Source organism: Coregonus clupeaformis, chromosome 8 (assembly GCF_020615455.1).
Source record: "Coregonus clupeaformis isolate EN_2021a chromosome 8, ASM2061545v1, whole genome shotgun sequence".
Taxonomy (NCBI): Eukaryota; Metazoa; Chordata; class Actinopteri; order Salmoniformes; family Salmonidae; genus Coregonus; species Coregonus clupeaformis.
In genome coordinates, this window is record NC_059199.1 from 27,694,012 (window position 1) to 27,838,190 (window position 144,179).

General features: G+C 44.9%; 4 protein-coding genes and 1 pseudogene across 8 annotated transcripts; 4 read left to right on the plus strand and 1 right to left on the minus strand.

Annotated features, from left to right (window-relative positions):
- Window positions 1–926: 926 nt before the first annotated feature.
- LOC121571406 (protein S100-A5) lies at window positions 927–18,560 on the plus strand. The gene is made up of 3 exons (XM_041882834.2): window positions 927–1,000; window positions 16,071–16,237; window positions 17,190–18,560. The coding sequence occupies exons 2-3, from the start codon at window positions 16,094–16,096 to the stop codon at window positions 17,307–17,309; spliced, it is 264 nt and encodes an 87-aa protein (XP_041738768.1). The 5' UTR covers window positions 927–1,000; window positions 16,071–16,093; the 3' UTR covers window positions 17,310–18,560.
- Window positions 937–40,806, plus strand: LOC121571405 (annotated as a pseudogene).
- Window positions 40,807–41,029: 223 nt separating this feature from the next.
- On the plus strand, window positions 41,030–62,229 carry LOC121571403 (tripartite motif-containing protein 46). 5 transcript variants are annotated; one of them, XM_041882829.2, is made up of 12 exons: window positions 41,030–41,148; window positions 48,509–48,773; window positions 48,964–49,117; window positions 50,264–50,462; window positions 51,898–52,044; window positions 52,433–52,528; window positions 53,030–53,283; window positions 56,090–56,211; window positions 56,474–56,812; window positions 57,941–58,170; window positions 59,477–59,544; window positions 59,940–62,228. In XM_041882829.2, the coding sequence occupies exons 1-12, from the start codon at window positions 41,146–41,148 to the stop codon at window positions 60,403–60,405; spliced, it is 2,343 nt and encodes a 780-aa protein (XP_041738763.1). In that variant the 5' UTR covers window positions 41,030–41,145; the 3' UTR covers window positions 60,406–62,228. The 5 variants fall into 5 exon arrangements, with proteins under 5 accessions (XP_041738763.1, XP_041738760.1, XP_041738762.1 ...); XM_041882826.2 differs by lacking the exon at window positions 41,030–41,148 and adding an exon at window positions 41,366–41,488 and having other exon boundaries at window positions 59,940–62,229; XM_041882828.2 differs by lacking the exon at window positions 41,030–41,148 and adding an exon at window positions 41,366–41,476.
- Window positions 62,230–83,070: 20,841 nt separating this feature from the next.
- Window positions 83,071–88,944, plus strand: dpm3 (dolichyl-phosphate mannosyltransferase subunit 3, regulatory). The gene is made up of 2 exons (XM_041882825.2): window positions 83,071–83,120; window positions 87,886–88,944. The coding sequence occupies exon 2, from the start codon at window positions 87,939–87,941 to the stop codon at window positions 88,215–88,217; it is 279 nt and encodes a 92-aa protein (XP_041738759.1). The 5' UTR covers window positions 83,071–83,120; window positions 87,886–87,938; the 3' UTR covers window positions 88,218–88,944.
- Window positions 88,945–104,104: 15,160 nt separating this feature from the next.
- On the minus strand, window positions 104,105–127,910 carry efna1a (ephrin-A1a). Its single transcript, XM_041882824.1, has 5 exons — window positions 127,617–127,910; window positions 108,386–108,681; window positions 107,628–107,693; window positions 107,354–107,440; window positions 104,105–105,533 (listed from the first exon to the last, which is right to left on the minus strand). The coding sequence occupies exons 1-5, from the start codon at window positions 127,712–127,714 to the stop codon at window positions 105,409–105,411; spliced, it is 672 nt and encodes a 223-aa protein (XP_041738758.1). The 5' UTR covers window positions 127,715–127,910; the 3' UTR covers window positions 104,105–105,408.
- Between the last annotated feature and the right edge of the window lie 16,269 nt (window positions 127,911–144,179).

Consider the following 144,179-nt stretch of genomic DNA (forward strand, 5'->3'; position numbering starts at 1 on the left):
AGTAGTGGGGATGTTGATGTTGAAGTGTCAATGAGTAAGCCAGAGACAAAAAGACTGATATATTCAGTGATGGTGCAGAGATGGCAGGAGCAGTGGAATATAAATAATAAGGGAAGGCATTTATTTCAGATACAGAGGAAAGTCGGGGAGGGGAGGACGGCAGGAAGGGACAGAAGACAGGAGGCTATTTTTACAACATTAAGGGTGGGACACAGCCAGTTGAATAAGACATTAAACGTGATAGGAAATCATCCATCAGGAAAGTGTGATTATTGTCAGGAAATAGAGACTGTGGAGCATGTATTGCTACAGTGTGGGCAGAGGGAAAAAGAGAGGATGAGATTTAGTATGAGGGAGACGGGGATACAGGAAATTAGTTTAAAGAGTATATTAAGCAGAACGTCATTAGAAATAGTCTCAAATATTTTGTTATATTTTTTAAAGAGAAATGGGGTTAGCAGGTAGGATTTAGTTTCTCCCTGTCTCTAGCCCACGTTCCAGTACGGTTGGTGGCGGTAATGCACCAAAATGTTGGATGCCAACCGCTGATTAACCCCACAGAAGAAGAAGAAGAAGAATCAATCAGCAGAATTTCTGAGGCTGATGCTATTCGGTAAAGGAAGGGTGGGAGACATCTGGGCGCTCGGGGAGTCGCATTAGCGCATAATTTGGCAGCATTTGGAACAGTGTGTATTGTCATGGTCGTTTACATTTCATTTCGTTACAAATTCAATTCATTTTTCTATCGTGAACGGCTATAGCCCTGCGTGTGTGCGTCCAGTTTCAGTAATCTTATTGCTCAAAACCGATGCCATATTAGGGCTAGGCCTACTCCATCTAAATACGCTGATCATCCAGCAGTTATGAATTTCTATTTTGCGGTATTTGCCTTCATGGCACCTTGCATTTTTGTTAGAGTAACGGAAGGGGTATCATGTATAATTAATCGAAGGAGGCAGAGTCCGATTTGAAAACGCTCACTTCAATGATGGACGCTCTGGTTCGTATTAGTGAGTATACTGCGTATGTGGTCATTTCAGTGTGTGTTTTGTCTGTTAACATGTTTTGTTGTTTCCCCGTTGTAGTCTATTATAGCCTATTACATTTTTCAGGTGTCTGATTTGCCCGCATTTCCCACCTGTCGGCCACTGTTATTACGCTCTATATCCTCACAACAACATTCAAGCACTCAAGTCAATACCTCATGTCATTCCAACATTTAACACAGCGCAATGTAACACATTGATATATTTTTTATATGATAGCCCTATAGGCCTATCTATAGGTTATTTTCAAGAAAAGCTAGCCTCCTCCTCATTCTCCCCATCATCACCCCATTCCTCTACCTTGAATGTGGTCATTAATTTGTTATGTTAACCTAAATAGTATTCAACCTAGACCTAAAGGAAACATATATGTTTTAAGTACACTGAGTGTACACCTTCCTAATATTAAGTTGCACCCACTTTTGCCCTCAGTAGAGCCTAAATTCGTCGGGGCATGGTCTCTACAAGGTGTCGAAAGTATTCCACAGGGATGTTGCCCCATGTTGACTCCAATGCTTCCCACAGTTGTCAAGTTGGCTGGATGTCCTTTGGGTGGTGATCTATTCTTGATACACATGGGAAACTGTTGAGCATGAAAAACCCTGCTGCGTTGCAGTTCTTGACACACTCAAACCGGTGCACCTGGCACCTACTATCATACCCCGTTCAAAGGCACTTCAATCTTTTGTCTTTCCCATTCACTCTCTGAATGGCACACATACACAATCCATGTCTCAATTCTCTAAAGGCTTAAAAATCCTTCTTTAAACTGTTTCCTACCCTTCATCTACACTGATTGAAGTGGATTTAACAAGTGATATCAATAAGTGATTATAGCTTTCACCTGGATTCACCTGGTCAGTCTATGTCATGGAAAGAGCAGGTGTTCCTAATGTTTTGTACACTCAGTGTATGACTGTATTCTATACAACATTGGAATCAGGCTGCTTGCTGTCTTGTGATGTTTGAGGACAGAAGGTCGCACACCCATGTCGTCTTGTGGATGTTTACAGTTTCCCATTAGGCTACCAGTTAAATGTCCATTCAATTAACCTGTACTGCTTTATACCAAGCGGCGTCCAAATATGTGGAATCCTTCCAAATGTATTGAACCACTTAGGTTGGCCTATTATATGCTTAACGAATGGCTGCGGGTACAGATTCTCTGGAACCCTCTTCCCGAAGCTTCTGCGCATGTGCGAGATTTTCTGCTTTACACTAAAGGAAAGATTCATCCATTTTTTAAATGTAATATCGTTTATGGGCATCTCTGAGCGATGTTCTATCGATTCCCGGGTCATTTCATGTTTTCATGTGTATCTGTGCTCTTGCGGTTCACGTTGGGCAAAACGCATCATACCGGCTCTATTTCTGTATTTTGAAAGTCATATCTTGAAAACTTGATTGCTGACATGCAAAACAATTGTGACTGTATCAACAGTGGACTAATGAAACAAATACCAAAAGTTAGTTTTTGAATGGAATTTTCCTTTAAGCCTAGTGCACACCAACTGCTTTTACGGCAATCCATTAATTTCAATGGGAGGCAATCTGCACTGCTGCGACTCATCTGCCGGACTAGGTTGCAGTGCGTGAAGTGTGTCGCATGCGTGTAATTTTTCCAACTTGCTTTGCCATACGGTATCAGAAACAGAAGTAGATAAACCACAGAAGAATGTGCTAATGTGTAGTGTGATTCTTTTTGTTGTGATGCGGTGCATGGATTGCGACAATTATGTAAAATGTACCGTATGGCAATGTAATGATGCCGCCTGTGATATAGTGGTAAAAAAATTAGTGGGTAAACTCTGATCGCGGTGAAAAAAGTAACGCGCCCTATATTTTCAATGCATTTTTCCACAAAAGGTGGGTTAACTGTAAAAAATTTAAATAAAAAAAGTAGGTAAACTAGACGGGGGTAGCTGCAGCCCAATATGGCAACTAGAGTATGGGCGAGTGGGTGTGTCGAAAGGAAGGTAGTGGGCGTGTGGAAAGGAGTGGGTGTGCCAAAAGCACTGCTATAGGTTAGACGATTTTGATTGAACTGTGCTTATTTTCTTCTGTTGCTTACCACGCAACTACTGTACTTTGAGAGTTTGGACTTCTGTTTTGACGCTATAAAACTGACAATTGTAATTTTTTTATTAAAAGTACTGATGATGGGTTTACTGTTGCTTGTACGCGTTGAATGTGTGCGCTTACCATGACTTTTACCCTGATATTAGCTACTAGGTAGCTACTTCTCACGCCGTTGCGGGACAGTAGTGTTTGGCAAGCGGGAGCGAAGGGCACTGTGTCCCGGTGTTGTTGATGTTAATGCCCTCCCCATTGAGTAGACTACAGTGCCTTGCAAAAGTATTCATCCCCATTGGTGTTTTTCCTATTTTGTTGTATTACAACCTGTAATTTAAATTGATTTTTATTTGGACTTCATGTAATGGACATACACAAAATAGTCCAAATTGGTGAAGTGAAATGAAAAAAATAACTTGTTTCAAACAATTCTAAAAAATAAATAACGGAAAAGTGGTGCATGCATATGTATTCACCCCCTTTGCTATGAAACCCCTAAATAAGATCTGGTGCAACCAATTACCTTCAGAAGTCACATAATTATTTAAATAAAGTCCACCTATGTGCAATCTAAGTGTCACATGATCTGTCACATGATCTCAGTATATATACACCTGTTCTGAAAGGCCCCAGAGTCTGCAACACCACTAAGCAAGGGGCACCACCAAGCAAGCAGCACCATGAAGACCAAGGAGCTCTCCAAATAGTTCAGGGACAAAGTTGTGGAGAAGTATAGATCAGGGTTGTGGTCCTCTGTAGCTCAATTGGTAGAGCATGGCGCTTGTAACGCCAGGGTAGTGGGTTTGATCCCCGGGACCACCCATACGTAAAAATGTATCCACACATGACTGTAAGTTGCTTTGGATAAAAGCATCTGCTAAATGGCATATTATATTATATTATTATATAGGGTTGGGTTATAAAAAAATATCAGAAACTTTGAACATCCCACGGAGCACCATTAAATCCATTATAAAAAATTGAAAGAATATGGCACCGCAACAAACCTGCCAAGAGAGGGCCGCCCATCAAAACTCACGGACCAGGCAAGGAGGGCATTAATCAGAGAGGCAACAAAGAGACCAAAGATAACCCTGAAGGAGCTGCAAAGCTCCACAGCGGAGATTGGAGTGTCTGTCCATAGGACCACTTTAAGCCGTACACTCCACAGAGCTGGGCTTTCAAGCCTCTGCCTCTAACCCTAGGAAGCTCTTTGCCACCTTCTCCTCCCTGCTGAATCCCCCTCCTCCTCCCCCTCCCTCATCCCTCTCTGTGGATGACTTCGTCAACCATTTTGAAAAGAAGGTTGACGACATCCGATCCTCATTTATTAAGTCAAATGACACCACTGGTCCTGCTCATACTGCCCTACCCTATGCTTTTACTTCTTTCTCCCCTCTCTCTCCAGATGAAATCTTGCGACTTGTGACGGCGGCTGCCCAACAACCTGCCTGCTTGACCCTATCCCCTCCTCTCTTCTCCAGACCATTTCCGGAGACCTTCTCCCTTACCTCACCTCGCTCATCAACTCATCCTTGACCGCTGGCCATGTCCCTTCCGTCTTCAAGAGAGCGAGAGTTGCACCCCTCCTCAAAAAACCTACAGACCAGTATCCCTTCTTTCTTTTCTCTCCAAAACTCTTGAGTGTGCCGTCTCTAGCCAACTCTCCTGCTATCTCTCTCAGAATTACCTTCTTGATCCAAACCAGTCAGGTTTCAAGACTGGTCATTCAACTGAGACTGCTCTTCTCTGTGTCACATAGGCTCTCCGCACTGCTAAAGCTAACTCTCTCCTCTGCTCTTATCCTTCTAGACCTATCCGCTGCCTTTGATACTGTGAATCATCAGATCCTCCTCTCCACCCTCTCCGAGTTGGGCATCTCCGGCGCTGCTCACTCTTGGATTGCGTCCTACCTGACAGGTCGCTCCTACCAGGTGGCGTGGCGAGAATCTGTCTCCGCACCACGTGCTCTCCCCACTGGTGTCCCCCAGGGCTCAGTTCTAGGCCCTCTCCTATTCTCGCTATACACCAAGTCACTTGGCTCTGTCATATCCTCACATGGTCTCTCCTATCATTGCTAAGCAGACGACACACAATTAATTGTGGATGTCGGATCACCACCTCAAGCTGAACCTCGGCAAGACGGAGATGCTCTTCCTCCCGGGGAAGGACTGCCCGCTCCATGATCTCACCATCACGGTTGACAACTCCATTGTGTCCTCCTCCCAGAGTGCAAAGAACCTTGGCGTGACCCTGGACAATACGCTGTCGTTCTCCGCTAACATTCGCAGAGTACGACCCTACCTTACACAGAAATCGGCACAGGTCCTAATCCAGGCACTTGTCATCTCCCGTCTGGATTACTGCAACTCGCTGTTGGCTGGGCTCCTTGCTTGTGCCATTAAACCCCTTCAACTTATCCAGAACGCTGCAGCCCGTCTGGTGTTCAACCTTCCCAAGTTCTCTCATGTCACCCCGCTCCTCCGCACACTCCACTGGCTTCCAGTTGAGGCTCGCATCTACTACAAGACCATGGTGCTTGCCTACGGAGCTGTGAGGGGAACGGCACCTCCTTACCTTCAGGCTCTGATCAGACCCTACACCCAAACGAGGGCACTACGTTCATCCACCTCTTGCCTGCTAGCTCCCCTACCTCTACGGAAGCAGAGTTCCCGCTCAGCCCAGTCAAAGCTATTCGCTGCTCTGGCACCCCAATTGTGGAACAAGCTCCCCCACGACGCCAGGACAGCGGAGTCACTGACCACCTTCTGGAGACACTTGAAACCCTACCTCTTTAAGGAATACCTGGAATAGTATAAAGTAATCCTTCTTCCCCCAACCCCATAAAAAAAAAAAGGTGGTTGTCCCACTGGCTATCATAAGTTGAATGCACCAATTTGTAAGTCGCACTGGATAAGAGCGTCTGCTAAATGATGTAAATGTAAATATAGTAAATACATGTTATAAACACCTGAGCTGAGCTGCACATCTTCTTGGGTAAGTCTCTAAGAGCTTTACACACCTGGATTGCGCAATATTAGCCCATTATTCTTTTCATAATTCTTCAACCTCTGTCAAGATGTTGGGGATCATCACTAGACAGCAATTTTCAAGTCTTGCCATAGATTTTCAAGCAGATTTAGGTCAAAACTATAACTTGGCCACTCAGGAACATTCACTGTGGTAAGCAACTCCAGTGTAGATTTGGCCTTGTGTAGTAGGTTATTGTCCTGCTGAAAAGTGGATTTCTCTCTGTCTCGTGTAAACAGGTTTTCCTCTAGGATTTTGCCTATGCTTAGCTATATCCCGTTTCTTTTTATACAGAAAAACTCCCCAGTATCAGCCGATGTCAAGCATACCCATAATGCAGCCACCACCATGCTTGAAAATAAGGAGGCATTTACTCTGTGATGTGTTGTGTTGGATTTGTCCCAAACATAAGGCTTTGAATTTAGGCCCAAAAGTGTATTCCTTTGCCATGTTTTTTGCAGTATTACTTTAGTGCCTTGTTGCATACAAGATGCATATTTTGGAGTATTTTTATTCTGTATATTTGTATTCTTTTTTTGACTCTGTCATTTAAGTCATTATTGTGGAGTCACTACAATGTTGTTGCTCCATCCTCAGTTTTATCCCATCACAGCCATTGAATGCTATAACTGTTTTAAAATCACCAATGGCCTCATGGTAACATCCCTGAGCAGTTTCATTCCTGTCCTGCTGCTCATTCCAGAAGGACGACTGTATCTTTGATGTGTCTGGCTGGTTTAATACATAATCCACAGCATAATTATTAACTAGACCATGCTTAAAGAGATATTCAACGTCTGATTTGTTATTGTTACCCATCTACCAATCACTACCCTTCTTTATGAGGCTTTCGAAAAGCTCCCTGGTCTTTGTAGTTCAATCTGTGTTTGAAATTCAGTACTTGACTGAGGGACCTTACGATGTTGCATGTATGGGGGACTGAGGAAGGGTTGAGTCCATGTAACTTGTTAGTTAGATTTGTTAACTACGCCAAATTTTACTCCTGAACTAATTTAGGCTGAATACTTATGCAACGACTATATTTTAGTTATCTACTTTGACATTGCAGAGTATTTTGAGTAGATTGTTGACAAAAAAATGGTATATGTTCTGAGAAAATAAGTGAAAATGTTGCCTGTCCTGGGAACGTTTAATTTTAGCTCACAGGGAGGTTCTGAGAATGTTTTACTCTGGTTCCTTTAAAGTTTTCCTGGGAGGTTTTATTAACGCTCTGACGACAGAAATTATAGGTTATTTGGAGGTTTTTTAATAACTTCCTTAAAACCTTCATTGAATGTTTCAATAACACTGCTAGCTTATTTTGGGTTAACTTTTTTGAACTTCAAGCACAGATAGAAATACATTTTCTTAGGCATTAACCATGCAAACACCTTTTTGTGAGGAAAAACTCATTCTGATTGGCTTGGCCTGGCTCCCCAGTGCCATGTGAAATCCATAGATTAGGGCCTAAGGAAATTATTTCAATTGACACATTTCCTTATATGAACTGTAACTCAGTAAAATCATTGACATTGTTGCATGTTGCGTTTTATATTTTTGGTCAGTATATTTGAGAACATTACCAATGTCTAACCAGTTAGAGAACATTCCTAGAACATGACCAAAATGTAAATAAAATGTAACCATGTTTGAATGTTTACGAAACGTTCTGTAAAAGTAATGAAATTCCAAGAAAATAACGTTTTTTTGTCAAGTTCCTTAAATGTGCTGAGAATGTTATTATATTATATGTTCCAAAGCCAAGCAACTATCCTGCACCTTTCCTAGAGAGTTGTGGGAAGGTTGTATGTAAATATAACCATAGGACAGTGTTTCCCAAACTCGGTCCTTCGGGACCCCAAGGGGTGCACATTTAGTTTTTTGCCCTAGTGCTACACAGCTGATTCAAATAATTAAAGCTTGACGTAGTTGAGTCAGCTGTGTAGTGCTAGGGCAAAAAACAAAACATGCACCCCTTGGCTCCCAAGGACAGAGTTGGGAAACACTGCCATAGGACAACCACGCTAAACATCAATTCTCCAGTGACATCAGAATCTGCAGAAATTCTGCCAATCTGTTGCTAAAATTAGACCATAGTAAGCTGTACAACCATTGTTACTGTACAACCACGGCATATGACCATTGAGCTAAATGTGTTTTAATATGTCTAAGTGTAGTGGTAAACAAATTGTGGTTATCAAAATGTCAGGCCAGGGTAAGCCTATACGAAACACAGCCATTATTTTAAGTGTTTCTAAAATCTGCTATGGGAAAAACAATTGGAACCATTTCCGTGTTTGACCGCTAGGTTTTATGGGTATTATGACACCTGCACTGTGGGGCTCTATAAAGTAACGTTCCCGCTATACTTTCTATGTATTTTTCCGCAAAGGGTGGGTAAACCGTTGTGCAAAATAAAAAAGGTGTGTAGCCTGGTACCAGTTTAAAAAATGAATGGAATTATATACTCTGGCCAGTTTATTAGATACACCACCCCGTTCACGAAAATGGTTTGCTCCTACAGACAGTCAGTCACGTGGCCATGGCTTGCTATATAAAGCAGGCAGACCGGCATCAAGACATTCAGTTACTGTTCGATTGAACGTTAGAATATGCAAAACGAGTGACCTAAGCGACTTTGGTATGATCATCGGTGCCAGGCGCGCCGGTTCCAGTACCTCAGAAACGTCCGGCCTCCTGGGCTTTTCATGCACTATAGATAGTGTCTAAGGTTTACCGAGAATGGTGTGACAAACAAACATCCAGTCAGCGGCAGTCCTGTGGGCGAAAACAGCTTGTTGATGAGAGTTCGAAGGAGAAGGCAAGAATCGTGCAAGCTAACAGGCGGACAATTTGAACAACTCGTCGGTCCTTGTCACGGTTTGGCTATTGCAGCAGATGACCACACTGGGTTCCACTCCTGACAGCTAAAAACAAGACTAAGCGGCTCCAGTGGACACGAAATCGCCAATACTGGACAATTGAGGAGTGGAAAAACATCACCTGGTCGAATCCGGGTTTGGTATAAGCAGCATGAGTCCATGACCCCGGCTTAGACTCTTAAGGATTATAACCTATAAGAAGATCTAAATGCATATCCCCATGAAACTGATTGAGATCAAATGGTTGGTATGCAGATGCTGAGTGGATGTTTCACTGGTAAAGTTTGAAGAATTATCATTCACAATTGACAGTGAGAAATGTGAAGGGAGATTCCCGTTAAGTCGGTCACTCTGTATAACATACTATGGGGAGTCAACGACCAATCATATTCACCAATGGATGCTGAGCCTGTCCTCGGAAGCCCCGCCTTCCTGGCTATAATATTGGGGCTCGCGTCCATTTCAATTCTTCGCTCTTCACCTCACCTGAAGGAAGAACGTGTCACGCAATTTACAAACTTTTCAAGCACACGTAGACTACGAGATTTGGCTCCGACAGGTGTCTGTTAGTGGGGAGAGAGCACTCGTCCCCCTAGATGTTGCGAGTTTTGGGTCTTGGTATCGGTTTTTGTGTTTGCTAAAAGCTAACTACTTTCTGCTCTGCTTGTGTAGCCAGTGCTTCCTTGCAGATGGCCAGTGGTAAAAGTAAGTTCAAAAAGGGTAACCCTTTCCTACAGTAAATGACCAAAAGCACCCTCTTTGGCCTCATGGGTGGAATGTTATTAATATTTTTCATAATTAATAAAGATTATTTTTAAAAACAAAATCTGGTGTTTCTATGTCAAACAGTTTTGTTATATTTCAGTCTTCTGTAATGTGTATAAAGTGTAATATTGGGATGCAACTCTATATCTGACAGGGTACAGGTGTAAAGCCGATACCATGTGTGTGAGGTGTATACTTTTGTTTCAAAGTAGATTTGTTTGAGACTACCAAGTATCACTGTGTGACCCTGATTTAGCCCACTGCAGTAAAAGGCTAACCAGCCAAGTTTGAACCTCCAACCGTGCCCTTGGGCATGTGGTTTCACAATGAAAATTAAAGATACTCACGAATGCTGTTCTGTTTTCCTAGAGTGGAAACATGCTCAGGAGGCGTTTGACTCTGACCAGTTCGTGTGACCATTGTCTCTGGCTGCGATCAACTTTAATTGGGCGTTGGGCTGACTTTGTGAGAAAGATTGGGCCTGCTGGCGAAGGGTCTTCCGGTGAAGCGACCTCTGGAATGGGGTTGTCTGAGGCCGGGAGAGAGCAGCAGTGGTGGTCGGAGTTGATTGCGGTGTCATCCCAGTGAGGCTCATTACGGTTTCTCTGGCAGTTTTCAGAGTCCGGATTCCGCCGATTATGTACTATCCCTGGTTGGCTCTAGAAGGTTTTCAGAGTATGAATCGGATGACATCAGTCTGGGGCAGCCTAAAGTCCTGGCTTTGGATTCGCCAGGGAGAGTGAGCCATTGGTTGTTAATGCGCCTTTGATGGAGATGTGTTGTAGGGCGGCAGATCACCTGGGGGGTGGATTGGCTGTCTTCTCCCCCTCATTGGAGTTCCTCCAGGTTGGAGGAAGGTATTTACCTCTTGTTCCTGCAGTGGTGAAGCGTTGCTTACCCCTGTTTAAAGATTTTGCCGATGAGCTAGAGTTGACCTGCTATTTCCCTCATTCAGCCAGGCTGGTGCTACCAGGTTATGGTGAGTTTATGAATGTAGAGGGTATGGAGGAAGCAGGGCTCATTTGCATACCACGATGGATGGAAAGCTGGCGAGATACTTAACTCCAGAGGCTAACAAGGGGACTAATCCTGGCACGGTGCTTCCGAATAAACAGTGCAGGTTCTCGGCGGATCAGCTGGACAAAGTGTACCAGGCTGAGGGTGTAGTTCCTGAGAGGGACAGCTGGTTGTATTTGGATGAGCCAGTTTTGCCAACAATGTTGTTTGGCTCAGCTATGGAGTACTTACAGGCCCATTTCGAGGAGAAACAAAAACAGGACGCAGCTCTACGGGTTCTTTTCCCATAAATCCTTTGCGGGGGCGGTTCGGCAGTTCCCGAGGCGTGAAGGAAAGGGTCCAGGCCAGAGGCGGGTTGCCCTGGGCCAGGGGGCGGCTTCGAGGTCGTTTTTTTTAACCATCTTGGTGTTTCTGGGCAGTGGCGAACGTCTTAGCACAGACGGCGTGCTGTGTCAAAGGAGAGTGGGGTGAAAGCTGATTCTTCCGCGGAACCTTCGCTGGGGGAGGGGGCGTGTTCTCAGGGCCTTCCTCCCCAAGCATTTACTGTGGCAACAGTGCTTCCAAGTGGCTCGGTCAACGGGGGCAAGTTACTCGTTGCTGAAATCCCTGAACCCGATGTGGGCCTGGTATCAGAACGGCGGTACCACGAAAGCACGTTGGTTCTACCCTAGGTTCCTCTGTGGTCTGGGGTATCGAGAGTATGGTATCGTCCAGATGTGGGCATAATAAAAACGGGTTCCTTCCCCATAGTCAGACACACAGTTTTCAAGAGTGGTGGATATGAAAACAAGAATGACAAAGAAATAAAAATATCCCAGTACTCATGGTGGCGCTCTGCCCGTTCAGGACATAATGTATGGGAGACTGACAGGGTGCTCTGTCCAGTGGCGGGCATGTGCAGTTTCACCATGGGTGATGAGGACGGTGACGAGGGGGCACGGTCTGCAGTTCGCTGTGCGTCCTCCTCCTTTTCGTGTTTCTGGGTCTCGTTCTGAATCATGCATTATTGTCCCAACAGAGGAGGGTCGCATTCCAGCTCTGTCTGAAACAGTTCCACTAATAGCTGTGGTGCCTCTGGGACATCTGTTGATGTGTCTGTTTCAGCGCTGGGTGATTATTACGCTACTGGATGCATCTCACCGCTGCCATTGGTTGCTCAAAGTATCCCCGTCGTGCCTAAGGGTGTAGACTCCTTGGAGGAATCAGCGACTGCTGTTGCAGGGGGTTCTCATGGGCCGGGTAGTGTCCAGCATCGTGATCACGACAGACTCATCCTTACTGGGATGGGGAGCGCTGTGTGTGGGCTACTTGGAAAGAGGGATTTGGTCAACAGCGTAAAGGGGATGTGTTGGTAAGGTCCGACAACAGGACGGCGGTGGCGTACACTAACAGGCAGGGGGGGACGTGGTCTCTTTCTCTCCTAAACCTTGCCCGTTCGATCTGCTCGTATGAGGGATCTGGGAACTCCGTTGGGAATGGATGCTTTGGCATATCAGTGACCTTGGACCCTGCTCTATGCGTTTCCTCCGGTGGACCTGATTCAGGCCACCGTGGAGAGGGTCCGTCAGGAGGGTCTGTTGTTGAATCTGGTGGCTACCTGTTGGGCCAGACAACCCTGGTTCTTGGGAATCATCTGCCTGTTGGGCGGGGACCCGTGGAGGGTTCCGTGTCGTGAGGATCTATTGTCCCAGGCACACGGGAGAGTTTGGCACCCATGACCACAGATATGGGATCTGTGGGTTTGCCCCTTGAGAGGTTGAATTTGATGGCTTAAGGGTTTACCCTCAAAAATGATTAGGACTATACAGTTAGCGAGTGCGCCCTCTACGAGAGGGTTGTATACATATGTGGCGCGCGTTTGAGGGTTGGTGTCAGTTAATTTGTTTCTCCTTTTTGAGAGCTCTTTGGTGGCCATTTTGATGTTCTTGCAAGAGCTTTTTGATCAGGGCTTTTCTTTTTCCGTATTGAAGATTTATATGGCTGCCATCTCGTCCTGTCATGTAGGGATTGATGTCTCTACCCTGGTGTGTCATCACCTGGTGGTGCAGTTCCTGAAAGGCATGTGTTGGCTCAGACCAAAGGCAATGGCACCAACCTGGGAACTGGCTTTGGTCCTGGACGCTCTGTGTGAACCTCCGTTTGAACCATTTGAGTCTGTGGACCTGAAAGTCCTTTCCTACAAGACTGCCCTGCTCATGGTCTTGGTGTCGGCAAAGCGCGTTGGGGGTCTCCATGCGCTATCAGTACACCCTTCATGTTTGGAGTTGGCGCCTGGCCACTCCAAAGTGAATTTATGTCCTAATGCAGCTTTTGCTCCCAAGGTTATGCCTATGTCTTACAGGTCCCTGGCTTTCGAGCTGTTCCCTTTCTCACCTCCTCCATTTGCTTCCAACGAACAACAGAGGTTGCGTGGCCTGTGTCCGGTGCACGCTTTGCCCACGTATATGGATAGGTCCAAAGATATCCGCATTTGTGACCAACTTTTTGTCTGTTTTACGCTAATCCAGCTTGGGGTAAGACGCTTTCTAAGCAGTGTCTTTCTCATTGGATTGTGGAGGCTATCTCCCTGGTGTATGACAGCAAAGGACAAGGGTTGCCTAGCGGTGTGTGTGCTCACTTCACTAGGGTTGTGGCGGCTGCTTGGGCATTGTTCAGGGGCATGATGATTGGTGATATATGTGCTGCAGTGAGTTGGGGTTACCAACAAACCTTTTTGAGGTTTCATCCCTTGAATGTAATTGCTTCCAGTGTGGCTCACACTCTTATGGCTGGGTCCGGGAGTTGGTGTTAGGCAGCGCGCAGGTTGCGCATTTATCCGTGTTACCACATTTCCCTCTGGTTTTGAGGCTTGGGCTGCGGCAGCGCGTAAAGTGTGCATTATCAGGGTTACCACAGTTACCTGTGGGTTTGAGCCTTGGGCTGCCGTGGCAGCACGCGAGTACACCGTTTCCAGGTTACTGCAGGTTTCCTGTGGTTTTGAGCCTCGGGCTGCTGTGGTTAATCAACTCTAGTCGATGCTATGCAGCGTGTGCGCTTTACCAAGTCATTGTTTTGGAGTTCTGTCATGTCATGCTCACAAGGTAAGAATTGTTCTTGGAACCGTGGGGGTCTATGGACTTGGGCTGCAATGGCAGCGTGTCAGTGTGCATAGCCAAGTTGCAGCAGGTTCTGGTTCCCTATATGGGGCTCTGACAGTTCAGGCTTCTCGGGTATGTATTGGGGGAAATGGTGGCATCTGTAACCCCTTTTTGGAGCCGGTGGAACCAGGATGTGCTTGGGCTGCCTTGGGCCTCCTAGTTTGGTACCCTCTGAGCCAGCTTGGGGCGTGATTGTATGTCCCCATAGTATATTATACCGAGTGACCGACTGAAAGGGAACGTACAGTTAACGTTGGGCGTAATTTCAGTTTTCTTCAGGTGAATATGGTTGGTTGTTGACTCCCAATAGTATGGTATACCTCGTTCCTTCATTCAGGGAACAGTAGTTATATTCATAACTGTACGTTCTCTACGAGTAGAGCAGAGAATGCGCGCAAAGTAGAGGATCCCCGGGACCCCCAGCCACCAGGAAGCGGGGTCCAGAAAAGTCGGATCCGCAGCCGCTGCCTAAAATGAATGTGTGCGTAAAATAACGCTGTGCGGAATGTGATTAGGATCTTTAGCTTTGGGGAAGAGGGTTTCAAGAGGGCAGAATGGGTCGGTTACCTTTAGATCCGCAGCCTTGGCCCAAAAAGATAGGGTAGTAACCTAGTTTTTTTTTTTTTAAGGAATTGAAAGGGAGTCTTTGTTCGAGTGGTGCCTTCCAAAGTGTGGGATAAAAATTGTCTGATTTGTGACTGCATGAACTTTACAAAAACCATGTGATCAAAGGTCATGAAGTTTTGGCTGCAGATTTCTGCAGTTGCTTTTCACCAACTTCATCCTGCAGCCCTCACCTGCATTGTGGGAGGCTCTATTTTCAACCAATCATCAAGGTGTTTTTGTTTGACGAGACGTGACTGAAACAGGAACCAACTTTGCCGCGATTCATGTATACAGTGGATATGTACAATTGAATGTGGTTTTTGAGACTCTCTCTCACCAAATGATAGTACAATGTACACACATATATTTACAGTTTGTGAGTGTGTGATATGGGGGTTAGAGACATGTTTATTTCGACATTACAAAGAAAAACTTTTATAAACAATGGCAACACTACCATGTTGCAGTGAGCCCTGCTGTTGGAAAACCACATCAGTGTCTGACTTTCGGCTGTCGCAGATGCACAGGTGAGGTTCGACTTTCGTCTACAGTCTGTTGCTTTCACCTTACCACTCAATGTGCCATTTTCAAATAATTTGCATCTCACAAATCCTGAGCAGGGAGTTGAGGACCAATCCAATTAGATTCCCTTCCTCCATCATCCCATCATTCTCTGTTCATAACTGCTCAGTTCTTTAGTACACTTTTATGACCTGTATACTGTGTCAGAATATTTTTGGGAAATGCATTTAAAACAAGATTTGCAATGTCAGTTACCTGTGTGATATCATCTGTCTGAGTTACAAAGAAAAAGCTATATCTCAGTCTGGCCAATAAAAAAAAAGATTAAGATTGGCAAAAGAACACAGACACTGGACCTTTTCTTTACAATGTATTTAATGGAATAGCCTTCATTTCTCAGAACAAGAATAGACTGACGAGTTTCAGAAGAAAGTTCTTTGTTTCTGGCCATTTTGAGCCTGTAATCGAACCCGCAATTGCTGATGCTCCAGATTCTCAACTAGTCTCAAGAAGGCCAGTTTTATTGCTTCTTTAATCAGCACAACAGTTTTCAGCTGTGCTAACATAATTGCAAAAGGGTTTTCTAATGATCAATTAGCCTTTTTAAAATGATAAACTTGGATTAGCAAACACAACGTGCCATTGGAACACAGGACTGATGGTTGCTGATAATGGGCCTCTGTACGCCTATGTACTGTAGCTATTCCATGAAAAATCAGCCGTTTCCAGCTACAATAGCTATTTACAACATTAACAATGTCTACACTGTATTTCTGATCAATTTTAGGTTATTTTAATGGACAAAAAAATTGCTTTTCTTTCGAAAACAGGGACATTTCTAAGTGACCCCAAACTTTTGAACGGTAGTGTACGTATCTACATTTTACATTTACATGTACTTACTTACTTAGTCCTCTTCATTCCTATGCAGAACATAAGGCATTCCACATGTAAGTTGCTCGCTTAGTACTTATAATAGTTTCTGCCCCCAGGTTCACCATCACCCTCAGACACCATGGCACAGCCCACACCACCAGAAGCCTCCCTGGGAGCTCTCATCATGACATTCTACAAGCAAGCTGGCAGTGGAGATGCCAAGACCCTCACCAGGAAAGAGCTAACCAACCTCATCAAGGCAGAGCTGCCCAACATCCCTGGGGTGAGTCATTGCAACACCTAGGGCCAGTTTCCCGGACACAGATTAAGCCTATAGTCCTGGACTAAAGCTCTTTCAATAATGAACATCCATTGAGCATGCTTTTTTAAAAAGTCTTCCCCCTTATGAGATAGCAAATGTTATTCTAATGCTATCTTTTATTGTTAAAGATGCAGCCCGGGAGCTTAAGAACTTATAAATACGTAACATATTGTACGACTTGGAATTCATAACATATCATACAATAATTTTTTACTAGAGGTAGCATATCATACGAAATGGATGACATAGTATACAATTGTGCAACATTTATGGGGACCCATTTTGGCTAGTGAGCACTACTTTCAAAACTACTGGCTGAAATTATACAAAAGCTCTGGAGCATCACTGTAGCCCTTTCCTGCAGTCAAATGGCTAGTGGCCTCATGGGTGGAATGTTATTAATATTTTTCATAATTTCCTAATTAATAAAATATTTTGTTTTTTTACTGCTGAAAATCTGGTGTTTCTATGTCAAACAGTTTTGTTATATTTCATGATTTTGTTATATTTCAGACTTCTGTGATGTATATAAAGTGTGTGATGTATATAAAGTGTAATATTGGGATGCAAACTCAAAATTGAATACATATCAACTCTATATCTGACATGGTACAGGTGTCTTCTTCTTTTTAAGCTCATAACCATGTGTGTGAGGTGTATACTTTGGTTTCAAAGTAGATTTGTTTAAGACTACCAAGAAAGACTCTGTGTGACCATGCTTTAGCCCATTGCAGTAAAAGCTTTTAAGTGTGTCATGATTTTAATAAAACAATACACTTGAAAAAAAGATTTATTGAACTTTGACTGACTTGCTATATTGCATGAGTCTGTCATTCAGTGCGAATTACAACAAAATACAGAAATCCTAATGTTATGTCTTCCTTGTGATCCTATATTACATTGACATAAGCAGAAGGGTGGTCCTGAAGTGGGGGACCTGATGACAATGCTGGACCAGGACACTGACGGCTCTGTGGACTTCAAGGAGTACATCACCCTGATTGGATCCCTTGCATGTGCAACTGTGTTCTAGAGTGGAAAATGCCTGTTTCCATATGCTTTGTCCAGTGTATTACATTACACTAGTGCACCCAGCCCTTGTGGGCGGTAAATCATTGGAAATGAATAATTTGATTCAATGCAATTTTCCCTCCTGCAAATCAAATATGTATCAGTTCAGATTTTTGCTATCATCTCCGGAGCCTTTTTTTTTTTTTCCTCCCATATTTCCCTTTGGATCATGGTACTTGCTTTCATGATCATTACTTAAGTCAGCAAGATGTACGAAATGCCTGCTTGCTGCTGCGTGTGTCAGTGACTTGGTGGCGCATGTTTTGATAGGCCTACCATAAACCCATGTTATCCATATCTATTAAAAACAGCACTCTACAATAGAAATAGAGTTAGGCCTACTATTGTGATGCATGATTGCAATGCAATTACCCCATTATTCGGATCATGGCGCATGCTTTCTCTTTAAAATGCAATTTTTTATTTTATTTTATTAACCTTTATTTAACTAGGCAAGTTAGTTAAGAACAAATTATTATTTACAATGATGGCCTACAATGTTTTGATAGGCCTACCATGAAACCATGTTATCTACATCTATAAAAAAACAGTAGGCTAGGGCTGGTCCTGGTCCTGCATGTCCGATGCACAGGACACACATCCAAACTAGGAGTGGGAATGTAATTTTCACCTCTTCAGAGTGGGCTGACTTATCTACCAGCTCACGTTTGTTGCCTATGTTTTAGGCCTAGTGCTTGTTTGACTCATTACGTACAGTACCTTGCTTTATTTAACAGCATTATTTGAAGGGCTTTGATGGTTTGTTTAAGAGTTGGGGGAAACAGGGCAGTGAGTCATAAGAGCTGCCGGTGAAAATGTTATGCACAGGGAACAGGGTGCTATAAGCGCAGCAGCACTGTTGATAGTATACCTTGGATACTGTGGATTGCTGCATGTTGCATATTAATATTACTAATGTGATGCATAATTGCCATGGTAATTTGGAATGTCCAGTCAATGAGCATTTGATTATACAGAATCAAAATTGGCCTACAAGTGCTTACATCGTTTATATTGTGACAGCATGGTATCCCCGGGATACCGGACATTCCAAATTCACAAAAAACAGGAAAATAAATAAAAATACAAAACACAGGATGACGTGCTTCTTTTAAGCCTAAAATGAAGAAAATCTGAGCCAAATCAACCGCAGTTGAGACTTACAGTATTATAATAAACTGTAGATGCTACATTAATAAATGTTTCATTTTCATTAGTTTGTCTGTGTGTTTCTTAGTGATTTTTTTTTTTGTGAATAGGTTTTGTGGATTAAGTAATTTATAAGGAATGAAAGGTTTTGTGAGTAAAATATGTACTAGCTAGTAGGCTAATTAATATGTAATAACATCATGCTGTGAAACCATTTCCTTGTAGGCTACTATAAGGCTAGTTGAGATCAAATTGTATTCACATGGTTGCACTGGTAGTACCTACTAGTAGATTAATGAAACTGTTTCCTACAAAATAATAACCTAGATGTGTGGCATTCTGACATTCAGTCAAAATCATCAAAATCATGTTATCTGTCCCATTTATGGTGTCTGTGAGCACACAAGCAGCGCCATTTAGACAGATACAACGTTGCGATCTCTGTTGGACAACGGGAAAGAATGAGGAAGTGGATAGAATCTCGTTTTTTATGATTATCAGTGAAATTAACGAATTTATAAAATAATAATTACTATGTATAGATTTGTAAGACTATATATGACCAACCACCCAGTTTTGGAGTAGTTAGAAGGTCTATTCCGCTGCTTTTGAGAGGAACCGGCAACTGTACCGAGAGACTTCCAGCAATTGTGCTATGCTAAAGATATGCTAACTTCAATAATCTCCAAACTGCACACAGAGACATAAAAATGGTATCCATGCGTTCGTCTGACTCTGGGTAAGTAGATAAGCGACCTAAACAAAGATAGGCAGAAACTGCTTCTCCAATAGAAAAACTCTGATCACACTTGTCAGCGATGTCATGCGCAGAAACATGTCATCGGGTCTGATGGCGCCGAACTGTGCATGTGCCACCGTCAAATCAAAGGCACTCCTTCAATATAAAGTTGTTTTTGACAAAAATGTAAATGTGTCATTTTGACACTTTCACAAGGTTGAAGTAATGAGTTTCAGCTTCTTAAAGATGCACTCCGGGATCTTAAGCACAACAAATTCATAACATATTGCACAAATTGGATTTGTAACATATCACACGAATTGCTAAATTCATAACATATACAAATTGCTAAATTCGTAACATATCACACAAAATGGATGACGTAGTACACAACTGGATGACGTAGTACAGGGACCACTTTTGGCTCGTAAGCTGAAATTATAAAAAAGTTTGCTTTGTAACGCGTTCCTGGAAGTATTGCAATGATGCGTCTCTGGGTTTGAAAACTCTGTGACCTAAATCTCAAAATCTTGCAGTATCCCTTTAATTCATAGGAAGTCCCTCCCAGTTGACTACTTCAAAATTGTGAAATTCCTCAATGGTCGACTATCAAGTGCTCTGATGGAGAGTGGAATGGATAGGGGAACCAATGAAATGCCTAGACTGTGTGAGAATGCCCTGTCCATAAAGTTCCCAGCTGTGCTTGAATCGACTAGCGCCTTCCACTGGGGAACTACCATGTGATCAGGAAAGTAGATGGGTAGGGTACAGTGCGCAGCAGAGGGCTCTGAACGAGTGTGGGTGTTCGATACCTGGGGTGATGCGAGAGTGCCTTGCCTGCCGCCTCCCGACCCAAAAGAACGCTGACGACAATGTGCAGTGTAATGTCCCTTCGTGCCACCAGAGTGACACTGGCGCTGTCATCCTCCGCTCTCTTGGATTGTGGTTCCACCCAGCTCCATCAGCTTGGGATCCGAGTTGGCCAGGGTGGGAACGAGCAGACCCCCTCCAGGATGTTCTCTGGCTGCCAGCAGGTTGTCCAAACGGATGGCCATGTCCACCAGTTGCGTGAAGGCCAACATGGTGTCCCGGCAGGCTATCTCCCTTCGGACGTCCTCCCGCAGATGGCACCGGAAGTGGTCGATAAGGGCCCGCTCGTTCCACCCGGACCCAGCTGCTAGAGTCCGAAACTCCAAGACGAAGTCCTGTGTAGTCCTCGTCCCCTGCCTCAGGTGGACCAGCCGCTAGCCCGCCTCTCGATCTTCGGGCGGGTGATCGAAGACAGCCCAAAAGAGGCGAGCGAACTCCCCATAGTTGTCCAACACGGCTCCTCCTTTGTTCCAGACCGCGTTGGCCCACTCCAGGGCTTTCCCCGAGAGGCAGGAGACGAGGGCGGACACCTTCTCCCGCTCCGATGGGGCCGGCCTGATGCTGGAGAAGTAGAGCTCCAGTTGGAGGAGGAATCCTTGGCAGAGAGCAGCTGTCCCATCGAACTCCCGTGGTCGGGATATATGGATCCCGCTGGGGTGTGGGTGGCTGGATCCGGTTGCCCAGCTGGTCTCGACAGATCAGGTCCTCTCCTCTCCAGAAGTTGGACGACCTGAAGAACCCGATCCATCGCTTCTCCCAAGCTGGCTAGCATCGTTGAATGCTCCTGGACCCGTGCCATGACTCCAGGCAAGCGCTCCTCTCCCGTTGACTCCATTTCGGGTGGGTGATTCTGTGAGAGTGTGATTTGAAGGAGTCAGGCGCAGGAGGGTAAATCACATACGTTTTTCCGTAGTACACAGTTATGCTGGATAGCGTCAACAGTCCAGTGCGCAAAACAGGCGCACTGGAACAAATACAGGCACACGGGGAAAATATACCCTGGCAATACAAAGTACAGGTAGCTCCACCGAGCTACACTCATCTGTATGAACAGGGTGTGTGTAATTGACAAGACAAGACAAATGGAATGAGGAGATATGGAGCGGCAGTGGCTAGAAGGCCTGTGACGACGAACGCCAAAGCCTATCCGAACAAGGAGGGGAGGCAGCTTCGGAGGAAGTCGTGACAATTGCAAAGCAATCACTAGCCTGCTATTCAGTGGAGTGGCTGTGTGGTCCAAAGTCTGGGATTAAGGATATATTTTCCAAGTTTAAAATTATAAACATTCAACATTGGCCATGCTATCAATCCAGCATGATTTCTGGCGCGCTCAAAACAACTGTTAACTCAGAACTGGGAAATCTGACTTCAGTGAGTACAAGACAACCGCGAACTCAGGAAAAAACTAGTTCCGACTGGGAAAATATGTTTTGAACGGTCATCCAACTCGGAATTGTAAGTCGGGAACTTGGGCCTCTTTCTAGAGCTACGACCTGAAGATCCCTGACGTCATCATGATTCGACCTTGTTTTTTTCAGAGTTCCCATAAATCTGTTACAGGAGGGGGTCGCAGTTCCGGAGCAACCCACTAGGTGTCATCCTCCGACAACCATAGGCACCTCCTCACTCACAGTCTGGACTAATCATTATCTTATTGGTGTCACCTGTGTCTACCTGTTCGCCTGTGTATTTATGCCCTCACTTACCTGTGTTCCCTTGCTCTGTTTTCTCGATGCCAAACAGTACTAATCAGTGTCAGATCGCAAGACGTATGAACAGGTACTTGAGAAGTGTTCTGCATGTTACATTGTTGTTTTCAGTCATAGTTAGTATTTCATATGTTTACTGTCAGCCTGTTTTTGGAGACCAATTTGCTCCTCCTTAATCTTTTCGTGACTAGTCCGTTATTTTGTATCCTGGTTTTGGGACCACCAGTAAAGATCCTTGTTTCACCATCTCTGCCTACTGCCTACTGTCTATCCTGCACCGCACCTGGGTCACACCTCACACCAACCCTTACAGAAAACAGAGCCAATATGGACCCAGCGGAGGCAGCACAGTATTGCAGCGCATTGGCAACGCAGGGAGCTATGCTGAACCAGCACGACCACAGCCTGCAGCAGATCACTGAGAATCTCAGCCAGCTGACGATTGCCGTGCATAGCTGGGTGGACACCCGACCAGCCCCGGCAGCCGGCGGAGCGGAAGCCGTGGCAGCGGCGTCTCCAGTCTCACCTGCGATATCGCGGGAACCCCGCCTACCACCTCCAGAGAGGTACGACGGACATCCAGAGGGCTGCAGGGAATTCCTCACCCAGTGTTCCCTGGTATTCAGCCTACAAACCTCCTCCTTCCCGACGGAGCAGGGCCGGGTGGCCTACATTATCACTCTGTCGACGGGTCGGGCCCTTTCCTGGGCTACCGCGGAGTGGGAGAGCCAAACACCGGCGTGCTCCGACTCCTACCAATTCACCCGGGAGCTACGCAAGGTGTTCGACACTTCTCGGGTGGTGTCGGGGCACGAGGCCGGGAGGCGGCTCACGGCCTGTCGGCAGGGTGACCGTTCGGTGGCGGACTACTCCGTGGAGTTACGGACCCGGGCTCAAGAGGCACGATGGGAGGAGGCCGCCCTGGTCGTCCTTTACGCGCAGGGGCTATCGGAGGGGATGAAGTATGAACTATCCTTCAGGGAGCTGCCTGAGCGACTGGATGGCCTCGTCGACCTCTCGATGCGGGTAGACAATCAACGTTGTGAGAGTGCGCACAGAGAGGGATGACGCAAGGCACGCTTGTCCAGGGACGTTGCCTGTACTGCGGCCAGGCAGATTACCACTGCGACTCATGCCCGGAGAAGCCGGGAAATGGGAGGGCTCGCTAATATCAGGAGGGGTGCTAGCGAACCGGAACCGAAAACCCAAACCCAGAGACTCCCGGGGTCGGGCGCATGCACTGCTGGATTCGGGGGTTGCGGGAAACCTGATGGACGCAGGGCTGGCCCAAGGGTGGAGCGTTCCGTTACTCTCCCTCTCTGAGCCGGTTCCGGTCATGGGCCTGGATGGCCGGCCGTTGGGGTCGGGTTTCATCACCTGGCGCACTGTCCCCGTGCGTGTCTGGGTGGCAGGGGGGCTATGGGAGGATATCCAGTTTTTCATCCCACAAACCCCGGATAGACTGGTCCACGGGGCGGCTCATCCTGGAGGGAGGCTCTGCCTCCATCCTGTTCCGGTCTCCACCGACCACTCATCAGCTCAAACCACCATCCCATCCCAGACCACCTACCAGTCCTCACCTCTTCCCCAGGTCCCGCACTCCGAACCACCTACCGCCCTAGCGGTGGTTGCCACCGGGAGGACAGCAGCTACAGGCTCTGTCACCGGCCCAGACCTGGCAGGCATTCCCCGGGAGTATTGGGATCTGGGGGAGGTGTTTAGTAAGAGGCGTGCCAAGGGCCTACCTCCTCACAGGCCATACGACTGCGCTATCGATCTCCTGCCGGGGCCATGCCCACACGAGGGCGATTGTTTTCCTTGTCCCCGCTGGAGACGCTGGCCATGAGGGAGTATATCGACGAGGCACTCATCGAGGGTCACATCCATCCCTCTACCTCACCCACGGGCGCAGGCTTTTTCTTTGTGGGGAAAAAGGACGGTGGGCAGCAGACGTGCATTGATTACCTGGTGCTCAACGACATCATGGTTAAGAACCACTACCCACTCCCCCTGATGACGACAGCATTCAAGTCGTTGCAGGGAGCCTGGATCTTCACCAAGCTGGACTTACGAAATGCCTACAACGATGGTGAGGATTCGGGAGGGGGGCGAGTGGAAGACGGCTGTTAACACACCCAGTGGACATTACGAGTACCAAGTCATGCCGTTCGGTCTAGCCAACGCGCCTGCGGTGTTCCAGGTGTTGGTCAATGACGTGCTCAGGGACCTCCTCGATTACAGCGTCTTAGTGTATTTGGATGACATCCTAATATTTTCAAAGGACATGAGTGAACACCAGCAGCACGTTCGGCAGGTCCTCCAACGCTTTCTCCGTCACCAGCTCTACGTCAAGGCGGAGAAGTGCATGTTCCACACAGAGACAGTCTCCTTCCTGGGGTTCATCGTCACCCAGGGGGACCTACGGATGGACCCAGCCAAGGTCAGCACGGTACTGGATTGGCCCCATCCCTCATCCCTCAAGCAACTACAATGGTTTTTAGGGTTCGCTAATTTTTATAGGCGATTTATTTGCAATTTTAGCCCACTAGCTGCTCCCCTGACAGCCCACACCCAAACGAGCGTGAGCCCCTTCGCCTGGACCCCGGAAGCGGGGAACACATTTGATGCACTTAAGCGGCGCTTTACATCGGCCCCGGTCCTCGGGCATCCTGATCCGTCCCTGCCGTTCATTGTGGAGGTGGATGCTTCAGATGTTGCGTTGGGAGCAATCCTGTCCCAGCGATTCCTCACGGACGGTAAGACTCACCCCTTTGCGGTTTTCTCCCGTCGGCTGTCCCCGGCGGAGCGGAATTATGATGTGGGGAACCGAGAGCTGCTAGTGGTCAAACTCGCCCTGGGGGAGTGGAGGCATTGGCTAGAGTGGGCCGCCCATCCATTCGTCTTATGGACTGACCATAAGAACTTAGCCTACATTCAGGGGGCCAAGAGGCTCAACTCTCGCCAGGCCAGGTGGGCGTTGTTCTTCACCAGGTTCCGGTTCACGATCTCATACCCTGTGTACCTGGTGGAGAAGGACGACCCCATGGTCCCCAGTGCCCTGATTGCTGCCCCAGTTTCGTGGGGAATCGATAGGCTGGTCAGAGCAGCTCTATGGCGGGAGCCCGATCCGGACGGAGGTCCATCGGGCAGGATGTACGTACCCAAGGCTGCGCTCTCGTGACTGCTTCAGTGGGCGCACACGTCCTACCTCACCAGCAATCCAGGGGGTGCCAGGACGTTGGAGTTCCTGCGTAGGAGGTTCTGGTGGCCATCAGCTGATGGGGATATGCGCGCCTTCGTGGCTGCTTGCCCGGTGTGCGTGCGCACGTTGAGCTCACGTCAGCCCGCGGCAGGGCTGCTCTGACCCCTGCCTATCCCCAAGCGCCCCTATTCCCCGAGCAAGAGGAGGAGGCGTCGGTCTCGTCGGACCAGGCCCACATCAGTCGCTGTCACCGCACCTGGAGGCAGGTATGGGCGGTGCTTAAGCGGGCCTCTGTAAGGTTTCAACATCAGGCCAACCGCAGGCGTTGCCCGGCCCCGGTTTTTCGCCCGGGACAGAGGGTGTTGCTCTCCAAGCGGGATCTTCCCCTCCGCGGGGAGTCCAGGAAGCTGTCCCCCTGGTTCGTCGGGCTTTTCAGAGTATCCGGCGAGTCAACCCAGTGGCCTACCGCCTGCAATTTCCCCCCACCATGCAGGTGCATCCCCCGTTCCATGTGTCCCTCCTCAAGCCCGTCGCCACCTGTCCCCTGGTTCCCCCTCCTCGTCCTGTTCCCCCGCTGCGCCTCCTCGGAAGGCAGCCGGCTTTTACTGTGGACCAGATCCTGAACTGCCGGCGGGGGGCACTGTTACAGGAGGGGGTCGCAGTTCTGGAGCGACCCACTAGGTGTCATCCTCCGACAACCTTAGGCACCTCCTCACTCACAGTCTGGACTAATCATTATCTTATTGGTGTCACCTGTGTCTACCTGTTCACCTGTGTATTTTTGCCCTCACTTCCCTGTGTTCCCTTGCTCTGTATTCTCTGCTAGTTCTCGATGCCAAACAGTACTAATCAGTGTCTGATCGTGAGACATATGTACAGGTACTTGAGAAGTGTTCTTCCTGTTTCGTTGTTTTCAGTCATAGTTAGTATTTTGTATGTTTGCTGTCAGCCTGTTTTTGGAGACCAATTTGCTCCTCCTTTATTTTTTCGTGACAAATCCATTATTTTGTATCCAGGTTTTGGGATCACCAGTAAAGATCCTTGTTTCACCATCACTGCCTACTGCCTATCCTGCACCGCACCGGGTCACACCTCACACCAACCCTTACATAAATCCAGTGAATGGCAGACTTCGATGACAAAGTCTGATGACAAAATGTGCCTACGAAGGACCGCATCGCTACCTTCCTGTTCAAGTGAGCACAGCACAACAAGGTGAGTCCAAAAATGTACTGTATGCTGCTGCATAAATGATGTAATATGCCAGGGAGATATGTATACTGTAGCTAAGAAAGTAATACTAAATGTATGTTGTGTAGTAAGCTGTTAGTAGCCCATGTGCCTCACCCTAATAATTGGGTCTATTTTTCCCTCTTAATTTCGCCTACTGTTCTGACTTGGTGGGGCACATATAGCCTATAACCTGTTTTAGAGAAATGTATTTCATCAAATATTGTAAGAGCTTTCATTGTCTACTTATATGCCCCCCTTATTTATTCTACGGTTCTGACTTGGTGTACAGGGAGAACACTGTAAGAACGGCCCATGTTCTGAATTCTGACTCTGTACATTTCAAAAGTGCTGAACAAATAGTTATATTGACTAGGCCCGTCCTAGCTCGCTCATTTTTTATTTTTTATTTCACCTTTATTTAACCAGGTAAACCAGTTGAGAACAAGTTCTCATTTACAAATGCGACCTGGCCAAGATAAAGCAAAGCAGTGCGATAAAAACAACAACAACACAGAGTTACATATGGAATACACAAAAACGTACAGTCAATAACACAATAGAAAATAGAGAATCTATATACAGTGTGTGCAAATGTAGTAAGTTATGGAGGTAAGGCAATAAATAGGCCATAGTGCAAAATAATTACAATTTAGTATTAACACTGAAGTGATAGATGTGCAGAAGATGATGTGCAAATAGAGATACTGGGCTGCAAATGAGCAAAATAAATAACAATGTAAATAACAATATGGGGATGAGGTAGTTGGGTGGGCTAATTACAGATGGGCTGTGTACAGTTACAGTGATCGGTAAGCTGCTCTGACAACTGCTGCTTAAAGTTAATGAGGGAGATGTGTCTCCAGCTTCAGAGATTTTTGTAGTTCGTTCCAGTCATTTTCAGCAGAGAACTGGAAGGAATGGCGGCCAAAGGAGGTGTTGGCTTTGGGGATGACCAGTGAGATATACCTGCTGGAGCGCATACTACGGGTGGGTGTTGCTATGGTGACCAATGAGCTAAGATAAGGCAGGGATTTGCCTAGAAGTGATTTACAGATGACCTGGAGCCAGTGGGTTTGGCGACGAATATGTAGTGAGGGCCAGCCAACGAGAGCGTACAGGTCACAATGGTGGGTAGTATATGGGGCTTTGGTGACAAAACAGATGGCACTGTGATAGACTACATCCAATTCGCTGAGTTGAGTGTTGGAAGCTATTTTGTAAATGACATCGCCGAAGTCAAGGATCGGTAGGATAGTCAGTTTTACAAGGGCATGTTTAGCAGCATGAGTGAAGGAGGCTTTGTTGCGAAACAGGAAGCCGATTCTAGATTTAACTTTGGATTGGAGATGCTTAATGTGAGTCTGGAAGGAGAGTTTACGGTCTAACCAGACACCTAGGTATTTGTAGTTGTCCACATATTCTAAGTCAGACCAGCCGAGAGTAGTGATTCTAGTCGGGCGAGCGGGTGCAAGCATCGTTCGATTGAAGAGCATGCATTTAGTTTTACTAGCGTTTAAGAGCAGTTGGAGGCCACGGAAGGAGTGTTGTATGGCATTGTCCAATGAAGGGCCAGATGTATACAAAATGGTGTCGTCTGCGTAGAGGTGGATCTGAGAGTCACCAGCAGCAAGAGCGACATAATTGATATACACAGAGAATAGAGTCGGCCCGAGAATTGAACCCTGTGGCACCCCCATAGAGACTGCCAGAGGTCCAGACAACAGGCCCTCCGATTTGACACATTGAACTCTATCTGAAAAATTGTTGGTGAACCAGGCGAGGCAGTCAGTTGAGAAACCAAGGCTATTTAGTCTGCCAATAAGAATGCGGTGGTTTACAGAGTCAAAGGCCTTGGCTAGGTCGATGAAGACGGCTGCACAGTACTGTCTTTTATCAATCGCGGTTATTATATTGTTTAGGACCTTGAGCGTGGCTGAGGTGCACCCATGACCAGCTCGAAAACCAGATTGCATAGCGGAGAAGGTTCGGTGGGATTCGAAGTGGTCGGTGATCTGTTTGTTAACTTGGCCTTCAAATAATTTCAAAAGGCAGGGTAGGATGGATATAGGTCTGTAACAGTTTGGATCTAGAGTGTCACCCCCTTTGAAGAGGGGGATGACTGCGGCAGCTTTCCAATCTCTGGGGATCTCAGACGATACGAAAGAGAGGTTGAGCAGGCTAGTAATAGGGGTTGCAACAATTTCGGCTGCTAATTTTAGAAAGAAAGGGTCCAGATTGTCCTAGCCCAGTTGATTTGTAGGGGTCCAGATGTTGCAGCTCTTTCAGGACATCAGCTATCTGAATTTGGGTGAAGGAGAAGCGGGGGGGCATGGGCAGGTTGCAGCGGAGGGTGCAGAGCTGGCGGCCGGGGTAGGGGTAGCCAGGTGGAAAGTATGGCCAGCCGTAGCAAAATGCTTATTGAAATTCTCGATTATCGTAGATTTATCGGTGGTGACAGTGTTTCCTAGCCTCAGTGCAGTGGGTAGCTGGGAGGAGGTGCTTTTATTCTCCATGGACTTTACATTGTCCAAAAACTTTTTTGGAGTTAGTGCTACAGGATGCAAATTTCTGTTTGAAAAAGCTAGCCTTTGCTTTCCTAACTGATTGTGTATATTGGTTCCTGACATCCCTGAAAAGTTGCATATCGTGGGGGCTGTTCGATGCTAATGCAGTACGCCACAGGATGTTTTTGTGCTGGTCAAGGGCAGTCAAGTCTGAGGAGAACCAGGGGCTATATCTGTTCGCAGACCCATTACGGACGCAGGCAATGAGGCAGTGATCGCTGAGTTTCTGGTTGAAGACAGCGGGGGTGTATTTAGAGGGTAAATTAGTCAGGATGATATCTATGAGGGTGCCCATGTTTACGGATTTAGGGTTGTACCTGGTAGGTTCCTTGATATTTTGTGTGAGATTGAGGGCATCTAGTTTAGATTGTAGGACGGCCGGGGTGTTAAGCATATCCCAGTTTAGGTCTTAATCAAAATTACGGATTGCCTCTTATCCGCTTGTCCCCTTATGCCATAGTTTGTACATCTCAATTGTCAGTAGAAACCACATTTATTTAAGCAGGTCAGCCATATCAGCTATGTTTTTTTTAAAGGCAGTAAATTCGCTGCCAGACAAGGCTACATAGCCAGGTGTAGCAACGGTAAGATGTTGGGACTCTGCTGTTGGGACAGCTTTATGGAGGCCCTAACAGCTTTATGTAGGCCCTAACAGTTTATGGGCATGGTATGTTACCGTTATAGTGCAATTAATGTATTGTTTAGTGTTCTGTCATGTTGTGGCTTCGCTGGCATGCATCCCCCCACCAATATTTACATGCTCAAATCGCCGCTGAATTTCTTATGTAAAATATTGTAATGACCCAGCTGGGTCATAAAGTAAAAGAGAGACGGGCACCAGGTGTACAGGCAGAACACAGGTTTATTCCTAAATGGGCTATTGTTCAGGCCACAACCCACGCCGCTAAACCTCAAACATACACAAATAGAACATGTCAAATCAAGGGTCCCGAACAGAAGAGAGAGATGAGACCGTAACCCCTATTTAATCATTCCCAAAATCCCGCGGGATTACCCATCATACCCCCCCAACCTTTCCATCTGTCCTGGCATATTTAACCCCTGCTAGTACCCATGAGAACGATAACACATCCATGAACACAGAACACAATACAGGGTCGTTACATAGCCCCCTCATTTCTAAACCCTAGCCCCCTAGGGTTACAAAACAAAATCCTTAAAAACGACCCGGAGGTCGCATCAGTCTCTTGTGCCTTCCCTTGACTCTCACTGGTGGACCCCCAGAACACTCATCTGCCCCAATGTCATTTCCAGCACCCCGAAGAGGCAGCCCCCGTCCCAGGCTCAGCTTGCATTAGAGTCTCCTCGCTAGACTGTCCCCGTGTGCTCACATCAGAGTCCTCACTTCCATTCCCTACCGTTTTCCTCCCTCTGTAGGGCGCCAATCGGTCCCGGTGGACCACCACCTTCCTGCCCCGTGGGGGAACCTCCACCCGGTACGTCACCTCCCCCCACTCTCTCTATCACCAGGCACGGCCCCACCCAGGCACTGTCCAGCTTTGGGCACCGCCCTTCTTGCGCGTGGGGTTGTGAAGCCACACGCGTTCTCCCGCTCCAAAGTGCCTCCCCCTAGCGCGTGAGTCATAGTGGCGCTTTTGGCGCATTCCTGCGTTCTCGAGTTGCTCTCTTGCGAAGGTGTGAGCCGCCTCTAACCGGTTCTGCAGTCGACGAACATAGTTCGGGCCAGGCAAAACCCCCGTCGTCGTTATCAGGAGGGTGGCCAAACGTCAGTTCGGCTGGGGTGCGCAACTCACGACCTAACATTAGTAGCGCTGGGGAGCACGCAGTCGATTCCTGAACAGCCGACCTACATGCCATGAGAATAAACGGTAAGTGGGTGTCCCAATCTCTCTGGTGTTTTGAGGTAACGATAGCCAGCTGTTGTGCTAATGTTCTGTTAAATCTTTCCACCAGCCCATCACTCTGGGGATGAAGCGGAGTAGTGCGCGTCTTCTCCGCGCCTAACCGTCTACACAACTCTGAGAACACCCGTGACTCAAAGTTTCTCCCCCTGGTCGCTGTGTATAGACTGTGGCACCCCGAACCGACTGATTATTCCCCCTACCAATGCATCAGCTACTGTTTCTGCCTCCTGGTCTGGGAGAGCGTAAGCCTCTGGCCACTTGGTGAAGTAGTCCATAGCAGTTAGAATCCACCTGTTACCGCTGTCTGTGATTGGAAACGGTCCAACTATGTCTACCCCCAGTCTCTCCATGGGCTCCCCTACTGGGAATTGTTGTAGGAGGGCGTGTGACTGACCTGGAGGTCCTTTCTTAGCAGCACACTCATCGCACTGCCTGCAAAAGTCCTCCACATCCCTCCTGTGCCTGGCCCAATAGAAGCCTTTACGTACGCGCTTTAACGTTTTGGAGACCCCAAAATGCCCTGCGCCTACTCCACCGTGAAGCTGCTGTAACACGCTCCCTTGCAGCCTTTTGGGAACCACTACCTGCCACGTCATTTCTCCAGTAGCTGGCTTTTTCCACCCCCTCTCTGGAGCACTCCCTCAGCCACTCTAAGGACTGAGAATTTAGCCCAGAGTCCTTTGGTGACTGGTGATAGAGGGGCTACTTCCCCCCATGGCGGTCGTCTTCTCTCTTCCACCCACCCCAGCACAGGACGCAGCTCTGCGTCCTCCTCCTGGCGACGCCTCCACTCCCCGACGTCCACAGCCTCAAGCTCCCGGCACTCTGTCACCCTCAGCTGACTCACCGTGGCGGTGACTCCCTCCTCCATGCACAGTTCCCTCTCTCGCTCCACCCGTTTGGCGCAGTACCCACAGCCGTCCTCAGCACACGGGCGGCGGGACAAGGCGTCTGCATTGCTGTGGCGAAGGCCGGCCCTGTGCTCCACCTGGAAGTCGTAGGGTTGCAGCTCCTCCAACCAGCGGGCGATCTGACCCTCTGGCTCCTTGAAGGAGAGAAGCCACTGCAGGGCGGAGTGATCCGTCCGCACCACAAACGGCAGGCCCCCAGGTAGTACTTGAAATGGCGTACTGCTGCCACGACAGCCAAAAGCTCCCTCCTTGTCACGCAGTAGCGTTTTTCAGCCTTATCAAAAGTTCTGCTGTAATAAGCTACTACGTGCTCCCCGTCAGAACCACGCTGAGCCAGCACGGCCCCCAAGCCCTCATTGCTTGCATCGGTGTCCAGAATAAACGGACGGTTTGGGTCTGGTGAGGACAGGACAGGGGCCTCCACCAGGGCACGTTTGAGGGCCTCAAACGCCCGCTGGTGCTCTTCGGTCCACTGAAAGACAGTGTCCTTCTTGAGAAGGTGGTTCAAAGGAGCTGCTATCCCCGCAAACCCCTTTCACAAACCTACGATAGTAGGATGCCAGACCCAGGAAGCTCTTAACCTCCTTTTTTCCTTTGGAATTGGCCACCCCCTCACAGCCTCCACTTTGTCTGGCAACGTGCTGATACCCTCACCACCCAGCTGATGACCCAGGAACGCCAACTCCCTTTGCATGAAATGGCACTTTTCCGGGTGTAATTTTAGCCCCGCCCCCGAGATCCTCTTCAGCACTCGCCTAAGTGCCCCCAGTGCCCCCTCAAACGACGTGCCATGTACCAATATGTCGTCTAGGTACACGACACACTCGTCTCTCGGAACCCCCGCCAGCACTCTGTCCATGAGCCTCTCAAAGGTGGCAGGAGCATTACAAAGCCCGAAGCACAGCACCTTGAACTGCCAATGGCCCCTATCCGTGGAGAAGGCCGTTTTTCACGTGCCCCAGGCGAGAGGGGCACCTGCCAGTAGCCGCTGCGCAGATCAAGGGAAGAGAACCACGAGGACCCTCTGACGTGGTCTAGCGACTCATCGATCCTCGGTATGGGGTAAGAGTCTTTAATGGTGACAGAATTTAGGCCCCTGTAGTCCGCACAAAACCTAAGTTTACCCCCTTTCTTAGGCACCATGACGACCGGCGCGGACCACGGGCTATCTGATGGCTCAATGAAATCAGCCCGCAACATGTCAGCAATAGCTGTGGCTGCTGCTTCCCTCTTGGCAAGGGGAATGCGACGGGGCCGAATTTTAATGGGTTGGTTGTCCCCAGTGTCGATGTCGTGCTGAACCAGGTGCGTTTGCCCTACCTCATCTTCCCCCAAGCGAAGCTATCTTTAAAGTCAAACAGCAGCTGCTTTAATTGTCTCTGTTGTCCCTCGTCCAGACCTTGACAGTTTTTCAGCCACACAGCCTCAACGGCGTCGATAACTTCCTCCTTCCCCCTGTCGGGCTGATGGGGTGAAGAAGCCAGTGTGTTTTGGGCTACTGGGATGCCTGTGCTTGCACCATTATGGGGAGTGAAGGTCGGTGCCGCTGGAGACAGCTGCTGGGATGGAACAACGACCAAGGGAGCAGCCGGGACGACCAGTGGAGTTTCGGCAAGCTTGGAGGAAGACGGAGGGACAGCCCTGCCCCCTGCTGGCCCTCCCGTAGGCGACATTCCCACTGTGGGCCCCCCCGACAGCCTCAAAGTGCCCGAAGCTAAGTCCAACTGAGCCCCACAGTTTTTCAAAAAGTCCATTCCCAGTATACAGGGGTCCTGTACCGCTGCTACCCACACCGGACACCCCACAGTTCTCCCCCCCACAGTCACAGACACCCGACACTTCCCTAACATGGGGGCTAGCTCCCCCGTGACAGTCCGTAGCTGGACAAAGGTCGGCTCCACCCGCACCCCAACAGGTAGTATGTCTGGTCTCACCAGGGTTACTGTAGAGCCCGTGTCGACCAGGGCCAAACATTCCACCCCCTCTACCTTGACGATGACATTGCAGAAGTCCCCAATGGTGGTACGTCCCACCACAACTACCGGACTAGGAAACACGGTGGCCGCTACACCCTGGGGAAGCAGGTCCCCCACCCTCTTGCCTGCACTGCTGGGTACATCTTCTGCTTACTGTGGGTTCGGGGCGGAGGAATGGGCCCGCGCTGCCCCCTGCGCGAGAACCCGCTGTCGTTTCCCTGTTGACTGGAGAATCTGCCACACTCCCGCTGAATGTGGCCAGTCTGGCCACAACCCCAGCAGACAATGGAAGTTGAGCTGACACTGCGATGTTGTCTGGAGCCCTTCTCAATGACAAGCGAAGCGGTCTTGACTAACCCTCCCAACTCGTCGACCCACTCTGGTTTGGTGACCCCCAGCACCCCGGCCGCCGCTGCTCTCACCTCTGGTTGACTGGCAACCTCCACTCTCACTCCCTCACCCCAGATCAGCTCCCTCTTCCTGGCTATCTCCACTGCAGCCCGCAGAGATGCTGGGTCCGACATCTGCACATGCTTACCCAGTTCGGTGGGGGAGAGCGCTCTAATGAAACTGTCCCGTGCCAGCTCGTCTTGCACCCCAATCGACATATTTGCATAAGCCCGCCTGGTCAGGCTCAGAATATCACTTGCCAACGCCTTTAATGATTCCCCCTGAAGTCTCTTTTTTGTTATTCAGTTCAATCCGCAGCATGTTGGGCTGTGCATCGCTGCCAAACGGCCCCCCCAATGCCTCCACTAGCGCACCGTAGTCGCCCCTCTCGTCCGGGGCTAGCGTTAGCAGGCATTCCGACGCCTCCTCCTGACAGGCTCAGGGCAAGCTGTAACCCTTTCGTCTCGTCAGACCACCTCCCGGCTCTAGCCAACAACTCGAATTGAGTGAAAAAAACTTCCCATTTACCTTGTCCATTGAACTTTGGGAGTTTAGCCGCTACCGTGGCTAATGGCAATAGGGCGCTGCCATCTCTGTTTACATAAGGAGGTCCAGCCATTTCCGCACGCGGTGACGTCGATATCTCCGTCGCCGTGACGTCTGTTCTGGTCGAGCGGTTTGAAGGAAAACCCGCCCGTTCTGCCATCTTGCTGACTGACAATTTAACTCCCGCCATGTGGCTCTCCAGCTCTTCTACAGCCGTCATCGCCTGACCCTCCCGACCGGGTACACCCGAGCCCACAACGGCCACTTTGTCCGACTCTTCCTTAACTTTCCGCCTCGCCCCGATCATCCTGACCGTAGATGCGAGTCACGCTAAAGCTAACCACGGCCTATACTGAAACAGCTAACTCGCCTAATCTCGATCTATCCCCGTCGTTCGAAAGCACTTCTGACACCAATGTAATGACCCAGCTGGGTCATAAAGTAAAAGAGAGACGGGCACCAGGTGTACAGGCAGAACACAGGTTTATTCCTAAATGGGCTATTGTTCAGGCCACAACCCACGCCGCTAAACCTCAAACATACACAAATAGAACATGTCAAATCAAGGGTCCCGAACAGAAGAGAGAGATGAGACCGTAACCCCTATTTAATCATTCCCAAAATCCCGCGGGATTACCCATCATACCCCCCAACCTTTCCATCTGTCCTGGCATATTTAACCCCTGCTAGTACCCATGAGAACGATAACACATCCATGAACACAGAACACAATACAGGGTCGTTACAATATTAATTTAACTGAGGCCACTTTAACAGGTTTTATAAGGCTACACATGCTCCGACTACTGTAGTACTTCTTACCCCCGCCCCGTTATATTACAGCGTTACAGCAGAGACCGAAATCCCTGAATCGTGGGACAATGTCCAAGGCTGATGCGACTCGGTAAAGGAGGGTGGGAGAAGTCTGGGCGGGGAGTAGACTATCAAGCGCATAATCTGGCAAGCACTTGGAACCGTGTGTGCATTTTCATGATCGGATGATCGTTTAGCCCTAAATTTAATGTCGTTACAAATTTAATTTCTCTCTTCCATTTTGATTTATTTTTCTATTGCGTTGTACAATGTAGGCTATAGCCTTACGTGCGTGCGTCCAGTTCCAATCTTATTGCGCAAAACATATGCCATATTAGGGCAAGGCCTACCATATCTAAATAAACTGATCATCCAGGAGTTATGAATATCTATTTTGCAATATTTGCCTTCATGGCACCTGTTGTTATTGTTATGATAACGGTAGGAGTATCATGTGTAATTCATCGAAGGAGGCACAGTCGCATTGAACGCTCACTTCAATGATGGACGCTCTGGTTCGTGAGTAGCCTGTGTCTGTGATCGTGTCAGTGTGTGATTTGTCTGTGTTTACATGTTTTGTTGTTTTTCCGTTGTAGTTATAGCCTATGACATTTTATAGGCTAATGATGATGCATGCGGACAAATCTTCCCTTCACCCCTCCTTGTGGCGGGGCAGAAATACCCCCCACTTCAGTTTCTATCCTCTCCGGGAGCATCGCTCCGATTACCATGGAAGAAACCTTCCTATCATGGCGGCTAGATTCCAGGTGAAGGTAAGAAATGCGCTGTTCTGGAAACCAAGACGGTAACAGCCAGACATCGCATTGCACAGCAATTTGCCTTGTAATAGGCTATTTGGACAAATTGCTTGTGAGTACCAGTGGATTGTAGAGTAGCCTGCCTGCACTCAAAATTTTTTGGGGGGAATCCTGTTGTTTTTTTGGTAACTACCTGGCTGCCAGTAATTTAGGGGAGACCAGGGATGGTTGTAACATGGGATAGTTGTAACACTCAATATCTCCAATGAGGAACAAGCTAGAATTATGTGACTGGCTGTGCACATGCTTAGTTTAGTTGTCAACCCTCATGTGAAGAAGCAAGGCCTTGTGATATACAGCAAATTTTATTGACAAGAATCTGATTTTGAGGTAAGAAATACGTTCTTTTTTTTTTACCAAATCAGTTTTTGTGATGGCATCACCGGCTTTGTAGTTAGATTCACCAAACTTTTATCAGATTTATAACCAGTGTGTGTAGATATATTTGATGTAAGTTAACAATGCAAGGGTCAGGGTTAGTTGTAACAAGCCTTAGGAGGAATGGGTGCAGTGCTTGGTATGCATATTATAGGCCTGTCATGCCAAATAGTGTCGCCCCCCCCCCCCCTCGCAAGGGGTCTGAATACTTTCTGAATGCACTGTAAATAAGTAGGTAGCGATGTCAATCTAAAATAAATCTAAAAACAGCTTCAATTATTTTTTCCTATTTAACAATATTTTGTTGTATAAAGACAAATATATGGCAAAGAAAGAGTTTTCTCTTTTTTGTATTTTCGGTCTTCTGAATCAGTAGGTAGTCACTGATTCTGAGGTAATATACACTGCTCAAAAAAATAAAGGGAACACTTAAACAACACAATGTAACTCCAAGTCAATCACACTTCTGTGAAATCAAACTGTCCACTTAGGAAGCAACACTGATTGACAATACATTTCACATGATGTTGTGCAAATAGAATAGACAACAGGTGGAAATTATAGGCAATTAGCAAGACACCCCCAATAAAGGAGTGGTTCTGCAGGTGGTGACCACAGACCACTTCTCAGTTCCTTTGCTTCCTGGCTGATGTTTTGGTCACTTTTGAATGCTGGCGGTGCTTTCACTCTAGTGGTAGCATGAGACGGAGTCTACAACCCACACAAGTGGCTCAGGTAGTGCAGCTCATCCAGGATGGCACATCAATGCGAGCTGTGGCAAGAAGGTTTGCTGTGTCTGTGTCTGTGCTGTGCCAGAGCATGGAGGCGCTACCAGGAGACAGGCCAGTACATCAGGAGACGTGGAGGAGGCCGTAGGAGGGCAACAACCCAGCAGCAGGACCGCTCCCTCCGCCTTTGTGCAAGGAGGAATAGGTGGAGCACTGCCAGAGCCCTGCAAAATGACCTCCAGCAGGCCACAAATGTGCATGTGTCTGCTCAAACGGTCAGAAACAGACTCCATGAGGGTGGTATGAGGGCTGACGTTCACAGGTGGGGGTTGTGCTTACAGCCCAACACCGTGCAGGACGTTTGGCATTTGCCAGAGAACTCCAAGATTGGCAAATTCGCCACTGGCGCCCTGTGCTCTTCACAGATGAAAGCAGGTTCACACTGAGCACATGTGACAGACGTGACAGAGTCTGGAGACGCCGTGGAGAACGTTCTGCTGCCTGCAACATCCTCCAGCATGACCGGTTTGGCGGTGGGTCAGTCATGGTGTGGGGTGGCATTTCTTTGGGGGGCCGCACAGCCATCCATGTGCTCGCCAGAGGTAGCCTGACTGCCATTAGGTACCGAGATGAGATCCTCAGACCCCTTGTGAGACCATATGCTGGTGCGGTTGGCCCTGGGTTCCTCCTAATGCAAGACAATGCTAGACCTCATGTGGCTGGAGTGTGTCAGCAGTTCCTGCAAGAGGAAGGCATTGATGCTATGGACTGGCCCGCCCGTTCCCCAGACCTGAATCCAATTGAGCACATCTGGGACATCATGTCTCGCTCCATCCACCACAGATGCTTTAGTCCAGGTCTGGGAGGAGATCCCTCAGGAGACCATCTGCCACCTCATCAGGAGCATGCCCAGGCGTTGTAGGGAGGTCATACAGGCACGTGGAGGCCACACACACTACTGAGCCTAATTTTGACTTGTTTTAAGGACATTACATCAAAGTTGGATCAGCCTGTAGTGTGGTTTTCCACTTTAATTTTGAGTGTGACTCCAAATCCAGACCTCCATGGGTTGATACATTTGATTTCCATTGATAATTTTTGTGTGATTTGTTGTCAGCACATTCAACTATGTAAAGAAAAAAGTATTTAATAAGATTATTTCATTCATTCAGATCTAGGATGTGTTATTTGAGTGTTCCCTTAATTTTTTTGAGCAGTGTATTTGCGCGGACCGAGCGAGCGCTTATGATGTGAAATAGATCTAGAACGGCCCACGTCCTCCCTCCCTCCGCGACGCTACGACGTAAAATAGACGTAAAAACCTTGTCCGTTTGATTTAGAGAAATAACACCTATACCAATTTGTAAGTTGTTCGTATCAAATTTTGAATTTAGTAGCTCAAACAATCTCTGAGAAATTAACAAAAATGCAAAAAGTGTTACAACCATCCTCAGTCTTCCCTACCTACAAACAAGTTTTTTATTTTATTTTTTATTTTATTTTTTACAGTGTGGCTATTACTTGTTTAATCGGCTGATTAGACTGAAGCGCAAAACATTACATTGATCAATAGGGTAGAATGCAGGAACTTATAAAATAAATACTTTTAAAATACTGTTGAGAAAAGCACATTATTCTTCTGTTAATGATTTTTTCCCTAAAGGTGTACTGTTCATAACTGTTTAATTCTTTACCTACACTACTTTGTCAGAAAAATACTTAGAATGTCTCCAACATTAACATTCATTTACTGTTTATGCATTCAAAACAAGAGTTCAAATGTCAGTTACCTGTGTGATATCATCGGTCTGAGTAAACTTATCAATTTAACATGTATATTCTGAATGTGGTAAGCTCCTACTTACATTATGTAGTTTTACTTACTTACTTACTGACTTAGTCCTCTGTATTCCTACGCAAAACATAAGGCATTCTACATGTAAACTGCTTGCCTAGTAGCCTACTTATAATAGTTTCCACCCCCAGGATCACCATCAGTCTCAGACACCATGGCACAGCCCACACCCCTGGAAGCCGCCCTGGGAGCCCTCATCATGGCATTTCACAAGCACGCTGGCAGTGGAGAGAGAGCTAACCAACCTCATCAAGGCAGAGCTGCCCAACATCGCTGGGGTGAGTCATTGCAACACCTCGGGCCAGTTTCCCGGACACAGATTAAGCCTATAGTCCTGGACTAAATAGCACTTTCAATTAAGATTATCCATTGCACATGCTTTTAAAAAAGATGGAATCCGCAGTGAGGACATGGTCGGCCCCACCGCTGTTGTTATTGTTTTTTCTTTGTTGACAAGGCATTGGTGAGGAGCGTCTTGCAATGTGGTAAAAATGAAACGCAGTACATATTCTGCTGTTTTATCGCGCGTGCAATGATATCCGAGTGAAAAGTATAAATTGTTTGCGGTAACTTTTTTGTTGTAATATCGCAAACGGTCGTGGCAGTGCGGTAACTTTTTTGTTGTAATATCGCAAACGGTCGTGGCAGAGTCACCATTAGGGATTCCAGTTTTAAAGTCCAGGACTAGGCTTAATCTATGTCTATGTCCCTCAAGAGCTAGCAAATGCTATTCTAATGCTATTTTTTATTGTTATGTGTTTTGATTTTAATAAAAAATGTACATGAAATAAAGTTTAATTGAGATTGACTGATTATAATCTCATTCATTTAGTAGCCTACTAATGACAGCAAAGTATTGATATCCTAAGGTATTGTCTTCCTTGTGATCCAATTCCCTGCCCACACGTTCTCTTGACATGTGTGAAGTGTCAGCCATTCAGTGCGATTGACAACAAAATACTGAAATCCTAATGTATTGCGTCTTCCTTGTGATCTTATATTACATTGACATGAGCAGAAGGGTGGTCCTGAAGGAGATGACCTGATGATGATGCTGGACCAGGACGGTGACGGCGCTGTGAACTTGAAGGAGTACATTACCCTGATTGAATCCCTTGCCTGCATGTGCAACTGCGTCCTGGAAGGGAAAATGTGTTTGCATTTCATATAAAGACCCGCCTGCTTCCATCTGCTTTCTACAGTGTATTGCATTAGGCCTACATGTCACACTAATAATGTCACATATCTCATTGAGTAAATTGGGTAAATGCCCTCCTCTCTGTGTCCACACGCATGCACGCACGCCCGCCCGCACGCACACATAGACACAAAGGGTTGCATAACTCTGCAATAACTATGAGACTGATCCTCAAATACATGCACCCACATGGATTATTTTGTCAGAAAGTAGCTCAGTTGGTAGTGCATGGCGCTTGCAACGACAGGATAGTGGGTTTGAGTCCTGGGAACACCGGTACGTAAAATGTACGCGCGCATGACTAAGTCGCTTTTGATAAAAGCGTCTGCTAAATGGCTTGTATTGTTATATTAAGATCTCAAGAATGCTGCTAAACAGAGCATAGCATGTGAGATAGTAAACAGAGTGTGTAAGCTATGTGTAGTCCTAAGTATTTACTGTAATATGTTTTATCTTTGATGCTAATAAATGGGCAAAAGACCCAACCAAAGATCCACGTTTGTAAAGCGGTTTGTTTTGCACGCGTTTATGAACATTTGCAATCCTGCCTGTGCTATAGACTTTAGTGTCCTTTTTCATTCTGTTTATAAAGCAGTAGCAATTTTTTATGTAAAATATAAATTAATTACACGTTTTTGGGGGTGTCACTCATTTTAGTAACAGGCCGGGTTTATTACGCATGCTCCGACTACTGTAGTCCTTCTCACCCGACAGAGACAAAAAAACATGAATCGTGGCAGAATTTCCGAGGCTGATGCGATTCGGTAAAGGAAGGTTGAGAGACGTCTGGGTGGGGAGTAGCCTACCAAGCGCATAATCTGGCAGCATTTGGAATGGTGTGTGTATTTTCTTGATCGCTTACATTTAATTTCGTTACAAATTCAATTTCTCTCTTCCATTTGGCTTTATTTTTTATATTGTTAAGGTAAAGGGTTGTAGGCTCATGCGCATGCGTCCATTTCCAAGAACCTTAATGCGCAAAACAGATGCCTATTAGGGCTAAATACGCTATAGTGATCCAGGAGTTATGAATATCTATTTTGCAATTTTTGCCTTCATGGCACCTGTTGTTATTGTTATGATAACGGTAGGCCTATCATGTCTAATTCATCGAAGGAGGCACAGTCGGATTGAACGCTCACTTCTTCAATGATGGACGCTCTGGTTCGTATTAGTGTGCGTAGCATGTGTCTGGTCATGTCAGTGTTTTGTATATGTTTACATGTTTTGTTTCCCCGTTGTAGTCTACTAATAGCCTATGACAATTTATAGGCTAATGATGCAGGCAGTAGCTTAAAGCCTAGGCTACCAGAAACAGATCACCATTTATTTTCAGGTGTCTGATTCGCCCCCATATGCACCTGTCGGACCACTCTTATTAGTCTACGTAATAATTTCCAACATTTAACACGGCACAATGTAACACACTAATATATATTTTTATGTAATATAGGCCTGTCAATATGCAATTTTCTAGAAAAGCTATTCCCCTTCCAACACATTCCTCTATCTTGAATGTGGTCATGAATTCGTTATGATGGCCTAAATAGTCTTCAACCTAGACCAAAAGGAAACATATATTTATGTTTTAAATAACACTATTCTTTACCATACTATTCCCATTAGGCAATATGCCAATTTCTATTCAATTCACCTGCAAATATGTGGATGCCTACCAAATGTATTGAACCACTTATAGGCCTATTATAGGCGTTACCCATTTTGGTGCATATGTTTAAGAACAAGGCTAGGTGCTCTATAATGACAAAACAAACACCAAAAATTGGTAAAAAAATGTCGACACTATGCCTATTCAAATGCAACATTAGACACACTGGAAACAAACAAAGAAGCCGTGCAAGTAAAATGCTACACATTTTGTGCGTGCTCCGGGGATGCGCAGGGACGGATGCTCGTTACCATGGATACGGGATGCAGGAACGCGGCGCGGTCTTGCGCTGTGCAGGGGGAGATAAAAAAAAAAAAAACGAGGGTACAGAATATTGCACAGCGCAATAGGCTAACCTAGTTAAAAAATAAAAAAAAGAGAACAATGAGAGACTGAAAATCACTCTTTTTACGCACTATATCAACAGGATTGAAAAGGGAGTCCTTAAAATATTTTGCATCTCACAAATCTCACATGCCACACCTTGCGGGGCAGAAATAGACCTACCCCCTGCTTTCAGTTTCTACTATCACCTCTGGGAGCGACGCTCTGATTACCATGGAAGAAACCTTCATATCATGGCGCCTAGATTCCAGCTGAAGGTAAGAAATGCGCTGTAGCACAACGCGTGTTCTGGAAATCCGGTTTCAGACAGACATCCCATTACAAATCAACTTGCGCTGTAATATGGAATATAGGTCCTATTTGGAAAACTAATTTGTGGGCGTCAATAGATTGTAGCCAGTGTAGCATAGCCTGTCTAGCCTATTGCTAATTTAGTCGGCTGCTGTTTTGAATAGAACAAGAAAGGACAGGACGGAGTTGACATTGGTGAATGACAGCGAGACAGGGTCTCTAACCATGTCCTGCTGGTAGATTATAAATTATATTTCTTTAACCTCCAGGTCTGCATGTTTTTTTATGATGTGATGTGTGTGTGTGGATGGCTTGGTATTGCTTCATATAATTAAAAAAATCACTTTGGTGCAATTTTCACAACTCTAAGCACAAAAATGAAAACTAGAATGGCTCATGTTTCAAAACTCTAAGCACATGTTAAATTGACTGAGTACAACAAATGAATTCACAGTCACTTGTTTACTGCACCAAATCACTCTTTCAAGTTGGATACATATTCAATCTAAGTGTCTTATTTTCAAAATGCAATAGGCCTACTTTTGATATGATTTTCTTGTCATTTGTTAACAATACAATTAACTATCACTTAATCAAACTGCTCAAAACTGTTAACTGCTGAACCTAAATTATGTAGTGGCTAGTTAATGTATATACACTGAACAAAAAATTTTACGCAACAATTTAAACGATTTTACTTACATAAAGTTCATATAAGGTAATCAGTCAATTGAAATAAATAAATTAGATGCTAATCTATGGATTTCACGACTGGGAATACAGATATGCATCTGTTGGTCACAGGGGTGTGGATCAGAAAACCAGTCAGTATCTGGTGTGACCACCATTTGCCTCATGCAGCGCGACTCATCTCCTTCACATAGAGTTGATCAGGCTGTTGATTGTGGCCAGTGGAATGTTGTCCCACTCCTCTTCAATGGCTGTGCGAAGTTGCTGGATGTTGGCAGGAACTGGAACACGTACACTTAGATCCAGAGCATCCCAAACATGCTCAATGGGTGACATATCTGGTGAGTATGCAGGCCATAGAAGCACTGGGACATTTTCAGCTTCCATGAATTGTGTACTTGAGACATGGGGCCATGCATTATCATGCTGAAACATGAGGTGATGAATGACACGACAATGGGCCTCAGGATTTCATCACGGTATCTCTGTGCATTCAAATTGCCAATGCAATTGTGTTCGTTGTCCATAGCTTATGCCTGCCCATACCATAACCCCACCGCCACCATGGGGCACTCTGTTCACAATGTTGACATCAGCAAACCGCTCGCCCACACAACGCCATACTGCCCAGCCATCTGCCCGGTACAGTCGAAACCGGGATTCATCCGTGAAGAGTACACATCTCCAGCTTGCCAGTGACCATCGATGGTGAGCATTTGCCCACTGAAGTCGGTTACGATGCCAAACTGCAGTCAGGTCAAGACCCTAGTGAGGACGATAAGCAAGCAGATTACCTTCCCTGGGACGGTTTCTGACAGTTTGTGCAGAAATTCTTCGGTTGCGCAAACCCACAGTTTCATCAGCTGTCCGGGTGCCTGGTCTCAGACGATCCCGCAGGTGAAGAAGCCGGATGTGGACGTCCTGGGTTAGCGTGGTTACACATGGTTTGCGGTTGTGAGGCCGGTAGGACGTACTGCCAAATTCTATAAAACCACGTTATGGTAGAGAAATGAATATTACATTCTCTGGCAACAGCTCTGGTGGACATTCCTGCAGCCAACATACCAATTGCACGCTCCCTCAAAACTTGAGACATCTGTAGCATTGTGTTGTGTGACAAAATTGCACATTTTAGAGTGGATTTTTATTGTCCCCAGCAGAAGGTGCACCTGTGTAATGATATTGCTATTTAATCAGCTTCTTGATATGCTACACCTGTCAGGTGGATAGAATATCTTGGCAAAGGAGAAATGCTCTCTAACAGGGATGGAAACAAATTTGTGCACAACATTTAAGAGAAAATAGATTTTTGTGCGTATGGAACATTTCTGGGATCTTTTATTTCAACTCATGAAACATGGGCCCAACACTTTACATGTTGCATTTATATTTTTGTTCAGTATAGTTTGATAACGGCTGAACACTGTACATTTCTATATTTTTACCTCATAAATGTATACATTTGACATCAATTTATGTTGGAAGGTAAAATGAAATTGTATACACTGAGTGTAAAAAAACATTAAGAACACCTTAATATTGAGTTGCCTTCCTAATAAGCATTCCACAGGGATACTGGCCCATGTTGACTCCAATTCTTCCCACAGTTGTGTCAAGTTGGCTGGATGTCCTTTCGGTGGTGGACCATTCAATAAACACGGGAAACGGTTGAGCGTGAAAAACACAGCAGTGTTGCAGTTCTTGACACAAACCGGTGTGCCTGGCACCTACTACCATACCCCGTTCAAAGGCACTTAAATATTTTGTCTTGCCCATTCACCCTCTGAATGGCACACATACACAATCCATGTCTCAATTGTCTCAAGGCCTAAAAATCCTTCTTTAACCTGTCTCCTCCCCTTCATCTACACTGATTGAAGTGGATTTAACAAGTGACATCAATAAGGGATCTTAGCTTTCACCTGCATTCCTTTTTGGTTCCAGAGAGAACCCTCTGTAGAAAGGGTTCTACATACATTTACGTCATTTAGCAGAAGCTCTTATCCAGAGCGACTTACAGGAGCAATTAGGGTTAAATGCCTTGCTTAAGGGCACTTCGACAGATTTTTCACTTAGTCGGCTCTGGGATTTAAACCAGCGACCTTTCGGTTACTGGCTCAATGCTCTTAACCGGTAGGCTACCTGCCGCCCAAAAGGGTTCTACCTGCAACCAAAAAGGGTTCTTCAAAGGCTTATCCTATGGGGACAGCCGAAGAACCCTTTAAGTTTCTAGATAGCACCTTTTTTTCTAAGTGTGTAGTGTACAATGCACTGCTGAAATACCTGGGTTGTATTTAACAATATATTCCACTCACTATCTGAATTTCATTGATGCACTGTAAGCTAATGAATTTTGTCAAGCAGATAGGTATGCGATACTGTATCAGTTGACAAGTCACGTAGAAAATGTGATCTTTGACAATGTTGCATGGGGCAGAAAACACTATGCTACGTTTTTACAGTAGCAAACTGCTTTACAATACCCCTATTTCTGATGATTTGTCGTATGTACTGTATAAGGATAATACAACTGTAAGACTGACATATTTCTCAACATCCTCACAACCTGCCATGGGATACAAATTATTTAAAAAATGGTGCATGTCAATTTATAGTTAAATACTGTATGGAAAATGTGATTGGATTAAATGGTACTTAAAATGACTAAATGGTAAGCCTATCATTATCTGATGTATTGGTGACTAAACGAAATGTGCTCATGGTATTTCATGGAAAACTTAGATTTTGCATGAATGGGGTGAAAGATGTGTGAAACCCCAATGAATGCACAATCAAAGGTTCTGAACATAAGATAGGGGGCATTACAAGTGTTATCAGTTTAGAGTTTTTTACTTAAAATTTTGAAAATGTACCACTTACATCTGAACATTTTTCCAAAGTGATTGAAAAAAAACTGTAATGTGGGAAATTTATCAATTGATTTAGGCTGTGCTATATTGTTGCTTAAATCATATAATCAAATACAAATCATGTAATTGAAGTGGATGTGATTAGTTTAGAAAATGCAAAGGAAGGTTGTCATCCTCTTCCTCTTCCCTCTGCATGAGCAATCAATATAATGGATATCTGTTAGGTTAAGTGGTTTTCAATGTAATCCGGCTGATTAAATTGTGTGTCAGTGTGTGTGCGTGTGTGTGTGTGTGTGTGTGTGTGTGTGAGGGAGTGAGGGAGAGAGTGAGTGAATGTGAGTGTCACTGTGAGTGTCAATGTGTGTGTGTGTGTGTGTGTGTGTGCTATCATTATTGATGCATTCCTGCAGCAGTTACACTCTTATAAAAAAGGGTTCCAAAAGGGTTCTTCGGCTGTCCCCATAGGAGAACCCTTTTGGGTTCCATGTAGAACCCCTCTGTAGAAAGGGTTCTACCTGCAACCAAAAAGGGTTCTTCAACGGGTTCTCTTATGGGGACAGCCGAAGTACCCTTTAAGGTTCTAGATAGCATCTTTTTTTCTAAGAGTGTAGGCTACTGATGCTGCTATAGTTTACAGGGGGATTTCCTTCCTTCCTTCCTTCCTTCCTTCCTTCCTTCCTTCCTTCCTTCCTTCCTTCCTTCCTTCCTTCCTTCCTTCCTTCCTTCCTTCCTTCCTTCCTTCCTTCCTTCCTTCCTTCCTTCCTTCCTTCCTTCCTTCCTTCCTTCCTTCCTTCCTTCCTTCCTTCCTTCCTTCCTTCCTTCCTTCCTTCCTTCTCACTCACTCACTCACTCACTCACTCACTCATTCATTTCCTTCACTCAAAGTAGGAATGCTGATCTAGGATCAGGTCCCCCCTGTCCATGTAATCCTACTCATTATGATCAAAAAAGTTAAACAGCTAGAATCTAGCCACTAGCTGTTTTAGCCAGAGCTTTATGTCTCAGACCTCTGTCAAGGGCAACCACAGAAGCAACACACATAGTCTTGGACCTATCAGTGTTCACTGTCCAGCTCTAAGGGACACGCTATCTTCAGCATTACAGGTGCATTTCCTCCATTCATCCTTCCGATCTAGGTCTGTATTCATAAAGCGTCTCAGAATAGGAGTGCGGATCTTGGATCAGGTCCCACTGTCCATGTAGATCTTATTCATTATGCTCTAAAAGGCTAAACTGATCCAAGATCAGCATGGTGTGTGTGACAGCAGGCAGCACCAGTCTATACAGCAGAGGTCATGTGTGGAATGAACTCATCGGGACCAGGCGTAACACACACACACTCCGGACCAGGCGTGTGCAGGAATTACATAACGTCTGGTCCTCCTTCCTTATTAATATTTAACTGTTCTGACAGCCCATTGAGGACAGCTATTTATAAAGACCACTGTCATACTGTCACATGTTAACACTTAGCTAGAGAAATCTCTGCCCTCTCTCACGCTATGGCTGCATCCCAAATGGCAATCTATTATCTATATCAGGGGTATTCAAGTCTTACCCTACGAAGTCCGGAGCCTGCTGGTTTTCTGTTCTACCTGATAATTAATTGTACTCACCTGGTGTCCCAGGTCTAAATCAGTCCCTGATTATAGGGGAACAATGAAAATACGCAGTGGAACTAGCTTTGAGGTCCCGAGTTGAGTTTGATAGCCCTATATAGTGCACTATTTTTGACCAGGGCCCATAGGGCTCTGGTCAAAGTTAGTGCACTATATAGGGAATAGGGTATCATTTGTGATGCCAGCCTATCTCTCCTCCTTCAACCTCTCAGCCTCTCTGTATCTCAATCAGTTACAGAGACCATCCATCTCGTGTGCTCTGTGTTCTTGTGACTAGCATTATTATGGATCTTGAGTGCTGCAGTTTATTGTAGTTGGTGGTATAACTATTTGTTTTATTTCTATACCTCTGTTAAATATCATTCCTCTGTTTCTGTCCCGTACGTACTTCGGTCTCTTTTCAAACACTATAAATTCATCCCTCTATCCCCTCTTTTTTGTCTTGGTGGGTTCATTTTAGTCCAATTAATGAATTCCCATATCAAGGTAGTAGTGACTCCCCATTTACAATACATTTACGTAATTTAGCAAACACTCTTATCCAGAGCGACTTACAGTAGTGAGTGCTTACATTCTTATACTTTTTCATTACTGGTCCACAACCCTGACGTTGCAAGCGCCATGCTCTACCAACTGAGCCACATGGGACCCCCTTAGGTCTGTCTAGCTACCTGTGTGATTAATTGACTCTCCACCTCTCCCTCCTCCCCAGTCTAACATGAAGAGCATGGAGCGCGAGCTGCATTGCCCAGTGTGTAAGGAGATCGTCAAGCAGCCCGTGGTCCTGCCATGTCAGCACAGCGTCTGCCTGATGTGTGCCTCAGAGGTCCTGGTTCAAAATGGCTACCCTCCTCCGGAGCTGCCGCCCGAGCCCAACTCTCCTGCCTCCACCCCCAACACCCGCTCTCCCCACCAGGCACGCAGGTCCATGCCCAGCAAGGCCGACCATCGACCCATCGACCGCGTGCTACGTTCAGGTAATGTGTGTGTGTGTGAGTGTGTGCACATGAGAGAGAGTGTGTGTGTGTCTTTAGATCCACTGTCGAATGTGACGATCAATAGGACTAGTCTGGGGATGCGATGGGAATACACACAACCTCTTCTCATTATCTCTTTCTCTATTCTCCTCCACTCTTTACCCATCCCCCTCTCCCACCCTGTGTCCAGGACTTGGGACGTATCAGTCGCCGGGGCGACGGCGTAAGGAACCGCCCCCTGCGATGTTGTTTCCATGCCCACCCTGTGGGAGGGAGGTAGAGCTGGGAGAAAAGGGCCTGACTGACTGCCTGCGTAACCTCACCTTGGAACGCATTGTAGAGAGGTAACACACATACTTACACTTATACACGCACGCACACATGCACGTATGCACAGGCATATGTAGTGGAGGTGTCGGCTCATGGTCTTGTGAGCCCTTACGGGACATATCTCGAATTTTACGTGATCCCATGTGATCTTATGTGAAGTTAATGTGATAACATGTAAAGCAACGTGAAATCATGATCACATTTGGTGTTCCAAAATTACGTTTTCACATGATTTTCTGAATTTAGCGTGAGGGAGGATGTAGCCCTCCCTGCCTGCAAAATCAGTGTCACCGTCAGGAAGGAATTTCCTCTTGGTCTGTTTAAGATGTTTGTTCCCAAGCGGTTCAGATCTCACATTTACATTTGAGTCATTTAGCAGATGCTCTTATCCAGAGCGACTTACAGGAGCAATTAGGGTTAAGTGCCTTGCTCAAAGGCACCTCGACAGATTTTCCACCTAGTCGGGGATTCAAACCAATAACCTTTCAGTTACTGGCCCAAGCTCTTAACCGCTAGGCTACCTGCTGCCCCTGACACACACACGCACACACACACTCACACAAAGACACAAACAAAAACAGCATTCATACTGTGGTCGGTCGTTACGTGCCTAAATGCTGCAGGGTAGGCTATAGTGTAACATTTCAATTAGTATCAGCTTTAGCCCCCTGAACAGTGAGTAAGAGAATGTGTCCAAGTACTGCGTCCCAAATGGCACCTTGGTAAAAAGTAGTGCGGCCCCTGGTCAAAAGTAGTGTACTATATAGGGAATAGGGTGCCAAGTGCTGACTCTTGTTAATCAGCATGAAGCTGAGCTAGAGAGGAAACTAGCAGATCTCACAAACTAGCAGAGCTCCTGCAACCTACTGCAGCAGACAGACTGCACTTCCACTGGATTACTGTAGTGTAACTGCTAACAGCTTATTTTCCCTATGTACAGTAACCTCGTTATGCTATTTATCACCCTGTCTACCCATCCCCTCTCTCTCTGTCTTGGCACCGTTCTCTCCTTCCACCATCATTTGTCTCTCTTTCTTTCGCCTCTTTCTCCCTCACTCACCCCCTTTCTACTACTATCCTGCCCTAATTCGCCCAATGCTCTCTCTCTCTCCTCTACCCTCCTTCCCCCACTCCCTCCCTCTCTCCCCTCCTCCTCTCAGGTACAGACACACAGTGAGCCTGGGCAGTGTGGCTGTGATGTGTCAGTTCTGCAAGCCTCCCCAGTCCCTGGAGGCCACTAAGGGCTGCGCCGACTGCCGAGCCAGCTTCTGTAACGAGTGTTTCAAGCTCTACCACCCCTGGGGGACACCGCGCGCCCAGCACGAACACGTCCAGCCCACCCTCAACTTTAGGCCCAAGGTGAGGCCTGCCTCTCTCTCATCCCTCTCTCTCCTCTCTCATCCCTCTCTATCCTCTCTCATCCCTCTCTCTCCTCTCTCATCCCTCTCTCTCCTCTCTCATCCCTCTCTCTCCTCTCTCATCCCTCTCTCTCCTCTCTCATCCCTCTCTATCCTCTCTCATCCCTCTCTATCCTCTCTCATCCCTCTCTATCCTCTCTCATCCCCCTCTCTCCTCTCTCATCCCTCTCTATCCTCTCTCATCCCTCTCTATCCTCTCTCATCCCTCTCTATCCTCTCTCATCCCTCTCTCTCCTCTCTCATCCCTCTCTCTCCTCTCTCATCCCTCTCTATCCTCTCTCATCCCTCTCTATCCTCTCTCATCCCTCTCTCTCCTCTCTCATCCCTCTCTCTCCTCTCTCTCTCTCCTCTCTCATCCCTCTCTATCCTCTCCCATCCCTCTCTATCCTCTCTCATCCCTCTCTATCCTCTCTCATCCCTCTCTATCCTCTCTCATCCCTCTCTATCCTCTTTCATCCATCTCTCTCCTCTCTCATCCCTCTCTATCCTCTCTCATCCCTCTCTATCCTCTTTCATCCATCTCTCTCCTCTCTCTCTCTCCTCTCTCATCCCTCTCTCTCCTCTCTCATCCCTCTCTATCCTCTCTCATCCCTCTCTATCCTCTCTCATCCCTCTCTATCCTCTCTCATCCCTCTCTCTCCTCTCTCATCCCTCTCTATCCTCTCTCATCCCTCTCTCTCCTCTCTCATCCCTCTCTATCCTCTCTCATCCCTCTCTATCCTCTCTCATCCCTCTCTATCCTCTCTCATCCCTCTCTCTCCTCTCTCATCCCTCTCTATCCTCTCTCATCCCCCTCTCTCCTCTCTCATCCCTCTCTATCCTCTCTCATCCCTCTCTATCCTCTCTCATCCCTCTCTATCCTCTCTCATCCCTCTATCTCCTCTCTCATCCCTCTCTCTCCTTTCTCATCCCTCTCTATCCTCTCTCATCCCTCTCTATCCTCTCTCATCCCTCTCTCTCCTCTCTCTCTCTCCTCTCTCATATCTCTCTATCCTCTCTCATCCCTCTCTATCCTCTCTCATCCCTCTCTATCCTCTTTCATCCCTCTCTATCCTCTCTCATCCCTCTCTCTCCTCTCTCATCCCTCTCTCTCCTCTCTCTCTCCTCTCTCATCCCTCTCTATCCTCTCCCATCCCTCTCCATCCTCTCTCATCCCTCTCTATCCTCTCTCATCCCTCTCTATCATCTCTCATCCCTCTCTATCCTCTCTCATCCCCCTCTATCCTCTCTCATCCATCTCTCTCCTCTCTCATCCCTCTCTATCCTCTCTCATCCCTCTCTATCCTCTCTCATCCCTCTCTCTCCTCTCTCATCCCTCTCTCTCCTCTCTCATCCCTCTCTCTCCTCTCTCATCCCTCTTGCCTCTCCTCCTCCAGGTTCTGTCGTGTCCGGAGCATGACCAGGAGCGTCTGCATTTCTACTGTAGGACGTGCCAGCGGTTGCTGTGTCCGCTCTGCAAGCTGCGTCGCGTCCACGCCGGGCACAAGGTGGCGCCAGTCGCCCAGGCCTACCAGACTCTCAAGGTGGGCATCTGGGTGCAATAGCTTAATTGGTTATAGCATGGTTCCTGCATTGGCCTTATACTGTACAATATACTGAATAATGTATGTAATACATTTGAGCTGCTTTGCATAAAAGTACCTGCTAAATGGTAATATTGTTATACTCTATGGCATTAGTGGATATCACACGCAATGGAGATTGGCCATCAATGGTTGGTGGTTAGTCTAGTAGTACAGTGCATGACAGAAAAGGGGTAAGAGTAGCCATTGAACTGTGGGTTTAGGTCATCCAGTGTGTAAGAGATGAGTACAGTTAAAATGTAGGGTAATACAGAGCTACTGTTGTGCATTAGGATTAAGTCTGGTCTGGGTATTAACTCTTTGTTTGTTGTCACTGTTTATTTGGCAGGACAAGATTACCAAGGAGATGAACTACATTCTGGCCAACCAGGAGACAGTGCTGGGCCAGATCACACAGCTGGAGAGTGCCATCACTCAGACAGAGGTGACTAAATAATATTGCAGTCTGCAGAGCTCCAGAAAAAAGCAGGATCAATGAGTTAGCCAGCTAACTTTGATAAACAACCAGGAATAACTATATATTTTCTGGTTCATTAAGAAAATTAAACTTAGATATGTGTTTTTTGTTGTTGGGTCAATTAGACCATGGCCATTTCAAGTTATTTCAGAATATTTAGGCGAGTTAGGATCATTGATCCTACTGACCACACCACCATGGACAACATTGTTTACCACAGTAAACATAATGTGCTACTGTATACTGTATATATAATATCTTGCTCTAGGGTCCTAACCTGTGTGTTTCTGTGGAATACATAATCTCTGTGGTCCTCCTAACCTCCCTGTGTGTTGCTGTCTGACTGTTGAACAGCGTAGCCAGTCTTAATCACAGAATGAAATAGAACACGACTCTAGAATAATATAGATGAATATGCAGTATATCTCTATGGTCCTAACCTCATTGTGTGTTGCTGTCTGTCCCCAGGCGAACAGCGTAGCGGCACGGGAGCAGCTGTCTCAGAGCGTGAGGGACCTGACTGCCCTCCTCGCCGAGCGCCACGCCTCATTGGCCCAAGCCCTGGAGGGGGCGCGGCAGAAGCGGGGCGAGGCGTTGGCGGGCCAGGTGGCGGAGAGGCGGAGCTTGCTGGAGCATGCAGGCCTCATGGCGTTGTCCCAGGAGCTGCTGAAGGAGACGGACCCGCCCTGCTTTGTCCAGGCAGCGCGCCAGACACATAGCAGGTACACACAATAGGTCTGACTGGCTGGACGGCAGACAGCTTGGCAACTTATACAAATAGCACCCTATTGTTATACAAATGGCAGCCCATTCTTAAACAAATAACACCCTATTCCACATAGGGCTCTGGTCAAAAGTAGTGCACTGGAGGGAATAGGGTGCTATTTGGGACGCATACCTAGGGCTCTTTAACTCCCTAGTTTTGTTGTTTGTTCATTTTTCTGTACCTTTGTTTGTTTGTTTCTCTGTTCGTATTGTTCCATTTCTCCTCCCACTCCTTCTATCAATGTCTATTGTCTATGCTTCTTTCCCTTTTTTGTGTATGTTTTCACTGCTCATCCCACATCATCAGCAAAATGACAAATGGACACAAGAGGGAGTCAGTGGACCTGTTTGATAAAGATAACATGGCGTGGTTTTAGTGATGGTGTTCTATTTACATTTAAATTTTTAGTCATTTACTAGTTGTGCTCCAACCAGTATTCACTGTTTCCAATGATAGTTTGTTAGACTGACACTGGCATGTATTCACACCTCTTGACTTCTTCCACATTTTGTTGTGTTACAGCCTGAATTTTCATTGGATTACATTTCTGATCTACACACAATACCCCACAATGTCACAGTGGAATTATGTTTTTAGAAATGAATTCAAATGAAATGCTGAAATGTCTTCAGTCAATAAGTATTCAACCCCTTTGTTATGGCAAGCCTAAATAAGTTCAGAAGTAAAAATGTGCTTAACAAATCGCATAATAAGTTGCATGGACTCATTCCATGTTCAATAATATTGGTTAACAGGAATTTTGAATAACTACCCCATCTCTGTACCCCACACATACAATTATCTGTAAGGTCCCTCAATCGAGTAGTGAATTTCAAACACAGATTCAACCACAAAGACCAGGGAGGTTTTTCAAAGCCTCGCAAAGAAGGGCACCGATTGCTAGATGTGTAAAAATAAAAAAGCAGATGCTGAATAGCCCTTTGAGCATGGTGAAGTTATTAATTAGGCTTTGGATGGTGTATCAATACACCCAGTCACTACAAAAATACAGGCGTCCTTCCTAACTCAGTTGCCGGAGAGGAAGGAAACTGCTCAGGGATTTTACATGAGGCCAATGGTGATATTAAAACAGTTACAGTGTTTAATGGTTGTGATATGAGAAAACTTAGGATGGATCAACAACATTGTATTTACTCCATAGTGAAAAGAAGGAAGCCTGTACAGAATAAAAATATTCCAAAACATGCATCCTGCTTGCAACAAGGCACTTAAATAATACTGCAAGAAATGTGGCAAAGAAATTAACTTTTTGTACTGAATACAAAAGCATTATATTTGGGGCAAATCCAACAACACATCACACAAGAGTACCACTCTTCATATTTTCAAGAATGGTGGTGCTGCATCATGTTATGGTATGCTTGTAATCTGCAAGGACTAGGGAGGTTTTTAGGATAAAAAGAAACAGAATAGAGGTACGCACAGGCAAAATCCTAGAGGAAAACCTGGTTCAGCCTGCTTTCCAACAGACACTGGGAGACAAATTCACCTTTCAGCAGGACAATAACCTAAAACACAAGGCCAAATATACACTGGAGTTGCTTACCAAGATGACACTGAATGTTTCTGAGTGGCCGAGTTACAGTTTTGACTAAAATCGGCTTGAAAATCTATGGCAAGACTTGGAAATGGCTGTCTAACAATGATCAACAATCAACTTGACAGAGCTTAAAAAAAATAAAAAAAAAGGGCAAATATTGTACAATCCAGGTGTGCAAAGCTCTTAGAGATTTACCCAGAAAGATTCACAGCTGTAATCTCAGCCAAAGGTGATTCTAACATGTATTGATTCAGGGGTGTGAATACTTATGTAAATTAGATATTTCTGTATTTAATCTTCAATACATTTGGCCAATTTTCTTTAAACATGTTTTCACTTTGTCATTATGGAGTATTGTTTGTAGGTGGGTGAGAAAAAAAATATATTTACTCAATTTTGAATTCAGGCTGTAACACAGCAAAATGTGAAATAAGTCAAGGGGTATGAATACTTTCTGAAGGCACTGTATGTGAAAATGAACATACCAAAATGAACTGCAAAGCACACTGGGTATTATTATTGGCCTTTTTTCGGGGTCACGTCTTGATGGGATACAGCTTAGCCTAATTCTCCTAACCTGCTACGTTAATTATCCTAACCTGCTGCGTATGTTCTTCTAAACCTGCTATGAAAAGTACATTTTGACAAAAGCTGTATCCCTTCTAAACAAAACCTTGTTTTGGGGTGGAGCTCATTAGAATAATACTGAGCATGCTTTGCAATTGGCCATTTTTACATACACATTTATATTTAGTTCATTTAGCAGACGTTCTTATTATACCATAGTGCCATCAGACTTCTGATACCAATGTAGGGTGAAAGGGGGCCACAAAATGGTGAACCGCTATAAAAAAAAGTGTATATTTTGAAAATACTAATTATAGCTCTTGAAAGTATCTTGTTACAAAATACATTGGAATGTAGTTCAGCCCAGTGCATTACAAATTACAAAATGCTCAGAAGTGATTGAAATACATATTTCAAATACATGTTGCAGAAATACTGCCCATCTATGTGCGTATTATCCTAATAATTGTTAAGTCTGCATAGTGCATACCTACCTCCCCCGACTTGCATATCTCGTCTACTCCCAAACAATTATTCTAAACATCTCCCCCTTTCTCTCTCGCGCTTCCTCCTCTCTCCCTCTCTCTCCCTCCCCTCTCTCCATCTCGCTCTCCCCCCTGCCGCTCTCTCCAAGGTTATCCACGTCCATCGAGGGGCTGCAGTGTTTCTCTCTGGCCGCTGATCCCTCCTTCAGACACTTCCAGCTGGACGTCTCCAAAGAGCTCAAACTCCTCACAGACCTGCAGTTCATCCAGGGTGAGAGAGAGGATAAGAGGAGGCTTAAGGAGGGGACTAGGGGGCTAGGGAGGGGTAGAGGGATAGAGTCAACCAGAGAGGGTTAGGGCAACGTCATCTCGCTGAGTCTGCCTTTAATTATGTAATATTACTGCATCTTCAAATATATATTAGCAAACTGTAATGAACATTTGGTAGTATTGCATATGTAATCAAGCCAGAGAGAATTGTATGTTTGTGTATCTAACATCTGACTGACAGCTGTAATGTTTTCTCCCATCAGCCCCTCTGGCCCCTGTCATTGACACCCAAAAGACCCTGGCCTATGACAAGCTTTTTCTGTGTTGGCGGCTGCCTCAGGAATCCGCCGCCGCCTGGCACTTCTCTGTCGAGTTCCGTCGCCGGGGGGTGGTGCCAGGAGGTGGGGCCAGGGGTGGTATCCAAGGACGATTGGCTGCGGCCCGATGGGGCTGGCAGCGGCTGGAGGAAGTGGGCGGGACTAGTGCAGTGATTGACAGGTTGGAGATGGACAGTGTGTATGTGTTGAGGGTGAGAGGCTGCAACAAGGCGGGCTTCGGGGAGTACAGTGAGGAGGTGTACCTACACACTCCGCCAGCACCAGGTGAGGTCTATACACCGTTCTATAGACGCACACACTGTACACACGCACACGCACAAACACAAACACAATCACAAACACACACACACACACACACACACACACACACACACACACTTGGCCTCATCATAAGCTGATATGCATTAGAACAGTATCCATGGAGATCATCTTAATGACAAATGTCTCTCTTTTTCTGCCCATTCCCATCCTTCTCTCTACCAATACCATCCATCTCTCCTCCCATGCCTCTCTTTACCCATCCCATCTCTCTATCCAACCCATCCTCTTTCCTCTTTACACTTTGTCTTCACATATCTCTCCTCATCTCACTCATTCCGCTCCTAGGTCCAATCTCACAATCCACATCTCTCCCTCTGCCTGTTAGTGTGAGCATCTACATCATTTTCTCCTTTTTCCTCTTGCTGCTTCGCACATATCTCTACCTCTTTTTACATTTATACCATGCATCTCTTGTCCTCCCAGCCACCCTCTTTCTCCCTCTCTCCCATAATGATATCTCAGTGTGTTGATGAGGTTTGCTGTTTGTTAAGACCTGAAGCTTAACACATGGATTTGGTTGATTGAGATCCATGCTAATGGGTCTGAGAAGTCCTGAGTGGTCAATGTATCCCTCGTCTCCCCTGGTAAAATCTTCTATCCTGTTATATTTCCCTCAGGAATATTAATCCCAAAAATTATTCCAATAATAATCCCAGTTTAGGAAAGATGCATCCCCTGCTCTTTTCATTGACCTTTTGCTTTGACTGTTTTCTATCAGTTTCCAGTTTGTTGATGAAAGACAGTTTGACTCCCTCTCTATTAGTCCTTGTCTCCTTTCCTCATTCCAGAGGAGATGCATGTTCTCTATACCTCTCCCCTCTCAGTTCTTTCCTTGCCCTGATTCTATGTCTTACTACTCCTCTATCCCTGTATTTACGTCCTCTGTGCCCTTAACTTCTACCCTCTTTCCTATTTCACTTCTTTACTCCATCCCATCAAAACCCTCCCCTTCCCGCTTCTCTCTTTCCTGAAAATGCACTCCTTCTTCCACCCTCCCTCCCTCTCTCCCTCCATCTCCCTCTCCTCCTGCCTCCCTCCATCTCACTCTCATCCCCTGCCCTCCTCTCTCAGTGTTAAATTTCTACCTGGACTCTCGCTGGGGTCTCCATGCTGACCGGCTGGTGGTGAGTAAGGAGCAGCGCTGCGCCCGGAGCGTCCCCGGTCTGTCCCTGTTGCAGGCCACCGACCTAGCGCTCACTTCCTGTCACCTGACTGCAGACCTCCTGGTGGGCGATGTGGCCATCACCCAGGGCAGGCACTACTGGGCATGCTCAGTGGAGCCCGGCTCCTATCTGGTCAAGGCAAGTGGAACAGCTGGGAAGAGAGTTTTGCCCAATACCATATCGTCCCCAAAGCGCCGTGCCCTATTCACCTGTGGAGATCTGAGAGGATTTGACAAGTGAAATCCATTTGGTAATAGCTCCACCTTGCCCTCTGATAGGCTAAGTGGAAGTTTACCCATATTGCTAATACCAATCAAATCCTCACAGATCTCCACTAGTGCATAGGGTTTAGAGAACAATTTGGGATTGGCCCTTACTGTACACTACCGGTCAAAAGTTTTAGACACAGGGCAGCAGGTAGCTTAGTGGTTAAGAGCCTTGTGCCAGTAACCGAAAGGTCGCTGGTTCTAATCCCCGAGCCGACTAGGTGAAAAATCTGTCGATGTGCCCTTGAGCAAGGCACTTAACCCTAATTGCTCCTGTAAATCGCTCTGGATAAGAGCGTCTGCTAAATGACTAATTATTATAACACCTACTCATTCAAGGTTTATTTTTTATTTTGACTATTTTCTACATTGCAGAATAATAGTGAAGACATCAAAACTATGAAATAACACATATGGAATCATGTAGTAACCAAAAAAGTGTTAAACAAAAATATATTTTATATTTGAGGTTCTTCAAATAGCCACCCTTTGCCTTGATGACAGCTTTGCACACTCATATGCTCAGCATATGTGGGAACTCCTTCAAGACTGTTGGAAAAACATTCCAGGTGAAGCTGGTTGAGAGAATGCCAAGAGTGTGCAAAGCTGTCATCCAGGCAAAGGGTGGCTATTTGAAGAACCTTAAATATAAAATATATTTTGATTTGTTTATAACTTTTGTGGTTACTACATTATTCCATATGTGTTATTTCATAGTTTTGATGTCTTCATTATTATTCTACAATGTAGAAAATAGTAAAAATAAAGAAAATTCCATGAATGAGGAGGTGTTCTAAAACATTTGACCGGTGGTGTACTGTAGATGGTGTGGTGTATCTTGTAAGTTTTTTGTAGGCTATATACAAAAACTTGTATGAAAATGAATGTGTGATCATATGTGTTTTTGCATGTTGACCTCTTGGGTAATGATGTACTCTGGGGTCTGAAATTATTGGCACCCTTGATAAAGATGAGCAAAAAAGACTGTGTAAAATATATAATACAAATACTGAGCTATATTGTATGCACAACAAATGTGGAAATTATGTTATTTTGTGCTAATATAATTGCTCAGAGAAAGAGATTTAGTTAACAACACATATTTATTTTTCTCAAAAAGATAGGGGTCAAGATTATTGGCACCCCCTTTTCAGTGGCTCTCTCTATCTGTTCCACAGGTGGGGGTGGGCCTAGAGACCAAACTACAGGAGTGGTTTCATCTTCCCCAAGACATGGCCAGTCCCCGGTGAGTGGTGCTGGAGGTTAAGGCTGTAAAGTGCATGGAGTACAGGAAGTAGTCAATGGAAAATATGTTGAGGAGAGACTGACCTACATCAGGGCTTGTATAAAAAAGTGCTGGTCTAGGATCACTTTATCCTTTTACAGCGTAATGAATAAGATTACATGGACAGAGGGACATGAAGATCAGCCTTCCTACACTGAGACGCTTTAGGAATACGAGCCCTAGTTGTGTGTGTGTATGACTCAGCTTTCTCTCTCTCTCTCTCTCTCTCTCTCTCTCTCTCTCTCTCTCTCTCTCTCTCTCTCTCTCTCTCTCTCTCTCTCTCTCTCTCTCTCTCTCTCTCTCTCTCTCTCTCTCTCTCTCCTCTCTCTCCTCTCTCTCTCCCCCCCCCCCTGTAGCTATGACCCAGACAGTGGCCATGACAGTGGGGCGGAGGATTCCTTGGACTCCCCTCCCCCCTTCTCCTTCCTCACCATGGGCATGGGCAAGATCTTCCTGCCCCACGCTCCCAACCATCATAACAACCACGGTTGCCCCGCCAATGGCACCAGCCCTCGCCGCAGCCCCACAATCGCCAACGGAAACAGCCCCGCCTCCTCGCCTACGGGCCTCACCTACCCACTGCCTCCCAGGCTCGGGGTGTGCCTTGACTTCGAGAAGGGTCGCGTCACTTTCTACGATGCCCACTCGCTCCGTCCACTGTGGGAGGGGCCTGTCGATTGCTCCGGCCCCGTTTGTCCGGCTTTCTGTTTTATTGGCGGAGGGGCGCTGCAGTTACAGGAGCTGGTGGCCAATCGGATGGCAGACCAGACTCCAGTCAGGAGGGTCACCATCCAATCACGTGTCACTAATCTGAATAACTAGGCCAGGATTCAATCCGAAACCACGGTGTAGCGCGCTTGACATTTAAAAGGTAATTTCCAATTGAGACGACATCTGCAACGTTTACCTTGAGTGCGATCTCCACAAACACGGTAACATTGCCTTTAAAAAGCGCATTGAATCCTGGTCCTAATCTGAGGTGATAGAATGTAAAGTTAATTGTAAGCTATTTACTTGGCCGGAGCAAAAAGTTAGTAACCTCAGAGATTGTGTTGTTTTGTATTTTATTTGTATGAGAAAACTAGTTTTTATTGCAACCAATATGCAAATGTTTTGAACTTTATTACATTATTTTTTGGTTTACATTTTATTTTGTCAGAAATACTAAATTGCTTAAGTAGGGGCTGCCAAATTACACAAATAGCAAATATGTAATGTCTCATTATATCTTTGACACTTGCGCTATTAACCATGCTAAACTGTATATATTTACAGTATATATGTATATATATATATATGCAAGAACTTATTTATTTTAGAAACACTCTTTCTCAGTCATGTTCTGTCTGGGTGTTCATCTATGTCAGGGGTATTCAAATCTTACCCTACAAGGTCCGGACTACTGCTGGTTTCCGTTCTACCTGATAATGAATTGCACCTACTTGGTGTCCCAGGTGGAACTGGCTTCGAGGTCCAGATTTGAATTTGAGGGATCTATGTTTTTTGATACTTCATGTAACAGGTCCCCCTTCACTGTGTACTAACACTAATTACACATTTACGTCTGTGTATCACCAATGGAAAAAAGTCCTGACTGTTAGTGAAATCTTCCCACTCACTCCATCACAACCCCAACCAAAGTGATTTCTCTGGACTAAATACTGTTGTAATTGAGTAGACAGTAGATTTAGGTAGGAGGATAACATGATCATGAGGCAATACTGTAATTAGGAACTGAATGATACTGCTTCGGCTTCAGCCACCTTTATCACTTGCTTCTTGATTAATATGTTTGTGCATTAATTGTTTATCCAATGTTTAACTTCCGCAGTGTGTGTGTGTGTGTGTGTGTGTGTGTGTGTGTGTGTGTAGGAGAAGGAGTGAGACTGCAGTTAAAATGATTCACTTGTCTGATAATCATATTGATCACCATTGGCTAATGATAATGTTGGCTTTTAGGGAATATTTTTGATTATTTCAAAGCGGGCTTGATTGTAAATTAATGAGCAGTGCTTCTTATGAATGATAAGCTAGAAATGTAGGTTGTATCCAAGGCCCCGATTCTTGGTCAAAAGTGGGACGCAGACGAAATGTAGACTTCTCCTGCTGGCAGAATGTTTGTAAAAATTAAAATATAGGCCAACAATTAATGCTAAATAAACACAAATTCTGAAAATGAGAAAAACCTGTCCTCCTTATTGTTATGAGTAGTAGTAGTAGTAGTAGTAGTAGTAGTAAAACCAGTTTCAGTTCATTGTCCTTTGCTTCAGCATGTGTCACATTTTCCAACTCTCTAAATTCATATTCAAACTACTTTCATGTCAAAACAGACTCTAGCCATTTACTTTTTATTTAACCAGGAAAATACCCTTGAGGTTAGAAATCTATTTTGTGAGGGGGACCTAAAAACTGCAGAGGGGTGACTACTGCAAGTTTTCACCAATAATGTATATAAACACTAGATTGCTGATGCTATGAATTGGCCAATAAGAGGCTTTGAAGCCAACAGTCGGCCAGATTGGTACTCCTCAGAAGGAGCAGTCCTCCATAGGAATGACTGGAATTCTACCGTATTGAAGTGTTTCCTTGTTGAAGTGGGGACAGTAACATTAGTACTCTCAAAAAATTTGACTTTAAGGACAATGTTTTTATATATTATTTTTATGTTTAGCTCACAATATAATTTATATGTATGCATTAAGATGTCTGTAATAGAATAAATGTGGCAAAAATGAATGCAGACATTAATACATTCATTTCTATAGCTTCCAAAATCTTTTTTACAATGGAGGAGTACCAACATGGAGGTGCAGTGGCTACAAAACAGCATCCCGTTCGAATCATCTAGTGTAAGATAAATTCAGAAAAAGTGAGACATCATATAAACTGGGACAGCTTAATCCTGACTCATCAACATGTGGTCCTCTGTAGCTCAGCTGGTAGAGCACGGCGCTTGTAACGCCAAGGTAGTGGGTTCGATCCCCGGGACCACCCATACACAAAAATGTATGCACGCATGACTGTAAGTCGCTTTGGATAAAAGCGTCTGCTAAATGGCATATTAATTAATCAACCTCAGAATCACATCACTTCATTGGTGTGACATCATGGAGGGAGGCAGAGCAAACTTCAAACAGGGATCTCACCCCGCAAAGCACAAGGGAAGATCAGTGACAGTTATATTTTCTGTTTTGATGGTAAGGTTATAAAACTGTCATAAATAATGCACTGTGAAAATTGTGATATAAATGTGCATACTAAATTATGTACTGTAGTTGTATTAATTAGGGATCCCCATTCGCTGCTGTCAAGGCAGCAGCTACTCTTCCTGGGCTCCAAACACATTAAGGCACTTACATTACAAATCAAACAAAAGATAAAACAGTACATCATATAACATTATTACATCACTACATATCTACAATACAAAATGTATAATACAACCATACAACAATATTACAATGTATGTGTGTGTAGAGTGCGTGTGCTAGCGCCTGTATGCGTATGTGTGTGTCTGTACCTGTGTGTGTCTCTTCACAGTCCACGTTGTTCCATAAAGTGTATTTTTACCCGTTTTTTAAAATCTGATTCTACTGCTTGCGTCAGTTACCTGATGTGGAATAGAGTTCCATGTAGTCATGCCTCTACCGTGCCTTCGGAATGTATTCAGACCCCTTTACTTTTTCCACATTTTGTTAAGTTAGAGCCTTATTCTAAAATGTATTAAATTGTTTTAACAATACCCCATAACGTCAAAGCAAAAACAGGTTTTTAGAAATGTTTGCTAATTTATATTTAAAACCCCCACAGAAATATTACATTTACATAAGTATTCAGACCCTTTACTCAGTACTTTGTTGAAGCACCTTTGGCAGCGATTACAGCATCGAGTCTTCTTGAGTATGACGCTACAAGTTTGGCACACCTGTATTTGGGGAGTTTCTCCCATTCTTGGCGTTGTGCTTAAGGTTGTTGTCCTGTTGGAAGGTGAACCTTCGCCCCAGTCTGAGGTCCTGAGCGCTCTGGAGCAGGTTTTCATCAAGGATCTCTCTGTACTTTGCTCCGTTCATCTTTGCCTCGATCCTGACTAGTCTCCCAGTCCCTGCCGCTGAAAAACATCCCCACAGCATGATGCTGCCACCACCATGCTTCACCGTAGGGATGGTGCCAGGTTTCCTCCAGACGTGATGCTTGGCATTCAGGTCAAAGAGTTCAATCTTGGTTTCATCAGACCAGAGAATCCTGTGTGCTAGTAGTTTAAACAAACAGCTCGGTACATTCAGCTTGTCAACACCTCTCACAAAAACAAGTAGTGATGAAGTCAATCTCTCTTCCACTTTGAGCCATGAGAGATTGACATGCATATCATTAATGTTAGCTCCCAGTGTACTTTTAAGGGCCAGCCGTGCTGCCCTGTTCTGAGCCAATTCTAATTTTCCTAAGTCCCTCTTTGTGGCACCTGACCACACTACTGAACAGTAGTCCAGGTGCGACAAAACTGGGGCCTGTAGGACCTGCCTTGTTGATAGTCTTGTTAAGAAGGCAGAGCAGTGCTTTATTATGGACAGACTTCTCCCCATCTTAGCTACTGTTTTATCAATATGTTTGACCATGACAGTTTACAATCCAGGGTTACTCCAAGCAGGTTAATCAATTTCCAGATTATTCATTACAAGATTTAGTTGAGGTTTAGGGTTTAGTGAATGATTTGTCCCAAATACAATGCTTTTAGTTTTTGAAATATTTAGGATGAATTTATTCCTTGCCACCCATTCCAAAACTAACTGCAGCTCTTTGTTAAGTGTTGTAGTCATTTCAATGGCTGTAGTAGCTAACGTGTATATTGTTGAGTCATCCGCATACATGGCATGTCGTTAATAAAGATTGAAAAAAGTAAGGGGCCTAAACAGCTGCCCTGGGGAATTCCTGATTCTACCTGGATTATGTTGGAGAGGCTTCCATTAAAGAACACCCTCTGTGTTCTGTTAGACAGGTAACTATTTTTCCACAATATAGCAAGGGGTGTAAAGACATAACACATATGTTTTTCCAGCAGCAGACTATGATTGATAATGTCAAAAGCCGCACTGAAGTCCCCACAATATTTGTATCATCAATTTCTCTCAGCCAATCATCAGTCAGTTGTGTAAGTGCTGTGCTTGTTGAATATCCTTCCCTATAAGTGTGCTGAAAGTCTGTTGTCAATTTGTTTACTGTAAAATAGCATTGGATCGGGTCAAACACAATTTTTTCCAAAAGTTTACTAAGGGTTGGTAACAGGCAGATTGGTCGGCTATTTGAGCCAGTAAAGGGGGCTTTACTATTCTTGGGTAGCGGAATGACTTTTGCTTCCCTCCAGGCCTGAGGGCGCACACTTTCTAGTAGGCTTAAATTGAAGATATGGCAAATAGGACTGGCAATATCGTCTGTAATTATCCTCAGTAATTTTCCACCCAGGTTGTCAGACCCCGGTGGCTTGTCATTGTTGATAGACAACAATGTTTTCACCTCTTCCACACTCACTTTACGGAATTCAAAAGTACAATGCTTGTCTTTCATAATTTGGTCAGATATACTTGGATGTGTAGCGTCAGCGTTTGTTGCTGGTGCATCAAAATAAATACAAAGTTTGTCAATCTTCTTTTTCAAAAAAATGTATTATGTTATTTTTTTGGTTGTCCCTCTTTACATTTTTACATTTACATTTTAGTCATTTAGCAGACGCTCTTATCCAGAGCGACTTACAGTTAGTGAGTGCATACATTATTTTTTTATTCATACTGGCCCCCATAGCTAGCTAAAGTAGGACAGTATAGAGTAGCTAAAGTGGGACAGTCTTATATGCTTTTCCAATAGAGGAAAGAGATCCATTTTACAGTAGGGACCCCCTGTACTTAGGTTAGGCAGGCCTCTGGTTCTTGTAGTACTGTTATCAAATTAATTTTTGGAACCAAGCAGAACTATAGTAGGGTGAAATTCAGAACGGTTGAGATACTTTTTCTTCTGTGACCTCTTTCCAATATATTAGCCCAACACATGATACATTTCTGAAATCCTCCCGATGCTACCTAATCACACAAAATGTAATTGTCATTGCGATACAATTAGGACTATCCAAGGTTTCTCTAACCTGCTGTCCCAGTTTACCAAATGCGAAGTGAAAATATGGTTTTGGCTCAAGTGTACACATATACAAGCGTGTGTCATGCCTCCTGTGAATATGATATCAACATTTGTCCTTTTTGTGTCATTAAGAAACATCTTGAGGATTTCAGACACGTATCATGTGTTGGACTAATATGTTGGATAGATGTCGAAAGAGGTTTCAGAAGACGGAAATGCAAAAAATGTCCCACTTATTCCGAATTCACACTATATATTTACACTGAACAAAAATATTAACGCAACATGCAACAATTTCAAAGATTTTACTGAGTTACAGTTCATGTGAGGAAATCAGTCAATTGAAATGAATTCATTAGGCCCTAATCTATGGATTTCACATGACTGGGAATACAGATATGCATCTGTTGGTCACAGATACAGTGGGGAGAACAAGTATTTGATACACTGCCGATTTTGCAGGTTTTCCTACTTACAAAGCATGTTGAGGTCTGTAATTTTTATCATAGGTACACTTCAACTGTGAGAGATGGAATCTTAAACAAAAATCCAGAAAATCACATTGTATGATTTTAAAGTAATTAATTTGCATTTTATTGCATGACATAAGTATTTGATACATCAGAAAAGCAGAACTTAATATTTGGTACAGAAACCTTTGTTTGCAATTACAGAGATCATACGTTTCCTGTAGGTCTTGACCTGGTTTGCACACACTGCAGCAGGGATTTTGGCCCACTCCTCCATACAGACCTTCTCCAGATCCTTCAGGTTTCAGGGCTGTCGCTGGGCAATACGGACTTTCAGCTCCCTCCAAAGATTTTCTATTGGGTTTAGGTCTGGAGACTGGATAGGCCACTCCAGGACCTTGAGATGCTTCTTACGGAGCCACTCCTTAGTTGCCCTGGCTGTGTGTTTCGGGTCGTTGTCATGCTGGAAGACCCAGCCACGACCCATCTTCAATGCTCTTACTGAGGGAAGGAGGTTGTTGGCCAAGATCTCGCGATACATGGCCCCATCCATCCTCCCCTCAATACGGTGCAGTCGTCCTGTCCCCTTTGCAGAAAAGCATCCCCAAAGAATGATGTTTCCACCTCTATGCTTCACGGTTGGGATGGTGTTCTTGCGGTTGTACTCATCCTTCTTCTTCCTCCAAACACGGCGAGTGGAGTTTAGACCAAAAAGCTATATTTTTGTCTCATCAGACCACATGACCTTCTCCCATTCCTCCTCTGGATCATCCAAATGGTCATTGGCAAACTTCAGACAGGCCTGGACATGCGCTGGCTTGAGCAGGGAGACCTTGCGTGCGCTGCAGGATTTTAATCCATGACGGCATAGTGTGTTACTAATGGTTTTCTTTGAGACTGTGGTCCCAGCTCTCTTCAGGTCATTGACCAGGTCCTGCCGTGTAGTTCTGGGCTGATCCCTCACCTTCCTCATGATCATTGATGCCCCACGAGGTGAGATCTTGCATGGAGCCCCAGACCGAGGGTGATTGACCGTCATCTTGAACTTCTTCCATTTTCTAATAATTGTGCAAACAGTTGTTGCCTTCTCACCAAGCTGCTTGCCTATTGTCCTGTAGCCCATCCCAGCCTTGTGCAGGTCTACAATTTTATTCCTGATGTCCTTACACAGCTCTCTGGTCTTGGCCATTGTGGAGAGGTTGGAGTCTGTTTGATTGATTGTGTGGACAGGTGTCTTTTATACAGGTAACAAGTTCAAACAGGTGCAGTTAATACAGGTAATGAGTGGAGAACAGGAGGGCTTCTTAAAGAAAAACTAACAGGTCTGTGAGAGCCGGAATTCTTACTGGTTGGTAGGTGATCAAATACTTATGTCATGCAATAAAATGCAATTGAATTACTTAAAAATCATACAATGTGATTTTCTGGATTTTTGTTTTAGATTCCGTCTCTCACAGTTGAAGTGTACCTATGATAAAAATTACAGACCTCTACATGCTTTGTAAGTAGGAAAACCTGCAAAATCGGCAGTGTATCAAATACTTGTTCTCCCCACTGTACCTTTAAAAAGAATGGGCCTCACAATGGGCCTCAGGATCTCGTCACGATATTTCTGTGCATTCAAATTGCAATCGATAAAATGCAATTATATTAATTGTCTGTAGCTTATGCCTGCCCATACCATAACCCCAACACCACCATGGGGTACTCTTTTCACAACGTTGACATCAGCAAACCGCTCGCCCACATGACGTCATACATGTGACCTGAGGTTGTGAGGCCAGCTGGACATACTGCCAAATTCGCTAAAACGACGTTGGAGGTGGCTAACGGTAGAGAAATTAACATTAAATTATCTGGCAACAGCTCTGGTGGACATTCCTGCAGTCATCATGCCAATTGCACGCTCTCTCAAAACTTCAGACATCTGTGGCATTGTGTTGTGTGACAAAACTGCACATTCCCCAGCACAAGATGCACCTGTGTAATGGTCCTGCTGTTTAATTAGCTTCTTGATATGCCACACCTCTCAGGTGGCTGGATTATCTTGGCAAAGGAGAAATGCTCAGTAACAGGGATGTAAACAACTGTGTACACAACATTTGAGAGAAATACGTTTTTTTGCATATGGACAATTTCTGGGATCTTTTATTTCAGCTCATTAAACACAATACTAACACATGTTGCGTTTATATTTGTGTTCAGTGTATACAGGGCATTCGGAAAAGTATTCAGGCCCCTTTACTTTTTCCACATTTTTGACCAATATCTGTGCAGTGTTTCACCTTGACCACTGGGAGGCAGTAGAACATGAACTATTCTAACAGTAAGCCTAATTCATACCTTGGGAGAATCTCAATTGCATTGCACCTCACGTCCTCAAAACCAATTGGATGAGAAAGTAAAAAGGGGTTTTAAGAAGAAGGCAAGGAGAGAGAACGCGAGGAATCAAGGAAATGCAATTGAGATGTATTATATGTACTATGTACTGGGACAGACAGCAGTGATGAAGGAATGTACTTCACTGTATCAACCATGCATAAAAACCATGGTACATAAAACTCAACCTGGCCTAACAAACAATCTTAGTCAGAGTTCATCTCAGCCTATTCTACCCTCCAGTCCCTCGACTTCTTGGCGCTGACGGAAACATGGATTACCACAGAAAACACTGCTACTCCTACTGCTCTTTCCTCGTCTGATCCTGCATACCCCGAGAGCATCTGGTCAGCACGGCGGTGGCACAGGAATCCTCATCTCTCCCAAGTGGACATTCTCTCTTTTCCCCCTGACCCATCTGTCTATCTCCTCATTTGAATTTCATGCTGTCACAGTCACTAGCTCATTCAAGCTTAACATCCTTATCATTTATTGCCCTCCATGTTCCCTTGGAGAGTTCATCAATGAGCTTGACGCCTTGATAAGTTCCTTTCCTGAGGATGGCTCACCCCTCACAGTTCTGGGTGACTTTAACCTCCCTACGTCTGCCTTCGATTCATTTCTCTCTGCCTCCTTCTTTCCACTCCTTTCCTCTTTTGACCTCACCCCCTACTCACAAGGCAGGCAATGCGCTTGACCTCATCTTTACTAGATGCTCTTCTTCTACTAATCTCACTGCAACTCCCCTCCAAGTCTCCGACCACTACTTTGTATCCTTTTCTCTCTTGCTCTCCTCCAACACTACTCACTCTGCCCCTACTCAGATGGTAATGTGCCGTCGCAACCTTCGCTCTCTCTCTCCCGCTACTCTCTCCTCTTCCATCCTATAATCTCTTCCCTCTGCTAAATCCTTCTCCCTCTGATCTCCTGATTCTGCCTCCTTAACCCTCCACTCCTCCCTTTCTGCATCTTTTGACTCTCTATGTCCCCTATCCTCCCGGCCGGCTCGGTCCTCCCTTCCTGCTCCGTGGCTTGACGACTCATTGCGAGCTCACAGAACAGGGCTCCGGGCAACAGAGCGGAAATGGAGGAAAACTAGACTCCCTGCGGACCTGTCATTTATCCCCTCCTCTCTTCTCCAGACCATTTCCGGAGACCTTCTCCCTCACCTCGCTCATCAACTCATCCTTGACTGCTGGCTATGTCCCTTCTGTCTTCAAGAGAGCGAGAGTTGCACCCCTCCTCAAAAAACCTACACTCGATCCCTCCGATGTCAACAACTACAGACCAGTATTCCTTCTTTCTTTTCTCTCCAAAACTCTTGAGCGTGCCGTCTCTAGCCAATTCTCCTGCTATCTCTCTCAGAATTACTTTCTTGATCCAAACCAGTCAGGTTTCAAGACTGGTCATTCAACTGAGACTGCTCTTCTCTGTGTCACAGAGGCTCTCCGCACTGCTGAAGCTAACTCTCTCTCCTCTGCTCTTACCCTTCTAGACCTATCTGCTGCCTTTGATACTGTGAACCATCAGATCCTCCTCTCCACCCTCTCCGAGTTGGGCATCTCCGGCGCTGCTCACTCTTGGATTGTGTCCTACCTGACAGGTCGCTCCTACCAGGTGGCGTGGCGAGAATCTGTCTCCGCACCACGTGCTCTCACCACTGGTGTCCCCCAGGGCTCAGTTCTAGGCCCTCTCCTATTCTCTCTAAGTCACTTGGCTCTGTCATATCCTCACATGGTCTCTCCTATCATTGCTACGCAGACGACACACAATTAATTTTCTCCTTTCCCCCTTCTGATAACCAGGTGGCGAATCGCATCTCTGCATGTCTGGCAGACATATCAGTGTGGATGTCGGATCACCACCTCAAGCTGAACCTCGGCAAGACGGAGCTGCTCTTCTTCCCGGGGAAGGACTGCCCGCTCCATGATCTCGCCATCACGGTTGACAACTCCATTGTGTCCTCCTCCCAGAGTGCAAAGAACCTTGGCGTGACCCTGGACAACACCCTGTCGTTCTCCGCTAACATCAAAGCGGTGACCCGATCCTGCAGGTTAATGCTCTACAACATTCGCAGAGTACGACCCTACCTCACACAGAAAGCGGCACAGGTCCTAATCCAGGCACTTGTCATCTCCTGTCTGGATTACTGCAACTCTGCTGTTGGCTGGGCTCCCTGCCTGTGCCATTAAACCCCTACAACTTATCCAGAACGCTGCAGCCCGTCTGGTGTTCAACCTTCCCAAGTTCTCTCATGTCACCCCGCTCCTCCGCACACTCCACTGGCTTCCAGTTGAAGCTCGCATCTACTACAAAACCATGGTGCTTGCCTACGGAGCTGTGAGGGGAACGGCACCTCCTTACCTTCAGGATCAGACCCTACACCCAAACGAGGGCACTACGTTCATCCACCTCTGGCCTGCTAGCCCCCCTACCTGTACGGAAGCACAGTTCCCGCTCAGCCCAGTCAAAACTATTCGCTGCTCTGGCACCCCAATGGTGGAACAAGCTCCCCCACGACGCCAGGACAGCGGAGTCACTGACCACCTTCCGGAGACACTTGAAACCCTACCTCTTTAAGGAATACCTGGAATAGTAAAAAAGTAATCCTTCTACCCCCCCCTCCCCCACCCCCAATTAAAAAATAAATAATAATAAACATTAAAAATAAACAAAGAGGGTGGTTGTCCCACTGGCTATCATAAGTTGAATGCACCAATGTGTAAGTCACTCTGGATAAGAGCGTCTGATAAATGACGTAAATGTAAATTTAAAAAAACATTTTATATTATACCACAGTGATATACTTTAGCATTGTGGAGGCATGATGATGCTTTATTGTAGTTGAATGGAAGGAAAAATGTAGGTTTCCTTCTCAGTTGCTTGAATGCTGAAGATGGATGACATTGTAGACTATACAGTACATTTTTAACAAATTCCACGTTTAACGAAAACACAATTCTCACTGTAAAATCATGTATTTATGAAATATTAACACTTGACTGAAGTGAGAAATAACGTGTTATTATGAATCATGTGAATAAAATGAATATCTGCTATGTCATTAAATATCATTACACAATAATGAATACAGTAAGACCGTGCAGAACATCTGAGAATGTTCAGCATATGGTCCCTATGTAGATGAGTGTGATGTAAATCCCTACATTTTTTACAAGACCTCGATATGAAAATCCACATATGTATTTAATTGGGTCCATGTTCACGGGAAACCAAAGGGTGGATGGGTTTGCTAGCTTCAGCCACCTAGGAGAAATAAAACCGACCAAAAAATGGTAGAAAGCCAACAGCACAATACGGAGGTTCTTTTGAATTTCCTAATACATAGATAAAAACATATATTTAAAAAAAGTCCTCCTCCATGGCTCTATCTCTCTATCTCTGCTTGATAGAGGGAGTGGAATTGGAATGTATTGTACTGTACCCCTCCTCTCTCTTTCTCTCCTGCTATCCCTCTCTCGCTCGTTGGCATTGCACCTCTCTTTTTTAGATTTAGTCTAAATCTGTAACAGATTGAGTTTAGACAGGCTGGAGGTATGCTGCCACAACACCACAAGCAGGGGGACCACATTATCCTCCCACTGAGCATTAAGCCCAGCATGGGCCTTCTTTTAAATACCTCAGAGGAATTACCAACAATACTTAATCTCCATGATCATTATTTAACATGTACAGAGAGGGGGGAAGGGGGATGGGGGGACTGGAAAAGTCATTTTAAATTATCTGATGAAGGCCTGGCTGGCTGTGAGAGCCCATCTGGAAGAGCTGTACTGTAGCCTACCATCTTGAAGACCCACACTGCACATTCTGGTTGTTGAGGCTGGTAATGACACTATCTACTGTATACAAGATCTGTGTTTAAGTACACACTCTAAGCCAATATCATTTGTAAGGCCCAGTGCACTAAGTACTATCTGTATAGCATGAGTTCCAGTCTGCTTGTGCTATCATGTCAACTCCCTGTCAGCAGCAATGGAACAGACAAGAGCACATACAGATCTGTGACCAGATCTGGCCCGTATTTCATTGTTTGTTGATGACCTGTCCTATACCGCACAGTTAAAGTCATCATTACCATGCATTGCTAAAATGGAGGCTCTCAGTGATACATATAGACAACGCCTTTTATTATCCAGTATAAATAGTAGCCTACCATGCCACCTACATTTCAGATGAGGAAGGACAATGTTTTTTTCATGAGTATGGCCTTATTTCTATTACAGCATATTGGATGACTGTCATTCATATTCCATTCACCCAGTTAAATGTAACAGCGATAGGTTTAGGCTACTACATGATACTCAAATTTTCCCTATACCCATCATGAGGTTGCTACAACCTAGCCTATGAATTAAAGTTTACAACGTAGGTGCACACAGGTCGAGAGACAAATTTGATGTGACAGACAGTGACACATGGACAGACAGTAACATTCAATACTGCCTTGCACACTCTTGCCTGCATCTAGCTGATAGTGGGTGTAATCATTAGTCCAACAGTTGCAAACGAGAGTTTCTATTGGACAAATTCAGGTAAGTTTATCCCCGTTTTGTTCCGTTTGCTTCTGTTTAAGAAACGTTTTTCAACAGAATTGGCGGAATGAATACACCCCTGATCACGCGTAAACACAGTTCACAGTTTCATAGCAGCCACATTGTATTCTTTCTCGCACCTACGTTATGCGCTCTCCTCCTTTCACCTCTTCCCTTTGCTTGTGGACTTCAATGCACAACACATCAGCTGTATGTGAACAGGCGAAAACTAGATTCATTCTCTGATCCTTTGATTGGGTGGACAACATGTCAGTTCATGCTGCAAGAGCTCTGATTGGTTGGAGGACGTCCTCCAGAAGTTGTCATAATTACTGTGTAAGTCTATGGAAGCGGGTGAGAACCATGAGCCTCCTATGTTTTGTATTGAAGTCAATGTACTCAGAGGAGGACAGAAGCTAACTGTCCTCTGGCTACACCATGGTGCTACCCTACAGAGTGCTGTTGAGGCTACTGTAGACCTTATTTGCAAAATAGTGTGTTTTAATAAATTGTTTGGTGACATGATTATATTTAGTATAGTTTTATCTAAAAAGGCTAACTTTTTTTTATGTTTTTTAATTTAAATATTTATGAAATTCACTGAGGAGGATGGTCCTCCCCTTCCTCCTCTGAGGATCCTCCACTGATGACTGTCCCACTTTGGTTTGATTGCAATATAAATGCTTTGAATGAATTGCTACCCAATCAATCAGCACATGTTCACACAAGGTACAAAATAAAACTATTATATTTAAACTCCTTTTCACCTTTGGCATGCTGTAACATTCACATTACCCATTGTCCCAAATTATACTTTTCCATCCTGGACTTTAAACTCTAAATATAAAACCATTTTACACTAAAAATAGGCCTCTGGTTAAAAAATGTATAGTGTTTCTATATTCCCGTCCGGCTGCCTTTATCAAATTGATAAGCTGAATTGAAGTGCGAGGGGGGGGGGGGAATCAATCAACTAAATGTTTGTTAAGAGGATTTGAGAAGCCATTGTGGGGTCATCTTCACTCTCTATAATAAATGAGGGGTGACAGTAATACACACAGCCCACATGGCCACATACTGCCTAGTGCACTACAACCATGGGGGGAGGGACGTGGCTAATTCAATTACCATTTACACTCCCAAAGCCACATCCATTTGGATTGTCTTTCAATATTCCCTAGACAGACAAACCCTGCTTTTATTGTTACACAATAAAGATGAACTGGCAAAGTGAATGTGGACAGGCAAGCATAAAGGCTTAGTCATTGGTCTTGCTGCTGTAGCTACAGTATATCCTTAATCCAGTTAGGGTACACTATAGCTAAAGCTATTCCACCACACACTTTGAAGTTTGATATTGACATAGAACGCTAGGGTTTCTTCATGCATAGTTGAGACGGGACAGGGGACAAAACCAAAGGGGAGGGGTGTGCCTCTTTGCAAACAACAACTGGAGCACTGCTTGAAGCTTGTGAAGGATGTCTCAAGCTTTTGCTCACCTGAACTAGAATACCTCATGGTAAATTGCAGATGTACTGGGCCGTACGTACTATCCTCGCCTTGCGGTCGGAGGCCGAGCAGTTGCCATACCAGGCAGTGATGCAACCAGTCAGGATGCTCTCGATGGTGCAGTTGTATAATTTTTTGAGGATCTGAGGACCCATGCCAAATCTTTTCAGTCTCCTGAGGGGATATAGGTTTTGTTGTGCCCTTTTCACGACTGTCTTGGTGTGCTTGGACCATGTTAGTTTGTTGGTGATGTGGACACCAAGGAACTTGAAGCTCTCAACCTGCTCAACTACAGCCCCGTCGATGAGAATGGGGGCGTGCTCGGTCCTTCTTTTCCTGTAGTCCACAATCATCTCCTTTGTTTTGATCACATTGAGGGAGAGGTTGTTATCCTGGCACCACACGGCCAGGTCTCTGACCTCCTCCCTATAGGCTGTCTCATCGTTGTCGGTGATCCGGCCTACCACTGTTGTGTCGTCGGCAAACTTAATAATGGTGTTGGAGTCGTGCCTGGCCATGCAGTCATGGGTGAACAGGGAGTACAGGAGGGGACTGAGCACGCACCGCTGAGGGGCCCCCGTGTTGAGGATTAGCGTGGCAGATGTGTTGTTACCTACCCTTACCACCTTGGGGCGGCCTGTCAGGAAGTCCAGGATCCAGTTGCAGAGGGAGGTGTTTAGTCCCAGGGTCCTTAGCTTAGTGATGAGCTTTGAGGGCACTATGGTGTTGAACGCTTAGCTGTAGTCAACGAATAGCATTCTCACGTAGGTGTTCCTTTTGTCCAGGTGGGAAAGGGCAGTGTGGAGTGCAATAGAAATTGCATCATCTGTGGATATGTTGGGGTGGTATGCAAATTGGAGTGGGTCTAGGGTTTCTGGGATAATGGTGTTGATGTGAGCCATGACCAGCCTTTCAAAGCATTTCATGGCTACAGACGTGAGTGCTAAGGGTCGGTAGTCATTTAGGCAGGTTACCGTAGTGTTCTTGGGCACAGGGACTATGGTCGTCTGCTTGAAACATGTTGGTATTACAGACTCAGTCAGGGAGAGGTTGAAAATGTCAGTGAAGACACTTGCCAGTTGGTCAGCGCATGCTCGGAGTACACATCATGGTAATCCGTGACGGGCTCGTGTTTTCCATGTGTTTGATGCCATTTCATTCGGTCCGTTCCAGCCATTATTATGAGCCGACCTCCCCTCAGCAGCCACTTCTGACGCAGAAAAGCTTATCTATGTATTCGTTTTCTCCAGAATTGATTATGGAATGCAGTACTTGGGGGACTGCCTGCAAACTAAATTAATAAATTACAGCTCAGTCAAGACAGTGCTGCAAGTATTCTGACGCAAAAAAATAAGTCTGCCCACCTCCATAGCCACGGGAAGTAGGGGTGCTGAGGGTGCTGCAGCACCCCTGAAAAATCATCTAAAAAAATATATACATATATAGATATTTTTTTTAAATATATTTTTAAATAAAAAAGTAGTTCTCTGGGCCTTTAATAGTCCTGTATTAGCGGACCGATATAGCCGTCTACAGTGCGGGCAAAAACTTTTTTCCAATCTACACACAATACCCCATAATGACAAAGCAAAAACAGGTTTTTAGACATTTTTACTAATTTATTAAAAATAAAAAACTGAAAGAATACATTTACACGAGTATTCAGACCCTTTACTCAGTACTTTGTTGAAGCACCTTTGGCAGCGATTACAGCCCCGAGTCTTCTTGGGTATGCTTGGCACACCTGTATTTGGGGAGTTTCTTCTTGGGTACAAGCTTGGCACACCTGTATTTGGGGAGTTTCTCCCATTCTTCTCTGCAGATCCTCTCAAGCTCTGTCAGGTTGGATGGGGAGCGTTGCTGCACAGCTATTTTCAGGTCTCTCCAGAGATGTTCGATCGGGTTCAAGTCCGGGCTCTGGCTGGGCCACTCAAGGACATTCAGAGACTTGTCCCGAAGCCACTCCTGTGTTGTCTTGGCTGTGTGCTTAGGGTCGTTGTCCTGTTGGAAGGTGAAATTTCGCTCAGGAGCAGTTTAAAAAAAATCAAGGATCTCTCTGTACTTTGCTCCATTCATTTTTCCCTCTATCCTGACTAGTCTCCTAGTCCCTGCCGCTGAAAAACATCCCCACAGCATGATGCTGCCACCACCATGCTTCACCGTAGCGATGGTGCCAGGTTTCCTCCAGATGTGACGCTTGGCATTCAGGCCAAAGAGTTCAATCTTGGTTTCATCAGACCAGAGAATCTTGTTTCTCATGGTCTGAGAGTCCTTTAGGTGCCTTTTGGCAAACTCCAAGCGGGCTGTCATGTGCCTTTTACTGAGGAGTGGCTTCCGTCTGGCCACTCTACCATAAAGGAGTGCTGCAGAGATGGTTGTCCTTCTGGAAGGTTCTCCTATCTCCACAATGGAACGCTGGAGCTCTGTCATATTGACCATCAGGTTCTTGGTCACCTCCCTGACAAAGGCCCTTCTCCCCCGATTGCTCAGTTTAAGTCAAAACTGTAACTTGGCCACTCAGGAAAATGAAATGTCGTCTTGGTAAGCAACTCCAGTGTATATTTGGCTTTGTGTTTTAGGTTATTTTCCTGCTGAAAGGTGAATTTGTCTCCCATTGTCTGTTGGAAAGCAGACTGAACCAGGTTTTCTTCTAGGATTTTGCCTGTGCTTAGCTCTATTCCGTTTCTTTTCATCCTAAAAAACTCCCTAGTCATTGGTAATGGATTACAGGCAGTATCCACGCCGGGCTAAAGGCTAGAGCTACCGCTTTCAAGGAACGGGACACAGACATTTACAAGAAAGCCCGCTACGACTTCCGACGAGCCATCAAACATGGAAAAGGTCAATATAGGACTAAGATAGAATCCTACTACACCTGCTCCAACACTCGTCGGATGTGGTAGGGTTTGCAGACTATTACGAATTATAAAGGGGAACCCAGCCGTGAGTTGCCCAGTGATGCAAACCTCCTAGATTAGCTGAATGCCTTCTATGCTCGCTTTGAGGCAAACAACACTGAGTCAGGCATGAGAGCCCCAGCTGTCCCGGACAACTGTGTGACCTCGCTCTCCATGGTCGATGTGAGTAAGACTTTTAAACAGGTTTAGGGCCAGACGGAATACCAGGGCTTGTTCTCAGAGCATGCGCAGACCAGCTGGCAAGTGTCTTCACTGACATTTTTAACATCTCCTTGTTTCAAGCAGTCCACCATTGTCCCTGTTCCCATGAACTCAAAGGTAACCTGGCTAAATGACTATCGTCCATTAGCACTCACATCTGTAACCATGAAATGCTATGAAAGGCTGCACATGGTACACAACATCATCATCCCAGACACCCTGGACCCACTCCAATTTGCATACCGCCCCAACAGATCCACAGATGACGCAATTGCTATTGCACTCCATTCTGCTCTCTCCCACCTGAACAAGAGGAATACATATGTGAGAATGCTGTTCATTGACTACAGCTCAGCGTTCAACACCATATTCCCCTCCAAGCTTAACACCAATCTCAGGACTCTGGGACTGAACACCTCCCTCTGCAACTGGATCCTGGGCTTTCTGATGGGCCATCCCCAGGTGGTGAGGGTAGGTAACAACACATCTGCCACGCTGACCCTCAACATGGGGTCCCCTCAGGGGTGTGTGCTTAGCCCCCTCCTGTACTCCCTGTTCACCCACGACTGTGTGGCCATGCACGACTCCAACACCATCATCAAGTTTGCTGACGACACAATGGTGGTAGGCCTGATCACTGACGACGATGAGACAGCCTACATGGAGGAGGTCAGAGACCTGGCAGTGTGGTGCCAGGACAGCAACCTCTCCCTCAACGTCAGCAAGACAAAGGAGCTGATTGTAGACTACAGGAAACGGAGGGGCAAGCCCTCCCCCATCCACATCGACAGGGCTGTAGTGGAGCAGGTCGAGAGCTCCAAGTTCCTCTGTGTCCACATCACCAAGGACTTAACATGGTCCTCTTATACCAGCACAGTCGTGAAGAAGGCGCGACAGCACCTCTTCCCCCTCAGGAGGTTGAAAAGATTTGGCACGGCACCTCAGATCCTCAAGAAGTTTTACAGCTGCACCATTGAGAGCAAATTGACTGGCGGATCACCGATTGGTATGGCAACTGCACCGCCCTCAATCGCAAGGTTCTACAGAGGGTGGTGTACATCATTTTGGCCGAGCTCCCTGCCATCCAGGCGCAGAGGAAGGCCCGGAAAATTGTCAAAGACCACAGCCACAAAAGCCATAGACTGTTCACTCTGCTACTACATCGCAAACGGTACCGCAGCACCAAGTCTGGGACCAAAAGGCACCTGAACAGCTTTTACCCCAAGCCATTACACTTCTGAACAGTTAATCAAATCGCTACTCAGACTATTTGCATTGACCCTTTTTTGCACTGACTCTCTTACACTGACTCTCTGCACACTCACTGGACTCTACCCACACACTTACACATACTTACACTCCAACATACACACGCTCACACACACAAAACACACATGCATATTGACACCACACACACACTCTTCACATACACTGCTGCTACTCTGTTTATTATCTATCCTAATTGCCTAGTAATTTTTTACCCCTACCTACTGTACATGTACATACAGTATTACCTCAACTACCTCATACCGATGCATATTGACTCGGTACCGATACTTCTTGTATATAGCCTCTTATTTTTATTTATTGTGTTACTATTTTTCTATTTGCCAATTGTTTTACTTTTTAACTCTGCATTGTTTGGAAATTGCTCGTAAGAAAGCATTTCACAGTAAGGTCTACACCTTTTGTATTCGGCGCATGTGACAAATACAATTTTCTTTTCTTTTGATATTACAATAGTGCTGACTTAAACTGTGGCATCAACCTCAAAGACTTAAATCAAGTATATAGGAGGAATCCAACACATTTCGAAACCCCTAACCAGTCTATGGTACAAAGATCTCCATCTTGAACTATTCTTCATACTGAATTGCAATCTGGAAAGAAATCTCTTGGTGACCCTCAAGTGCATGTGGTGAAACTGGGTCCCGTTCTATAATGTATTTATCAAACTAAACGTTAACGTAAAGCCTTTGTGGCCCTCTGGTGTAACTTTAAGGCTGGTGCAACTTCAGCTACTTTTCTTTTATGCCTGCCTATAACTCAGAACGGGTAGGATATTATTGTTTCCACTGCATGGAATAGCATCTGGAAAGAGTAATTATATAGTGCTAATCGGTGGAACACAATTTTGATTGAGCTTTACATCCTGTCACAGATCTATATGGCAGAGCAAGGGAGGTAGGCAGTAAGCACATTTTTTTGAGTGGCTTTCCCTCCGTGGTCAAACACACTGTGCTGACTGCAACCTCAACCAACAGCCCCAGAGCTGTTAAAATTCCAGGTCCCTGAAAAGCGAAAGTCGAGGCAAATCCGAGTGTCAACAGGGGGTTTGTAAACCACACATATTTCCTGGACTGCTCTGTCAGGAGCAGCTGTGCATACATCACATCACAGTACTGACGGTGTATAGACAGAAGAGAAATATAGAGAGGGTTAAGACAGCCCAGGGAGGAGGGGGTGGTTAAAACAGTTGACCTGTGAGAATAGAAAAACAGTCTGAGCTGTCTCTTTAAAAGTCTGGAACTGTTGGCCCTATCTGTTACAGTGTCAACACTTAACCCTCTCCAAACCCTCCCCAGGTTCACAGGTCAGTTGGCAGGTGCCTGAGGGGGCTCTGGGGTCCAGGGGTCAGATTTCTGCGGAGAGCACAATATACCCAGTGCCCAGACTAAAGGCATTGACAGGCAGGTCGACAGAGTCCAGCAGTCCAGTCCAATCAGCCCCATAATGATGGATATGCATGCACACACACACACATCTAGAGCAGGTAACTGTACATCACATCGGTCTACAGGATGGCGGGCGGGGAGACGAAAGAAAGAGAATGACAGAAGCACATTCCTCTTTTTCCTTGCATCCCCTTCTGGGCTGTTCTTCCGTCACAGCAGCAGCTGAAACAGGTGTGTTTTGACTTCGGGCAGCGAGGGCCCACAAGTGCAGTGCCATCCTCATATGGTTTTCATAGGACACACTGACTGACTACACACATAGCCACACACTCACTTCACACCCCAGTTGCATATTCTTCCCTTAGCAGGAACCCAACAACAGTAATTATATGCAGAATATCCACACGTACACACATGCTCGCGCAAGCACGCACACGCGCACACAACGACACACTGTTAGTCACCCTGGGCACACAAACACTCATTACAACCATCTCATGGCTACATAACACACCACGGACTAGGTCTCCGGCTCAGGAAACAGTTCGCCAAGCTCTATTGTTACCCTGGCTGACTCTCTCCTATACTGTATACACTCTCAGCACTCTCTCTCCCCTGTTGCTCTGACTCTCTTCATGTTACTCAGAATTAGAGTTATATACTGTATGTCTATATTTCTCAATACAAAATGTTCAATATGTCCTTTGTTCTTTTAGACCACAATCTCTTATCTGGACCTCTCACTCGACTGATATTGACCTAACCACACACACATACAACATACATCTCTAAAACTAATTTTTCAGCTTTATCTCTCTCTCTGGAGTCATGAGTCACTTCTCCTCTTTCCTGACTTAATGATACAGTATCTTATTTTTCAACTCAATCTTTCTTTCTCTCTCTCGGTACCTCTGTTCCTCCCATTCCCTCCAAGCTGGGACTTCACACTGTGGGAAGCAGGGTTTCTGTTTGCACGTGGGAGGTGGTTGGAGGTGTTGGGGGATTGAAGAAAAGTCTGGATGAGCATCTGGATTTAATGCACCATTCAGGTCATCAATTGTTCAACCTGCACCTGCAAATTCCCTCCCTTCTCAACCTCTCACCTCTGTTCCCCCTGTTCCCTCCTCTCCTCTCCTCTCCTCTCCTCTCCTCTCCTCTCCTCTCCTCTCCTCTCCTCTCCTCTCCTCTCCTCTCCTCTCCTCTCCTCTCCTCTCCTCTCCTCTCCTCCCTACAGACTCAATCCACCCTGTTTTCTCTCCCTCTTCCATCCCCTCTCTCTCCCTTCCCCCCTCTCTTCCCACTGCCTCTCTCCCTCCCAACCTCTCTCTCTTTCACCTCTCTCTCCACTGCCTCTCTCCATCCCAACCTCTCTCTCTTTCACTTCTCTCGCCACTGCCTTTCTCCCTCCCAGTCACTCCCCCATTCATCTCCCCATTGCCTCTCCCCGTCCCTCTTTCCTCCCCTAGGCAGGCAGGCTGTTGTGTTGTGTCTGCCAGGTCCTCTCTGCTGGAGCACAGGTTTCCTGAGTACAGGAACAGGAACTGGCAGAGAAACACATTGAGAAACGCCAGCATGGCCGTTCCCACTGAGACTCGCACACGCACACTGACGTAACATGGACAACTACACTACACTACACACCACAGAAACACAACACACATTCGTACACAAAGGCAGATACACGTACATAGGTAGATGCAGGCACACGTATGCACACACTATTGCAAATGTATTTGTAGAGGGATACTCACATTCACTGTATGTAATAAATACTATTTGACAATTGTAGTTTTATATACTCAGGCTCAGTACTCAACATACAATCACAGTCAAATACGTACCAAATGTTTGTGTAGGGTAGGCCTATATGAGTAGAGTATGTGTGTGTTAAAAGACATACACATATTCTACTAACATACACAAAAAGATAGTATCTTACACTCGTACGCATGTACAAACCCTGTATAAACAGAAAGAACAACGTGTGCCTCCCGACACGCACACCCTCACTCACACTATTAACAGTGACACACACAAACACCAACGTCCCAAGAATAACTCAACATTTTCCTCAGTGAATTATGTTTATGTCTCAGTGGCTCTTTGGTGTCTCCCTTGCCCTCCCTAAGTGAATTATGTTTACGTCTCTCTGGCTCCTAAGTACACACTAAAGAGGGCTGTGCCCTCCACTGCCTGCCAGCCACTCCAAGTTCACCACTGTGAATGAACGGATGTGACCCTTGGCACCTAAAGAGGCATTGAACTAATGACGCCGTCTGTGCCACTGTTGTTGGTCCGCTTTTAACTTGGTATATCATTACCATCACATAGGATGAGACCAAGGTTGGGAATGATAATCTTTGAAAATTAGTTTCTAAATTGAGAGTAGGGGACATATGTTTGCTTAAAGAAACAATTAGAGGTACTTTGAGTAATGTGTGTCCAAGATGTTTTACATATCCTAGGACCCTAAAAAACAGATTTGCTTTTCATGTCTTAGTATTTCTAAAGTAACACAAAACTGACAAAATATGTTCTATTGTTATTGCATTATCATCAACTTTGTTGTTGTCGTTGTAACTTGTTGAACCCTGCTTGTATTCCCTTCAATCTCTCTGACACTACCTAAGCACTACATATCCCATAAGTCACTATTTACCTATGACGTCTTTTCTCTGCGCCTAGTGGTGTGTTGGTTTTAGGAAGAAGGTAAGAACCCGGATTAATATTTTTGTTAGACGATTTAACGAGATATATTTATATTTTGAAGTCAATTTTCAAATGTATTTAGCTAGGTAAAATACTACATGTACCGCAAATTCGATGTTGAATAGATTCCTTTTTGTCGCTAGTTTGTTGTGTAGCGTTGGAACCTAAACTGGCTAACGTTAGCTACAGAGCTAGCTAGCTAAATAATCTGTTCTCTCTAGTCTAGTAAAAACTCACATATCACAAAATAGTTGTCATGTAGGCCAATTGACTGAAGCTATTCGTCTTTTCATAGATATCACAAAATAGTCGTCATGTAGGCCAACTGACTGAAGTTATTCCTCTTTTCATAGAGCTGTAACTAGGTCATTTCGCCAGTTTGTACTGTGACCTGTTGGCAACGAGTTAGGGTAGTTTATTAGCTACCTTATTTGTAGTCCTGGCAACGAATAGCCTAGCCGTGAACTAGTATCAGGGCAGAGGAAGAGACGATGAATATGACGAGTCTCCTCTATAGCCCAGTTAGATATAGTTTATAATGTCAAAATATGTTAATTGCTCACCAAATATGGAGTTTCCCTGAGCAACTATTGTCTACTGACGTCCCGCCCGGTATGTACTTCCATAACAGTTCTAAATAAAAATGTACAAGCAACCGTAAAAATGTATGGTCTGGAAATAATCTTTACTAAACAAAAATATAAACGCAACAATTTCATTGATTTTACTGAGTTACAGTTCATATGAGGAAATCAGTCAATTGAAATAAATGAATTAGGACCTAATCTATGGATTTCACATGACTGGGAATAGAGCTATGCATCTGTTGGTCACAGATACCTTAAAAAAAGAAAAAAATGGGCCTCACAATGGGCCTCAGGTACTCGTCACGGTATTTTTGTGAATTCAAATTGCCATAGATAAAATGCAATTGTGTTCGTTGTCCGTAACTTATGCCTGCCCATACCATAACCCCACCACCTCCATGGGGCACTCAGTTCACAATGTTGACATCAGCAAACCATTCGCCCACACGACACCATACACGTGACCTGAGGTTGTGAGGCCGGTTGGACATACTGCCAAATTCTCTAAAACGACGTTGGAGGTGGCTTATGGTACAGAAATAAACATTACATTTTCTGGCAACAGCTCTGGTGGACATTCCTGCAGTCAGCATGCCAATTGCACGCTCCCTCAAAATTTTAGACATCTGTGGCATTGTGTTGTGTGACACAACTGCACATTTTAGAGTGTCCTTTTATTGTCCCCAGCACAAGGCGCACCTGTGTAATTATCATGCTGTTTAATCAGCTACTTGATATGCCACACCTGTCAGGTGGATAGATTATCTTGGCAAAGGAGAAATGCTCACTAACAGGAATGTAAACACATTTGTGCACAACATTTGAGAGAAATAAGCTTTTTGTGCATATGGACAATTTCTGGGATCTTCTATTTCAGCTCATGAAACATGGGACCAACACTTTACATGTTGCGTTTATATTTTTTTCAGTGTAGCTATGTATTGTTTTTGAACAGGTGCGCAGATTAAGTAGACAATAACGTACCCTATGTTATCTACTTACATTAAAAATGATTGCATTCCGTGTAGCTGGTGTGAAACATCAGGTTGATATGAAGTTCATACACTGTTGTAGGTGATATAATCAATGATCTTTCGGGATACTGTACTGCTGCTGGATCAGCCGACCTGTGCATGGCAGTAATGAGGGATTTTATTGGTGCCCTCGGGAAGAGGTGGATTTGGCGCATGCTCTCATGGTAGGGCATTCACTCACTGCTCTAGAATGTAGAGAAAAACTGGGCAATTCAAGAGGGTGCTATGAAATTAATGTCAAAATGTGTTTTCTTTGCCCTATGTCATTATAAATCACATAGAATTAATCATTAGATTGTTCTCTACAATATTATAACCTAATATCCTTGTACTTGACAGTGTTGATGAAATAAGAACGTTCATTTGCTGTGACCGTTGCTAGTTTAGACCGCGCCGCTATTGGTTGTATCGCTTCCATATTTGGTGTTGGGAAGTGGTACCATTTGGAGGTGTTTCCGCTGGTTGAACCAATCAAAATCAACTTGATACCCTCATCAATTTCAACTCCAGATCCTTGACTTTCATTGGCTATATTGGCGAACAAACTATGTTGAGGGGCCTCCGTTTCTATGGCGATTTTAAAGGGAAAGACTCAGAAATACACATTGAAAACAGGAACAGATTGTCTTCGAAGGGTGGATATTGAAATTCAGTCAGTTAGCTTTGTAAATAAATATATATTAGGCCCTATTTTGTTTTGTATTCAGTGGATTTCATTTAGAAAAACCCCATGTTTTCTCTCACGAACCTGCAGTCACTAGTTAGCTTGTCAGTTGACATTCGAAGTTGGTGCTGCGAAGCAGCGCCACAGAGTTCTATTGAGCAGTGACCATTTTTTGATCATGCCCATGGTGACATTCCATTCGGTCTAAATATGCTAAATTCTCAGAGTAAATCGTCTAACTTTTGAACCATATATAGTAGGATATGGGGTTTGGACTATTGTTTTTTTGATGCAATTGAATGGACATATTTGTATGAACTCTGAATTAATTAATCATTTTATGGGTGAACACCCTACAATTAGTCAAAAACAATACATAGACAAGACATTTTTTCAGTTGCTTGTAAAACTTTTTTTGGGAAGTACAGTGGGGAAAAAAAGTATTTAGTCAGCCACCAATTGTGCAAGTTCTCCCACTTAAAAAGATGAGAGAGGCCTGTAATTTTCATCATAGGTACACGTCAACTATGACAGACAAAATGAGAAAAAAAATCCAGAAAATCACATTGTAGGATTTTTAATGCATTTATTTGCAAATTATGGTGGAAAATAAGTATTTGGTCAATAACAAAAGTTTCTCAATACTTTGTTATATACCCTTTGTTGGCAATGACACAGGTCAAACGTTTTCTGTAAGTCTTCACAAGGTTTTCACACACTGTTGCTGGTATTTTGGCCCATTCCTCCATGCAGATCTCCTCTAGAGCAGTGATGTTTTGGGGCTGTCGCTGGGCAACACGGACTTTCAACTCCCCAAAGATTTTCTATGGGGTTGAGATCTGGAGACTGGCTAGGCCACTCCAGGACCTTGAAATGCTTCTTACGAAGCCACTCCTTCGTTGCCCGGGCGGTGTGTTTGGGATCATTGTCATGCTGAAAGACCCAGCCACGTTTCATCTTCAATGCCCTTGCTGATGGAAGGAGGTTTTCACTCAAAATCTCACGATACATGGCCCCATTCATTCTTTCCTTTACACGGATCAGTCGTCCTGGTCCCTTTGCAGAAAAACAGCCCCAAAGCATGATGTTTCCACCCCCATGCTTCACAGTAGGTATGGTGTTCTTTGGATGCAACTCAGCATTCTTTGTCCTCCAAACACAACGAGTTGAGTTTTTACCAAAAAGTTCTATTTTGGTTTCATCTGACCATATGACATTCTCCCAATCCTCTTCTGGATCATCCAAATGCACTCTAGCAAACTTCAGACGGGCCTGGACATGTACTGGCTTAAGCAGGTGGACACGTCTGGCACTGCAGGATTTGAGTCCCTGGCGGCGTAGTGTGTTACTGATGGTAGGCTTTGTTACTTTGGTCCCAGCTCTCTGCAGGTCATTCACTAGGTCCCCCCCGTGTGGTTCTGGGATTTTTGCTCACCGTTCTTGTGATCATTTTGACCCCACGGGGTGAGATCTTGCGTGGAGCCCCAGATCGAGGGAGATTATCAGTGGTCTTGTATGTCTTCCATTTCCTAATAATTGCTCCCACAGTTGATTTCTTCAAACCAAGCTGCTTACCTATTGCAGATTCAGTCTTCCCAGCCTGGTGCAGGTCTACAATTTTGTTTCTGGTGTCCTTTGACAGCTCTTTGGTCTTGGCCATAGTGGAGTTTGGAGTGTGACTGTTTGAGGTTGTGGACAGGTGTCTTTTATACTGATTACAAGTTCAAACAGGTGCCATTAATACAGGTAACGAGTGGAGGACAGAGGAGCCTCTTAAAGAAGAAAATACAGGTCTGTGAGAGCCAGAAATCTTGCTTTTTTGTAGGTGACCAAATACTTCCACCATAAATTCATAAAAAATCCTACAATGTGATTTTCTGGAAAAAAAATTCTCAATTTGTCTGTCATAGTTGACGTGTACCTATGATAAAAATTACAGGCCTCTCTCATCTTTTTAAGTGGGAGAACTCGCACAATTGGTGGCTGACTAAATACTTTTTTCCCCCACTGTACATACCGGGCGGGACGGCAGTAAATAACAATAGTTGCTCAGCAAAACTCCATATTCGGTGAGTAACGAATGTATTTTGACATTATAATGCTTGCAGAGCTGTCTAATGGGAAAATGAATGGTAGCTAACTGGGCTAGAGAGGAGACTCGTCATATTCATCGTCTCTGCCTCTGCTCAGATACTGGATCAGCCTAGCCCAGAGCATACACATCATTTTGGCTACAGTTGTTTTGTAACAGTGTTTTAGCAACACTGCTGAACATGACTGTAGAAAATATATCTAAAGATGTAGATAGCTAGGGAGAATTTGAGATTGATATGATTTAGATGCATGTATTTTTTTCTTGCTGATATATCCATTAAATCATGATAAGGGCAGTCACTGGACTGCATTGAATCAATTAGTTAGTAAAACGCTCAAGATCTGAGTTTTCTTTTCAACCTTAAGTTACTCTTTTCCTATCTCAGGCTTATTGACATCTGGTCTCCTGGCCCTGAAATTTCACATCATCCTGTTCACCATGACCAAGCTCCTGGAGTGGGTGTTTGGCATCTCGGTAATAGGCGCAGCATGGGCTCTCGTGACTTTTGACCTTCTGGGCTTGAGGCTCCCAGAGGCCTACAGGGAGGTGGCCTGGCCCATGCCTGTGTATCTGCTGGTGGTGTTCGGCTGCTACTCCCTGGCTACTGTGGGATACAGGGTGGCCACCTTCAACGACTGTGAGGAGGCATCCAAAGAACTACAGGCTCAGATAAAGGAGGCCAAGGAGGACCTGAGGAAAAAAGGGTTGAAGATGTGAAAAGTAGAGACTCTTGAGACTGTGCGATAGACACCACAAAGACAGACTTGGACACATACACAACTCAAAGTTCTTATCATGGACCACGCTGTTATTTTATTTCGTACAGTTCCCAGTGTCCATAGAGTGGATAAAGTCTTAAAGTCAAAGAGGTTCTTGCTTAGTTACATATGCCATTGGATGCTGTTGTCCCTATTCTGTATTCATGATTCACCCTATACAGATGCCTATTCACTCAGCTGACTCATCCATCATCCATAACTGACCGCTATCCAGTACCAGTTTCAACCAATAACATCAAGGGAAACAGAGAAACGCATGAAATGTTTGTACTATTACATCACTAGTGCTTGTACTATTACGTCAACCCTATAAAGGGCACTTTGTGCACTGTTAATGAAATAGACAAGACCCTTTAGGGAAGTCTGTAACATAAAGCACAGTCAAATCACTGTTCTGTGGCCAAATGTAGTTCATTGTGAAATGCCTACTAATAAAACTCAAGGGTCATGCTGATACAGAACGGGACTAGGATTAGTTTCTGCCCCAGGAATGTCAAACACTTGTATACTGTCTAGCTAGTTGAGCAGTGTGTCTGGAGATTCAACTGTTGATTGCGTCGGCTAGTTTTTGTGTTCAATAAGTGCACATTCCATTGAGATGTTTCTAACTTGTGTCCTGAGGCGGTTGTGACTTAATAAAGACTGGCAATTTTTTCCCAAAGCTCTGTTTGTGTGTGTGTCTACCTCTGTGTGTGTGTTTGATGAATCTCTATCGCAACATATGGCCTTGGCTTAGGGGCTTCAACCACAGAATGAATGCTCTGTACTGTTCTATGGAATGGTCTTATATAGTATTTGTAAATTTGGCAACATAAAAATACATACTGTTGTTTCCCTTTAGAATCGGTTTCAGACGGCTTGATTTGGGCAGGAGCTTGCCAGAGCTGAATACCGGCACCTAAAATGTTCTATTGCTTGAGCGGCTGTTCCTCTTATAGAATATTAGCTCAAAAGTGTTGTAGAGCTCCTGCACCTAAATACACTATATATACAAAAGTATGTGGACTCCCCTTCAAATTAGTGGATTCGGCTATTTCAGCCACACCCGTGGCTGACAGGTGTATAAAATCGAGCCCACCGCCATGCAATCTCCATAGACAAACATTGGCAGTAGAATGGCCTTACTGAAGAGCTCAGTGACTTTCAACGTGGCACTGTCATAGGATGCCACCTTTCCAACAAGTCAGTTCGTCAAATTTCTGCCCTGCTAGAGCTGCCTCGGTCAACTGTATGTGCTGTTATTGTGAAGTGGAAACGTCTAGGAGCAACAGTGGCTCAGCCGCAAAGTGGTATGCCACACAAGCTCACAGAACAGGACCGCTGAAGCTCGTAGCATGTAAAAATTGCCTTTCTTCAGTTGCAACCAGTGGCGGCTCCTGAAAAAATTCTCAGGGGGGGCAATTTTTCTGATGATTTAGGTGACCTACACACATTTAAAAAAAGATATGTCCAGCAACAACATGAAGACAGGGGCAGCATATAAGTCAATACTGATATACACATTACTTGCTTCAAAAAGGCCTCATGGTTGAATTGGAAATATGTGCACCTGAGCATAATTCACAACAAGCAAGCAGGAGCTTTTGATAGAGGCTACTGAAAACATTGATGCAAGTTATTGGTAATAAGAAATTTTTATAGACTTCCATATTCTGCCCTCTTGTATAGATTTGTGAAAATGAACAGTGATAGACATTTTGCCTGAAAACAGAATTTGAAAATAATTTATAGAAAAGGTAAACACAGCTATCTGTATGGCTTTGTAAAAATGAACAACCATATTCTGGCCAATTGTATGGATTTGTAAATATGAACAACCATATTCTGGCCAATTGTATAGATTTGTAAAAATGAACATGAACAGATTTTTTATTTTTTTAACTTTTTTAAAAATGAAAAATAACTATTTTAAACAACATCAACTGTGAACTCATTTGGGCGTGTGTGTGTTAAAGAGACAGACAGGGAGGGACAAAGAGAGAGAGAGGCTACATTACTTGTACTGAAACTGTTCTAGCTTGCTGCATGATCAAATTCAGCTGATGCGCATAGCAATGCACGTAATGGGCATTCTTGAAATGCTCACGCACCTTTTGCTGCACACCAGCCTTCTCTCCCCCTCATCACACTGGCTCCATCGTAAGCTTGCGCAATGAGTTTGACTTTCTCGTCGTCGGCAAAAAGACCGTTCAGTCTCTCCAAAAGCACACTGGCGATTGAGACTGAGGTTGATTCCGAGATGGGAAGGAACTCAAAAAAGCGCTCCTGCACTTTGTGGTTGCTATCTATGTACCTCAGCACAAGCACCAGCTGTGTCTGTGTAGAAACGTCCGTGGTCTCGTCAGCTTGGATAGCTACGAAGTTCGCCGACTTCACCTCCTCCACAATATGTTCCCTCATGACCGCTAGCATACACTCCAGTAGCTCGTTTTGAATGGTCTTTGATGTGCCCTTGAAAACTTTAGAATTTTTAAGATGGTCATCTAACACCTCATCTAATTGTGCCACAAAGTTGACAAGTCCAAGAAAAATACCAGGGTTGGTGGAGCCCTCAGTTTCATCTTTGCCTCGCAAAGCTAGCCATCTTGACAGTAGTACGTGAATTGATTGACGCTGCTACCCGCTCTTTTCTTAGTTATGTTCATGGTTACTTATGTTACGTATGACGAAAGCGCGTAAGTGCAAGCCTTCCCGGAACCCATAGAGATTGTATTGAAAGTTCTGATATTTGAAAAAAAAAAAGATTTTACATGAGAGTCTATGAGAGACTCCTGGGCGATTTTCAACCTGACTGAAATCGCCCCAAAAGGGGCGGGGCCATTTGAAGCACGACTTTAGCCTGATTGGACATTTAGTGGCAGATCAGACGTCTAGATTAGAACACTGATAACTACTGTTGCCGTGATATAATTGATTAGAAAAAAAATCCCTTCCTTTTCCCGTTTGGCAGTGCGTCGCCCATATCGCCCTAATGAACACACCGCCCCTGGTTGCAACACTCACTACCGAGTTCCAAACTGCCTGTGGAAGCAACGTCAGCACAAGAACTGTTCGTAGTGAGCTTCATGAAATGGCGGAGCAGCCACACACAAGCCTAATATCACCATGCGCAATGCCAAGTGGCAGCTGGAGTGGTGTAAAGCTTGCCGCCATTGGACTCTGGAGCGGTGGAAACGCGTTCTCTGGAGTGATGAATCACACTTCACCATCTGGTAGTCTGACGGACGAATCAGGGTTTGGCGGATGCCAGGTGAACGCTACCTGCCCCAATGCATAGTGCCAACTGTATAGTTTGGTGGAGGAGGAATAATGGTCTGGGACTGTTTTTCATGGTTCGGGCTAGGCCCCTTAGTTCCAGTGAAGGGAAATCTTAATGCTACAGCATACAACAGTTTGGGGAAGGCCCTTTCCTGTTTCAGCATGACAATGCCCCCGTGCACAAAGCGAGGTCCAAACAGAAATGTTTTGTCGAGATCGGTGTGGAAGAACTTGGCTGGCCTGCACAGAGCCCTGACCTCAACTCCATCGAACACCTTTGTGATGAATTGGAACGCTGAATGCGAGCCAGGCCTAATCGCCCAACATCAGTGCACAACCTCACTAATGCTCTTGTGGCTGAATGGAAGCAAGTCCCCGCAGCAATGTTCCAACATCTAGTGGAAAGCCTTCCCAGAAGAGTGGAGGCTGCTATAGCAGCAAAGGGGGGACCAACTCCATATTAATGCTCATGTTTTTGGAATGAAATGTTCGATGAGCAGGTGTCCACATACTTTTGGTCATGTAGTGTATAAACAGTCCCGGCACCCAAAATGAGTACTGGAACCTATTTCAGTCCAAGTTAAGCACTGGTTTCAGCTGAAATAAATAGGCAAAAATATATAGCTCAGAACTGATCTGATGTTTTTGGCATCAAGTGTCTCTTTCTCTCTTGTCAGGCTAAAATGTCTGCCTATGCTCATTTTCAGTGACCCCTGCTGTGCACAAACAAAGCACAATCTGAGCAAAGGCATCATTAAAGAGTTTAAAAGCCCTCTTATAACTTCAGAACGAATGCAAACGAACTGGCATTTTTCTACCAACGTGTTCCATGTGCCTGATTGGCACCGGATCAAGCTCTGCCTTGCCACCCCCCATGGATCTGTTGCAAGCTGTTGACTGAGCGCTGACTGGCTCGATGATGAAAAGGAACCTGTGATACACCACAGAAAAACAGATCTCTAGTCTGGCAGATTTGCACTTTCCACTCATAACCACATGCATGCGTAACTCTGACTTCATCTGTTTTCTTGTTCATCTGTTAGTCTTTATCTCCAACTCTGGTTGTTAGCCTGTATGCTGACACATAGTGTTGTAGTTAACCTTGGCCTAATACATAAAAATATCCTTGTTGATGTCAATATTTTGCATCAGACCAACAGAACTCTAGACTAAAGCACTAACTTACATTTCTGCTCTAATCCGAAATCTTCAAAAATGACATTGCCTTCAACACAGTTTGAGTATGTTTAAGTTTTAGTGATAAATCTGCAATCTAATGTAGCCTAGAGCCATTAATACACTAAGCTCTCCCATTAGAAATGACCTGTCCACTGCTAGAATTCTTTGTTAAATGGCCTTGCATTTTGTTTACAATGCACGTGAGAGGATTACCATTAGTGTTATTGCTGTGTGTTGGGCAAAAGGCTGTTCACAAGAGGGAAGCTTTTGATTTAGTACTGTAACTTGAAACACAGAGCCAAATCCATAATAATGATCGCATAATAATGCAAAGTCTCTTCCGGCCGGCCCACTGACGAGGCTTAGAGGTGAGAGCTATGATTTCAAACGGCAAAAGGCAGTGTAATGCTACCATTGCATTTCAATGTGCTATTGACAGATTATGTAATATCAACTTTGAGGACTGTTATAACTGAATGTAATGTTTGGAAGAGAAGCAGTTATGATAGACCTTGAGACCACATTTTGTATGCCTTATGGGCCCAATCATTATGTCTTTGTTAGGTGTGTTCTGTGAAAAGTAATAAGCCAGAGAATAATAATAATAAAAATAAAAAAAAAGGTTACATTGAAAATGTGTCATGTTTTGTTCCCCAAATAGTGTGACATTGAAATAGGTTAATTCATCTGAGAATCAGTCTTAAGGTCTTCTCACTGCTGAAGGACTTTATCCATTATTTCACCAGGAAAGTAACATTGAGATTGACATCTCTTTTTCAAGTGAGCCCTGGCCAAGAAAGAGAAGTCAAACTCACAGCTACCATCCATACATTTTCTCAGGTGGAAAGCATGTGTTGAGTTGCATTGTACAGAGTATATTCATTCAAGGTCATTTATGATGTGATGTTGATGTTATGAATTAACCTTTGACTTTCAGGCCAATAGCTCCTGGTCCTGAGAGAGGAGAATGTGGTATAGGCCTACCCTCAGTTGCCACTAGTTTTAGTGTTATAAAGGACTTCATTTTGACAGTGTAGTTGGGAATGTTAGTAACGAAATAGTGTATCATATTCATAAATTACTACTTAGTTCTTGGTATCAGATAATGCCTCCACCTACCCATGACACATGTTTATACATTTCCACAGAAAAGCATTTGAAAGGGATATTTGAATAGAATAGTTAACAGATTCAATTCTTTGTATAGAATATTCAACCGATTCAATCAAAACTGTTAAATTCTATTAATTAATTAATGTTAATTAATTAATGTATTTGTATGATTTTATGTGGAATTGTATGAATCTGTGTCATGAGGAGGTGTAGTCATTATCTGATACCAAGATAACAGATAATTGATCGATCTAGTCACTAACATGCCCAACTAACTCCCCTTTCTCGGAACCATGAGATGTTGGCCTGGAAGCCAAACGTTAACTCATAACATCAACATCAAATCATTAATTACTTTGAACAAATGTTCTGAATAGATGTTTGTATGAAATATGGTCCTTGTGGTCCTCTGTGGCTCAGTTGGTAGAGCAAGGCACTTGCAATGCCAGTTTAGTGGGTTCGATTCCTGGGACCACCTGTACGTTAAATGTAAATGACTGTAAATTGCTTTGGATAAAAGCGTCCTATTCCTTTGTTTTGTATCACAAAGTGATACGTTCTGTGTAAGTCAAACTCATCTGAGTTCTCTCACAGAAACACGCTGTGTTATTTAAGAATTATTTTCGTTGCAGTCACTGCCTAGTGGTTTTGCGTGTTCTTTCTGTAGACTTTTTTTGTTTTGAAATTTCGCCTAACAATTTCATGAGAGGTCTGGTTTTGGCATGGGAGGATCTGACAGAGAGGCAGGGAGAGATGACTTATGCACGCAGAATGTTCCCCCTGTTTTTCGGCACTCCCTCTGCTAGCTGAGCTGGTGAGAGGCATAGGCTACAGCAGTGTGAGGGGAGTGCCGAAAACTGGGAACAAACAAACCAGAGATCGAGCAAAAAGGGAAGGATAGAGGGTCACACTTGTGTCCTCGCCAGTCCTACAGGGACCCAGAGACATTGACAGCACTAAGATTAGTCATCAACACAGACAAGAGTTTAAAGCCAGAGAAAGTATAGCTTATCCTTCTAGCATATAGAAAAACCCTTTCCCCTCCTACACATTTCACAGTAAACCTCAGAACCTTGGAAAAGATAGGAACATGGCGAACTTTAAGGAATACCTGGGATAGGATAAAGTAATCCTTCTACCCCCCTAAAAAATATATATATATATATTGTAAAGTGGTTATCCCACTGGCTATAGGGTGAATGCACCAATTTGTAAGTCGCTCTGGATAAGAGCGTCTGCTAAATGACGTAAATGTAAATGTAAGTCAGAGAGGTAGGACAAGGACAAAAAGACAGAAAGAAAGGGATGAGCTGGGCTGAAAAGAGACGCAAGAGAAAACCAGGGTAAGTGACAAGGTCAGGAAAGCTGATCTGGAGCTGGAAAACAAGATAGATGACCCTGGCAGAGGCATGATGGGTGAGAAGAGCGTGTGACAGGACTATTTGCCGGGAAGAGTAGACCACACCCAGACCGTGCTTCGATGCCAGGATGTGCCCTGATTGGAGAGAGAGTCTGAGCCGAGCTGCCTGGCTGTGTTGTTGACAGTGACCAGTCTGTCTTCCTTTCCCTAAGCCCCCTGTGACCCTGACCCGTAGGCCTACTCTCTCTCTGTCATTTGTAGCCAGCAGGCTAGGCAACGGCTCACTAGGCTCAGGGGGCTCTCCTTCCTAACACTTTGGCGAGCTACGTTCTATTTGTGTTCATTTGACGTTGATGTTAATGTAATCTGCACACACCACTGCATAATAAATAACTAGAATGAGATTATAAAGTCAGACACAGGTCAGCCTATTGTGTTCACACGGTTCCGTTTCCACAACCACAGTACCGCCCAGCAAGGTTACAGATGCTACAACATGGTTGCGCCACAAATGGCACCCTATTCCCTATATAGTGCATTACTTTTGACCAGGGCTCATAGGGCTCTGGTCAGAAGTAGTGCACTAAAAAAATGAATAGAGTGCCATTTTGGACACACAATGACTACCATAACTTTAGAGAACCTCCCCCTAGGCTCTGGAAACTCCAGATTCTTGTATCCTCTGTGCTCCGTGATTGGGTTAACGTACGCTGGCGACGACCCATGCTGTGTCCTGCTGATTGGTTGGTTGACTCGGTCCACAGGGCAAGACCAGCTGGCTGTGCCAAACCCACTCTATTGTAATCCTAATGTGGTCATCTCCCTGTGTCTCTGGCATCAGTCCTGCTTTTATGTTGTACATGCAGCTCTTGTTCAGTCCAACTATGCCTATGAATATGACTGCTGATATATAATGCTGTTTGTCCTGACCTATGAGATTGACTCATAGTTTTAGGAAATGGTTGTGTCATACAGTGCATTCGGAAAGTATTCAGACCCCTTGACTTTTTCCACATTTTGTTACGTTACATATTTTTTCCACATCAATCTACTCGCAATACCCAATAATGACAAAGCAAAAACAGGTTTTTAGAAATGTTAGCAAAATTATAAAAAATAAAAAAACTGAAATATCACATTTACATTAGTAATCAGACCCTTTACTCAGTACTTTGTTGAAGCACTTTTGGCAGCAATTACAGCCTTGAGTCTTCTTGGGTATGATGCTACAAGCTTGGCTCACCTGTATTTGGGGAGTTTATTCCATTCTTCTCTGGAGATCCTCTCAAGCTCTGTCAGGTTGGATGGGGAACATGGCTGCACAGCTGTTTTCAGGTCTCTCCAGAGATGTTTGATCGGGTTCATGTCCGGGCTCTGGCTGGGCCACTCAAGCACATTGAGACTTGTCCCGAACCCACTCCTGTGTTGTCTTGGCTGTGTGCTTAGGGTCATTGTCCTGTTGGAAGGTGAACCTTCGCCCCAGTCTGAAGTCCTGTGCGCTTTATCAAGGATCTCTCTGTACTTTGCTCCGTTCATCTATGCCTCGATCCTGACTAGTCTCCCAGTCCCTGCTGCTGAAAAACATCCCCACAGCATGATGCTGCCACCACCATGCTTCACCGTAGGGATAATGCCAGGTTTCCTCCATACGTGACGCTTGGCATTCAGGCCAAAGATTTCAATCTTGGTTTCATCAGACCAGAGAATCTTGTTTCTCATGGTATGAGAGTCCTTTAGGTGCCTTTTGGCAAATTCCAAGTGGCCTGTCATGTGCCTTTTACTGAGGAGTGGCTTCCGTCTGGCCACTCTACTATAAAGGCCTGATTGGTGGAGTGCAGCAGAGATGGTTGTCCTTCTGGAAGGTGCTTCCGTCTCCACAGAGGAACTCTGGAGCTCTGTCAGAGTGACCATCGGATTCTTGGTCACCTCCCTGACCAAGGCCCTTCTCCCCCGATTGCTCAGTTTGGCCGGGTGGCCAGCTCTAGGAAGGTGGTTCCAAACCTCTTCCATTTAAGAATGATGGAGGCCACTGTGTTCTTGGGGACTTTCAATGCTACAGAATTTTTTTTGTTGGTACCCTTCCCCAGACACAATCCTGTCTCGGAGCTCTACGGACAATTCCTTCAACCTCATGGCTTGGTTTTTGCTCTGACATGCACTGTCAACTGTGGGACCTTATATAGACAGGTGTGTGCCTTTCCAAATCATGTCCAATCAATTGAATTTACCACAGGTGGACTCCAACTAAGTTGTAGAAACATATCAAGGATGATCAATGGAAACAGGATTCACCTGAGCTCATTGTCAACTCTCATAGCAAAGGGTCTGAATACTTATGTAAATAAGGTATTTCTGTTTTTTATTTTGTAATTATGGGGTATTGTGTGTAGATTGAAAACATTTTATTTAATCCATTTTAGAATAAGGCTAACGTAACAAAATGTGGAAAAAGGGAAGGGGTCTGAATACCTTCTGAATGCACTGTATATGGCTACATGTCTAACGGCATTTAAAAAAAACTGTACTACAGTTGAAGTCGGAAGTTTACATACACCTTAGCCAAATACATTTAAACTCAGTTTTTCACAATTCCTGACATTTAATCCTAGTAAAAATTCCCTGTCTTAGGTCAGTTAAGATCACCACTTTATTTTAAGAATGTGAAATGTCAGAATAATAGTAGAGAGAATTATTTATTTCAGCTTTTATTTCTTTCATCACATTCCCAGTGGGTCAGACGTTTACATACACTCAATTAGTATTTGGTAGCATTGCCTTTAAATTGTTTAACTTGGGTCAAACGTTTTGGGTAGCTTTCCACAAGCTTCCCACAATAAGTTGGGTGAATTTTGGCCCATTCCTCCTGACAGAGCTGGTGTAACTGAGTCAGGTTTGTAGGCGTCCTTGCTCGCACACGCTTTTTCAGTTCTGCCCACACATTTTCTATAGGATTGAGGTCAGGGCTTTGTGATGGCCACTCCAATACCTTGACTTTGTTGTCCTTAAGCCATTTTGCCACAACTTCGGAAGTATGCTTGGGGTCATTGTCCATTTGGAAGACTCATTTGCGACCAAGCTTTAACTTCCTGACTGATGTCTTGAGATGTTGCTTCAATATATCCACATAATTTTCCTTCCTCATGATGCCATCTATTTTGTGAAGTGCACCAGTCCCTCCTGCAGCAAAGCACCCCCACAGTATAATGCTGCCACCCCCGTGCTTCACAGTTGGGATGATGTTCTTTGGCTTGCAAGGTACCCCCTTTTTCCTCCAAACATAACGATGGTCATTATGGCCAAACAGTTCTATTTTTGTTTCATCAGACTAGAGGACATTTCTCCAAAATGTACGATCTTTGTTCCCATGTGCAGTTGCAAACCGTAGTCTGGCTTTTTTATGGCGGTTTTGGAGCAGTGGCTTCTTCCTTGCTGAGCAGCCTTTCAGGTTACGTCGATATAGGACTCGTTTTACTGTGGATATAGACACTTTTGTACCTGTTTCCTCCAGCATCTTCACAAGGTCCTTTGCTGTTGTTCTGGGATCGATTGAATCGTACTACATCGGCTCTGACGCTCGTCAGATGTGGCAGGGCTTGAAAACTATTACAGACTACAAAGGGAAGCACAGCCGCGAGCTGCCCAGTGACACGAGCTAAACCACTTCTATGCTCGCTTCGAGGCAAGCAACACTGAAGCATGCATGAGAGCACCAGCTGTTCCGGATGACTATGTGATCATGCTCTCCGTAGCCGATGTGAGTAATACTTTTAAGCAGGTCAACATTCACAAGGCCGCAGGGCCAGACGGATTACCAGGACTGAGTCTGTAATACCAACATGTTTCAAGCAGACCACCATAGTCCCCGTGCCCAAGGACACTAAGATAACCTGCCTAAATGACTACCGACCCGTAGCACTGACGTCTGTAGCCATGAAGTGCTTTGAAAGGCTGGTCATGGCTCACATCAACACCATTATCCAGAAACCCTAGACCCACTCCAATTTGCATACCGCCCCAACAGATCCTCAGATGATGCAATATCTATTGCCCTTTCCCACCTGGACAAGAGGAACACCTACGTGAGAATGCTATTCATTGACTACAGCTCAGCATTCAACACCATAGTGCCCTCAAAGCTCATCACTAAGCTAAGGATCCTGGGACTAAACACCTCCCTCTACGGCTGGATCCTGGACTTCCTGACGGGCCGCCCCCAGGTGGTAAGGGTAGGTAACAACACATCTGCCACACTGATCCTCAACACGGGGGCCCCTCAGGGGTGTGTGCTCAGTCCCCTCCTGTACTCCCTGTTCACCCATGACTGCATGGCCAGGCACGACTCCAACACCATCATTAAGTTTGCCGACGACACAACAGTGGTAGGCCTGATCACCGACAACGATGAGACAGCCTATAGGGAGGAGGTCAGGAGACCTGGCCGTGTGGTGCCAGGATAACAACCTCTCCCTCAACGTGACCAAGACAAAAGAGATGATTGGGGACTACAGGAAAAAAAAGAAAACTGAGCACGCCCCCATTCTCATCGACGGGGCTGTAGTGGAACAGGTTGAGATCTTCAAGTTCCTTGGTGTCCACATCACCAACGAACTATCATGGTCCAAACACACCAAGACAGTCGTGAAGAGGGCACGACAAAGCCTATTCCCCCTCAGGAGACTGAAAAGATTTGGCATGGATCCTCAAAAAATTCTACAGCTGCACCATCGAGAGCATCCTGACTGGTTGCATCACCGACTGGTATGGCAACTGCTCGGCCTCCGACCGCAAGGCACTACAGAGGGTAGTGCGTACGGCCCAGTACATCACTGGGGCCAAGCTTCCTGCCATCCAGGACCTCTATACCAGGCGGTGTCAGAGGAAGGCCCTAAAAATGGTCAAAGACTCCAGCCACCCTAGTCATAGACTGTTCTCTCTGCTACCGCACGGCAAGCGGTACCGGTGTGCCAAGTCTAGGTCCAAAAGACTTCTCAACAGCTTCTACCCCCAAGCCATAAGACTCCTGAACAGCTAATCATGGCTACCCAGACTATTTGCACTGCCCCCCACCCCATCTTTTTACGCTGCTGCTACTCTGTTAATTATTTATGCATAGTCACTTTAACTCTACCCACATGTACACATTACTTCAACTACCTCAACTAGCTGGTGCCCCCGCACATTGACTCTGCACCGGTACCCCCCTGTATACAGTGGGGAGAACAAGTATTTGATACACTGCCGATTTTGCAGGTTTTCCTACTTACAAAGCATGTAGAGGTCTGTCATTTTTATCATAGGTACACTTCAACTGTGAGAGACGGAATCTAAAACAAAAATCCAGAAAATCACATTGTATGATTTTTAAGTAATTAATTTGCATTTTATTGCATGACATAAGTATTTGATACATCAGAAAAGCAGAACTTAATATTTGGTACAGAAACCTTTGTTTGCAATTACAGAGATCATATGTTTCCTGTAGTACTTGACCAGGTTTGCACACACTGCAGCAGGGCCCACTCCTCCATTTCGGTGCTGTCGCTGGGCAATACGGACTTTCAGCTCCCTCCAAAGATGTTCTATTGGGTTCAGATCTGGAGACTGGCTAGGCCACTCCAGGACCTTGAGATGCTTCTTACGGAGCCACTCCTTAGTTGCCCTGTGTGTTTCGGGTCGTTGTCATGCTGGAAGACCCAGCCACGACCCATCTTCAATTGTCCTGGTCCCTTTGCATATGACAGCCTCTTAAAGAAGAAGTTACAGGTCTGTGAGAGCCAGAAATCTTGCTTGTTTGTAGGTGACCAAATACTTATTTTCCACCATAATTTGCAAATAAATTCATAAAAAATCCTACAATGTGATTTTCTGGATTTTTTTTCCTCATTTTGTCTGTCATAGTTGACGTGTACCTATGATGAAAATTACAGGCCTCTCTCATCTTTTTAAGTGGGAGAACTTGCACAATTGGTGGCTGACTAAATACTTTTTTTCCCCCACTGTATAGCCTCCCTACTGTTATTTCATTTTACTTCTGCTCTTTTTTTCTCACTTTTTTGGTTGTTTTATTGTACTTTTTTATAAAAAAATAAATGCACTGTTGGTTAAGGGCTGTAAGTAGGCATTTCACTGTAATGTCTGCACCTGTTGTATTCGGCGCATGTGGCCAATACAATTTTATTTTAATTTATTTGCACTTTTAGCACCAAAGTATGTTCATCTCTAGGAGACAGAATGCGTCTCCTTCCTGAGCGGTATGACGGCTGCGTGATCCCATGGTGTTTATACTTGCGTACTATTTTTTTTTTTTTTTTACAGATGAACGTGGTACCTTCAGGCGTTTGGAAATTGCTCCCAAGGATGAGCCAGACTTGTGGAGGTCTACAATTTTTTTTCTGAGCTCTTTGTTGATTTCTTTTGATTTTCCCATGATGTCAAGCAAAGAGGCACTGAGTTTGAAGGTAGGCCTTGAAATACATCCACAGGTACACCTCCAATTGACTCAAATGATGTCAATTAGCCTGTCAGAAGCTTCTAAAGCCATGACATCATTTTCTGGAATTTTCCAAGCTGTTTAACGGCACAGTCAATTTAGTGTATGGAAACTTCTGACCCACTGGAATTGTGATACAGTGAATTATAAATTAAATAATCTGTCTGTAAACAATTGTTGGAAAAATTACGTGTCATGCACAAAGTAGATATCCTAACCGACTTGCCAAAACTATAGTTTGCTAAAAATTAATTTGTAAATTTGTCAAGTTTTAATGACTCCAACCTAAGTGTATGTAAACTTCCGACTTCAACTGTACCTACCATGCCTCGCCCTTCTTCTTTTATTTTTACAGTTGAAGACATTGTTCTCAGCCTGGCTTTTCTTGTCTTCGCTTAGTGTCTAGACTGCCCTTACATTCAGTACGGGTGATAAAGATTTTACACTTGTTCCTCATTGCTCTTCACGTTTACTTATGTCAGGGCAGTGGAGGAGCGAGTCAACAGAGGAGCAGTTCTCCTCAACAGGCTCCCGTTATGTTGAGGCTCTCTGAACGGTCAAACGTCTGCTGGGCCTCATTTATGACAATCACTTTGAAAACACAGGGGAGTGCTGTGGCACCACCACACTTTGGTGCCACAGCTGCTTTTACTGTCACAGCCATAAAGCTCCTCTGGGAAGAGAAAGGAGGAGAACAATGGAGGGAAATACAAACGATCAGGAGAGGACTACTAAGGGATAGCAGAGATGGGGATATGAAGGAGAACTGAGAAGGACGGGGAGAAATGGGTGGACGTCCACAAAACCTGAGATAAAGACGAGTAGGATCACACTTGTGATTTTAGACCCACTTGCCAAAAAGGCCACGGCTATTGTGAATTACATACACAGCTCTGTCTCCAATGTAATCCTTTCCTGTCATAGATTAAGACTTTGGCCTTGGAAAAACTGGCGTGAACATCTGTATTTAACTCAATATTAATGAGTGATCATTATTACAGCTATCAACTGATCTCTGTGATGTTCTTTCCACTGTAATATAATAGAAATCTGTTAGGAGGGGATAAAATTGGGAGGATGCTGTTCTTGTTTTCACAAAAATATATTTTATTTCACATGAGAATTTCACATCATAATTATCAAATGGGTTCTTTATATAATCTTCTATATATACATATATTACACTTTACTTACACATGTACAAAATAAGGTAACAAAAAGGATTGACTCAATTTTAGTCATATAATGTTGTCTGTTGTTCAAATTGTGAAGTTGGGCTTGGCAGCTGTGATTGATGCCATGTCTTGTGGTTTCAGTGAGTTCTGTGTGCCTGACTGAGTGTGTAGGCCTATAATCTCACCATAGCAGTATATCCCAAGACCTCTGCTTTATTCTGACTGGCAAATTCCATTATAATACAACCAAATTGTAAATTACACTACATGACCAAAAGTCTGTGGACACCTGCTCGTCAAACTTCTCATTCCAAAATCATGGGCATTAATATGGAGTTGGTCCCCCCTTTGCTGTTTTACCAGCCTCCACTCTTCTGGGAAGGCTTTCCACTAGATGTTGGAACATTGCTGCCTGGGACTTGCTTCCATTCAGCCACAAGAGCATTAGTGAGGTTGGGCACTGATGTTGGGCGATTAGGCCTGGCTCGCAGTCGGAGGTCCAATTCATCCCAAAGGTGGTCGATGGGGTTGAGGATATGGCTCTGTGCAGGCCAGTCAACTTCTTCCACACTGATCTCGACAAACCATTTCTGTATGGACCTCGCTTTGTGCACGGGGGCATTGTCATGCTGAAACAAGAAAGGGCCTATCCCAAACTGTTGCCACAAAGTTGGAAGCACAGAATCATTTTGAATGTCATTGTAGCGTTATGATTTCCCTTCACTGGAACTAAGGGGCCTAGCCCGAACCATGACAAACAGCCCCAGACCATTATTCCTCCTCCACCAAACTATACAGTTGGCACTATGCATTGGGGCAGGTAGCATTCTCCTGGCATCCGTCAAACACAGATGAATCCGTCGGACTGCCAGATGGTGAAGCGTGACTCATCACTCCAGAGAGCGTGTTTCCAATGGCGGCGAACTTTACACCACTCCAGCCGACGTTTGGCATTGCGCATGGTGATCTTGTGCGGCTCCTCGGCCATGGAAACCCATTTCATGAAGCTCCCGACGAACAGTTATTGTGCTGACGTTGCTTCTAGAGGCAGTTTGGAACTCGGTAGTGAGTGTTGCAACAGAGGACAGATGATTTTTACCCAATACGCGCTTCAGTACTCGGCGGTGCATCTTATGACGGTGCCACGTTGAAAGTCACTGAGCTTTTCAGTAAGGCCGTTCTACTGCCAATGTTTGTCTATGGAGATTGCATGGCTGTGTGCTCAATATTATACACCTGTCAGCAACAGGTGTGGCTGAAATAGCCGGATCCACTAATTTGAAGGGGTGTCCACATACTTTTGTGTATATATAGTGTATGTCCAACCAAATTACAACTGTTTTTGAATAAAACTATTTTTACTTGGTTGACTTTTAGTGTCAATAGAGGTAGAGGATAGTGTTTCATAGTGAAACACTGCTCTGGCAAGTACTGTGGTGAGTATAGTTAAGTCTGGGTTATTTTGTTGGTCAGTTTAAACGGTACGGGTGTATGATCTGACATATAGAGAAGGCCCGCCTTCCACTGCTACACACAATATATTGTATCAGTGTTTGCTTTTTGCAGTTTTAACATTTTGTTTGACCTTTCTCTGTCACTGAAACACTATTTCTACCACTCGCGTGAATACTCTCCCCACTCGGAGAGCGCTCACTTACCAACAGTAAACCTAGCATTTGTTAAACATACAGTATTGTATACAGTGAATCTTTCAGCTGCAAACTTTTATAAATTATTTTCACAGAATGTACAGATAATACCTTTCCTTTCCATATAGTGTCTACTATGTTGTTATGGATCTGTATTGTGATGTCAGTCAGTCTGTGCATCAGTCAGTCTGTACAACTGAATAGTCTGTCTGTTGTGCTATATGGTTAGTGCTATGAAAGCACATGGTCGAGTCTGCACAGGAACATTAATAGTTAGCTAACACATCCCCTGCTTTTGTCGATGCTACATTGAGAAAGAATCACTTGGACATTTAGTGCCACTCAATAACAATACAATAACAATACCACAAACAGTACAAAATAGTCAAGGTTGGAATAGAATAGTTACATACTGGAGAGATGATCACTGTATTCTTTGGCTCAAAAGCTTAGAGAAGATGATTCACTAAATGCAGTTTTTTCTAATACAAATTCATATCAAATCTAAATCGTTGTCCATATAAGAAAGTCCTTTAACTTTGTCTTCAGTGATTGTTCTTCGTCCATTTACGTTCCTCTTCAAAATTATTTTCCTAAACAAATTATGTTTTTTGGAGGAGAAGAGTAAAAAACGACTAACATTGAAGAGAACAAAATCTCTCCAGGAAATAATGACATCTTAAAAAAGAGAGGAGAAAGCTCAATGCCTTCTCACAAAACTCCAACCAAAGTCTCACTCGGCACACTTAGTGCATGTGTCCATTCGTACTTACAAGATTAAAAAGGTCCCTCTCCCAGTGACCAGCACTTGGCTTTGAGAACTGTCTTTTGTGTCTGTGGTTCCCCACAGACCAACTTCATTGTATGCCTTCCAAGTCTATGGGATTTGTAGTTCTTTCAGAGTCTCACTGTAACAACAGTAATAATAAGACTGGGACCATCAATGACAGGATGGAGAAGGACGCCTTTGACATCGCTGAATTTGTCCGCACACTTTTCTGGACCTCTGGCAGGATTACCACTGGGTCATCTGTATGGAGAAAATATAGAATATACATTATTCCATGTTAACACATCCTTAATCTGAATTTCAAGGGCCTGTTTCCCGGACACAGATTAATCCTAGTCCTGGATTAAAAAGCATCATCAATGAAAAATCTCCATTGAAATATACAATGCATTCGGAAAGTATTCAGACCCCTTGACTTTTCCACATTTTGTTACGTTACAGCCTTATTCTAAAATGGAGTAAATAATTGTTTTCCTCATCAATCTACACACAATACCCCATAATGACAAAGCGAAAACAGGTTTTTTAGAAATTTTGGCAAATTTATTAGAAATAACAAACAGAAATACCTTATTTACAAAAGTATTCAGACCCTTTGCTCTTAGACTCGAAATTGCGCTCAGGTGCATCCTGTTTCCATTGATCATCCTTGAGATGTTTCTACAACTTGATTGGAGTCCACCTGTGGTAAATTCAATTTGATTGGAAATGATTTGGAAAGGCACACACCTGTCTATATAAGGTCTCATAGTTGACAGTGCATGTCAGAGCAAAAACCAAGCGCTTAGAGCTCCGAGACAGGATTATGTTGAGGCACAGATCTGGGGAAGGGTACCAAAACATTTCTGTAGCATTGAAGGTCCCCAAGAACACAGTGGCCTCCATCATTCTTAAATGGAAGAAGTTTGGAACCACCAAGTCTCTTCCTAGAGCTAGCCGACCGGCCAAACTGAGCAATCGGGGGAGAAGGGCCTTGGTCAGGGAGGTGACCAAGAACCCGATGGTCACTCTGACAGAGCTCCAGAGTTCCTATGTGGAGATGGGAGAACCTTCCAGGACAACCATCTCTGCAGCACTCCACCAATCAGGCCTTTATGGTAGCGTGGCCAGACGGAAGCCACTTCTCAGTAAAAGGCACATGACAACCCGCTTGGAGTTTGCCAAAAGGCACCTAAAGGACTCTCAGACCATGAGAAACAAGATTCTCTGGTCTGATGAAACCAAGATTGAACTCTTTGGCATGAATACCAAGTGTCACGTCTGGAGGACACCTGGCACCATCCCTACGGTAAAGCATGGTGGTGGCAGTATCATGCTGTGGGGATGTTTTTCAGCGGCAGGGATTGGGAGGATCGAGGGAAAGATGAACGGAGCAAAGTACAGAGAGATCATTGATGAAAACCAGCTCCAGAGCGCTCAGGACCTCAGACTGGGGCGAAGGTTCACCTTCCAACAGGACAACGACCCTAAGCACACAGCCAAGACCACGCAGAAGTGGCTTCAGGAAAAGTCTCTGAATGTCCTTCAGTGGCCCAGCCAGAGCCTGGACTTGAACCCGATTGAACATCTCTGGAGACCTGAAAATAGCTGTGCAGCGACACTCCCCATCCAACCTGACAGAGCTTGAGAGGATCTGCAGAGAAGAATGGGAGAAACTCCCCAAATACAGATGTGCCAAGCTTGTAGCATCATACCCAAGAAGACTCGAGGCTGTAATCGCTGCCAAAGTTACTTCAACAAAGTACTGTGTAAAGGGTCTGAATACTTATGTAAATGTGGTATTTCAATTTATTTTAATTAATTGTTTTGCAAACATTTCTAAAAACCTGTTTTTGCTTTGTCATTATGGGTTATTGTGTGTAGATTGATGAGGGGAAAAAACTATTGAATCCATTTTAGAATAAGGCTGTAACTTAACAACATTTGGAAAAAGTCAAGGGGTCTGAATACTTTCAGAATGCACTGTATTTTTAAGTATCATCCGTGTCTGGGAAACCGGCCCTAAATATTCAGTCCTAGGATCAAGTACAACTGGCCCAATGGTTTGTTCATTAACATACCTGCAGGCAGTCTGTTGGAGGGGTTGTGTGCTCCACCCCCAGCTGCAGCTGCAGCTCCTCCAGTTGCAACCCTGGCCTCTTGAGAACCTGGATGAGAAAAAGAACAATCAATCCCTCTGCCATACTGCAGCCTGGAGCTAAAATCATCATCATTATCTATTCCCAGGACCTGGTCAAAAGTAGTGCCCTATATAGGGAATATGGTGCCATTTGGGACGCAAACAAAAGCCTATACAGTGCACTTCTCCACCCAACCACTAACAGTGAAACTTACCATCAGTAGCTACGACGTCTACCCTGAGTCTGAGGCACTCCTGTCCATGGTGGTGCAGAGGTTTGGCTGGAGAGGGGAAGGAACAAAGACAAGCGTTAATTACAGATAAACTAATGCACTTATCCTCCTGTGTCGCCTTAATCCACCTCCACAGACAGACAGACGCACGTGCACACACGGCCTGCAGCCATCTGTGAACAGGCGGAGTGTGTCCCGTCCCGTCGCTCATATAATTACAACACACTCAGGGTCACAGCATTGCCTCTCTATGGGTGATTGGGCCACCGGCTATCTGCTAGCTAGCTAGCATGTGAGCGCTAATGCACAACATAGCATGCCAACATTCACTGAATGTTAACATAAGCCTTTAACATTTACATTTACGTCATTTAGCAGACGCTCTTATCCAGAGCGACTTACAAATTGGTGCATTCACCTTATAGCCAGTGGGATAACCACTTTTTTTGGGGGGGGGGGGTGGGGTGGGATTACTTTATCCCATCCTTTAAGATGGCGACTTGTTTGTCTGGGTGCTTTGCCAAGGGTCATACACGTCTATATCGTCGGCAGTGCTTTTCCCTCACATTTTTCCTGACTTAAAGGGACATTTCACCTCACTCTCATTCTGACATGACTACTTTTGAGGTCTGAAAACATTCAACAAACGTTGACTTTCGGTGAAGTGTCCCTTTAAGTTCTCTTACAAATTCTTTAGAAATGATTTATTCACATGGATAAATAAATAGCTAGACACTTACAGATATAGTAGTAGCTCTCTCCCTGGCGGAACTCCTTGCCCAGGGTGAAGGGGGTGAAACGCTGGAACTTCTCTGAGAACTTCTCGGCGGCGTGGGGGGCGAAGGGGTGGCCGCACTCCCAGCGCATCTGGTCGTAGGACTGAGGCTTGCAAGCGTCGTAGTCCTCCCGCTCCACCATGTAGAGCACGTAGCGCTCAGCATCCTGCGATGCCAACTCGCCCAGTGGGTAGTGGGGGCACACGATGTCCAGGTAGTCGTTCAGCCGCACCTCCACCGCATAGTTGTCCCATAGGAACCTGAGGACGAAGAGCAAAGGGGGAAGGAGAGCTTAGTCGAGTCACAAGTGGCACCGGGATTGATAAGTACGGCGATGGCTTCGGAGTGGCAATATAATACAACTATCAAATTTGGGATTATGTATCGGCCGGTGGCGTGTGCCCCGGATTCAACAGGGGAAATCATGGAGGAGACGGAGAGGTATGAGCAGCAGGCCGGGAGAAAACACAATAAGTGGGAAAGTGAGCTGAGTGGATGTGTGTATAAATATGGATGATTGTGGACAGCAGCAGCAGAAGTTCTGGGCTGTGCTGTCTGTGCTGGGAGCTAGTCCTGAGTGCACATTGATCCCGGCTCCCCCTGGAACCCAGCAATGTTTACAGAGAAACATTAGCAGTCATTCAGGACACCGGGCCGGGAGATGAGTATCGACACTAAACTGCAGCCAGAGCTAGACATCAGGCAGGCACAGACAAGGGGTGCAGAATGCCTAATCACAAACGCACCACCGCCGCCACCCGAAAGAGTGAGGCATGAACATGAGGAGGCCAGGTCTCTCCTGAGCATTTACCCCTTTCATTAAGGACAGACGGACAGACACACACGTCTGGTCCCTGTCTGTTTCTGTCTCCTGCCACACTCCCCCTCTCATTACAGATACACACATAGTCTGACTGTATCTGCTCCCTATCTGCCTCTCCTCCCTCCCTCCAGTCCTCCTCTCCAAGCTTTTTACACCAGCAGTCCATGGGTGGATTTACATTTGTAAAATATGTCTAGTGAGATCTACAGTATGTCTCTTCAACATCAGATTTGCAACGTTTCTGTTTACACTAGCCTTGGGATGTGATTCCTGCTTAATGTGATAGTGCAGCTATTAGCATACCGTAAATGCCATTGTATATACACAAACAAAATACGGATAGCAATTCAAACTGTACAGGAGCTTCTCATCTAAACCATATTGCACACTTGATTAATGCAATGATACACAAATGTGTGAATATTTTAAAAGCCTTTAATTTTCTATTTGGCTAACAGAGCAAAAATGCTGTCTACTAGTATTAAGGTAATTCTTTAGGGGACATGTGGTGTGGGAGAGGTTCCACTTAGAAGGGGGTAGTGTGGGAAACATCTCTTAATGAGAGATTTCAATCTATATCTGTCTCTCTAAACTACACAAGCATCTCTCCTGGACCTGGTTTGTGTCATCAAAGTAGTGCAGTGTAAAGAGGCCCCTAGTTCCACCCAGTAATAATCACCTACACTCCCACCCTCCTCCTCTTTCTCTTTTGCTCTCCTTCTCTACATTTCTTTCTTCCCCGTCATTCTTTCTCACAGATATATGCATTCATCCCCATCCATCACCACACACCAACCTGGAGGGAGCAGCAGCTAGCTTTAGCCTCTAGCAACACAACCACCACCCCCTCACCCAGTGTTCAGTTACTTAAGCTGTGCTTATCCATTACCAACTCCTCCTGCATCACCAGGGTGCCCAGAGTAACAGAGAAGTGGAGTAAACTCACCCGGCTTAAATGTTTTCACAACACGCGCCCCAAATGTGTGTCTTAGATCGTTTTATTGCTTTTGCAATGAATACATGTGCAACTCTGCATTTGGGGGACTCTCACAAAGCCAGCTAGTGTGTGGTATGTTATATCCACCCCCTTTTAAGGCATCCACATGCTTCCCAACCGAAACAGTTCGGTACAGTTTGTGCTGTTTTTGTTCGTTTTGGAGTTCGGTTAGGGTTTTGTCGGCTGTTCAGGCACACTACACATTTTTCTCAAGGGCCAGCTGAAGTTCGGAAGCTGAAATCGATGCCCCTTCGTCCATGATTGTAAGGGTGACGTGAGTTTCTGCTTCTTGTCAATTCAGCCCGAAACTCGGTGTGGATTGAACATTGCGAACGACAACTTCGAGCATCAATTGACCGAGGAGGTACAAAAGTACCTTCACCAGTACGATTCTAGCCATGCATTATATAAAGACCAGCATATACATTTACATTTTACATTTACGTCATTTAGCAGACGCTCTTATCCAGAGCGACTTACATTATTTTTTATTTTTTTATACCCCCGTGGGAATCGAACCCACAACCCTGGCGTTGCAAACGCCATGCTCTACCAACTGAGCTACATCCCTGCCGGCCATTCCCTCCCCTACCCTAGACGACGCTGGGCCAATTGTGCGCCGCCCCATTGGTCTCCCGGTCACGGCCGGCTACGACAGAGCCTGGATACGAACCAGGATCTCTAGTGGCACAGCTAGCACTGCGATGCAGTGCCTTAGACCACTGCGCCACTCGGGAGTGGTCCAATTCATGGAGGGAGATTGCAGAAACACTGGGATCCGACCCAACCATTTGTTCGAAAAAGTGGGGTAGGGTTTGCGACAAGTACGTCAAAGCAAAGAAAATAAACAAGGGCCGCAGTGGAGATCCCGGTGGAAAGGCTACTCCAGAAATGTTGCTGCTGGCTTGTTCGGCACATGAAGCATGGGAAGACTGAAAGCAACATGCCGTTTTCACCAAAGGATGGGGTATGTTGTTGTATTTACACTGAAGCATGCATGAGAGCATCAGCTGTTCCGGACAACTGTGTGATCACACTCTCTGTAGCCGATGTGAGATAGACCTTTAAACATGTCAACATTCACAAGGCCACAGGGCCATACGGATTACCAGGACACTCCGAGCATGCGCTGACCAACTGGCAAGTGTCTTCACTGACATTTTCAACCTGTCCCTGACCCGAGTTTGTAATACCAACATGTTTCAAGCAGACCACCATAGACCCTGTGCCCAAGAACACTAAGGTAGCTGCCTAAATGAGTACAGACCCTTAGCACTCACGTCTGTAGCCTGAAGTGCTTTGAAAGGCTGGTCATGGCTCACATCAACACCATTATCCCAAAAACCCAAGACCCACTCCAATTTGCATACTGCCCCAACAGATGATGCAATCTCTATTGCACTCCACACTGCCCTTTCCCACCTGGACAAAAGGAACACCTATGTGAGAATGCTATTCTTTGACTACAGCTCAGCGTTCAACACCATAGTGGCCTCAAAGCTCATCACTGAGCTAAGGATCCTGGGACTAAACACCTCCCTCTGCAACTGGATCCTGGACTTCCTGACGGACCGCCCCCAGGTGGTAAGGGTAGGTAACAACACATCTGCCACGCTGATCCTCAACACGGGGGCCCTTCAGGGGTGCGTGCTCAGTCCCCTCTTTTACTCCCTGTTCACCCATGACTGCATGGCCAGGCACGACTCCAACACCATCATTAAGTTTGCCGACGACACAACAGTAGTAGGCCTGATCACCAACAACGATGAGACAGCCTATAGGCAGTGTGGTGCCAGGATAACAATCTCTCCCTCAACGTGATCAAGACAAAGGAGATGATTGTGGAATACAGGAAAAGGAGGACCGAGCACGCCCCCATTCTCATCGACAGGGCTGTAGTGGAGCAGGTTGAGAGCTTGAAGTTCCTTGGTGTCCACATCACCAACAAACTATCATGGTCCAAAAACACCAAGACAGTCGTGAAGAGGGCACGACAAAGCCTATTCCCCCTCGGGAGACTAAAAAGATTTGGCATGGGTCCTCAGATCCTCAAAAAGTTATACAGCTGCACCATCGAGAGCATCCTGACTGGTTGCAATACTGCTTGGTATGGCAACTGGACCTCTATACCAGGCGGTGTCAGAGGAAGGCCCTAAAAATTGTCAAAGACTCCAGCCACCCTAGTCATAGACTGTTCTCTCAGCTACCGCACGGCAAGCAGTATCGGAGCGCCAAGTCTAGGTCCAAAAGGCTTCTTAACAGCTTCTACCCCCAAGCCATAAGACTCCTGAAAAGCTACCTGGACAAGGAAGTGTGTCGTCACTTCCTTGTTTGGCTGTAGATGGCCATTACCAGCTCATCCCCCTCTAATGTCCCGGGGTAATATTGCCGCTTTCCCCATCATTTTTCAAGCAAACATCTTTTCAGGGAGCATGCTAGCACACTCATTCGGTTTGGCTAGCCGAAGTCAAACTGAAGCATGCTGACGCCTTTACACCACACAGCTCTGTGAGAGATGGGTTGCTCCATAGTCCTGGGGTGGGTATTTGCTCATCTGCCAATGAACTCCACATTGGAGACATTTTGGCTCTTGGGTATTTGTTTTTTTGTTGAGAATTCCAGCTTCACCCTATGAAAGCAATGAACGCAACAAGTGACATTTGGGATGTATTCCGGGGGGGAAGTGTGTGTTGGTGTGACAAGATCCATATGTGTGAGTAACGATCAAAGTGCACAAGCAGAGAGAGGCCCTTGTCGCTCATTAGCTGGTGTTGTTTGTTACCGGTGGACCCCCTGGTTAAAGGACAGACACTGTGGCTCCAAACTCCTAGTGCTAACTACCCTTCCCCCCTCCCCTCCAGCACAACTCCCTCTGCCTCCTCGCTTCACTGCTTTCTCTCAATGCAGATGACCAGATTAACAGCACTGTGACAAGAGTAGTGTTGGGCCGGTAAAAAGAGCAACGGTTTCTCTCTGTATACTAATGAAACGCGTCAACTTCCATCTAGCTGCATAATAGTAACATATTAAGCAAACACAGGGCCAATAATTATTATTCCACTGACTGTGTTGTAGGACAGCTTAGTGCTTATCTACAGTTTGCCTAGCTGCCACAAACTGTTTACAAGTTCCACTGTTGAGTGGTTATTTTGCCTGCCACTCACAATTCCAGCTAAATCGATAATACTATTCAGCAAACATGTTTGTATGCTGTGTTTGACCTAGTATTCTCCTCAAACAGTAACCACGCGACCGAGCACGCACACACACACACGGACTCTCTCTCCCTCTCTACCATCCCCCTCCCCCTGATTGAAAGCTGTTTGTGGTATGGTCCCAAAGTATTCATCAAAAGGGGGTCGAAGGGTGGTGCAATTAAAACACAAAAAGGGGTAATAAAGTCACCCTGGAGGGGGGGGGGGGGTAATTATGCTTCCCACTCCCCCCACCCTGACCCCTCAGGCTGGGCGTGAGGGGAAGGAGGGAGCCATATGAATGAGAGGGTCAGGGGCCTCTAGCTGTGAATGGCTTTTGCTCGGTGTTAAACTTTCTGTGTGTGAGTGTTGCAGTTGCTTCATCAATGCCACCGTTTCATACAGTGGTACCATTCACACCCTCCTCTGATGGAATATCTTACTAACCCAAATGAACAGGGGGCTGAATACACACCCATGAGAGGCCCCTTTATTAATTGTAAATAGTTTAATTATCCCGGGGGCTTTTGCAGCCCGACTGATTAAAGGCACTTCAAAGAATGCCTGACTGAAAAGTTTTTAACAATGTCAAACATTGTCACCATCACTCTGGCAGACTCTAAACAGCTTCTCTCGCTTGATTTCAGACTCCATATTGAAAATGGTGCCTGAATTGCTTCTCACTATGATTACAGAGCTGATTTATGCCCTCTGTTGTTCCTGGGATGCTCAGTTTTAATGACAGCAACGTTTACAGAAATAACTCCAGGGAGGGGTGACCGCATTCTCTACTTATGGATGATTTGTGGAACTATGACAGATATGAAACTACGATTGTGTGTGTGTGTGTATTGGGTCTGCTGAGGAATCTGTGTGTGAGTGTGTGATGATAAGGGGGGATAATGAATGATGACGATAGCATACAGCCAGCCAGTGAATGTCAAGTGGTTGTGTGTCTGTGTCGGTCTGTGTGTATTGTGTCTAGTGAAAAATAGACTCCAGACTATTTGAACCTCTTCCTCTCCTCCTCCTTGATTTATTAGAGCCTCTTCAGGAGCCTGATCCATCTACTTGAATCTCTCTGGCCAGCGTTTTGCTTTCATCTTCACCTCTACCCCCTCCATCTCCCTCTCTCATCGCTGCACTCTATCGCCCTGTGGAATGTTGGACATCTGAGGGAAGGAGGGCTCACTCAGGATCAAAGGTCGGACAATCGCAGAGTCAGCACCAGAGGGTCCTTGGACACACACACACAAACACGGTCAGCAAGTAATGTGCTCCTCCCGTGCATTTGAAAGCCCAGAGATGGATGTTGTGTGGAGAATCACCTGCTTTGAGGTTCAGTTTGTCTATTTAAAAGCACATGAGGTTCCACCTGCTGACAAGCTCGCAACACCTGACCACTGTGAAACTCCACAGCAATCACCATCAGAGCTCTACTACTAGTCTAGAGCCATCACCCATCACTCAAACCTAGAGCAATTACGCTAACCTCAGATTTAATTTTTTTACCATCGGGTTATAATGCCACACTAATACGGCCTAAGAGATGACTGGTCGGCGTTACGGCTGAGTGGATCGGAATGCCGCGGGGCGCCTAATCGGCTCGTCCGAGCACGGATTATTGGGTGGAGCAGCGGCTGAGCAGCGGCTGAGCTCGGGTCCATTCAGCGGCACCAGACTCTGCCTAATACAAGTGCTTAGAGCCAACACAGAGGCCCAGAGAGGGGGGGGCGGGAGTGGAGGGGAGAGGGGCAGGGTGGGGCCCTGGGTCCATTGTTCCCAAACAGAGAGGGGGTATTACTCTGGATTTTGGGACTTCAAAAAGGACTGAACACAGTGTGTGTCCTGTGTGTGTGACTGTGTATGTGCATAGGACCATGGAGGGAAAATTGGAAAGTGAGAGGTGTTAAAAAAGAGAGATGAAAGACATGGGTTACAGGGGTGGCATTTCTTTCTGAATTTATCCTCTGGAAAATGAAAAACAGTTAAAATATTTTTTTTAAATTGAGGAGCGTGAGAGAGGAGAGCCACTCTGAAATATAAGTCTGGCTATGCTGTAGTGCTAGTTCATGTTTTTCTACACAGCTACATTTCTCTTTTGTTTCATCTCTCCATCCATCCATCTCTGTCAGGTCTCCCCACCCTCTCCCTGTCCATCTTGCATCACTCAATAAGCCCAATAGAGCCCCATTTCATTCCGCCCCCTCCCCCGCCCCCAGCACTTGCCGAACCAATCAGAGCCGACCTTGTTGGAATGCCAAATATGTGAGTTTGTGACCCACTGTTTGTAGAGAGGCTAACACAGTTAATAGAAACAAGAATGGTCCAATTCTCTTAGCCCCTCCCTCTTAACATAATATTCAGAGTCAGGTTCATACTTGGGTTGTGTTGACTTCTGTCATCAATCTCTCTCCTTTCTATATCTGTTACTTTACCTTTGTCCATTGTTAATTCTGACAGCGGCCTTGGCCAAAGATTTTAACTCTTCCCCTCCCACAAAGTAACCCCAGAGTCTACCAGCAACATAATTGCCTTATTTTGGAGAACCGCAGGGAGTTAGATGAATATGTGTGCTCTTTCTAACTGTCTAACACAGTCCCGGAGTCATTTGTAAGAGCCTGACCAAAAATGTCACCACTGAAATTACATTACTCAAGAGGCAAATATCTGTGCTAGGAAGATTTTGCAGAATTGATTTCCACAAGATAAACCTTGTTTTTTCATCATTTTTTCCCCAATCCTCCGAGAGTATAATAGTCTGTGAGCATTCACCATTGTTTGCCTGCCAGTGGCTTTGAGACTATACAAGTTGGTTTGCCTGAGATGTTCTATTCAACGCAAATAGGTCATCATTACACTTCTTGACCTCCAGGTGGCACCAGTAACTGAAGCTGTGTGAGAGAGAGAGACCCATACTGTAGATTAGTGACAATATGCATGCAATCGCTGTGGGAACAAGTTAACAACCAGAGTCCAGCCATTTCCCCAAAAGGACAAAAACCGCAAAACAAAAAGACACAACAACCCTTATTTACAGAACAATACACACATAATGGCTCATTTTCAGAGACAATAATCGACCCCATGCAGTTCCATATACACACACATTCTCCTACACACTTCATTACAAATGCATGGATACATGCAAAGACAATGACTATGTAGTTGGACAAGTCTGGACACACACACACACACACACACACACACACAGTTCCATGTTTATCATATTCCTACGCCTGTTTACCAGGAAAGACTTTCATCACAGTATTTGGGGTTGAGAGGTTGTAAAACATTCAGGAGGAGGTGGAGGAAGGAGGAGGAGGAAGTCTGGCGCGTCGATAAGGAAGAGGCAGGAGAGACGGGCAGAAAAACACCCATGGGGTTGATTGAGGTGAAAATGATCAGAAGGAAAATCTTGAGGAGAGAGAGACATTGGAACGCACACACACACCTTATCAAACAATCAATCACTATCAATCACTATTCATCCAATTACTCTCACTGGCAGGAAACATAGTGTTAATTTCTGAAATGATCCTGAGAAAATTGTATAAACTCAGTTTATAGCATAAGTAATAAGTACAGGGTTTGGTGGTTGCGTGTGCGAGAACGGTATTGTTTGTTGTGTCGACAGGATATGCTGTTTCCCGGGAAAAGACAAGGCCAGGAAGCTCACACTCGTAGGGAAACATGCACATACACGCTCTTATAACACTGCCTCTGTGAAAACCTTTGGCCTGATTCACTATCTTCCTGTACTCAATCAAACGTAGCAACCTTCTTTCTCCCACCCCAACAGATATTAAAAAATTATTTTACAAAATCAACAATAATATCGGCTTGTGCGAGTCCTCCCTTGAGGACCCGTCATTATGGTCATTGAGGTAAAGTCTGCTTAACTGATGATTGCCATACATAATACTGTCGCTTGGGCGATATACTGTTTATACAGTAGTATTTCGAAATACTGATGGTGTGATTTTCAATACCGCCAACTCCTGGACAGTCTGTGGTGCAACGTGGCGTTGGTGGATGGAGCGAGACATGATGTCCCAGATGTGCTTAATTGGATTCAGGTCTGGGGAACGGGCGGGCCAGTCCATAGCATCAATGCCTTCCTCTTGCAGGAACTGCTGACACAATCCAGCCACATGAGGTCTAGCATTGTCTTGCATTAGGAGGAACCCAGGGCCAACCGCACCAGCATATGGTCTCACAAGGGGTCTGAGGATCTCATCTCGGTACCTAATGGCAGTCAGGCTACCTCTGGCGAGCACATGGAGGGCTGTGCGGCCCCCCAAAGAAATGCCACCCCACACCATGACTGACCCACCGCCAAACCGGTCATGCTGGAGGATGTTGCAGGCAGTAGAACGTTCTCCACGGCGTCTCCAGACTCTGTCACATGTGCTCAGTGTGAACCTGCTTTCATCTGTGAAGAGCACAGAGCGCCAGTGGCGAATTTGCCAATCTTGGTGTTCTCTGGCAAATGCCAAACGTCCTGCACGGTGTTGGGCTGTAAGCACAACCCCCACCTGTGGACGTCGGCCCTCATACCACCCTCATGGAGTCTGTTTCTGACCGTTTGAGCAGACACATTTCGCATGGCTCTGGCAGTGCTCCTCCTGCTCCTCCTTGCACAAAGGCGGAGGTAGCGGTCCTGCTGCTGGGTTGTTGCCCTCCTACGGCCTCCTCCACGTCTCCTGATGTACTGGCCTGTCTCCTGGTAGCGCCTCCATGCTCTGGACACTACGCTGACAGACACAGCAAACCTTCTTGCCACAGTTCGCATTGATGTGCCATCCTGGATGAGCTGCACTACCTGAGCCACTTGTGTGGGTTGTAGACTCCGTCTCATGCTACCACTAGAGTGAAAGCACCGCCAGCATTCAAAAGTGACCAAAACATCAGCCAGGAAGCATAGGAACTGAGAAGTGGTCTGTGGTCACCACCTGCAGAACCACTCCTTTATTGGGAGTGTCTTGCTAATTGCCTATAATTTCCACCTGTTGTCTATTCCATTTGCACAGCAGCATGTGAAATGTATTGTCAATCAGTGTTGCTTCCTAAGTGGACAGTTTGATTTCACAGAAGTGTGAATGACTTGGAGTTACATTGTGTTGTTTAAGTGTTCCCTTTATTTTTTTGAGCAGTGTATTTTAGATTATTTTGCCTTGATGACAGCTTTGCACACTCTTGGCATTCTCTCAACCAGCTTCACCTGGAATGCTTTTCCAACAGTCTTGAAGGAGTTCCCACATATCCTGAGCACTTGTTGGCTGCTTTTCCTTCACTCTGCGGTTCAACTCATCCCAAACCATCTCAATTGGGTTGAGGTCGGGTGATTGTGGAGGCCAGGTCATCTGATGCAGCACTCCATCACTCTCCTTCTTGGTCAAATAGCTCTTACACAGCCTGGAGGTGTGTTGGGTCATTGTCCTGTTGAAAAACAAATGATAGTCCCACTAAGCCCAAACCAGATGGGATGGCGTATCGCTGCAGAATGCTGTGGTAGCCATGCTGGTTAAGTGTGCCTTGAATTCTAAATAAATCACAGACAGTGTCACCAGCAAAGCACCCCCACACCTCCTCCTCCATGCTTCACGGTGGGAACCACACATGCGGAGATCATCCTTTCACCTGTTCTGCGTCTCACAAAGACACGGCGGTTGGAACCAAAAATCTCAAATTTTCCCATGATGTCAAGCAAAGAGGCACTGAGTTTGAAGGTAGGCTTTGAAATACATCCACAGGTACACCTCCAATTTACACAAATTATGTCAATTAGCCTATCAGAAGCTTCTAAAGCCATGACATCATTTTCTGGAATTTTCCAACCTGTTTAAAGGCACAGTCAATTTAGTGTATGTAAACTTCTGACCCACTGGAATTGTGATACAGTGAATTATAAGTGAAATAATCTGTCTGTAAACAATTGTTGGAAAAATTACTTGTGTCATGCACAAAGTAGATGTCCTAACCACTCCACAAATACATTTGTGGAGTGGTTGAAAAACAAGTTTTAATGACTCCAACCTAAGAGTATGTAAACTTCCGACTTCAACTGTGTACAGTGGGGAAAAAAAGTATTTAGTCAGCCACCAATTGTGCAAGTGTTCCCACTTAAAAAGATGAGAGAGGCCTGTAATTTTCGTCATAGGTACACGTCAACTATGACAGACAAAATGAGGAAAAAAAATCCAGGAAATCACATTGTAGGATTTTTTATGAATTTATTTGCAAATTATGGTGGAAAATAAGTATTTGGTCAATAACAAAAGTTTCTCAATACTTTGTTATATACCCTTTGTTGGCAATGACACAGGTCAAACGTTTTCTGTAAGTCTTCACAAGGTTTTCACACACTGTTGCTGGTATTTTGGCCCATTCCTCCATGCAGATCTCCTCTAGAGCAGTGATGTTTTGGGGCTGTCGCTGGGCAACACAGACTTTCAACTCCCCTCCAAAGATGTTCTATGGGGTTGAGACCTGGAGACTGGCTAGGCCACTCCAGGACCTTGAAATGCTTCTTACGAAGCCACTCCTTCGTTGCCCGGGCGGTGTGTTTGGGATCATTGTCATGCTGAAAGACCCAGCCACGTTTCATCTTCAATGCCCTTGCTGATGGAAGGAGGTTTTCACTCAAAATCTCACGATACATGGCCCCATTCATTCTTTCCTTTACACGGATCAGTCGTCCTGGTCCCTTTGCAGAAAAACAGCCCCAAAGCATGATGTTTCCACCCCCATGCATCACAGTAGGTATGGTGTTCTTTGGATGCAACTCAGCATTCTTTGTCCTCCAAACATGACGAGTTGAGTTTTTACCAAAAAGTTCTATTTTGGTTTCATCTGACCATATGACATTCTCCCAATCCTCTTCTGGATCATCCAAATGCACTCTAGCAAACTTCAGACGGGCCTGGACATGTACTGGCTTAAGCAGGGGGACACGTCTCGCACAGCAGGATTTGAGTCCCTGGTGGCGTAGTGTGTTACTGATGGTAGGCTTTGTTATTTTGGTCCCAGCTCTCTGCAGGTCATTCACTAGGTCCCCCCGTGTGGTTCTGGGATTTTGCTCACCATTCTTGTGATCATTTTGACCCCACGGGGTGAGATCTTGCGTGGAGCCCCAGATCGAGGGAGATTATCAGTGGTCTTGTATGTCTTCCATTTCCTAATAATTGCTCCCACAGTTGATTTCTTCAAACCAAGCTGCTTACCTATTGCAGATGCAGTCTTCCCAGCCTGGTGCAGGTCTACAATTTTGTTTCTGGTGTCCTTTGACAGCTCTTTGGTCTTGGCCATAGTGGAGTTTGGAGTGTGACTGTTTGAGGTTGTGGACAGGTGTCTTTTATACTGATAACAAATTCAAACAGGTGCCATTAATACAGGTAACGAGTGGAGGACAGAGGAGCCTCTTAAAGAAGAAGTTACAGGTCTGTGAGAGCCAGAAATCTTGCTTGTTTGTAGGTGACCAAATACTTATTTTCCACCATAATTTGCAAATAAATTCATTAAAAATCCTACAATGTGATTTTCTGAATTTTTTTTTCTCAATTTGTCTGTCATAGTTGACGTGTACCTATGATGAAAATTACAGGCCTCTCTCATCTTTTTAAGTTGGAGAACTTGCACAATTGGTGGCTGACTAAATACATTTTTTCCCCACTGTATATATATAGTATTTTGGGTTGCCCAATCCTACTACACCGCCCAACCTTACTACACACCCCGTCATCCCTTCTCATATGCCAATGAGCATTGACCTAGATAGTTTGTGTGTATGTATTGATATGTAGGCTATGTGCGCCTTTTGTAAAAATAAAAAAATAAAACTAGTATGTAGATCTGTCCTTGAGCTGTTGTATATTAATGTTCTGTATTATGTCATGTTTCATGTTTTGTGTGGACCCCAGGAAGAGTAGCTGATGCTTTTGCAACAGCTAATGGGGATCCTAATAAAATAAAATAAATAAAAATACCATTGAGCCTATCGCATCAGATTACCGGTAGTCCGCAATCTCAGCGTGTTTTCTCAGATTCCAATTCACTAGACAGAGATTAGGGAGCAGATTATGGGACTTGAGGGAGGTAGAGAAACAGAGAGAATGAGTGGGGATGGAAGTGACATTCACACAAATGACTAGAAAGGGGGTGAAATATAATGGAATAATATGAGATTAGTGAGAAATGGGGGAAAACGACCCTTTTTCGCAGGAAATAGGAGATGAGGGAGATACAATTTAGATTGCTTAGACAATGTAGAAATCCCTTATCTAACACACCACCTACTGACCCCAGAAGACATGGCTATCCAACCCTTTCTGTCTCCACACACACACACACACACACACACACACCTTTGTTTTTCTCAATTTTACTCCATTCAGAGTGGCAGAGCAGAGTTCTCAGACTGGCTCAACCACTTCCATTGCCTCATGAAAAAACACAAGACGAGAAAAGCATACAGAGTGAGACAAACAACTGAAAGAGGGGTCGAAATTGCTTGAGTTCTTTGAAAAACCCATGGCGGCTGGAAGGAGAGGGAGGGGAGGGGGGGGGGGTTTGCTCGAGGGAGAGGTAAAGCTGGGAGAAAGAGAGAAAGAGGGCAAAGTGCCTAGTGACGAATGGCTATGGGTGCCAAAAACGATAAAAAAATCCACACCTCTTACCATTCTTTCCTCCTTCCCCCCTTTAGAGAGGGAGACTAGGAGGTGAGGAAATAATGAACTGAAAAGGGGTAGCATGTAAAGATGAGATAAAAGATGGAGAGGGAGCAGAGAAGGACCCAGAGACAGGAGGAAGAATTAATCTCTCCCTGAGGCAGTTCCAAAGCCGTGTGAAGAGGGGAGGCCTGAGCGGCGGCCAGCATTCAGAGACCACCGCAGTGACAGAATGACTGACAGACTGATAGAGGCAATGGCACTTCATCACCGTGTGCACTCTGACCCCTAATGAGTCACACCAGTTACTATTCTATTCTGTGGCACTCCGTGAAGAGAATACCCCCAATTTGTATGGGAAGCAGTACAAAAACCACCAAATTGGCTAGATAATACTTGCAAAAATTTACTTATATGGGTGAAACTTACCATAAAAATCACTAATTCGAGGCAAATACACCGTAAAGGTCAGAGAACATTCACTCTAGCGTGAGGGAGTAAGGAAAGAGTTAACATTGAACACGTTGAACTTTCTACCACTGAACCAGCTTGAACAGGGAAAGGAGCCAAAATGAGAGAGGAGGCGGTGGAGAGAGGGAGAGACAGGTACAGGGAGGAGGAGGGAGGTTTACTCATGCTCTGTCAGAAAAAATAATGGGTAAAAGAGAGGGAAGGAGCAAGCTGAATGAGTAGGCTACAGTATTGCTTTACTTTGGGGTTATGAATGTTAACATCAATCACAGCAATGCAGTGCACCCGTTGCCCAGCAGTGTGTAAGCGTGGAAGTCTGGGTTAATGTGTGTGTGAGCGAGCCAGTGAGTCAGTCAGTTATTTAGGAGCTTGTGCTTTAACACACTGCCTCCCCCATGGGACACACCTTTCACACAGACACGTACATACAGACACGCACAGAGCAAAGCATATTGGTAGAGCAACTTCTGGGAAACAGTGTTTAATTATAAAGCCCTTCTTAACCTATGATGCAAGCTTGCAGATTGACACATATAGGCACACACGGCTCTAAATAAAAAAATATCATTGGTAGCATATTAAAAAATATGTTTTAAATTGATTGAGATACAGACTATATTGGGCCTATATGAATTCTAGCTACTTTTGAAGCTCATGGTGTGCCCTAGAAACGAAGATGTAACACTGTAAATACATTAGTTTATTATAAAAACTAAAATGTTGATATGAAAACGTTATTTGTGGAATATTAGGTTTCTACATTGTGTAAAAGCACTATTTTCCTATTTAGATGCATTACATTGAAAATTGTACACTCTCTTTAAAAAAAAGTCAGGTTTGTGATGACAACATGCAAGAGATCTGTCATTCATTCAATGCTATGATCATTGATTTCCTGAAGAATCTATCACTTTTCCTTTCTTTCTGTGGCCCCAAATGTTTGGATATAGTGGTAAAGTTACCAGGTTGTTAGCTAACTAGCCAATGAGGTAACATGGCTGAAAAAAGTGTAAACGAATGTTTAACGACGCACAAGTAGTTTTAGAACTGCCCACGACGTTCCGCTATAGGAAGATAAAAATGTTGCGCTGGTAATATGGGTCAGATCTTTTGACCTGGTTGGTCTAGTCTAGAAGCAAGCGTTTTTCGTTGTAGTAATGGTGCAGCCATGACGCTAACAAATCTGCACTCGCTAGTTTGTCTAGGGCACTCGGAAACAACGGTACAGGGAACCCTTATCATTACAACAATTATTATCTGGGAGATTTTTTTTCATAGTCGCACAGTGCTCCTAAAATAAAACTCCTGGTCGCACAGCAAAATATTTTGTTGTATGTGACGAAATTGGTCGCACTTCAGAACCCTGGGCGCACACACACACACAACAACAACCTAGCCAGAAACAGATCTCTGTTGGACAGAAACACAGCGGTAACTCGCTCACAGGCAGCATCAACCTTGCAGTCAACATGGCCCAAGGCACACACATAGTACCCACCAATGCATAGTAGGGCATATGTAACTGACACACACACACACACACACACACTGTTTATTCCATAGGGAAGCAGACAGGGTAAATCATTTCCACCTAACTGACCAAGATGATAAATCTCTTGTAAATTAGATTAGCTATAGCTTTCTAATCAAGACCATTGATTGATCGGCCACACAAACTGGGGGAGAGGGGTAGGGCATCGACCCAAAAAGGACTGATGGAGAGACATGAACAAATCAACAACAGTAGGCTTATCAAGCAACGGTGGGAGGGGGAAAAACAGATTGAGAGAAAACCAAGAAAAGAAAAGGAGAATTAATGAGAAAAAAAACGAGAATTCATGAGAAAAAAAACATCTCTCTCCCGAACTCTCCTTTATTTCTGCGAATGTGGGATTAAGTGCAGCCAGAGGGAGAGATTTAGTTCAGATATCCAGTAAAAATAGCAAGCATGGGGATTACTCGTTTATTTGCAGAAATGATGATCATTGTTGTCACTGCATTGACATAGCACGCTTACATCTGGGACTAGTAACTTCATTCTCTGAGATTATGACATGGATGTGTTTCTGAGAATAATGATTGCAGTGGCATGGCCTTATGGGAAATCTCCATGCATCACAGCAAGATAAACTGAGTTTAGTACTGTATGAATTTGAATATCTGTGTACAGTACCAGTCAAAAGTTTGGACACATCTACTCATTCAAGGGTTTTTCTTTAATTTTACTATATTCTACATTGTAGGATAATAGTGAAGACATCAAAACTATGAAATAACACATATGGAATCATGTAGTAACCAAAAAAGTGTTAAACAAATCAAAATATATTTTATATTTGAGATTCTTCAAATAGCCACCCTTTGCCTTGATGACAGCTTTGCACACTCTTGGCATTCTCTCAACCAGCTTCATGAGGTAGTCACCTGGAATGCATTTCAATTAACAGGTGTGCCTTCTTAAAAGTTAATTTGTGGAATTTCTTTCCTTCTTAATGCGTTTGAGCCAATCAGTTGTGTTGTGACAAGGTAGGGGGGTATACAGAAGATAGCCCTATTTGGTAAAAGACCAAGTCCATTTTATGGCAAGAACAGTTCAAATAAGCAAAGAGAAATGACAGTCCATCATTACTTTAAGGCATGAAGGTCAGTCAATCTGGAAAATTTCAAGAACTTTTAAAGTTTCTTCAAGTGCCATTGCAAAATCCATCAAGCGCTATGATGAAACTGGCTCTCATGAGGATCTGCTGCAGAAGATAAGTTCATTAGAGTTACCAGCCTCAGAAATTGCAGCCCAAATAAATGCTTCACAGAGTTCAAGTAACAGACACATCAACATCAACTGTTCAGAGGGGACTGTGTGAATCAGGCCTTCGTGGTGGAATTGCTGCAAAGAAACCACTACTAAAGGACACCAATAATATTAAGAGACCTGCTTGGGCCAAGAAATACGAGCAATGGACATTAGACCGGTGGAAATGTGTCCTTTGATCTGGAGTCCAAACTGGAGATTTTTGGTTCAAACCGCCGTATCTTTGTGAGACGCAGTGTGGGTGAACAGATGATCTCCGCATGTGTAGTTCCCACCGTAAAGCATGGAGGAGGAGGTGTTATGGTGTGGGGGTGCTTTGCTGGTGACACTGTCAGTGATTTGTTTAGAATTCAAGGCACACTTAACCAGCATGGCTACCACAGCATTCTGCAGCGATACGCCATCCCATCTGGTTTGGGCTTAGTGGAACTATCATTTGTTTTTCAACAGGACAATGACCCAACACACCTCCAGGCTATGTAAGGGCTATTTTACCAAGAAGGAGAGTGATGGAGTGCTGCATCAGATGACCTGGCCTCCACAATCCCCCAACCTCAACCCAATTGAGATGGTTTGGGATGAGTCGGACGGCAGAGTGAAGGAAAAGCAGCCAACAAGTGCTCAGCATATGTGGGAACTCTTTCAAGACTGTTGGAAAAGCATTCCAGGTGAAGCTGGTTGAGAGAATGCCAAGAGTGTGCAAAGCTGTCATCAAGGCAAAGGGTGGCTATTTGAAGAATCTCAAACATAAAATATATTTTGATTTGTTTAACACTTTTTTGGTTACTACATGATTCCATATGTGTTATTTCAAAGTTTTGATGTCTTCACTATTATTCTACAATGTCAAAAAGAAAGAAAAACCTTTTAATGAGTAGGTGTGTCCAAACTTTTGACTGGTACTGTATGTGTGAGTGTGTCTACAAGACGGGACGTGTTTGCATACAAGTGAGAGTGTATGCCTTGCTGTGATTGATTGGGCGTTTGTCTTGTTTGTGTGTGTGTGATTGAGTGAGTGAGTTTGTGCCAGAGTGAGAATGTGTGTTTCAATCTCACCCTCCCACACATCCCAACTTTTCACCCCAACCCAACCACCATAACTCTAATTGACCTCCACTTATTCAGAGTGGACTCCAAACCCCAACAATTTGGGCTCCAATTTCTCCTTCCCTAGCTATCCATCTCACTCCCACAATATGACCTACTGGGCAGGCTTCAAGTTACATCCTCTGTCTCCGTCATACACCATTATTCCTCATCTTACCATCTGAAATATGAACCGTCATATGTCCCCTGTCCTGTCCCGTCAGCCCATCATATATCCAGTGATTTAGTGGACAGACTGACACGCCTAATGAAAATGGAAGATGGAGATATCAACGGCATCAGTAGGGATGGGTTTGCAACCGATATTTACTACCACGGTCTTGGGTAAAGATAGGCATACCCATTTAAAATGTGATATCTGTTGATACAATGGAATGTGGAATATAATTTACTGTTAGTGTGGTTGGGACTTTGAATAGGACATTTTATTATTATTGCTGATTATTACATAGATATTACACAAGCTTAATAACTCATAGTTGCTAGTCTTGGTGTAAAGGTGGTGCTAATAATAACGCACCTCCCAATCCATACCATATGTCCTTGAAAGTGGTGTAATTTAGATGGTAGCCTATCAATAAATCAGATTTATCGTATAACTATGTGTAACTACCAACTCACTCCAAGGGTAGACAGACAGATTGTGACACAGATAAATTGACCAGGTTATACAAGGAATTACAGATAAAAAAAAGTTTCCCCTCAGGCAGTAGTGAAGCCAGTGACCAAGAAGATACTGTAACTGTCTTGCATTATAATGACAACAACATTGGCCAGCTGCATATGCATCTGCATCAGATTCAGTAGAATCAGAACGTAAACCAGTTGAGGAAGTAGGCTACAACCACATAATGCATTTAAATACCCTAACAATCACATTAATGCGGTTCATTAAAAGGTATAGGCTATTCCATAGTCATTGATATGCACAGATATAAACATTGTTGAGCATAGACTAGCTAGCCGATAATCATATCAGCAAATCATGCAAGTAACAATCACAGCTGCCGATACATTGTATTACCTTGTTGCACTTGCGAATCGGATTTTCAAAACTGTTACAAATGAACAGTATTGAAATAGAATGACAAAAAAACTTAAGCGACCACAAAAAGTTGAACTTACTTGGTGTTTGTGCTATTCCAATATACACTGTGCCTTTCTGCAGAAGCAAACCAAGCGCAGAGACTCCCAACGAAGGACAGGCTCCAGACCAAATCCATTATGGAGTGGAGAGGATGCTGACAAAACAAACTTTGGAAAATATCTATGCGTTCGAGAAGGTTGTTTACTCAATAAATTTAGTTATGCAAGCAATAGCTTCAAAACAGAAAGAACAAATACGAGAACTCGGCAAAATAAGACGGTGCTGTTCCAATCAAGCGCAGTCCGTAGTGAATGAACAACAATGTGCTTGGTTTCTAGCTTTGTGGAACGCCTACTATCGTTGACCGCGCCTCATTATGAATGAGACCCCCCACCCCCCCCTCTGGTTTGTCAGATGCGGGATGCACGCCCTCTATGGTACAGGTCGAGGACAGGAATTTCTGAGAAGTTTTAGGACCTATTCTATTGACAATTTATTTTTCCAAACTTATTCGCAGTAGGATAAATATACCGATACATAAATAACATGATTTTCACAGAATTAAACGACCCAATCTGAGGGAAGTAAGTTGTATAATAGCTTTCCATCACAACCACTTTATAGTGGTCAGTTAATTAACAGACCATCTGACCTTTAGGCTATTTTACTTCCCAAATGGCACCCTATTCCCTACAAAGTGCACTGGTCAAAGTAGTGCACTATATAGGGAATAGGGTGCCATTTGGGATGCAAATTACATTATATTCTCGATTCTCATTCCTCAATTTCAGTGATTGGTTTTGTGTAGGTCTGGTTACATTGCCAACATGACATAGGCCCATAGACATAACATTTAACTAGGGAGCATTTAATGTTGCAGTATTTGATATGCTATCAAATCAAATCAAATCAAATCAAATCAAATTTTATTGGTCACATGCGCCGAATACAACAAGTGCAGACATTACAGTGAAATGCTTACTTACAGCCCTTAACCAACAGTGCGTTTATTTTAAACAAAAAAAGTAAGAATAAAACAACAACAAAAAAAAGTGTTGAGAAAAACAAAGAGCAGAAGTAAAATAAAGTGACAGTAGGGAGGCTATATATACAGGGGGGTAACGGTGCAGAGTCAATGTGCGGGGGCACCGGCTAGTTGAGGTAGTTGAGGTAATATGTACATGTGGGTAGAGTTAAAGTGACTATGCATAAATACTTAACAGAGTAGCAGCAGCGTAAAAAGGATGGGGTGGGGGGCAGTGCAAATAGTCCGGGTAGCCATGATTAGCTGTTCAGGAGTCTTATGGCTTGTGGGTAGAAGCTGTTGAGAAGTCTTTTGGACCTAGACTTGGCACTCCGGTACCGCTTGCCGTGCGGTAGCAGAGAGAACAGTCTATGACTAGGGTGGCTGGAGTCTTTGACAATTTTGAGGGCCTTCCTCTGACACCGCCTGGTATAGAGGTCTTGGATGGCAGGGAGCTTTGCCCCAGTGATGTACTGGGCCGTACGCACTACCCTCTGTAGTGCCTTGCGGTCAGAGGCCAAGCAGTTGCCATACCAGGCGGTGATGCAACCAGTCAGGATGCTCTCGATGGTGCAGCTGTAGAATTTTTTGAGGATCTGAGGACCCATGCCAAATCTTTTTAGTCTCCTGAGGGGGAATAGGCTTTGTCGTGCCCTCTTCACGACTGTCTTGGTGTGCTTGGACCATGATAGTTCGTTGGTGATGTGGACACCAAGGAACTTGAAGCTCTCAACCTGTTCCACTACAGCCCCGTCGATGAGAATGGGGGCGTGCTCAGTCCTCTTTTTTTTCCTGTAGTCCACAATCATCTCCTTTGTCTTGGTCACGTTGAGGGAGAGGTTGTTGTCCTGGCACCACACGGCCAGATCTCTGACCTCCTCCCTATAGGCTGTCTCATCGTTGTCGGTGATCAGGCCTACCACTGTTGTGTCGTCGGCAAACTTAATGATGGTGTTGGAGTCGTGCCTGGCCATGCAGTCATGGGTGAACAGAGAGTACAGGAGGGGGACTGAGCACGCACCCCCTGAGGGGCCCCCGTGTTGAGGATCAGTGTGGCAGATGTGTTGTTACCTACCCTTACCACCTGGGGGCGGCCCGTCAGGAAGTCCAGGATCCAGTTGCAGAGGGAGGTGTTTAGTCCCAGGATCCTTAGCTTAGTGATGAGCTTAGAGGGCACTATGGTGTTGAATGCTGAGCTGTAGTCAATGAATAGCATTCTCACGTAGGTGTTCCTCTTGTCCAGGTGGGAAAGGGCAGTGTGGAGTGCGATAGAGATTGCATCATCTGTGGATCTGTTGGGGCGGTATGCAAATTGGAGTGGGTCTAGGGTTTCTGGGATTATGCTGTTGATGTGAGCCATGACCAGTCTTTCAAAGCACTTCATGGCTACAGACGTCAGTGCCACGGGTCGGTAGTCATTTAGGCAGGTTATCTTAGAGTTCTTGGGCACGGGGACTATGGTGGTCTGCTTGAAACATGTTGGTATTACAGACTCGGTCAGGGACATGTTGAAAATGTCAGTGAAGACACTTGCCAGTTGGTCAGCACATGCTCGGAGTACACGCCCTGGTAATCCGTCTGGCCCAGCGGCCTTGTGAATGTTGACTTGCTTAAAAGTCTTACTCACATCGGCTACGGAGAGCGTGATCACATAGTCGTCCGGAACAGCTGGTGCTCTCATGCATGCTTCAGTGTTGCTTGCCTCGAAGCGAGCATAGAAGTGGTTTAGCTCGTCTGGTAGGCTTGTGTCACTGGGCAGCTCGCGGCTGTGCTTCCCTTTGTAGTCTGTAATAGTTTTCAAGCCCTGCCACATCCGACGAGCGTCAGAGCCAGTGTAGTATGATTCAATCTTAGACCTGTATTGACTCTTTGCCTGTTTGATGGTTCGTCGGAGGTCATAGCGGGATTTCTTATAAGCTTCCGGGTTAGAGTCCTGTTCCTTGAAAGCGGCAGCTCTACCCTTTAGCTCAGTGCGGATGTTGCCTGTAATCCATGGCTTCTGGTTGGGGTATGTACGTACGGTCACTGTGGGGACGACATCATCGATGCACTTATTGATGAAGCCAGTGACTGATGTGGTGTACTCCTCAATGCTGTCTGAAGAATCCCGGAACATGTTCCAGTCTGTGCTAGCAAAACAGTCCTGTAGCTTGGCATCTGCGTCATCTGACCACTTTTTTATTAACCGAATCACTGGTGCTTCCTGCTTCAGTTTTTGCTTATAAGCAGGAATCAGGAGGATAGAGTTATGTGCATATTACCTATAATGACATGTTCAATTTAAGCAAGACATTAAATTCAAACTATCCGATTAGCGCATTTAACAAACCTAATCAAGTAAGACCTCTGTTGGTTCGGTTGAGATCCGTTACAAGTAGGGTTCTGGAGTAGATTAAGATTATGGTCACCCTAAAATTTAGTAAACACAGTGAAGCTCTGACGTACTAATGAGGCCTTAAAGCACACATACTTTATATTGGATACTGTATAGGACCAGAGCTCTGTTTGGTTAATTTATGCCCTATTTGGATGTTGAGGACCTTACATTTCACTTTCAATCAAATAGAAATAAAATAATCAAATTAACATGGGTGCTAATTGAGTTTAGTTAATTTATTTACTTCACCTTGGGCAGACCCTACTGTAAGTAGTAGGCCTACATACAAACTTAAACACTTTGCCTACCTCAAGTAGCAAAGTAATATGGTTCTGAGTCTGGCAGGTAGGTAACATTACCTTTTAATTCTCAAAGTTTATTTATAATTTCAACCAATTGGAATATGAAGTATCACACAAAGCACCACTGCACAAATGCACATGGATACTGGTATATCTGTTAAATTCTAGACAGGTCCTATTCTAGGCCTCGGAAAGTATTCACACACCTTGACTTTTTCCATATTTTGTTACATTACAGCCTTATTCTAAAATTGATTTAAAAAAATAAAAATCCATCATCAATTTACACACAATACCCCATTCTTCTCTGCAAATCCTCTCAAGCTATGTCAGTTTGGATGGGGAGCGTCACTGCACATCTATTTCCATGTCTCTCCAGAGATGTTCGATCGGGTTCAAGTCCGGGCTCTGACTGGGCCACTCAAAGACATTCAGAGACTTGTCCCGAAGGCACTCCTGCGTTGTCTTGGCTGTGTGCTTAGGGTCATTGTCCTGTTGGAAGGTGAACCTTCGCCCCAGTCTGAGGTCCTGAGTGCTCTGGAGTGGGTTTTCATCAAAAATCTCTCTGTACTTTGCTCTGTTCATCTTTCCCTCGATCCTGACTAGTCTCCCAGTCCCTGCCACTGAAAAACATCCCCACAGCATGATGCTGCCACCACCATGCTTCACCGTAGGGATGGTGCCAGGTTTCCTCCAGACGTGATGCTTGGCATTCAAGCCAAAGAGTTCAATCTTGGTTTCATCAGACCAGAGAATCTTGTTTCTCATGGTCTGAGAATCCTTTAGGTGCCTTTTGGCAAACTCCAAGCGGCCTGTCATGTGCCTTTTACTGAGGAGTGGCTTCCGTCTGGCCACTCTACCATAAAGGCCTGATTGGTGGAATGCTGCAGAGATGGTTGTCCTTCTGGAAGGTTCTCCTATCTCCACAGAGGAACTCTAGAGCTCTGTCAGAGTGACCATCGGGTTCTTGGTCACCTCGCTGACCAAGGCCCTTCTCCCTCGATTGCTCAGTTTGGCCGGGCGGCCAGCTCTAGGAAGAGTCTTGGTGGTTCCAAACTTCTTCCATTTAAGAATGATGGAGGCCACTGTGTTCTTGGGGACCTTCAATGCTGCATACATTTTTTAGTACCCTTCCCCAGATCTGTGCTCCTTGGAATCAGTGGCGGTGCGGATGACTCCTGGAATCGGTGGCGGTGTGGATGACTCCTGGGTCATCTTGACGATGATGTCATCCCCTGTCTGGTGCCGGATGGGTCCGGATTAGCAGCAGCTCACAGGGTCATTAGCTCTATATTTACCACAGGCTGAACTTAAATCTGTCAGTCACCTGAAGTGGACTAAATGCAGAGTTCCTCCTCCTTGGGAGTGTGCGGATCATTCCGGGGATGTTGTCTGCCTGTGTGCCACCCTGTACTGTGAATCTCAGTGGGCTCACATGTAGCTAAATGCAAATATCCTAAAATGAAGGAAGGACTACATGACTGAGGTTGCTTTCTATAGGAAGCCTAGTTCTGGAGTTCTACTGTCACCATGGCGCATCGGTCAGAACGCAATGAATGAAGTTAGAAGGTGAGGTCTACAGTGCCTTGGGGTTTTGCGTCTCGTTCAGGGATGTTGCCAGCTTGCTGCCTCCCTCCCTGTACTGTGAATAACAATGGTTTTAGCCTGGACTGTTATGGCTCTGCCATTGTATTATGGGCCTCCCTGGGATGCTGCTGCTAGCATAGAAACACAACGACAAGATTATATTTCTATGACTACCCTGCTGTTACTCTAATGAGTAACAGCTGGGCAATGCTTCACATTGCTTATCCTGGATTTATCTGTATCTTGAGTTTCTTTTCTGGAAAAACGAAAGTGAAGTGTTTTAAATTTAGTATCTACTAGTCAGCTTATTTTTGTTTTTAATATAGATCTGTACCTTCACCTTCACGAACAGAATGGGGTTAGAGAGGAACAAGCATAGACAATATACTGTTTAGCCCAGGGGTGTCAAACTCATTTTAGCTCAGGGGCCACATGGAGGAAAATCTATTCCCAAGTGGGCCGGACCGGTAAAATCATGGTATATATAACTTAAAAACAACAACTTCAGATTGTTTTCTTTGTTTTAATACTATCAACATAAAACATAAAGCTGGAGCCTGAGGACAGTGTGTCCAAAATAGTACAAGCACAACATCACTATTAATCATAAAACACCTCAAGTTTATTTGAAAATTCTAAAGAAAAAGAACACACAAACACACAATGCCTCAGTGATTCACAGAACTGTTTCACAGATCACAGAACTATATCAGGGTGTCATTTCTCAGGCAGAAATGTAGATACAAATAATGAAATCCTGTTCCCCAAACAAGTGCAAGAACCACAGAGTCAAGAATAGGTTAAATATACAAATAAAATAAAATCAATTAAAAACAATAGCACATCAACATAAAAACATATAAACATAAAGCTGGAGCCTGAGGACAGTGTGTCCAAAAGCACAACATCACTATTAATCATAAAACACCTCAAGCTATTTGAAATTCTGAGGACAAACAACACACAAACACACAATGCCTCAGTGATTCACAGAAGTATATCACAGATCACAGAACTATATCAGGGTGTCTCATGCAGCACTTTAAGTGGGGTTGCATAGTTTATTTGACTCCTGATACCTGGCATCTTTAGCTTTCACCAGCGCATCAATATCAGGCGTCACATCCTGAGTGGCAGCCAACTTCAGGATGTGATTCAAGTGCTTGTGCGTGAGCCTTGAGCACAGCTTTGTTTTATTTATGCTCATTACAGACAACTTGCTCACAAAGATATGTGGTTCCAAACATGCACAACAGTTTTGCAGCGAGGGCTGTCAAGTTGGGGTAACCTGGCAAGAGATTCTGATAAAATGTGTCCAAGCCAGCTGCGGCAAATTTGCCCTTCAAATCCGAGTCACACTGCAAGTATATTATTTCAAGTTGGATGCTGACGGGCAGATCAGAGGGATTCACGGTTAATGGCGAACAAAAAACGTTGAAGTCTTTCTCCAGTTCACCAAAAATCTGAAAGCGTTGCTCAAACTCCCTTAACAGTCCCGTTATTTTATCTTTGAACCGCTTCATGTCTGCCACATGTTGGGTCGCGCACACATTTTTCAGACAGGGGAAGTGAGCTGCATCACCACCGGCGAGTTGCGTCTCCCACAATGACAGCTTCAACTTGAAAGAACGTATGCTGTCATAATACTGCGTGGCAACTTTGTTGCACCCTTGCAGCTGTTTGTTCAAGTTATTCAGGTGCTCTGTAACATCCACCATAAATGCAAGGTCCTGCATCCATTCTGCGGAATGAAATTCTAACACTGGTTTGCCCTTTTCTTCCATGAACTGTTCAATTTCTTCTCGTAAATCAAAGAAACGCCTCAGCACAGCACCTCGGCTTAACCATCTTACCTCAGTGTGGTATGGCAGGCCATAGATGTGGTCTTTCTCTCTGAGAAGGCTGTCAAACTGACGTTGATTCAGGCTTCTGGATCGGATGAAATTAACAGTTTGGATAATATAATAATAATAATATAATTATAATATAATAATATAATAATAATATAATAAAAATAATAACCACCTTCATGACGTTATCCATCTTTAATGACTTGCAACACAAAGCCTCCTGGTGCAAAATACAGTGAAAAGTCCAAAAATCAAGTCCTCCATTTGCAGATTGCACTTTCTCTCTGAACTTTGTCACAACGCCTGCTTTTTTCCCGATCATTGAGGGCACACCATCTGTAGCCAGGCTGACAGCGCGGGACCAGTCCACTCCGACCCTGTCCAGCGCGCTGACGAGTGCAGTGAAAATATCAGCTGCTGTCGTTGTATCTGTCATCGGCACCAACTCCACGAACTCCTCGGTGACGGTCAATGTGTCATCAACTCTGCGGATGAAAATGGCCAGTTGTGCAACATCTGTAATGTCCGTTCTTTCATCAATTGCAACCGAAAACGCAATAAATTACTTTACTTTTTGCTTCAACTGGCTGTCCAAATCCACTGAAAGATCGGAAATCCTGTCTGCAACTGTGTTTCTTGTCAGGCTGATAGTTGCAAAAGCCTGGTGCTTTTCAGGGCACACAATCTCCGCTGCCTTCATCATGCATGTTTTTACAAATTCACCCTCACTAAATGGTTTTGAAGCCACTGGATTTCATTAGCAATGAGGTAGCTAGCTTTCACTGCAGCGTCACTGATGTCTCGGCTGTGAGTAAACACAGACTGCTGTTTCTTCAGACCCGCCAACAGTTCATTCACCTTCTCTCTTCTCCGCTGTCCTTGAAAGTTGTCATATTTGTCGGCATGAAGACTCACATAGTGGCGACAAAGGTTATATTCTTTCAGCACTGCAACATGCTGTGAACACACAAAACATACAGCTTTCCCATTCAATTCCGTGAATAAATAGAAGGATGACAATTTTTCTTGGAACACCCTGCACTCTGCGTCCACTTTTCTCTTTTTTGACAGAGACATATTGGGGAAATGAGGGTGCCAAAGCACATAATGTTAAAAGTAGAAGCCGTAATAAATATCGCGGGCAAAACAAAGTAGCTCATCCGGACTGGCTGCACTTGCTTGACCTATTTGCTCTGCCCCGGTATAAACAGTTTGCTTGCTTAACACAATTGCTATTGCGCCATCCAGTGGACACAATTGGAACAGCAGTTTATTTTATTGAAAAATTGCAGCTCATTTTTATACTTTACAAAATCATCTCGCGGGCCGGATTAAACCCGTTTGCGGGCCTGATCCGGCACGCGGGCCGGACGTTTGACACCCCTGGTTTAGCCTATCTATGGGAACATATTTGTTCCTGCTATGTTTGCCCTTATTCTAGCATCAAAGCCACATTTCTCTCAACTCCCGTAAGGCAGCAGAAAACAAAAAAGTGCAAAATTATTAGTGGCAGCTAGTCATGCAATATAGCCTTAGTGAATAATAGTGAATAATCAGTGAGTGAGCACCTATAAGCTATTGCAACAGTTAAGTTGTAGATAACCTGGTCAATTATGAGTGGGTGGGATGAGCGTGGTGGTTCATTATAGGGATCGGAAGTAAATGATCAGTGTTCTGCCAGCGGAGTGTTGTGCTCAGGTAAACCTATTAACACGACACATCTCAGTCAGAGGTCTCACGGTGAGCTCAGCACTGTGTGCTCTCAGGCTTAAGAGCGCAGAAACAAACCAGGCAGAGGAACAAAGGAGAACGGAGGAGAGGAAGAGGAGAGGAGGAGGATTGAGGTGAAATGCAATCACAGTGTTAGGTAACCAGAGCTTTCTCTGAGCAATACAGAGATTGAGAGAGAACGCGAGTGAGGAAGAGTGAGGCTCAAGAGATGGAGCAGGTTGAGAAGAGGAAAGAAAATATGTAAAGATATGTGAACAAAAAAGATGCAAAAGGAGTGAAGAAGAGAGACGAGGGAGTGAGGGAGGGATACCAAGAGACAGAAAGGGAGGGAGTGAGATAGAGAGTTTGTGACACAAATAGACCGTAAACAGATTAAGGAATGGAAAGGACTGTTGAAAAGAGGGAGACACACAAACACAAGTAAACAAAGCAGGAAAAGAAGGAGGAAGAAAGAGAGAATAAACTGCTTGAGCACACTGCCGGTAGTCCTCAATAGCTACTTCAATATGTATGAGAGAGTTTTCCGTGCTAGTAGAGACTATACTATAGCGATGAGAGAGAGAGAGAGAGAGAGAGAGAGAGAGAGAGAGAAAGAGAGAAAGAGAGAAAGAGAGAGAGAGAGAGAGAGAGAGAGAGAGAGAGAGAGAGAGAGAGAGAGAGAGAGAGAGAGAGAGAGAGAGAGAGAGAGAGAGAGAGAGAGAGAGAGAGAGAGAGAGAGAGAGAGAGAGAGAGAGAGAGAGAGAGAGAGAGAGAGAGAGAGAGAGAGAGAGAGAGAGAGAAAGAAAGAAGGAATTTGATTTTCAGGAAAAGGGACTCTTCCTCCACTCCAGTCACAAGATGTTTCTGCATGTTCAAGTGATACAAGCAGGAACAAGAGACCACCCAGAAGCCCTGACACAACAAAACAACAAGCTCTGAGTGCAGAAGCCCAACTCAAACAACCTTCCCACCAAATTACAACACTACACTGTTGCCAACAACACAATTACATCATTACATCCCAAATTACCGCATAACACATTACCGCATTACACATACACAAAAGTACATAGTCAACGAAACTGCCACAAGTCCTGAAAATGGCCCATAGGCCTCTGGTCAAAAGTAGTGCACTCTATAGGGAATAGGGTGCCATTTGGGACGAGTCTCAGACCTGCATTCGCACATGACCTCATAAAATTGTTGAAACATAAGCCACAGCAGCTCTGTCCAAAGCACCCAGACCTCCGTGACATTGACGTCCTCTCAAAACCCTATGGGGGAGAAGAGACTCTGGTCTCTGGCACTTCCGAAACAGCGCGATCTGGCCTGTCATATTGACGGGGACAGTGGCTGACACCGGTGCTAACAAGAGAGAATATTTACATTCCCATTCCATGACATTGTTGTTCACTTCCTCTGACAGATGTGATGTGAAGTAATGCCCCAACTACAAAAAGTTACAACTTGCAGCTTATTGTGCTGACTAACAGGGAATTCAGAGTAAACATCCATCAATGAGGAATGATATGATGTAAGCCTACTGATTAATGCCTTCAAGTTGAGATTGAAATATGAATGGAATAGATACTCTGTGTAATCGCGTCATCGAAAGTTTGGAATATACAATGTTAGAAAAAAAGGTGCTTCCTAGAACCTAAAAGGGTTCTTCGGCTGTCCCCACAGGATAAACCTTTGAAGAACCCTTTCTGGTTCCAGGTAAAACCCTTTTGGGTTCCATGTAGAACCCTCTGTGGAAAGGGTTCTACATGGAACCCAAAAGGATTTTACCTGGAACCAAAAATGGTTCTCCTATGGGGACAGCCGAAGAACCCTTTCGGAACCCTTTTTTCTTAGAGTGTACAACCGGTAAATAAAAGTGTAAAGAATGATAGCATGTGTTTAGTCTGTTTACGGACACTTGTTTGTGTGTGAGTATACAGCATGTATGTGTGGTCCAGTTTACCTTGTATCTTTATTGACCTTTTATTTCAATCTTTGCACTGTCTCTATGCACACTCACAGGGCCCTACACACATACACACACACACACACACACTGTCACTCCAACACACACACAAACACTCACTCCATCATTTTCTCACTCACACATAATATTCACATACATTTATACTGACTCTACACACCCGCACACCCACTCACATACAAGCTGCTGCTACTCTGTTAATCTTATATCCTGTTGCCTAGTCCCCTAACCCCTATACAAATCTACCTCCATCACTCCAGTATCTCTGCACATGTAAATATAGTATTGGAACTGACTTTTTAAATATTTCCTGTATATAGTATGCTTACTTACTTCATTGTGTATTTCATATTTCCTATTCTTATTTCTAGTGTTTTTTTCTAGTAATACATTGTTATTGATTATTGCATTGTTGGACTTTGAGTTTGCACTGTACTTGTGCATGTGACATTAAAACTTGGATCTTGAAGCTGAAACATTACTTAAGACAATGAGAAAATGAATTTTACAACCCATGACCTTTTCTCTCTTTCTCTCCACATCAACAGCCCCCCTCTGCCACGGCACACTCCACTACTCCCTCTCTCCTCCTCTTAAGAAAATAAGGAAAAGGAATGAGCGAGGAAATTAATTTTATTTGCCCTCTCCCTTTCCCTCCGTATCCCTATTATTGACAAGGGCTCGTATCCAAAGCGGCACACTCCACCATTCTCCTTCTTCCTCATTACTTAAAAGAAGGGAAGAGAAAATTAATTGTACAGCCCTCCCCCCTTCTCATTACTTAACCGAAAGATTGGAAATGAATTTCACTGCCTCTTTCCTTTCTTCCTCCGCTCTGCTCTACACCATTTCTCCACCAATCACACACTGGCTCCATTGTTTCTTTCCCTTACACTCCTAAGGAGGGAGAAAATGCATTTTACAGCACCCCCTCCATCCCTCGTAAAGAAGAGGCACACTTCTGCTTTGCGATGCCCATGTGTCCACTTTGAGCGCATGCAGAGGGACCATTGTGACTGATAGAGGGTATTAAAAGGTCACTTAAGATAACTGGCCCTTCTGTTGCCACACTCCCTCCGACACCTCCTCCTTAGATTAGGTACTGTCATTATGTATGAAAAATTTATGCACTCACTAACTGTAAGTCGCTCTGGATAAGAGCGTCTGCTAAATGACTAAAATGTAAAATGTAAAAATTACCTCTGCTGCCTGGCATTGTACACATCTATTTTTTCTGTAGTCTCACTCAGTAGGCTACAGGGGCATGGGGTCAGCATTGATCTACTCCTCCTGGGCCTGTATTCATAAAGCGTCTCAGAGTAGGAGCACTGATCTACCATCAGTTTTGCCTTTTAGATAATAATGAATATAATCATATGGACAGGGAGGATCTGATCCTAGATCTATTCTAAGATGCTTTGTGAATATGGGCTCTGGTCTTCCAACACGTAAAAGTAATGTTACATGGATGAGATCAACCTTTAAAAGCTCACATATTCAACCTTACACAGAAATGGTTATTTTCAAAGAGTATACAACAGCTTACATCACACAACTTAGACAGTCTGTGCTCAAACGGGTCATAGAGCACTAGTTATGACACAGTTATTTTGAATCTTCTCCTCCCCCAGAAGTACACTGTTACCACAACCTCTCTTACATTGCTACACATACAGTGTATCTGCATCCCAGATGCTACTCACCCCCCAACTTCTCCTCCCCCTCCCCCATCCTCCCTCTTTCCTCTCTTCCTCCTCCTTCGCTCCACTTGTGGCGGCTATTCCAGAACCATATTCATTAACAGCTTCTTAATGTTCCCAGATGGGTTGTCTGTAATTTATGGTGGCAAACAGTGCCTCAGTGTGTGTGTTTGTGTGTGTGCTTGTGTGTACGTGTGTGTGTGTGCTTGTGTGTGCGTGTGTGTGTTATTTCGTAAAGTGCATGCATACCAGGATAGATTTGTATATATGTACAACTGATTAGGCATCTGTATATTAATTTGATTCATTCATGTTAATGTGTGTTTGATTGTAGTACTGTGTATGTAAATGTTCATGTCCCTGCTTCTCTCTTCTCTCTGAGTCTCACTGGAGAGAGTCACGTCTTCCTAGAGGGCAATGTAAGGACAGTGATTAAGGCACATATTTCGGGTTTTTCTCCAGAGCAGACCTCAGCCAAAGTGCTGGAGCTTTCCATTCTGTCTGTTTTTCCCTCCCCAGTGTACTGCCTCTCCTCGTTTGGGCCTGCTGAATTAAGATGTCATGAGTTTGTGTGGGAAGTCTCCATGTCCACAACCACACAGATGTGAGTATGCTTGTACAGGGTGTGTGTGTGTGTGTTTGTGTGTTTGTGTGTGTGTGTGTGTGTGTGTGTGTGTGTGTATGTGTGTGTGTGTGAGAGAGAGAGACCGAGACAGAGAGAGACAGAGAGAGAGAGAGAGAGAGAGAGAGAGAGAGAGAGAGAGAGAGAGAGAGAGAGAGAGAGAGAGAGAGAGAGAGAGAGAGAGAGAGGGAAGAGCGAAACAGAGGTTCTGTGCCCAAACCTCATCTCACGGATGCTGGCACGCTCACTCCCCCATATTGTGGAATATTGTATCCCAGTGTTGATCCTCTCTTTCAGGGTGGAGGTGGTGCTGGTGGTGGGTGGAGGTTGTGGAGGTTACACAGATTGCGGGCCGCTTTGTGTGCCAAGGAAAGCCTATTTCCTAGAAATGGAGAGACAAACACACGGTCAAACACACTCATACACACAAATAGACGGTTCCCTTCGCATAAAAAGAGGCACTGTAGTGCACATGTAAATGCCCACCCACACTCGTACACACAGTCATACACACACACAGTCATACACACAAACACACACAGTCATACACACAAACACACACGCACGCAGACACACACGCCATCCCACACACGCACTAATGTACAGTACATTTCCTTGACTCCTTGACCATTTGCGTTTCCTGCACCTCGCTCCCTTGCCAGTTGAACGGAACTCCACGCATGGTAAAAATAACCCCTGGAAAGCAGTATCAAGGCTCTGCTTAGAAAACACCGGGTGCCCACACTGCCTGTTAGCAGCGAGGTTTCTATTTGAGGAGACATACGCTTTGGGCCCAGTCAGGCTCTGGAAGCCGCTACTGCCTCATAGTGCAGGGGCTGGGGTGGGCTGGTGGAGTGGGATCTTTGGAGTTTGAAGGCTGGAGGTCCCACTGTCGCACCTTTGAGCACTGAATCCTAATGACTCCAGTTAGAGCGAAGTGCACTAATGGCACACAGACATGTCACACGTGGAGAAGGAGCACCAGGGATGATGGAGTGCCGTGTGGGGACATTCTACACAAATATCCATACTAGCATATTACATACTTAAACTGCATACTCATTTCGGCATTTGATCTCGTAGAATTCACTTGTCTTTTCCGACTCAGCTGATAATCAGGTCAATTGACGAGCTGTACCAAAATGAACGAATGACGGGAGTCAACACAATCGTGCATTAGATGACGCATTCGCAGTACTAATTTCGAAATTTCACATACTATAAAACATTATTTTTTCGCATACTATTTAGTACGCTAATATGGGTATTCGGACACGGACACTGATATCCTGCCCCACTCAGGCAGTGCAGCAAGGTAAACACATTGAAATGAGCTCACACGAGCAGCAGATGTGTAAATGCACACACACACGGATATACATGTTTGTGTATGTCTGTGTAAAATTCACAGACATACACAAATACACAACGCTTGCCTATTTGTTCTCATTCGCAACCTGTTTGCACACACACACACACACACACACACACACACACACACACACACACACACACACACACACACACACACACACACACACACACACACACACACACACACACACACACGCACACACAGGCCAAGTATGTCCTCATCTGCAGCATGCATAGATAAGTATATGTGTGTGCGAGCGTGTCCTCTCAGACCTAACCACAGTGCACAGCTGGCAAGGAGAGAGAGACCAGAGTCTGTCAGTGTGGTCAGGTCAGGGGCACTGTCTCTCTCTCCCTCCATCTCTCTCTACACCACTCCTTTTCTCTGTCTTTCCTTTTCTTGTCCTCCTTCGTTTTCTCGGCCTCCCGCTCCCTTTCCCTCGGTCTGGTCTTGGCATGTCTGTGAGTCTGTCGGTCCGTCTGTCTGTCTGTCGAGACTTCTCGGGCCAGTCCCAGGTCTCTCCCAACACAAATATACAGACACACACACGCACACACAAATGCCGGAGTTAAGATTGCTTCCTAGAATTGGATAGACACATACATTCACACAGACACAAGCAGACCAACATATACATTTTCATTCATTCTCAATTCACTTCCCCCCAAAAAGGTTTGTGAAGTTCAGATTCGACCTTACGACGAATATACAAAAAAAGCTAACTGGATAAAAGCACTTAGCAACAGCCGGTATGGAAAGAGCTAGCGCTAGTGAAATCAATGGAAAAATACTCTCCCAGAGCTTACACACTATACTTATCTGTCAATGGTGTTTTTCCAAGAGCGTGGACAGTGACTTGTACCCGCTTATTGCCATGACCTCGGGGCAGGACCATGGCAGCAGAAATATGTTTTTATTGTAATACGTTTTTTACATGATTATTATTATTATTATTTTGGATTTATATTTATCAGGGGCCGCAGGCCAGCCAGACAACCCTCAGTCCAATCCGGAGTGGAGACACTCTCATGAACCTAACCTCTAACCTGACCTTTGACATATCAATCTGAAGTTGGTGTCCCGATTTTGGACCAAAAGGGAAAATCCTACTGCAAGGCATTTGCAAACTACAAGCTGCACTGTTGATATTATTTTGGACAGGGAACAGAAGAACAAATCTTATAATTAATATTTTGCAAACTCAAAGCTGCACTGTTGCTATTATTTTGGTGAGGGTTTGTTTTCGCCTACAGGTAACCCATGGCTGTTAATGTGTGGGTGATAAAGGGTGATATCCAGAGCAAAGGAATTCAATCAATTAATATCCTGATTGTGTGGTTTTTAAACACTCCTGAAAGAGCTTGATTTCCTGTCACGGGTAAAAGCGTTCCCACAAAGGGAAAGAAAGGTGAGATGTAGGCGTGTGTTTGTGTGGTGTGTGTTTGTCCCTTGGTCCTCTGAACAAACACACTTGAGAAACAATCTTTCATCAAGTACTTTAATTCTCCCCACAGGGTTTGGAGTTCCCTGGATCAAAACATGATTACACTGGATATTTAACCCAAGACACACATTGTACATGAGTTCAAAAATACATGAAAAGTTTGAGCTGCTGTCGATGTCTAAATACAATGATTTATTGCCCTCTTTATCTAAGTCAAATATATTTGGCAGATTAATGAGTCAAATAACCCTGAGAATTGGGATCATCCTTTTGTATTTGCTGAGATAGAACTTGAATGGCACTAAATACACAGACTTACTGTCCAGTCTACTGTATGTGGTGTGATGTTGCAACAGAGATATTATCTCAATAAGACTAACCTATAAAGGTTAAATTAAATGTGAAAAATAAAATACAAAATACAATAATGATAGGATGTTGCAAAAACACTGAGAAAACCCATGACATCTCACTGTACTGAATCTATGAAACAGACAAATGACTACCATATAATAAATATGATCCATCCGTCCTCCATGCCCCTCATTTTGGTACAATGGAAAAGAGCAATCACCAGAAAACAGACAGTTGTAGCAATACCGCATATTGTTCCTTTCCGAGAC

Bases quoted from the DNA above. Each gene is read 5' to 3' on its own strand.
- efna1a (XM_041882824.1), bottom strand. From the start codon at position 127,714: ATGGATTTGGTCTGGAGCCTGTCCTTCGTTGGGAGTCTCTGCGCTTGG. The intron at 107,441-107,627 runs GTAAGTTTCACT...TTTCTCATCCAG, and splicing joins AGACGTCGTAGCTACTGATG to GTTCTCAAGAGGCCAGGGTT. The intron at 105,534-107,353 runs GTATGTTAATGA...TTCTCCATACAG, and splicing joins CTCCAACAGACTGCCTGCAG to ATGACCCAGTGGTAATCCTG.
- LOC121571406 (XM_041882834.2), top strand. From the start codon at position 16,094: ATGGCACAGCCCACACCACCAGAAGCCTCCCTGGGAGCTCTCATCATG. The intron at 16,238-17,189 runs GTGAGTCATTGC...TGACATAAGCAG, and splicing joins AGCTGCCCAACATCCCTGGG to AAGGGTGGTCCTGAAGTGGG.
- dpm3 (XM_041882825.2), top strand. From the start codon at position 87,939: ATGACCAAGCTCCTGGAGTGGGTGTTTGGCATCTCGGTAATAGGCGCA.
- LOC121571403 (XM_041882826.2), top strand. From the start codon at position 41,462: ATGATGGACGCTCTGGTTCGTATTAGT. The intron at 41,489-48,508 runs GTGCGTAGCATG...CCTCCTCCCCAG, and splicing joins ACGCTCTGGTTCGTATTAGT to TCTAACATGAAGAGCATGGA. The intron at 50,463-51,897 runs GTGAGGCCTGCC...CTCCTCCTCCAG, and splicing joins CCCTCAACTTTAGGCCCAAG to GTTCTGTCGTGTCCGGAGCA.